General features: G+C 43.1%; 3 protein-coding genes and 1 pseudogene across 4 annotated transcripts; 1 reads left to right on the top strand and 3 right to left on the bottom strand.

Moving 5' to 3' along the window:
• Positions 1-21,766: 21,766 nt before the first annotated feature.
• On the top strand, positions 21,767-34,705 carry LOC311148454 (sentrin-specific protease 5-like). The gene is made up of 10 exons (XM_084185428.1): positions 21,767-21,882; positions 27,537-28,820; positions 28,922-29,027; positions 29,176-29,323; positions 29,492-29,539; positions 29,677-29,754; positions 31,811-31,948; positions 32,823-32,906; positions 32,998-33,048; positions 33,144-34,705. Exons 2-10 carry the CDS (start codon positions 27,860-27,862, stop codon positions 33,252-33,254), a joined length of 1,725 nt encoding a protein of 574 aa, XP_084041554.1. The 5' UTR covers positions 21,767-21,882; positions 27,537-27,859; the 3' UTR covers positions 33,255-34,705.
• A 7,970-nt stretch (positions 34,706-42,675) lies between these two features.
• Positions 42,676-52,978, bottom strand: LOC311148862 (nuclear cap-binding protein subunit 2-like). Its single transcript, XM_084185856.1, has 4 exons — positions 52,825-52,978; positions 43,923-44,104; positions 43,551-43,689; positions 42,676-43,151 (listed from the first exon to the last, which is right to left on the bottom strand). The coding sequence occupies exons 1-4, from the start codon at positions 52,897-52,899 to the stop codon at positions 43,080-43,082; spliced, it is 468 nt and encodes a 155-aa protein (XP_084041982.1). The 5' UTR covers positions 52,900-52,978; the 3' UTR covers positions 42,676-43,079.
• A 20,853-nt stretch (positions 52,979-73,831) lies between these two features.
• On the bottom strand, positions 73,832-90,785 carry LOC311148668 (melanotransferrin-like; annotated as a pseudogene). The gene is made up of 13 exons: positions 90,737-90,785; positions 86,324-86,508; positions 86,076-86,226; positions 85,559-85,890; positions 85,209-85,371; positions 84,876-85,025; positions 84,428-84,524; positions 83,159-83,353; positions 82,875-83,028; positions 82,534-82,601; positions 74,732-74,919; positions 74,328-74,520; positions 73,832-74,039 (listed from the first exon to the last, which is right to left on the bottom strand). The product of its transcript is annotated as a melanotransferrin-like (transcript).
• Positions 90,786-95,484: 4,699 nt separating this feature from the next.
• On the bottom strand, positions 95,485-133,890 carry LOC311149256 (disks large homolog 1-like; the record flags this gene model as incomplete). Its single annotated transcript, XM_084186361.1, has 10 exons — positions 95,485-95,591; positions 96,498-96,589; positions 96,868-96,977; positions 97,057-97,229; positions 98,917-99,018; positions 99,202-99,248; positions 101,877-101,980; positions 107,116-107,182; positions 108,824-109,000; positions 133,820-133,890. The coding sequence occupies 10 exons, from the start codon at positions 133,888-133,890 to the stop codon at positions 95,485-95,487; spliced, it is 1,050 nt and encodes a 349-aa protein (XP_084042487.1).
• Between the last annotated feature and the right edge of the window lie 10,289 nt (positions 133,891-144,179).

Raw genomic sequence — 144,179 nt, 5'->3', positions numbered from 1 at the left:
GTTGCCGTGATATAATTGATTAGAAAAAAAATCCCTTCCTTTTCCCGTTTGGCAGTGCGTCGCCCATATCGCCCTAATGAACACACCGCCCCTGGACACCAGTATAGCTATGGAATCATATTTCTATGGGACACATACAGGCCATAAATAAACTAACTACACCATCAAAGATCTAATTAAAATGCAAAATAGTTTATTCTGTTTATTATATGTTATGTAATATATGCAGAGTAATTGCTTATTTTAAGTTGGGTGAGGTATTCAACACAACCACTGAGGTATAATAAGAACAAACACAACACGGTCAGTTCTGGTACAAATGATACAATGGACTGTTCCGGTACTACAGAATCATGGGAGATTGAGTTTCACAGTCCGTCATCTTCTTCTTCTTCTTTGGTATAATGGTGTTCGCAACAATTTGATGTGCATTCCGCCACCTACTGTGCAGGTGAATAATAATATCATACAAACTATCAAAAGAGAAATTAACTAAACAAAATCAACCTGCTTTTCTGTAAAAAACAACAACATTCTAATCAGGTCCCTACACAGGCTCAAAAGACTCCTGTGAGTCTTTTCAAACCATGACGTTTTTTCTGCCAACTTTAGCATCCGGCAACTTTTTTTTATACTGTAGCAAGAAAGATGTGTTGGCATCGAGTAATTGTCTCTGGCCTCCTCCCAATTAGGCGGAGTGATGAGCTCTACAAAAGACTTGATCAACTCAATCGCTAGTTGAAAACTGTTTTCTGCCCCTCCCAAAAGATAACTGGCCCTCTTTCTGGGACTCACCCACAAACAGGACCAAGCCTGCTGAGGAGTGATGAACTCCATCCAAGTTGCTCTCAACTTATCTATCAACATAGACAGGGCTTTAACTCCTCTAGCTCCACAATTAGATAGGGCTCAGGCCAGGCAGCAGGCTGTTAGCCAGCTTGCCAGATTAGCGGAGTCTGCCCCTAGCACAGTAAATGTAGTCAACTCAGTTTCCCCATTGAGTGTCTGTGATTATATCTAGGTCTGGCAAAACTAAACATGGTGGTGTTTGCCTTAGGAATCTCACTAGAATAAAAAACTCCTCCATTATTGAAAGAGACTACTTAATGTTAGATTCCTTACTTCCAAGACATTCATAGTCAATGAACTAATCACTGATCATAAACTTGCTGTGATTGGCCTGACTGAAACATGGCTCAAGCCTGATGAATTGACTGAGTTAAATGAGGCATCTCATCCCGGTTACACTAGTGACCATATTCCCCGTGCATCCCGCAAAGGAGGAGGTGTTTCTAACATTTATGACAGCAAATTTCAATTTCCGAAAAAAAGGACTGCGTTTTCGTCTTTTGAGGTCCTAGTCATGAAATCTATGCAGCTTACTCAATCACTTTTTATAGCTACTGTTTACAGGCCTCTTGGGCCGTATACAGTGTTCCTCACTGAGTTCCCTGAATTACTAATCGGACCTCGTAGTCATGGCAGATTAAATTCAAATGTTTGGTGACTTCAATATTCACATAGGCCCACGCCAAAAGGCTTTCGGAGCCATCATCGACTCAGTGGGATTTGTCCAAAATGTCTCGTGACCTACGCATTGCCACAATCATACCCTGGATCTAGTTTGTCCCATGGAATAGATATTGTGGATCTAAATGTTTTTCCTCATAATCTTGGACTATCGGACCACCATTTTATTACGTTTGCAATTGCAACAAATAATTTGTTCAGACCCCAACCAAGGAATATCAAGAGCCACGCTATAAATTCTCGAACAACGCAAAGATTCCTAGATGCCCTTCCAGACTCCTTCCAGCTACCCAAGGATGTCGGTGTACAAAAATCTGTGAACCACCTAACCAAGGATCTAAACTTAAAGAAAATATGATGATCATTACAAAGCAAATTACAGACTCCTCGGTGAATATGCATATTTCTCCAAAACTCAGTTGTCCTGAGTCTGCACAGAACTGCCAGGACCTCGGATCAATGGAGACACTTACTTTTTTAAATCCTGTATCTCTCGACACATTCACAAAAATAGTAATGGCCTCTAAACCTTCCTGCTGCCTACTGGACCCTATTCCAACTACGCTACTGAAAGAGATACTTCCTGTGCTTGGCCCTCCTGTGACACTCTGGCTCCGGGACTTTGGTATTTGAGCCAGGGTGTATTTGTTTTGTTGGGTTTTGTTGTGGGGTTTGTTGTATAGGGTGTATTCGGTTGGTTGTGTTTTGGGTGAGTTAATTGTGGTGTCGTGTGACTCCCAATCGGAGGTAACGAGTGTCAGCTGTCGGCTCGTTATCTCTGATTGGGAGCCATATTTAAACTATTTGTGTTCTCATGAGGGGTGTGGGTTTTTGTTCCTTTTGGTCAGTGTACCGTGGACTTCATTGAGTCGTCTTTTGTTTGTAGTTCGATAACGTTTATTTAATAAAGTCATGTTTCTTGGACACGCTGCGCCTTGGTCATACTTGGACGACATAGACGACCGTGACAGAAAAACCCACCATAAAAGGACCAAGCAGCGTGTCAAGCGGCAACAGGATTTATGGACGCCTATCAAGGATTCATGGACATGGGAGGAGATACTGGATGGAAAGGGTCCTTGGGCACAACCGGGAGAATATCGCCGCCCTCGTGAAGAGCTGGAGGCAGCTAAAGCCGAGAGGAGGTGGTATGAGGAGGCAGCACGGAGTCGAGGCTGGAAGCCCGTGGGTACTACCCAAAAATTTCTTGGGGGGGGGCTAAAAGGGAGTGTGGCGAAGTCAGGTAGGAGACCTGCGCCTACTCCCTGGACTGACCGTGGAGAGCGAGAGTACGGGCAGACACCGTGTTACGCAGTAGAGCGCATGGTGTCTCCTGTACGCAGGCACAGCCCGGTTCGGTACATTTCAGCTCCACGTATCGGCCGGGTTAGAGTGAGCATTGAGCCAGAGGTCATGAAGCCGGCCCAACGCATCCGGCTACCAGTGCGTCTTCTCGGGCCGGCGTACATGGCACCAGCCTTACGCATGGTGTTCCCGGTTCGCCCACATAGGCCGGTGCGGGTTATTCCACCTCCCCGTACTGGTCGGGCGACGGGGAGCATCAACCCGGGTAAGGTTGGGCAGGCTCAGTGCTCAAGGGGGCCAGTAAGCCTGCACGGTCCGGTATTTCCGCCGCCACCTCCCCGCTCCAGCCCAGTACCACCAGTGCCTACACCACGCACTAGGCTTCCTGTAAGTCTGCAGAGCCCTGTGTCTCCTCCACGCACTAGCTGTATGGTGCGTGTCTCGAGCCTTTTCCCACCAGTGCCTACACCACGCACCAAGCCTCCTGTGTGTCCCCCGAGTCCTGTGCGTCCTGTTGCTGCTCTCCGCACTAGGCCTTATGTGCGTCCCCAGGGTCCAGCATGCCCTGTTCCTGCTCTCCGCACTAGGCCTTATGTGCGTCCCCAGGGTCCAGCATGCCCTGTTGCTTCTCCCCGCACTAGCCCTGAGATGCGTGTCCTCAGCCCGGTACCTCCAGTTCCGGCACCACGCACCAGGCCTACGGTGCGCCTCAGACGGCCAGAGTCTGCCGTCTGCCCAACGGGGTCTGAACTGCCCGTCTGCCCTAAGGCGCTTGAACTGGCCATCTGTACTGAGCCTGCTAAGCCGCCCGTCTGCCATGAGCCTTCAGAGCCGTCCGCCAGACCGGAGCCGCTAGAGCCTTCCGCCAGACAGGATCAGCCAGAGCCTTCCGCCAGACAGGATCAGCCAGAGCCTTCCGCCAGACAGGATCAGCCAGAGCCTTCCGCCAGCCATGAGCAGCCAGATCCGTCAGCCAGCCATGAGCAGCCAGATCCGTCAGCCAGCCATGAGCAGCCAGATCCGTCAGCCAGCCATGAGCAGCCAGATCCGTCAGCCAGCCATGAGCAGCCAGATCCGTCAGCCAGCCATGAGCAGCCAGATCCGTCAGCCAGCCATGAGCAGCCAGATCCGTCAGCCAGCCAGGATCCGCCAGAGCCGTCCAGCCAGGATCCGCCAGAGCCAGCCAGCCAGGATCCGCCATTGAGTCCGGGGCTGTCCCTTAGCCCGATGCTGTCCCTTAGCCCGGTGCTGCCCCTGATCCTGGTGCTGCCTCTTAGTCCGGTGCTGCCCCTTAGCCAGGTGCTGTCCCTTAGCCCGGTGCTGCCCCTAAATCCAGGTGGGGTAAGTTGGAGGGTGGTCATGTGGAGGAGGCTAGGGAAGCGGGTGGTGACTAAGGTGGGGTGGGGACCACGACCAGGGCCAGAACCGCCACCGTGGACAGACGCCCACCCAGACCCTCCCCTAGACTGTATGCTGGTGCGCCCGGAGTGCGCACCTTTAGGGGGGGGTACTGTGACACTCTGGCTCCGGGACTTTGGTATTTGAGCCAGGGTGTATTTGTTTTGTTGGGTTTTGTTGTGGGGTTTGTTGTATAGGGTGTATTCGGTTGGTTGTGTTTTGGGTGAGTTAATTGTGGTGTCGTGTGACTCCCAATCGGAGGTAACGAGTGTCAGCTGTCGGCTCGTTATCTCTGATTGGGAGCCATATTTAAACTATTTGTGTTCTCATGAGGGGTGTGGGTTTTTGTTCCTTTTGGTCAGTGTACCGTGGACTTCATTGAGTCGTCTTTTGTTTGTAGTTCGATAACGTTTATTTAATAAAGTCATGTTTCTTGGACACGCTGCGCCTTGGTCATACTTGGACGACATAGACGACCGTGACACCTCCTATGTTGAACATAATAAACGGCTCTCTATCCTCCGGATGTGTACCAAACCTACTAAAAGTGGCAGTAATAAAGCCTCTCGTGAAAAATCCAAACCTTGACCCGGAAAATTAAAAAAACGACTGGCCTATATCCAATCACCCATTCCTCTCAAAGTAAAAAAAAAAAGCTGTTGCTCGGCAACTCACTGCCTTCCTGAAGACAAGTAATGTATACAAAACGCTACAGTCTGGTTTTAGACCCCATAATAATACTGAGACTGCACTCGTTAAGGTGGTAAATTACCTTTTAATGGCGTCAGACCAAGGATCTGCGTCTGTCCTTGTGCTCCTAGACCATAGTGTCGCCTTTTGACACCATCAATCACCACATTATTTTGGAGAGATTGGAAACCCAAATTGGTCTATGTGGACAACTTCTTGCCTGGTTTAGATCTTATCTGTCAGAAAGATATCATTTTGTCTCTGTGGAAGGTTTGTACTCTGACAAATCAATGGTACGTTTTGATGTTCCTCAAGGTTCCGTTATAGGACTACTATTGTTTTCACTATATATGCCACCTCTTGGTGATGTCATTCGAAAACACAATGTCAACTTTCACTTCTATGCAGACAACACACAGCTGTACATTTCGATGAAACATGGTGAAGCCCAAAATTGCCTACCCTGGAAGCCTGTGTTTCAGGCACAAGGAAGTGGACGGCAGCAAATGTTTTACTTTTAAACTCGGACAAAACCGAGATGCTAGTTCTAGGTCCCAAGAAACAAAGAGATCTGCTGTTTGATCTGACAATTAATATCGATTGTTGTTCAGTCGTCTCAAATAAAACTGTGGACCTCGGCATTACTCTGGACCCTGATCTCTCTTTTGACAAACATATGTTGTGGAAATTCACCAACAGGGACTCAAAGTCAAACATAATGAATCATTATTTATTATCAGCAAGTTGGAGTCATATTAGAGTGCTATCTGAAAGTCATCTGAATATTATCATTCACTTTGTTACTTTCATTAGTCTACATATCTGTTTCCTTCAACTAGGACCCTTTCTTCCCAATAGGAATACCCTCTCAATCACTACTGCTAATACACATGGATCACTATCAAACAATGTTCTGCTTGTACCCCTATTGTAAGGTTTAAAACAAACAAAACAAACATGATAACTTTCTCCTTATTGAAAGGCATTGTTTTCATTTTAGTCTACCCTAACAATGTTACTCTATATATTTATTAGCAATTTCTGTTGGATCTTCACTTTCTGCTTCATACTTATTAAATGTCAATTATTTTGAGATGAATATGTAATGCGCCAAAATTATAAAATACATCGGCCAATTCAGAAGGGGAGAGATAAACTTCGGAGGGAGCTTCCTTTTTAAGGTAGCTCTCGATATTAGAGTCTCTTTCTGAGATCAACTTAACTGGGCTGGCACTGTCTATCAGTCCACTGTAGATGGAGTGCTCTGTCCATAATAAGTCTGGCACCTGAGACAGGTTAGACTGGGAAACAGAGCTAGTTTCCGACTCCGTCTCGGGGAGTGATTCAATATTGCCTACTCACAAATCGGTTTAGAACTTCACCATTTGGGATATCAACGAAAACTCCATCGGGAGTACAATAAATTGTAGCCTTAAGTTTAGTTTACAAGTCTCTACGTGTTCAACATTCATTGGTTCTATTTAACAGGGCATGGGTTTGTTATAAAAATGTATTACCGGGGTGGAGGAAATCTCATAAGCATTTATAGTTTTATTGGTTATGGGTAAGTCAAGTCCCGTACCTTTACCAAAAGTGGATACGTGCCAATCTTTGTCTGAGACCTCTGTTTCCCAGACCCTTTAGACAGTCATACTTTCTCAAATCTCTAGTAACCCATTATACCTCCTTTGGACTAGTGTTATATTCATACAGGGGTTTAAATCTTTACACTAGTGTTCTATTTAACAGCATATTTGGGAATAGTACTCTCTGCTTTCATATCTTCACATACAGAACCCCTATATAACATTATAAATCAACTTAGGTATTCTTCATCCACACCACCAGCAACGATCACAGCGCAGCCAGCCCGAAAGGTACACATATCATGTTCTCGAGGAAATCTCAGTGTCCGGGGGCATCAATGAACAGCCCTTACCCATCTCAGCTGTTACCCTCTAAAACTTTTCAATGTCTTCACCTGTCAGTGCTCTCCCTTCTTACTCCATGTGCATCTTCAATGATTCTCTTGTTGTTACATCCTATGCACCATATGTATCTTCAACGGTTCTCTACAGTCACAATAGACTCTACAGTATCTATAGTATTGCGTATCTATAGTCTCTCAGTGTCTATAGTCTCAGTAGTCTAAATAGTCATAAATGCTATAGTCTCTATAGACTCTATAGTCTTGCCGCTTCCTAAACATATAGAATAACACCTTGTGCTCAATAACACCTTGTGCTATTACTTAAGACTAGTGGTACCTTATTATGTTTAGTTTTATTGGTTTTATTATTTGTTTTTATTTTTATACAAATTAATTTAAATTGACTTACTGAAATTCAGTCGCTGTGTCCCTCAATTGATCGCGGATGATGTGTCTCCTCCTGGGCAGCTCACATTAAGGGTCTGGGCGGGTCCTCGTCGTCTTTTGGTCAGACGGGAATTTCCCTCAAGCTTCATAAAATGCGCCACAGGTTTTCCTCACTGGAAAGCTCCGCAGGCAGAATGAATAATATTTTTGTGATGCCAAATTGTTGTGTAAATTCACCACCAGGGACTCGAAGTCAAACTTAATGAATCATTCTTTATTATCAGCAAGCTGGAGAGATTCCACAAACTTAATTCACCATAGAACACATCGGTCTGGAGTTCTGCCGGGGCAGTCCCGTTAGTTCTCTTATATACGGCTAACACAGACAAGTTATATTTGAATTTTACATTATTCATTTTTCATCATTAATTAATCATTAACGTTTGGTTCCTGCATGTGACCGACCAATACCTCATGAGGCTTCTTCTCTCCAAGCTGAGACCTTGAAACTGAGATACGCCTTTCGGTTCTCAAGGCAATGTTCTGGGCATACTGCCAAATTGCTTATACTGATAGTGAGGATTCCTCCCAGGCACGATCAATCAGTCACTTGCATGAACCCAGTCGAATTGGTTATTAGAAAAGCACAAACATAACATTTTCCCTCACACATATAAAAAATATTTCAAGAGCAGCTTTTTTCCATCTTTGTAACATTGCAAAAAACAAACTTTTTGTCAAAAAATGATGAAAGGCTAATCCATGCTTTTGTCAACATTTGATCATATTACTTCAGTGCTAGCCTCTTCCTGTTAAGACTAGGGCTGATTTCAAGGTTTTACTGCAAACCTACAAAGACTTGCTCCTACCTATCTCTCCAATTTGGTCCTGACGTACATAGCTACACGTACGCTACAGTCACAAGATGCAGGCCTGCTTATTGTTCCTAGAATGTCTAAGCAAACAGCTGGAGGCAGGGCTTTATCCTATAGAGCTCCACTTTTATGGAATTGTCTGCCGATCCTTGTGAGAGACACAGATTCGGTCTCAACCTTTGTCTTTACTGAAGACTCATCTCTTCAGTAGGTCCTATGATTGAGTGTAGTCTGGCCCAGGTGTGCGAAGGTGAACGGCAAGGCACTGGAGTGACAAACCACCCTTGCTGTCTTTGCCTGGTCGGCTCCCCTCTCTCCACTGGGATTCTCTGCATCTGACCCTATTACGGGGGCTGAGTCACTGGCTTGCAAGTGCTCTCCCATGCCGTCCCTACGAGGGGTGCATCACATCTTGCCATGCTTTTTTCGATATACTCAACTTGAGTGGGTTGAGTTACTGATGTTATGTTTCTGTCCAGTCTTGCGCCCCCTTGGGCTTCTGTGTTGGGGGAGATCTTTGTGGGCTATACTCCGCCTTGTCTCAGTGTAGTAGTTGGTGGTCTGTTGATATCCCTCTGGTGGTGTGGGGGCTGTGCTTTGGCAAAGTCGGTGGGGTTATATACTGGCTGGTTGGTCCTGTACGGGGGCATCGTCGGACGGGGCCACAGTGTCCCCCGTCTCAGTCCCCAGTATCTATGCTGCAAAAGTCTACGTGCCGGGGGGCTAGGGTCAGTCTGTCCTATCTGGTGTATTTCTCCAGTCTTATCTGGTGTCTTGTGTGATCTTAAGTATGCTCCCTCTAATTCTCCCATCTCAATTCAATTCAATTTCAATTTAAGGGCTTTATTGGCATGGGAAACGTGTGTTAACATTGCCAAAGCAAGTGAAGTAGATAGTAAACAAAAGTGAAATAAACAATAAATATTAACAGTAAACATTACACTCAGAAGTTTCAAAAGAATAAAGACATTTCAAATGTCATATTATGTATATATACAGTGTTGTAACAATGTGCAAATAGTTAAAGTACAAATGGGAAAATAAATAAACATAAATATGGGTTGTATTTACAATGGTGTTTGTTCTTCACTGGTTGCCCTTTTCTTGTGGCAACAGGTCACAAATCTTGCAGCTGTGATGGCACACTGTGGTTTTTCACCCAGTAGATAAGGGAGTTTATCAAAATTGGGTTTGTTTTCGAATTCTTTGTGGATCGCTGTAATCTGAGGGAAATATGTGTCTCTAATATGGTCATACATTTGGCAGGAGGTTAGGAAGTGCAGCTCAGCTCTCTCTCTCTTTCTCTCTCACCCCTCCTGGAGGACCTGAGCCCTAGGACCATGCCTCAGAACTACCTGGCCTGGCGACTCCTGACTGTCCCCGTCCCCAGTCCACCTGGTCGTGCTGCTGATCCAGTTTCTGTTGTTCTGCCTTCAGCTATGGAACCCTGACCTGTTCCCCTGGACCTGCAACCTTATCACGGACCTGCTGTTTCGACCCTTTCTCTCTGTCTGTCTCTCTCTCTCTACCGCACCTGCTGTCACAACCTCAGAATGGTTGACTATGAAAAGCCAACTGACATTTACTCCTGAGGTGCTGACCTGTTGCACTCTCTATAACCACTGTGATTATTATTTGACCCTGCTGAGCATCTATGAACACTTGAACATCTTGAAGAAAGATCTAGCCATAATGGCCATGTACTCTTATAATCTCCACCGGCACAGCCAGAAGAGGACTGGCCACGCCTCAGAGCCTGGTTCCTCTCTAGGGAGTTTTTCCTAGCCACCGTACCTCTACATATGCATTGCTTGCTCTTTGGGGTTTTAGGCTGGGTTTCTGTATAATCACTTTGTGACATCTGTTGATGTAAAAAGGGCTTTATAAATACATTTGATTGATTAATTTGATTGATTGTACATTAATGAAATATGATTAGTGCTTTAAATCCATATGTACATGTACTAGCTAGCGCTGTAGTAGTACCTAAAATCTGATACTTTTATCAGGTGTTATAGATTAACTTCATGACGATGAGTTTCTACCAATGGCCACCACCACTCCTCCAGCCACATCTGGAACTCCAAGACAGACAGACAGGCAGGCAGGCAGGAAGGCAGACAGTCTGAGAGCTGGGCAAAATAGACAAATACAAAACAAATGTTGCTATAGGTTGGACCCCCGTCACAGGGGGTGGAGTTCGTTTTGCATGGCCCGGTGCCCCAGGTGGGTGGAGATTTCACTTAAGGACCAATGGAATGGTCTGAAATTACTAAACTCCGCCCACCCGGGGCACTGGGCCATGCAGGAGGTCCTCTGTAGCTCAGCTGGTAGAGCACGGCGCTTGTAACGCCAAGGTAGTGGGTTTGATCCCCGGGACCACCCATACACAAAAAGAAATGTATGCACGCATGACTGTAAGTCACTTTGGATAAAAGCGTCTGCTAAATGGCATATTATATTATTATATTATGCAAAACAAACTCCACCATTGTTATGCACGCTCTCAAGCTCCCCTCTGCCGGCGGCGCCATAGTGGTGCCCAAAAGTCGTGATAGATGGAGGCTAACAACTGTTTAGTCTAAATAACATCTCATTCCAAAATCATGGGCATTAACATGGAGTTGGTCCCCCCTTTGCTGCTATAACAGCCTCCACTCTTCCGGGAAGGCTTTGATGTTGGGCAATTAGGCCTGGCTCGCAGTCGGCGTTCCAATTCATCACAAAGGTGTTCGATGGGGTTGAAGTCAGGGCTCTGTGCAGGCCAGTCAAGTTCTACCTCACTGATCTCGACAAACCATTTCTGTGTGGACCTAGCTTTCATGCTGAAACAGGAAAGGGCCTTCCCCAAACTGTTGCCACAAAGTTGGGAGCAGAGAATCGTCTGGAATGTCATTGTATGCTGTAGCGTTAAGATTTCCCTTCACTGGAACTAAGGGGCCTAGCCCGAACCATGAAAAACCTGTAGCTCAGTTGGTAGAGCATGGTGCTTTCAATACCAGGGTTGTGGGTTCGATTCCCACAGGGGGCCAGTATGAAAAATGTATGCACTCACTAAAACTGTAAGTCGCTCTGGATAAGAGCGTCTGCTAAATGACTGAAATGTAAAATGTATTCCTCCTCCACCAAACTTTACAGTTGGCACTATGCACTGGGGATAGTAGCGTTCTCCTGGCATCCGCCAAACCCAGATTCGTCTGTCAGACTGCCAGATGGCGAAGCGTGATTCATCACTCCAGAGAACGCGTTTCCAGAGTCCAATGATGGAGAGCTTTACACCACTCCAGCTGAAGCTTGGCATTGCGCATGGTGATTTTAGGCTTTTGTGCGGCTGCTCTGCCATGGAAACCCATTTCATGAAGCTCCCAACGAACAGTTGTGCTGATGTTGCTTCCAGAGGCAGTTTGGAACTTGGCGGTCCCGTTCTGTGAGTTTGTGTGGCGTACCACTTCGCGGCGGCTGAGCCGTTGTTGCTCCTACACGTTTCCACTTCACAATAACAGCACTTACAGTTGACCAGGGCAGCTCTAGCAGGGCAGAATTTTGACAAACTGACTTGTTGGAAAGGTGGCATCCTATGATGGTGCCACGTTGAATGTCACTGAGCTCTTCAGAAAAGGCCATTCTACTGCCAATGTTTGTCTATGGAGATTGCATGGCTGTGTGTTCGATTGTATACCCCTGTCAGCAGCGGGTGCGGCTGAAATAGGCGAATCCGCTAATTTGAAAGGATGTCCACATAGTTTTGTATATATAGTGTATAATCATGCAAGCTAATTGTTTCAATGCACCTTCCAAATGTGAAATTACAAGACAAAAAGGACACTTACCTAAGATGTTCCTCTATGTCCTATTGGTTGTGAAGGTAAGGTAACTAGCTATCTCGTTCCCAGAGACTTCCGCCAAAATGCACAGTCCATGTGGGTCTAGAATATGAAGTAAACTCCTGACGGTTTTGGGTCAACACATACACTGATAGGCTGCATTTAAGATGCATTAGTTTGTATCCATGAAACTTCCCATATCAGCCCAGTTGATCAAGAAGGAATAACGCTATGTCAAGGAGGTCCGATTGTTTTTTCCGTCTGCTGTAGAGCCGTAGAGAACTCTGATTAATTAATTATATTGAACTGGAGTTCTCCCAAAAAATTCAGAGACTTGTCCCGAAGCCACTCCTGCATTGTCTTGGCTGTGTGCTTAGGGTAGTTGTCCTGTTGGAAGGGGAACCGTTGCCCAAGTCTGAGGTCCTGAGCACTCTGGAGCATGTTTTCATCAAGGATCTCTTTGTACTTTGCTCCGTTCATCTTTCCCTCGATCCTGACTAGTCTCCCAGTCCCTGCAGCTGAAAAACATCTCCACAGCATGATGCTGCCACCACCATACTTCACCGTAGGGATGGTGCCAGGTCCAGACGTGACGCTTGGTATTCAGGCCAAAGAGTTCAATCTTGGTTTCATCACACCAGAGAATCTTGTTTCTCATGGTCTGAGAGTCCTTTAGGTGCCTTTTGGCAAACTCCAAACGGGCTGTCATGTGCCTTTTACTGAGGAGTGGCTTCTGTCTGGCCACTCTACCATAAAGGCCTGATTGGTGGAGTGCTGCAGAGATGGTTGTCCTTCTGGAAGGTTCTCCCATCTCCACTGAGGATCTGTGCCTCAACACAATCCTGTCTCGGAGCTCTACGGGCAAGTCCTTTGACCTCATGGCTTGGTTTTTGCTCTGACATGCACTGTCAACTGTGGAACCTTTCCAAATCATGTCCAATCAATTGAATTGACCACAGGTGGACTCCAATCATTTCAAGGATGATAAATGGAAATAGGATGCACCTGAGCTCAATTTCGAGTCTCATTGCAAAGGGTCTGAATAGTTATGTAAATAAGGTATTTCTGTGTTTTTTATTTTATATACATTTGCAAAAATCTCAAAAAACCAGTTTTCGCTTCGTCATTATGGGGTATTGTGTGTAGATTGATGAGGAACATTTTAATTTAATCAATTTTAGAATAAGGCTGTAATGTAACAAAATGTGGAAAAAGTCAAGGGGTCTGAATACTTTCTGAATGCACTGTATATATTAAATCAATAAAAAAACATTTTTCCTATTTTGTTGCCTTACAACCTGGAATTAAAATGGATTTTTTTTGGAGGTTTGTATCATTTGATTTACACAACATGCCTACCACTTTGAAGATGCATTTTTTTTGTGTGTGAAACAAACAAGAAATAAGACAACAACAAAAAACAGAAAACTCGAGCGTGCATAACTATTCACCCCCCCCCCAAAGTCAATACTTTGTAGAGCCACATTTTGCAGCAATTACAGATGCAAGTCTCTTGGGGTATGTCTCTATAAGCTTGGCACATCTAGCCACTGGGATTTTTGCCCATTCTTCAAGGCAAAACTGCTCCAGATCCTTCAAGTTGGATGGGTTCCACTTGTGTACAGCAATCTTCAAGTCATACCACAGATTCTCAATTGGATTGAGGTCTGGGCTTTGACTAGGCCATTCCACTACATTTAAATGTTTCCCCTTAAACCACTCAATTGTTGCTATAGCAGTATGCTTAGGGTCATTGTCCTGCTGGAAGGTGAACTTTTGTCCCAGTCTCAAATCTTTGGAAGACTGAAACAGGTTTCCCTCAAGAATTTCCCTGTATTTAGCGCCATCCATCATTCCTTCAATTCTGACCAGTTTCCCAGTCGCTGCTGATGAAAAACATCCTCACAGCATGATGCTGCCATCACCATGCTTCACTGTGGGGATGGTGTTCTCGGGGTGATGAGAGGTGTTGGGTTTGCGCCAGAAATAGCGTTTTCCTTGATGGCCAAAAAGCTCAATTTTAGTCTCATCTGACCAAAGTACCTTCTTCCATATGTTTGGGGAGTCTCTCACATGCCTTTTGGCGAACACCAAACGTGTTTGCTTATTTTTTTCTTTAAGCAATGGCTTTTTTCTGGCCACTCTTCCGTAAAGCCCAGCTCTGTGGAGTGTACGGCTTAAAGTGGTCCTATGGACAGATACTCCAATCTCCGCTGTGGAGCTTTGCAGCTCCTTCAGGTTGATCTTTGGTCTCTTTGTTGCCTCTCTGATTAATGCCCTCCTTGCCTGGTCTGTGAGTTTTGGTGGGTGGCCCTCTCTTGGCAGGTTTGTTGTGGTGCCATATTATTTCCATTTTTTTATAATGGATTTAATGGTGCTCCGTGGGATGTTCAGTTTCTGATATTTTTTTATAACTCAACCCTGATCTGTACTTCTCCACAACTTTGTCCCTGACCTGTTTGGAGAACTCCTTGGTCTTCATGGTGCTGCTTGCTTGGTGGTGCCCCTTGCTTAGTGGTATTGCAGACTCTGGGGCCTTTCAAAACAGGTGTACAACTGTGGAAGAAATTAAGAGACCACTGCAAATGTTTCTTAAATCAGCATCTCTACATGTATGACAGCCATTCCATTCCAGTGTCTGTTGAATTCCAACACAGGCACACCTCATTCTACTGAATTAGGTACTGATTAGGTGATCACCTGAACCAGATCTTATTTAACGAGGAAAAGTATAAAAACCACTGCTGTGGTCATCACTATCCTCTTGCAATAGGACCAGCTGGATGGCAAAAACAGTGATAATAGTACCTCAAAAGTAATATAAAAAAAATTTTAAACTATTGACCATGCCAAAAGAGTTGAAAAGGAAAGTTTTGAGTGAGGAAAAGAAGGGTTCAATTCTGGCTTTACTGGCAGAGGTATACAGTGAGCGTCAGGTTGCTTCCATCCTTAAAATTTCAAAGATGGCGGTTCATAAGAACAGCAGACATTGGAGACAAAAAAAGCTGCAGAGGGCGAAAACGACTCTTTACTAACCGGGATGACCGCCAACTCATTCGAATGTCACTCAACAACCGTAGGATGACATCAAGTGACCTACAAAAAGAATGGCAAACGGCAGCTGGGGTGAAGTGCACGGCGAGGACGGTTCGAAACAGGCTCCTAGGGGCAGGGCTAAAGTCGTGCAAAGATAGAAAAAAGCCCTTCATCAATGAGAAGCAAAGAAGAGCCAGGCTGAGGTTTGCAAAAGACCATAAGGATTGGACCGTAGAGGACTGGAGTAAGGTCCTCTTCTCTGATGAGTCCAATTTTCAGCTTTGCCCAACACCTGGTCCTCTAATGGTTAGACGGAGACCTGGAGAGGCCTACAAGCCACAGTGTCTCGCACCCACTGTGAAATTTGGTGGAGGATCGGTGATGATCTGGGGGTGCTTCAGCAAGGCTGGAATCAGGCAGATTTGTCTTTGTGAAGGACGCATGAATCAAGCCACGTACAAGGTTGTCCTGGAAGAAAACTTGCATTGTTCTGCAACTCTGAGAATGAGTTTTTCCAGCAGGACAATGTGCCATGCCACACAGCCAGGTCAATCAAGGTGTGGATGGAGGACCACCAGATCAAGACCCTGTCATGGCCAGCCCAATCTCCAGACCTGAACCCCACTGAAAACTTCTGGAATGTGATCAAGAGGAAGATGGATGGTCACAAGCCATCAAACAAAGCCGAGCTGCTTGAATTTTTGCGCCAGTAGTGGCATAATGTCACCCAACATCAATGTGAAAGACTGGTGGAGAGCATGCCAAGACGCATGAAAGCTCTGATTGAAAATCAGGGTTATTCCACCAAATATTGATTTCTGAACTCTTCCTAAGTTAAAACATTACTATTGTGTTGTTTAAAAATGAACATGAACTTATTTTCTTTGCATTATTTGAGGTCTGACAACACTGCATCTTTTTTGTTATTTTGACCAGTTGTCATTTTCTGCAAATAAATGCTCTAAATGACAATATTTTGATTTGGAGTTTGGAAGAAATGTTGTCAGTAGTTTATAGAATAAAACAAAAAAAATATTTTTACCCAAACACATACCTATAAATAGTAAAACCAGAGAAACTGATCATTTTCTCTTATTTTTTCCGCAGCTGTATATATACTGAGATCATGTGCCAGATCATGTGACACTTAGATTGGACACAGGTAATCTTTATTTAACTAATTATGTGACTTCTGAAGGTAATTGGTTGCACCAGATCTTATTTAGGGAATTCATAGAAAAGGGGGTGAATACATATGCACGCACCACTTTTCCATTATTTTTTCATTTCACTTCACCAATTTGGACTGTTTATGTCCATTACATGAAATCCAAATAAAAATCAATTTAAATTACAGGTTGTAATGCAACAAAATAGGAAAAATACCAAGGGGGATGAATACTTTTGCAAGGCACTGTTTTTGTCAAAAGGTCCGCAGTGGGTCTGTGTAAGCTATGCAATTATATTGGAGACAGGTTTATAGCAGTGAATGTCATCTATTAATTTACTGATATAGTATTTCTAAGTAGAAGCCATATAACAACCAGGGAAACTAATTGTCATTTTATGATAGAACGTTCAGATTTTTCTGCCTGACTGTGAACTCTTTACCCGAATTGTTAAGATTTTCATGTGATCACAAAACTACTTATTTTACTCAACTAGAGATGGAAATAAATGGTGTCTTTGAAAAGATGGGCCTGGCTGACATGAAAAATACATTCAGGGGAAAGGATCCACAGACACAGAGGTTGATTATCTTTCTGCACATCTCTTTATTTACCATGCTGGCTGCCATGGTTAACACAAATGCAGAACATTGAATGCTACCTGAATTGACTTAGAAAAGTAACAGAAGTAGGCCTACAGTATCACAGGGAAGTCAAACAGGTGTGTGTGTGTTCGTCAGATTATCCAGTGTCCACAGCAACTCTATTGATTATTCTCTACCCCCATTGCATATGGTGTACTATGGTAGCCATGCTCTCACTAACCCTCATATTTTCTCTTTCTCTGTCTCCCCTTCATGAGGCTCTTGGACCATGACTGATGATACCCTGGCCTGACACCTGGACGTGCCTGGCCCAATCCCATCTGGCCCCCTTCTACCTGCCTGTTGCTGCTTCCACTGGTTCTTTCTCCCCCTCCAGTCACTGACTTTCCACACACCCAGAAACGTGGATTCCATTACGTCTTTATGAAAAGCCGTCTGACCATACGGTCCTTTCTCTCTAGTCATTATCGATATTGTCAGAGCCTGTCTATTAATACTGGTATTGCTCTTTCCTTATTGAAATGGTGAATAAAGGAAAACTATGCTTTTATTTTCAATGAAGACATTGTTAGATTGAGTGTATGCTTTTATATGGTCTGTATCTCTGAATTACAGCAAATCAAATAAAGATTTGTGCAAACTGGAAGTGTGACTTCTTCCCACAATGATTGACTAAGGTGGAGGTATTTTGTAAGTTATCAGTTATTCCATACCAAGGCTAGATGAGGCTGAATGGCAACTAATTAATCTCACTGGTACATGACTGTTCAGTCTGTTGAATACTCATTGGAAAGATGGATTTCTTGTCTGAATTAAGGTTTTATTAGACCTTCAAAAAGGGACACAGATACACAATAAAATGAAGTTTATCACAAAGTAATTGACAGGAAAAGCAATTTACTACATAAATTATAGGCAAAGCCTCTCCCCTTCATTTGATTAACTGGGGGAATGGGATGGAGAAATAGTTTACAATAGGTAGGGTGGGGCTCAACAGGCAGAATGAGTTCAAAAGGGCACCCTTTTCATAAAGACATCATGGTAAGTCATGGAATCCAAGTTTCTGGGTGTGTGGGGAGTCAGTGACTTGAGGGGGAGAAAAAGGCCAGGTGATATTGGGCCAGGCACCTCCATGAGTCAGGCCAGGGTGTCCTCAGTCGTGGTCAAAGAGCCTCTGGCCCCACGGAACGGGAGACAAGAGAAAAGATTAGGGTTAGAGAGAGCATAGTACACCACATGCACTCGGGGTAGAGAATAATCAATAGTGTTGCTGTGGACACTGGATAATCTGACTGTGACACACACGTTTGACCTCACTGTGATACTGTAGACCTACTTATGTTACTTTTCTGAGTCAATGTAGGTAGCATTCAATGTCCTGCATTTGTGTTAACCATGGGAGCCAGCATTGTAAATAAAGAGATGTGCAGAAAGGTAATCAGCCTCTGTGGATAATTTCCCCTTAATGTACTTTTCATGTCAGCCAGGCCAAACTTTTCAAAGAAACACAATTTATTTCAATCTCTAGTTGAGTAAAATAAGTAGTTTTGTTCTGGTCACAAGATAATCCCCCCCCCAAATTGCGGTAAACAGCGCCACACCGAGGCAGAAAACGTAATGTTCTATTCTCTGCCAGGTCCATCTTTTCAAATAAAACAATTTGTGCAAAATAAGTAGTTTTGTTGTGATCACAAGAAAATCCTCACAATTCAGGTAAAGCGTGCAACAGTCAGGCAGAAAAATCTGAATGTTCTATCGTAAAGTGATAACCAGACAATCCCAATAATTTAGGTAGCCTAGTAAAAGATGCTCCCCTCTGGGACTCGTTGTTGTTTCACTGTTTACTACTCAAAGATGTTTTAATTAAGTCAAAGACGAAATTAACTACAATACACTGGTCTCAAATATATTAGTATAACTATGCTACACAAAACCACGGCAAACCAATTGTAAAATTAGAGGCGTTTTACCATATTAAAACGTGTCCCAATGCAACATGCCTAGCTCTACGGATCGAGCTCTCACCACAAGGGCAATAATTCGAGTCAAACTAATTGTAGGCCGTCACTAGTTACCACAGCCACAAAGTAATACAGGCCGCCTATTTCTACAATTTTATCATCTTAAAATGTGATCTTAAACCTAACCTTAACTCTAGCCTTAACCATACTGCTAACCTTATGCCTAACCCTAAATTAAGACCCAACATTGTTTTTGGGGTTTTCATGAATGTTTACGATATAGCCATTTGTGGCTGTGGTATCTAACTGACACCTTAATTATATGGTTTACAGATGTAGTAGACTGACTGTAGCTCCAGATTGGATTAGATTCCGGCTGGTGACACCGTAACGGTTTGTTGCTCCTAGTTCATTCATTGTATTATTCAGACTCAGACATGAGTTAACTACCACCATTATTTAGTGTTGCCCTAGGCAGTACAGAATACACGTGTGTATGACCTACGAACTAATTTGCAAATCCGACTTGTAGGTTAACGTTAGGTAGCTGACGTTAGCGTTTCAATCGGTGACGTCACTCGCTCTGAGACCTTGAAGTAGTTGTTTCCCTTGGATTTTGTGAAGCGATGGGTAACGGTGCTTCGAGGGTGACTGTTGTCGATGTGGTTCAAGCCCAGGTAGGGGCGAGGAGAGGGACGGAAGCAAAACTGTTACATAGACAATACACAAACTTGTATGAGTAGCGACCTAACTAGCTAAATTGTAATGAGGTAGCTAGCCTGCCTCGCTATATAAAAATATAGCTACAAAACCAGTTAGCTAAATTATAGCTGAGGTCATTATATTCCAGTATCTCTGGTTATGTTCACCACCACTTGTTGGACAGCGGAGCGCCATTCAATGGGCGGATTCGATTATGCTGAGCCGCGGGGCACCTGTCAATGGACCGTGACGTTAACGGGGAAAAGCGGTGAGCCCGGGAGGACCACACTTCTCAAATCGATAAGTATGCCGCGTTCTGAACAATTGGGAACTCAGAAATCTCCTACTTTCGATTTCAGTGCGTTCACGACAACTGGGAACTTGAAGAAAAAAAACTGACTCCGACTGGGTAAAATAGTTTTGAACGGTCATCCAACTCGGAATTCCAAGTCGGGAACTCGGGCCTCTTTCTTGAGCTCCGACTTTCCGACCTGAAGATCACTAACGTCAAGATTTGACCTAGTTTTCTTCCGAGTTCCCAGTTGTCTTGAAAGCACCAGTAATCTGAGCCATTCAATCAAGAAGGCAGCACGGTGCATCGTTCAGAAACATACTCTTTTCCATAAAATATATGTTAGAATTTTCAGAAACATACTCTTTTCCATAAAATATATGTTAGAATTTTCAAACTAGTTTTCAGTGGGAAGGCAAATAAAGCGTTTTTATTCAAATAAATAACTTTTGCATGTGAAAACAAAGACTCCTACTCATTACTCCACGTGCTAATTATGTCACTTTTGTTTTGAGGCGATTTCGCCAATGGCTTTGAACAGGGCAATGAAAACACACCAACCCGGGCGCCCGGGTCAGATTAATCGAGTCCCCTCAATGAAGGGAAACGAAGTGGGAGGATGGGCGATTTGCACGTGGAGCTTGGCAAAAGGGGGCATGATTTGTTGACATAATTGTAATCCAAACCCAACCTTCATTTACTCGTTGTGACGCACTGAAGTTCCAAACTCTGTTTTAAACGAGACGGACAAAAATGATCCTATTTACACTATGTAGTTAATTTTGACACTAGAGTAAATGTTTCGGCCTCATATTGATGCCATACAGGCCGTTTTCAAAGGGATTAGTTGTTTTTAGCGGCAGTCGTTCTTTAAATTAAGGGTTAGGTAAGGATTTAAAGGTAGGGTAGTCCCAAGGATTCCAGATAGCAATGACTCTTTCGACACGCCCACTACTTTCCTTTTGACACGTGGGTCGCCAGAAAGGGCTGCAGCATAGAGATAGATAGAGGACTCATCTTTGTTTGCTTGACGACTCTAACTGAATTCTTCCGCTGCTCTATCGTTCACTACATACTGCAGTCTGAGACTGCCATCGTTGAAGTCGTTTGTGGTGATGTCAAAATGAGGGGTGTTGTACAAAACAAAGTCAGCGATTGGATCATCTCTAACCAATCAGAGTATCAAAGCCAATGACGAGTTTTCAAATGCCGTTTTACCCATGTATACATTTACATTTAAGTCATTTAGCAGACGCTCTTATCCAGAGCGACTTACAGTTAGTGAGTGCATACATTCTTTAAATTTTTTCATACTGGACCCCCGTGGGAATCGAACCCACAACCCTGGCGTTGCAAACGCCATGCTCTACCAACTGAGCTACATCCCTGCCGGCCATTCCCTCCCCTACCCTGGGGCAATTGTGCGCCGCCCCATGGGTCTCCCGGTCGCGGCCGGCTACGACAGAGCCTGGATTCGAACCGGGATCTCTAGCGGCACGCCTTAGACCACTGCGCCACTCGGGAACACACGTGTGTTCTGGCCCAACCCATCGGTTTCTGGGATCAGACGGTCTAGAATGGATTTTCATCTAGAAATTGTCGGGGAGGTACTCAGATCCTTTGGTTTCTGGGACCAATCAGACGGTCTAGAATGGATTTCCATTCTAGAAATTGTCGGGAGGTACTCAGATCCAGATTCATTGTGGAGTCTGTGGGCGTGGTGTAGCGTTTGGCCAGAGCAAGGAGTTTGGATAGCCAGGCAACATTTTTCTATCTGAGCCACTATAGCAACTGACAGCATAGGCAGCGCCGTGAGGCTATCTCCATTTTTAAGTAGTCCATTTTCTTCTTTATGATTGGTTGATCCCTGCTGATGACTTGGTTGGACATGACTCCAACCGGGTCACCAGGAGGGATCAGTCAATGAAGTTGGAAGTCCCACCCAGTTGACTACATTAGAATGGTGGACGCTCTCAATTGCGCTGCCCATGCTTATAAGACCTTTTGGCCACTAGAGGCCTCTATCATTCTCTATGGTGTAGTGTTTGCGCTGAAATGTGACGCAATCAGTAAGCGACGGCTAACTAATGAGACCGATTGTTTGACCACAAGTGAGAGTTGTTTGATATCGTTGTAGTATCGGTGAAACTTGTTTTGCTATTGCAGAAATGTGGTAACGTATGTGCTTTTTATTTGTCTTTCAATTAGCGAGTTATCGTTACTGGAAGAACGAGTTAAAGCAGTGTTTCTGTGCAGACCGATCGCATTTTCAGCCATGGAAATAACAGGAATAACCATTTGTGTTGGTAGCTAGTCAGCTTGCTATGCTAGCAAGCTTGTTCGCCACTCCTTCGTTGTCGTGGCTCTTCTGTGTTTTGATACAACATTCATACACATGACAACAAACAGTAGAGAAATAGCCTTGCCTTATCCAACCATCGATTGCAAAACGCAAAAGCAGGTCCAAGTTATATTGTAAACATGGCTGAGCATACTAGCTAGGTAACTGTGGCGGCAGGTAGCCTAGCGGTTAAGAGTGTTGGGCCAGTAACCGAAAAGTCTCTGGTTCGAATTCCCAAGCCAACTAGGTGAAAAATCTGTCGATGTCCTTAAGCAAGGCACTTAACCCAAATTGCCCCTGTTAGTCGCTCTGGAATAGACCGTTTGCTAAAATAAAATACTTATGTGAAACTAGCCACAATAGAGCTTGCCAGCTTGTAGTCCTAAAAACCGGAAATTAGTAACCTCTGGTTGTCGTTTCTATGGGGAAATAATAGGGTTTTTGGGATTAACGCCAAAAATAAGGTCTGAGGTTTACGTTAACACAGGCTTAGGATATCTTATACGTTAGGTTCTATTATATAATATCAGTCAGTTAACATGACCGTTATGAATTATGAAGCCATTTATGTGCTTTATGTACTTTTTTTTATTTATTACATAAATGCTTCAAAATTCACAAAAAGTGACGTTAGCTGATTGATGATCTCATAGAACAAAACGTATACGATCTCCTAAACCTGTGTTTACATCATACCTTATTTTCGGCGTTTATCCAAAAACCCTACAAAAACTATTTGCCCATAATAAGCTTTGCCCAACGAACCATGGCGGAGTTAGTGCCAACAAAAATACGCCATTAATATTGCTCTTAATATACCCCATATATTTACATTTTAGTAATTTAGCAGAAGCTCTTATCCAGAGCGACTTACAGTTAGTGAGTGCATACATTATTTTTATTTTTTTTCATACTGGCCCCCCGTGGGAATCGAACCCGCAACCCTGGCGTTGCAAACGCCATGCTTTACCAACTGAGCTACATCCCTGCCGGCCATTCCCTACCCTGGACGACGCTGGGCCAATTGTGCGCCGCCCCATGGGTCTCCCGGTCGCGGCCGGCTACGACAGAGCCTGGATTCGAACCAGGATCTCTAGTGGCACAGCTAGCACTGCGATGCAGTGCCTTAGACCACTGCGCCCCCAATGCAATTCTGAAGTGTAATACATCCACAGTGCGATTTCAACAGATTTATTTTAGTGTCAAATTAACAATTGTCTTTTATTGAATTTATATAACAACTCTCCAACCTTGTTTAGCATTATCTCGTCCAAATATGAAATGATTCCACTATTTGTAGCCGTTTGCATCACCTTTCAAATGGGTGACCTTTATTTTGAAGGCGAACAGCAAATTCCACTAGTGTGGCTAATCCTTATTGTGGCTAATCCTTATTGTGGCTAACTTCACAGGTGGTAACTAGCTTGCTAGCTAACGACCTCAAAGACAAGTTCAGTTGATGTTAGTGGCTCAGAATGGTTTATTTATTAGACACCATTATTAGCTGTAATACGTGTTACTTTAGGAAAGGATTAGCCCTATAAATAGTATGCCAATGATATTAATAATAAACATTTACATTTGGATATTGTATTTTTTATTTACGTAATGATAAAGACAGTAAATGTCAGAATCGTAAATATAAATGTCACATCAGTGTCCTAGTTGCAGTCGAAGCTAGAAAGTTATGACCTAATAGACCTAACATGACGACCAAACCGCCTCCGCGCGTGCGCGCCATCGTGCGCATGTTGAGTTTGTCTATCCCCACCAGACACGACCAGGACAAGCAGGTTGAAATATCAAAACGAACTCTAAACCAACTATATTCATTTGGGGACAGTTTGAAACATTCATGGACATTTAGATAGCCATCTTGCTGTTGCTAGCAATTTGTCCTGGGATATAAACATTGGGGTGTTCTTTTACTTGAAATGTACAATGTCCTTTTTTTTGTTGGATCTTTGTAGAATATCGACCAATTTTGAGTCACATAAAATCGTGTCTTCTGTACTCCGACAATTAATCCACAGATAAAAGGGGAAACCTAGTTAGCTTCTAGTAATCTCTACTAGTTCAGTTGTCTTCTTCTGTTGATTTTATATGGTGGTTGGCAGTGGAGGCTGGTGGAGGGAGCTATAGGAGGATGGGCTCATTGTAATGGCTGGAATGGAATAAATGGAACGGTATCAAACACATCACACATGGAAACCACGTTTGACTCTGTTCCATTCCAGCCATTACAATGACCACATCCTCCTATAGCTCCTCCCACCAGCCTTCTAGTGTTTGGCAACCAACTTTAAGGTGCATTACTGCAATGAACTGGACTGGAGTATGGACCTCTTTCATCTTTCAATCAATCACTCACAATCACATTTTATTTATAAAGCCCTATACAGAAACCCAGCCTAAAACCCCAAACAGCAAGCAATGCAGATGTAGAAGCATGGTGGCTAGGAAAAACTCCCTAGAAAGGCAGAAACCTAGAGAGGAACCAGGCTCTGAGGGGTGGTCCCCTTCTGGCTGTGCTGGGTAGAGATTACAACAGTACATGGCCATTAAGGCCAGATTTTTCTCCAAGATGTTCAAACGTTCATAGATGACCAGCAGGGTAAAATAATAATCAAATCAAATCACCGGTTAGTCGAGGTAATTGGGGTAATATATACATGTTGGTAGAGTTATTAAAGTGACTATGCATTGATAATAAACAGAGAGTAGCAGCAGTGTAAAAGAGGGGTGGGGGGGGGGGGGGGCAATGCAAATAGTCTGGGTAGTCATTTGATTAGATGTTCAGGAGTTTTATGGCTTGGGGGTAGAAGCTGTTTAGAAGCCTCTTGGACCTAGACTTGGCACTCCGGTACCACTTGCCGTGCAGTAGCAGAGAGAACAGTCTATGACTAGGGTGGCTGGAGTCTTTGACAATTTTTAGGGCCTTCCTCTGACACCGCCTGGTATAGAGGTCCTGGATGGCAGGAAGCTTGGCCCCAGTGATGTACTGGGCCGTAGGCACTACCCTCTGTAGTGCCTTGCGGTCGGAGCCCGAGCAGTTGCCATACCAGGCAGTGATGCAACCAGCCAGGATGCTCTCGTTGGTGCAGCTGTAGAACCTTTTTGAGGATCTGAGGACCCATGGCAAATCTTTTCAGTCTCCTTAGGGGGAATAGGTTTTGTTGTGCCCTCTTCACGACTGTCTTGTTGTGCTTGGACCATGTTAGTTTGTTGGTGATGTGGACACCAAGGAACTTGAAGCTCTAAACCTTTAAAATGGGGGCGTGCTCAGTCCTCTTCTTTCTCCTTTGTCTTGATCACGTTGAGGGAGAGGTTGTTGTCCTGGCACCACACGGCTAGGTGCCTGACCTCCCTATAGGCTGTCTCGTCGTTATCGGTGATCAGGCCTACCACTGTTGTGTCATCGGCAAACTTAATGATGGTGTTGGAGTCGTGCCTGGCCATGCAGTCATGAGTGAACAGGGAGTACAGGAGGGGACTGAGCACGCACCCCTGAGGGGCCCCCGTGTTGAGGATCAGCGTGGCAGATGTGTTGTTACCTACCCTTACCACCTGGGGGCGGCCCGTCAGGAAGTCCAGGATCCAGTTGCAGAGGGAGGTGTTAGTCCTAGCTTAGTGATGAGCTTTGAGGGCACTATGGTGTTGAACGCTGAGCTGTAGTCAATCAATAGCATTCTCACATAGGTGTTCCTTTTGTCCAGGTGTGAAAGGGCAGTGTAGAGCGCAATAGAGATTGCATCATCTGTGGATCTGTTGGGGCGACATGCAAATTGGAGTGGGTCTAGGGTTTCTGGGATAATGGTGTTCATGTGAGCCATGACCAGCCTAATCACAGTGGTTGTAGAGGTTGCGACAGGTCAGTACATTAGGAGTAAATGTCACTTGGCTTTTCATAGCCGGGCATTTAGAGATTGAAATAGCAGGTGTGGTAGAGAGAGTTGAAAACAGCAGGTCTGGGACAAGGTAGCATGTCCGGTGAACAGGTCAGGGTTCCATAGCCGCAGGCAGAAGAGTGGAAACTGGAGCAGCAGCACGACCAGGTGGACTGGGGACAGCAAGGAGTCATCAGGCCAGGTAGTCCTAAGGCATTGTCCTAGGGCTCAGGTCGTCCGGGATGGGAGGGAGAGAGCATCACCCACGTGGGTATATGCTCCTAAAAACCAATGAGGAGATGGGAGAGGCAGGACTTGCAGCGTGTCAAGTGTCTAAAATAGAACAAAATACAACCAAGTTATACTTTAGTGCCTGGCTATGCAGACGCTCGCTTGAAATGATTGAATAACTTGTACGTGTAAATTTATTTTGCAAACCTCGCGCGCACAATGCGTCCGGTGTGGTCAGCATGTAATTAGCACCTATTGATGAAGTATCTTCTTCCTGGGGGACTTTTGTTTAGAAGAGCCCTGATGCTCGGTCTGAACGTGAACACGCATCGCTTGCGGTACGGTTTTGGAAACCTAAGGAACGTATCTTTCGTATTAGCAATAAATAATTGTCAAAACATAAAAGGTTAAAGCTGCAATATGTGACTTTTTGGGCGACCCGACCAAATTCACATAAATGTTTGTTACAGATCTGTCATTCTCATTGAAAGCAAGTCTAAGAAGCAGTAGATCTGTTCTATGTGCGCTATTTCTATGCTTCCCGTTCTTTAGTTTATTTTTTTGCGTCTTACTTTAGGTTTTGAACACCAGCTTCAAACAGCTGAAAATACAATATATTTGGTTATGGAAAATATATTTCACATGGTACAATGATTCTCTACACTATACTTGCTTGTTTTGTCACAAGCTAAAATTATGCTAACGATGAGATTTTTTACAACCAAGAAACGGTGGAGCGATTTCTGCATAGTGCATCTTTAAATTACTACACACCTTTTATAGGGTTAGGGTTACTGTTCCCACACGGCCATATCTCCATGTTGCAGCGCGTGTGCTAATTAGCTATCTAGTATGCTCCAAACACCTTTGTGGAACGGAAGAAGGCCGCCAGAAACTTGTTGTAACTGAAAAGTACTGTTGGCGGCATCTGTGATAAAGCCGGTTTAAACAGTGTACAGAAAGTGTATATTTTGCATTTGTGAAATTATTTTGATGTGATATGAAAGTAAAGGGCTTTATTTTTCAAGAACCGTTTTGCAATTGAGAATCGATTCACGTTTAGATGGAGTATTTGGCTGTTTTGGCTACCAGAGGCAGTCTACCTCTGAAAAGAACATATAAGATCCTTGGACTTAAGGAGTAACTGTAGGCTCTCCTACACTCCTTAAGATAACATTTTTGAGCTAGGAAAGGATTAACAATGTGTGATAACGTGATATGACAACCCAGGTCACACCACTTTCTTCTAATAGGCCTAGCTATCTATCTACACAGTACTGTTGTTGTCATCAAATTGCACTCAGTTATTTTCACACATTAATTAATTATGTGTACACATTTATCCTAACACTGCTCTCTTTACTTGAATGCAGCTTCTTCCTTGGCTACTAAGAAGATTTGTCCGAGCAGGTCGTTAGAAGACCACCCACGGAACTGAATGCTTCTGGTACGGTGTATGTTCACAGTTTCACAAACGCGCCAATCCGGAGTACTGCTTAGGGAAACATAGGAGGAGCAGCAAGCCTAGTCCCTGAGAATCTACATCCTCCACCATCTGAGAGACTGGGGTGAAACTCTCATCTAGAGAGTCCATCCACTGGGAAGCTCCATGGTTCAGGGCCCCTAAAGGGCTGGGACCAGCACTGAGGGCCAGAGGCAGCCGTGGAGGAATGGGGTAGGGGCTGAGGACAGAGCCATGGTTCATAACGGCTCAGTCCCCCACACGCCACCACCCACGCCTCCGCCGCCGACACAGGTGGGCACCAATGGCCGCTCTTCTGAGAGGAAGAGGACACCCAAGGCATGTGACTGCTGTGGGCCCAACTCTAAGCTCCATGATGGGAAGGCCCCACATGGGAAGACTCCGGGTGGCAAGTCCCGACAACGCAGGGCCCAGCCAGGGAAGGGCAAGGGCCAGGCACTGGGGGAGACCCCTAAGAGAAAGGGTGGCCGCCCCTCTTATAAGAAGACCCTGATGACAGAGGAGCAGGTAACAGCCATCCGAGAGGAACTGGAGAAAGAAACTGCTGTGGAGCCGGTAACAAACTCTTTGTCTCCACCTGTAACCAACTCTGTTGGTCAACCTGTAACCAACTCTGTCGGTCAACCTCAAACTGTAACAAACTCTATGGGTCAGAAGTTAACGTACACTGTGGTTAAACTAGTGAATAAGTCTGTGGTTCAACCGGTAATGACATCAGTGGTTGAGCATTTTGCTGATTCAGAAATGGAGCAGGAGAAAGCCTGTGAAGGGGCTGTGTGTGAGGGGGAGCAGGGCCCTGGTTCAGTCAAACAGCCAGTTACAGATCCTAAAATGGAGGTCGTAAAGCAGCACCAGCCCCAGGCCGGTGACCCAGCTGTCTCCCTCTCCAACGGTACATCAGCTGTCCCCAAAGAGGAACCAACAGACTGTAGCGCCCCTATGGAGGTGGAACCATCAGCCATAGCCTGTGTTTCCCCAGGCATTATTATGTGCAGCACCCTCCACCCCTTTGCTCTGTGGGACCACCGAGATTACTGCAAGACAGGAGTGTGGGCTCCAAGCCCTGAGCCGGAGAAGGAAAGTGCCACAGACTCAGCACAGCAGACCCAGCCATCACCAAAACAACCCAAACCTGAAGAGGGCAACCATGAAGGAATCAGAGACCTCATCCATGGTATTAGACTTTTATTGCAACTATGATTTCAAATGTGATACATTTTTAATTTCACTGGTTATGACCTTTTTACTTATTTAAGGTGCCTGTCTCTCCCTCAGAGTTCCTTGAGCTCTTCTATGTGAAGTACGGGAGCTTCATCCCCCTCAGTGAGACTGATGTCTTGGAGCACCTGAAGAACAAGTGTAACACTGACTTCGATGACAAGTATGAATCATTTGCGATACACCCCACAAACCAGTTTTACTTTCAACACTGACTTCCATCGCTATGCTAATAGAATCTCTGTGCTTTTGTCTACTTGTTATTCCATTTGACCCTTGGTTTGACCTGTCTCATCCCTCCTCTGTACCAGGAAGCTAAACATCCACTCAGAAGTGGTGAAGTACAAAGCGGGTCTAGCCTCCACCCCGATGAACTGCTTTAAAGTGGACTACAACAAGCACACTCTGACCCTGGAGGATCTGTCCACGCTGGACGACCAAAACTGGGTCAACGACCAGGTAGCTATGGCCCATAGAAAACGGTGTGCTTGCTGCTTATCAACCTGATTCACTGTTGTTTTATCTAACCTGAAAATCTAAAAAACTTGAGTACAGGCCCTATGTTCCACCACGAATGACGAGGATTAAGTAAACATTTTCATGTTTCTATGTCTTGTGTGTGTCCAGGTGATAAACATGTATGGCGAATTGATCATGGAGGCTACAGAGCACAAGGTGAGAGTGCATTCATTTTGGATCCTTGATCAGAATGTTCAACAAAGGGTTATTGGTAAAAGGGAGTTGTTAGGATGGTGGTGGTCTTCTGTTGGGTTTCCAAGGTTACTGAATTGTCTTCTGTTTTTTTCCTGCAGGTTCATTTCTTCAACAGCTTCTTTCATAGGCAGCTGGTGGCCAAAGGCTATGAAGGGGTTAAGAGATGGACCAAAAAGGTAAGCTGATGGTAGGTCAGATCATTAGCTCTGTAGTGCTGAGCGATTAACTGAAATTGTGGTTATTTTTGTGGTTATTAAACAACTAATTGACCGACGTTGGTTCAATTACTTGAATTCCATTTAGTTTTTAGTTGTGAGCCCAACGCGTCATTTCTCTAGAGAGAAATTAAATCATTGACGAGATAAATCAAGTCAAGAACTACAGTGAGGGGAAAAAAGTATTTGATCCCCTGCTGATTTTGTATGTTTGCCCACTGACAAAGACATGATCAGTCTATAATTTTGATGGTAGGTTTATTTGAACAGTGAGAAACAGAATAACAACAACAAAATCCAGAAAAACGCATGTAAAAAATGTTATGAATTGATTTGCATCTTAATGAGGGAAATAAGTATTTGACCCCTCTGCAAAACATGACTCAGTACTTGGTGGTAAAACCCTTGTTGGCAATCACAGAGGTCAGATGTTTCTTGGGATTAAGGTTTGGAGACTGGCTAGGGCACTCCAGGACGTTAATGTGCTTCTTCTTGAGCCACTCCTTTGTTGCCTTGGCCGTGTGTTTTGTGTCATTGTCATGCTGGAATACCCATCCACGACCCATTTTCAATGCCCTGGCTGAGGAGGTTCTCACCCAAGATTTGATGGTACATGGCCCCGTCCATCGTCCCTTTGATGCGGTGAAGTTGTCCTGTCCCCTTAGCAGAAAAACACCCCCAAAGCATAATGTTTGACAGTGGGGATGGTGTTCTTGGGGTCATAGGCAGCATTCCTCCTCCTCCAAACACAGCGAGTTGAGTTGATGCCAAAGAGCTCCATTTTGGTCTCATCTGACCACAACACTTTCACCCAGTTCTCCTCTGAATCATTCAGATGTTCATTGGCAAACTTCAGACGGCCCTGTATATGTGCTTTCTTGAGCAGGGGGACCTTGCGGGCGCTGCAGGATTTCAGTCCTTCACGGCATAGTGTGTTACCAATTGTTTTCTTGGTGACTATGGTCCCAGCTGCCTTGAGATCATTGACAAGATCCTCCCGTGTAGTTCTGGGCTGATTCCTCACCGTTCTCATGATCATTGCAACTCCACGAGGTGAGATCTTGCATGGAGCCCCAGGCTGAGGGAGATTGACAGTGCTTTTGTGTTTCTTCCATTTGCGTATAATCACACCAACTGTTGTCACCTTCTCACCAAGCTGCTTGGCGATGGTCTTGTAGCCCATTCCAGCCTTGTGTAGGTCTACAATCTTGTCCCTGACATTCTTGGAGAGCTCTTTGGTCTTGGCCATGGTGGAGAGTTTGGAATCTGATTGATTGCTTCTGTGTACAGGTGTCTTTTATACAGGTAACAAACTGAGATTAGGAGCACTCCCTTTAAGAGTGTGCTCCTAATCTCAGCTCGTTACCTGTATAAAAGACACCTGGGAGCCAGAAATCTTTCTGATTGAGAGGGGGTCAAATACTTATTTCCCTCATTAAAATGCAAAATCAAATTATAACATTTTTGACATGCGTTTTTCCGGATGTTTTTGTTGTTATTCATTGTTCAAATAAACCTACCATTAAAATTATAGACTGATCATTTCTTTGTCAGTGGGCAAACGTACAAAATCAGCAGGGGATCAAATACTTTTTTCCCTCACTGTATGTGGGACGGTGGGCTGAAGGAAGTTGTAGTTTTATTAAGCAAATATTCAACCTAGTTCATCTCAGAAACGTGGTAATTAACAAAAATATAAACGCAACAATTTGAAAGATTTTACTGCGTTACAGAAAATCAGTAAATTGAAAAATGTGGCACTGACTTGCCCATGAATTGATGTTTCAGCATTGTCTCAATTAAGAGTTCAGCGTTCGACTAGCCACATGCGACATGCACGCGCAGTTACAAGCCTGCTAGAGTTAGCGGCAGGCGGACGAGCAATATCCACGGTCGTAGTATGGACGAAGCCTGAGCTAGAATGTGACGCTAACTGAAGCTGGCTAGCTTTTGAAAACCAGAGTAGATCTTACTTGCTTCATAGTATACCACTCGGGTCTCTCTCTCCGTTTGGCAGGTGGATCTGTTTTCCAAGAGTCTGCTGCTGATTCCTATCCACCTGGAGATCCACTGGTCCCTGATCACAGTAGACATGGCCAACCACCACATCCACTACTACGACTCACAGGGCATCGTCTTCAAATACACCATAGAGGTATGCTCACCCACACTTTACAGTTCTCTGCTGCTCAATGAAACTCTGTTGCTTCTCTGAATTTAGTCCTAGACTTGAACATTGATTTGATAAGCATGGAAAATATTAACATTGGTCTATGTCAAGCATGGGCAACTGGCGGCCCCCCTTTTGTAGGCCCGCTGACTTCTATTTTTATTAATTTTTAACTCAGTCGGGGTCTCAACTTACGGTTGAGTTATAATATAATTCACAGGGTGCAATTTAGAATTGTGGTTGTGCATCAGCAGTCAATCAATTAGCCCATGTCAGCAATTGTTTTTGGGATTGGTAAGTTAGTCTAGTGGCCAGCTATCTAAACTTGTAGTAAGCATGGTTGAATTACCAACCAGGGTGGGGCCCATTGATCATCAGTTATCATATCAAAAATGGCAAACATTTGCCTCCACCCCATGGCAAAATGTGTAGAATTGTAGGAAATTGGCTGTAAAACATTTTTCTCCCTGCCGCATGGCAAAATTTGTAGAATTGGCAAAATGTGTAAAATTGCAGCAAACATTTTCCATACGCCCCATGGCAAAATGTGCCATATTGCAGGAAATTAACTTTAAAACATATGTTTTATTTTTGCTGTCACGAGGGGGGCCGATTAAAATGTTTTGCTCACAAGGTTGTGGTGGTGGGGAGGGGGGGTTGTATGGATGTGGGTACGCAGACCCACGAGCCACTGCGGCCCCTCATGAGTTCCGTTTTCTTTTGTGGCCCCCACCCCTATCAAAGTTGCCCATCCCTGGTCTACCTAGTCCACATTTTGGGAACCCTGAAGGAGTCAATGTGTAACTTAACCTTTTTTGTTAACTAAACCCTTGTCTTCCTCTGGTTATTTGCCCCACAGAACATCATGAGATACATCCTGGCCGAGGCGAAGGAGAAGAATCAAGCTACCTATCAGAATGGCTGGAAGATGATTATAAACAAGGTATTGTTTCATATGACACCATGTGACCGTGTTCTCTCTCACGATTGGCTCTGTGTTTTGACCTCTAACTGTCTCTGGTTCTCACCCTCAGGGTATTCCTCAACAGAAGAATGACAGTGACTGTGGAGTCTTCGTATTGGAGGTGAGTGAGGAATTTCCCTCTCATACCACAAATTCCCCACACACTGCTGTGGTGAACCTTTTTATTTAATGTTTTTATCTCTGCTTCTCTCACAGTACTGCAAATGCCTGGCTTTAAAAGAACCTCTGCAGTTCACACAGCACGACATGCCCAAAGTCCGCAAGAGGATTTACAAAGAGCTCTGTGACTGTAAACTGAGTGACTGACTGAACAGCTGAGAAAGTACCCCTGCCTTTCCAGTGGACCATGGGTTAACAACTGTTTGACCGTTATTGTATAATATTGTATAAGGGCCATTAACACTTTTTAAAAAACGACAGGAGCCAAGGAGAAACAGAAGGAAATGCCCTGGAAACAGGACACGTAATTTGACTAACGACACATATGGTGACAGTCAGTCTTTTCTCGCCTTCAGAGGAGGGCCAGCGGTGCATATTCGGCCAGTGTTTTGTTTTTTAAAATCTTGATAACGGGAGGGAGGGATCTGAGACTTTCAATTCCTTTGGGAGTCGACGTCCACAAAGTTTCCACTGCTGACTGACTGTCCTGGGTCCGGAACTAACGCTGCTGCTATAAGGTTTCAGATGCCAGTAACGGACCTATATGTACTGATAACGTTTCCTCACTTCAGTTCTTGAAATGTAAGCAGCAGATTATATGGGACATTAGGTGAAACTTGAAGGTTCTTCTTTTATATCATGTAATCTCCACCTGACTGTAGTGTGAGGTACAGAACAAGAAGACTCATCAAAGGCTAGCTTCGAATTGAATGTACTGTTTTGTTGCTTCTTAATCTCAAACAGCTCTCTAGGGCTAGATTCAATCTGTATCGCGGAAGATCCGTATTAAAAGTTAAAGGTAATTTCCAATTGAGCTGACATATGCAGCGTTTGCGTGGATGCAGTCTCCGCGAACGCGGGAACATTGCCTTGAAATTTCAATAGAGCGATAATGCGGATCTTCCGCGATACGGATTGAATCCAGCCCTTAGTTCTTGTGAAACTCCACTTTTCACATCAAAAAGCAGTTGAGACAAGGGCCTAGATTCAATCCGGAATGCGGAAGATCCGAACTATAGGGAGATTGCCTTTTTTAAATTTAAATTTTTCCGCATTCGGTAAATATTGCATATGTCAGGTCAATCAAAAATTACATTTACATTTAAATTGCGCTATTACATGGATCTTCAGGGGGAAAGTAAGAGTTAAAGTGGAGGTATTTAGTTACAATTGGCCATCCTACTCCACTGATAATAGCTTCATGACAACACCGCTCTTTCTGATTCTGTTGAAAATACACTTTTTCTTATTGTTTCAATAGCGTATCTTGACATAGTGTACTGAGGAAGAAGTAATGCTACTGCAGTAGAACAGGTTTTTTTTTGGTGCCTTTTATTGTACGAGGGGCTGGCAAGCTATGGTTCTCATTGGAGGACCACCAAGCACTTGAACTGACTCCATTGGTGTCAGTTACCCATCTTAGGGAGCTGGTGCTGGTCCACAGACTGGATGGAGTTGGGAAACGCTGCTGTAGAACATGCTGAATCCCATCTATTCTGTCTGTCATCCATTTCATTGATGTACACTTGCTACCATTAGAGATCATGTTCACATCATTCTCTGTACTATGGTTAAATCTGTTTGATCTTCGTTGAAGGAAACGCTTTCTGGTTTTGATTTCATTTTGTTCAGTTCTTGATTTGTATTTAAGTTGCGATGGTGTAGCCTGAAATATTGTATTGCAATTTCTTGAAGTAATGCAGGGTTACACTTACAAATAGATACCCAGAGGGGTTAAATTGGGATTCTCTAGATTTGTAAACTGTCCTCAAAATTTGATGGTTATGGAAGTTCCCAATGTATGCGTCTCATCCTAAAATGGTGGAACAGTTTCCTTCCCAAGTTAACCCCTGAATACATTCATACACACACACATGATGTAGCTTGTATGACACAGGCATTCATTTTCTCCACTTTGGTTTTAAATCATGTTTTTTGGTTTTAAATCATGTTTGAGAGATTACTCCGGGTTGTTGCAACAGTGTTGACAGGATACCCAGCCACACAGAACAGAGGGGAATCCTACAACACAAGCTAGATTTACTCAGGGTTTCCTAAAGCTAACCAGCTTCTGTTAGCTTCACATTCCAGGTCTGGCTTCATCTGTACTAGGACGGTGGATATTGTTTGTCCGCCTGCCATTAACTCTAGCAGGCTTCTAACTGCGCGTGCATGTCACACATGGCTAGTCGAACGCCAAGCTCTTCATCGAGACAATGCTGAAACATCAATCCAGGGGAAAGTCCGTGTCACATTTTCATTTGTGCTGAAATCAAAATGAATACTTGCAAATTCAGCAAGCTATAGGCTCAATCCTAATGGTGTGAAATAGGCTTTTAGAAGTGCTGGCTTAATTGTATTATTTATCGTTAATGCCATCTTTGGTGTGCTTATCAATGCATAAGCACCTTTTCCCCCCCCCACTCCTATTGATAAAAATAATTGTATCAATTTTATTTGTCATACAAAAGTTTGTGTGTGAAGTTTCAAATGCATTTTGTCAATACTAAATAATGTGATAGGTATTTTAACATTTTACTATTTTTAACAAAAAAAACATTTGATTAATAAAATATTTAATCAGTCTTTTGCAAATGAAGGGGATGATGATGACGCAATCTTTGCGAGAGGGAGGGAATCTGATTTAAATCGTCCTCAACTCGCAGCTCAGACACTTCATTCAGGATAAATGGAGTTAGCCCTGAGTTAGCCTGCCCCGGAGCAGGTTAGTTCTGAAGGATTTGTTGCCATAGAAATGTACCTGACTAAAAGGTGAGCCACATTCTTATAACTAGTTATCACGAGTTGAAGTCCAAGTTGACAAGTTACCGCCCTAACTCTTCAAACCTGATTTGTAGGGTAGCCATCTGGAGCAATGATGGCCTTATGGTTTTGTATTTTTATTATGTAAAGAGAATACTACTACTGTGACCTTGGCAACAGAGCAGATATGTTTGTCAACTCAGCATGTTGGTGACTGGGTGGATCTGTCAATGTTAACTGCTTCAGCAAACAATGTCCCATGTGAGGATGTTTTTAATGATCAAATTATGGGCGGTGATGTGGTGTTTGTAAAGTTACTTGAAGTGTAACAAAACTGTTTCTCTGACAGAGAGGAGCCAATGTGTGGTGATTCCATGATACTCAGGCTGTTATTCAATCCGATCGCGGGTTAGGCATCACGTCTTTTAAAAAGCAATTACCCTAAAAAAAACAACTTATTTTTGGTCAGTCTTGTCCAAAATTGAGTTTTGTGAGACTTGTGATCTTGACTGCATCACAACCTAAATGAAGGCTGGGTTGGTTTCAATCCTGCCCGCTGCTGGCCACACACAAGTAATCATTAATTCTGAGTGCAGCTGCACGTGACCTGATCGTAATGCCTTTGGTAAATTTGGCTTCACTTTGGATATCCCTATGGAGCTATAGGGACCATTTGGTAAATTACTAAATGAAAATAGAACAACATATAAAAATCGCAATAGCTCTACATTTCTATTACTTAACCTCAAAACAACTATAAATTGTAGAAACTCTTATACAAATATAGCTGCAAGCAGCAATGCCGGGGTTCATCTATGGGTCCGACTGTGCCACCATCAGGAAAAAATGGACACATTGCCCTAGGATGAGTTACTTCTTTACTGTTTACCACGCTTGCCAAATATCAGAACTGAAATCAAACTGATCGTGCCATTTAATATGCTTTTGATGTATTTTGGATCAACTTCACTGATGTTGACTACTTTAAAACGTCTTCCCCAGAACCGCTGGACCGATCGGCACCAAATTTGTTATGTAGCATCTACGTATGCACATCTTCAAATGCAATATTTTCCAAGACTAGCTGAAACAATATGGCCGCTATGAGCTTGCATTGTCATGTCAGTGATTCTCTCGTTAACACAGGTGAGAGTGTTGATGAGGACAAGGCTGGAGATCACTGTCATGCTGATTGAGTTAGAATAACAGACTGGAAGCTTTAAAAGGAGGGTGGTCCTTGAAATCATTGTTATTTCTCTGTTAACCATGGTTACCTGCAAGGAAACGTGTGCCGTCATCATTGCTTTGCACAAAAAGGGCTTCACAGGCAAGGATATTGCTGCTAGTAAGATTGCACCTACAGTTGAAGTCGGAAGTTTACATACACTTGGCATACAGGTTGGAGTCATCAAAACTCGTTTTTCAACAACTCCACAAATGTCTTGTTAACAAACTATAGTTTTGTCAAGTCGGTTAGGACATCTACTTTGTGCATGACACAAGTAATTTTTCCAACAATTGTTTACAGACATTATTTCACTGGATCACAATTCCAGTGGGTCAGAAGTTTACATACACTAAGTTGACTGCCTTTAAACAGCTTGGAAAATTCCAGAAAATTATGTCATGGCTTTAGAAGCATCTGATAGGCTAATTGACATCATTTGAGTCAATTGGAGGTGTACCTGTGGATGTATTTCAAGGCCTACCTTCAAACTCAGTGCCTCTTTGCTTGACATCAAAATCAAAACAAATCAGCCAAGACCTCAGAAAAAGAATTGCAGACCTCAACAAGTCTGGTTCATCCTTGGGAGCAATTTCCAAACGCCTGAAGGTACCACGTTCATCTGTACAAACAATAGTATGCAAGTATAAACACCATGGGACCACGCAGCCGTCATACCGCTCAGGAAGGAGACGCGTTCTGTCTCCTAGAGATTAACGTACTTTGTGCGAAAAGTGCAAATCAATCCCAGAACAACAGCAAAGGACCTTGTGAAGATGCTGGAGGAAACAGGTACAAAAGTATCTATATCGACATAACCTGAAAGGCCGCTCAGCAAGGAAGAAGCCACTGCTCCAAAACAGCCATAAAAAAGCCAGACTATGGTTTGCAACTGCACATTGGGACAAAGATCGTACTTTCTGGAGAAATGTCCTCTGGTCTGATGAAACAAAAATAGAACTGTTTGGCCATAATGACCATCGTTATCTTTGGAGAAAAAAGTGATACGCTTGCAAGCCGAAGACACCATCCCAACCGTGAAGCACGGGGTGGCAGCATCATGCTGTGGGGGTGCTTTGCTGCAGGAGGGACTGGTGCACTTCACAAAACAGATGGCATCATGAGGAAGGAAAATTATGTGGATATATTGAAGCAAGACAGTCAGGAAGTTAAAGCTTGGTCGCAAATGGGTCTTCCAAATGGACAATGACCCCAAGCATACTTCCAAAGTTGTGGCAGGACAACACAGTCAAGGTATTGGAGTGGCCATCACAAAGCCCTGACCTCAATCCTATAGAAAATGTGTGGGAAGAACTGAAAAAACGTGTGCGAGCAAGGACCCCTACAAACCTGACTCAGTTATACCAGCTACCAGGAGGAATGGCCCAAAATTCACCCAACTTATTGTGTGAAGCTTGTGGAAGGCTACCTGAAACGTTTGACCCAAATTAAACAATTTAAAGGCAATGCTACCAAATACTAATTGAGTGTATGTAAACTTCTGACCCACTGGGAATATGATGAAGGAAATAAAAGCTGAAATAAATCATTCTCTCTACCATTATTCTGACATTTCACATTCTTAAAATACAGTGGTGATCCTAACTGACCTAAAACAGGGATTTTCTTACTAGGATTAAATGTCAGGAATTGTGAAAAACTGAGTTTAAATGTATTTGGCTAAGGTGTACGTAAACTTCCGACTTTAACTGTAAATCAACCATTTATTGGATCATCAAATGGTCCTCTGTAGCTCAATTGGTAGAGCATGGCGCTTGTAATGCCAGGGTAGTGGGTTCGATCCCCGGGACCACCCATACGTAAAAATGTATGCGCACATGACTGTTAGTCGCTTTGGATAAAAGTGTCTGCTAAATGGGATATTATTATTATTATCAAGAACTTCAAGGAGAGAGGTTCAATTATTGTGAAGAAGGTGTCAGGGCGCCCAAGAAAGTCCAGCAAGCGCCAGGACCGTCTCCTAAAGTTGATTCAGCTGCGGGATCGGGGCACCACCAGTGCAGAGCTTGCTCAGGAATGGCAGCAGGCAGGTGTGAGTGCATCTGCACGCACAGTGAGGCGAAGACTTTTGGAGGATGGCCTGGTGTCAAGAAGGGCAGCAAAGAAGCCACTTCTCTCCTGGAAAAACATCAGTGACAGACTGATATTCTGCAAAAGGTACATGGATTGGACTGCTGAGGACTGCGGTAAAGTCATTTTCTCTAATGAATCCCCTTTCCGATTGTTTGGGGCATCTGGAAAACACCTTGTCCGGAGAAGACAAAGTGAGCGCTACCATCAGTCCTGTGTCATGCCAACAGTAAAGCATCCTGAGACCATTCATGTGTGGGGTTGTGATAGATTAATTATTAATGACTAATTATTACACCCTGAAACTGTGTGGAATGTGTTAGAATGTGTGAGTGTAGGACCAGTAAAGACTATGACATTGAGCTACTATTCAGCAATGTGAGTAAGAGTTAGGCCAGACAAAGGACAAGGAGAACTGTCTACAGACAACTGAGAAACCAAGATAAAGAGGCCTTCCAATTTAGGGAGGAAAGAAACTGTTATGAAACATGGTGCAGAATATTGTGAGAACGGCGATAACTGAGGAATGCAGGGAGTAGGCTATGATAAGAAAGTGTGTATGTATGTGTGTGTGTATGCATGTGTGTGTGTATGTATGTGTGTATGCATGTGTGTATATGTGTGTGTGTGTGTGTGTGTGAACTGATGGTCAGGAGAGCAGTTTTAGAGTGGAAAACTACAGCCCGCCTACAGAGGGGAGGGATTTTTTGTATGACGTATGAGTATAAAAGATGGACTCTGAAATTGTGATGGCAGACTTCTCAATGAATAAAGATCTCTGACTATGCAGATCGGGACTCTGTCCGTTACTTAAATCCCAAAAGACTTACAACCTTTTGGGAGACGCACAGAGACACAGAATAGTTTGATAAATAATTCACGTAACAGGTTGCTTCTCAGCCAAGGGAGTGGGCTCACTCACAATTTTGCCTAAGAATAAATCCATGAATAAAGAATGGTACCAACTTCTCCCAACCATCCAAAAACAGTTTGGTGACAACCAATGCCTTTTCCAGCATGATGGAGCACCTTGCCATAAGGCAAAAGTGATACCTAAGTGGCTCGGGGAACAAAACATCGACATTTTGGGCCCATGGCCAGGAAACTCCCCAGACCTTAATCCCAGTGAGAACTTGTGGTCGATCCTCAAGAGGCGGGTGGACAAACAAAACCCCACAAATTCTAACAAACTCCAAGCATTGATTATGCAAGAATGGGCTGCCATCAGTCAGGATGTGGCCCAGAAGTTATTTGACAGCATGCCAGGGCGGATTGCAGAGGTCTTGAAAAAGAAGGGTCAACACTGCAAATATTGACTCTTTGCATAAACTTAATGTAATTGTCAATAAAAGCCTTTGACACTTATGGAATGCTTGTAATTATACTTCAGTATACCATAGTAACATCTGACAAAAGTATCTCATAACACTGAAGCAGTGAACTTTGTGAAGACCAATACTTGTGTCATTCTCAAAACATTTGACCACGACTGTTTACTACGCATGAACAAAAATATAAACGCAACATGCAACAATTTCAAAGATTTTACTGAGTTAGTTCATATAACGAAATCAGTCAATATAAATAAATTCATTAGGCCCTAATCTATGGATTTCACATGACGGGTACAGATACCTTTAAAAAAAGGTAGGGGCGTGGATCAGAAAACTATTACCAACTCTATTATTCAGTCATACCTGGTGATTGTAACACAACAAACTAAATGCCTTCTGAAATGATGATGGGAGTATGTGAATATTATTATTGTATATCTTTCCCCCGTTATGTTATTAAAATGTTGTATTTTGTCATAGCGTTCGCACAAGGACTACATGTGTTGACCACAACTGGACCACTATGGTTGGTAGCATTCTGTTCGACCGTGCAGCTACAAAGATTTTCACATTAACATTTTTAGTCATTTAGCAGACGCTCTTATCCAGAGCAACTTACAGTTAGTGAGTGCATACATTTTTCAAGATGACCCCCATTTGCCTTATGCAGCAACTCCTTCGCATAGAGTTGATCAGGCTGTTGATTGTGGGCTGTGGAATGTTGTCCCACTCCTCTTCAATGGCTGTGCGAAGTTGCTGGATATTGGCGGGAACTGGAACACGCTGTCGTACACGTCAATTCAGAGAATCCCAGACATGCACAATTGGTGACCTTTCTGGTGAGTATGCAGGCCATAGAAGAACTGGGACATTTTCAGCTTCCAGGAATTGTGTGCAGATCCTTGCAATATGGGGCGGTGCTGAAATATGCAGTGATGGCGGTGGATGAATTGCATGACGATGGGCCTCAGGATCTTGTCACAGAGCACAGCCATGGGTGGGCATAGGCCTACCCACTGGGGAGCCATGCCCAGCCAATCAGAATTGAGTTTTTCCCCACAAAAGGGCTTTATTAAAGACAGAAATACTCCCCCCCCCCCCCCAGACGATCCCACAGGTGAAGAAGCCTAATGTGAAGGTCCTGGGCTGGCGTGGTTACACGTGGTCTGCGGTTGTAAGGCCGGTTGGACGTACTGCAAAATTCTCTAAAACTACGTTGGAGGCAACTTATGGTAGAGCAATGAACATTCAATTCTCTGGCAACAGCTCTGATGAACATTCCTACAATCAGCATGCCAATTGCAAACTCCCTCAAAACTTGAGACATCTGTGGCACATTTTAGTGGCCTTTTATTGTCCCCACCACAAGGTGCACCTGTGTACTGATCACACTGTTTAATCAGCTTTTTGATATGCCACACCTGTTAGGTGGATGGATTATCTTGGCAACGGAGAAATGCTCACTAACAGGGATGTAAACAAATTTGTGCACAACATTTTAGAGAAATATGCTTTTTGTGCGTATTGAACATTTCTGGGATCTTTTATTTCAGCTCATGGAACCAACACTTTACATGTTGCGTTTCTATTTTTGTTCAGTATAGTGTGAGGAGTTAGCAAGGTAACTTTGGTCAACTTGGGATAACTGGTACCACGATAGTGGCTTACCTTTTAGCCAGGTACATTTCTATGGCAAAGAATGCTTCAGAACTAGCCTGCTCCGGGGCAGGCTAACTCCGGCATAACTACATTTATCCTGAATGAAGTGTCTGAGCTGCAACTTCAAATCAGATTGCCGCCTCCTCACAAAGATTGTGTCATCATCCACTTCATTTGAGGATGACAACTAATTACATCTTGTATTAATCAAATGTGTGTTAAATAATGTTAAAATATCACATTACATATTTAGTAAGAAATGCATTTGAAACTTAACGCACAGTAAAACTTTTGTATGACTTAATACAATTATTTTATCGATAGGAGTGGGAAGAAAAGGTGCTTGTGCATTGATAACCACACCTAAAAGTCTATTTCACACGATAGCCTGCTGAATTAGCAATAATAATAATAATACATGAGAAACTATTCTGAATCACACCAGAAAGGCTGTTCCACATTTCAGGGACAAAGCAGTGCTTAATAAGAACAATTTGTAAATCCATTTATGTTTATTAAAAAAAGTATACACAGTTTGGGAGACAATTACATTTGTAAACGTGTGGACTGCAACCTATCTGCGCAAGCTTATTCTTACACAGGTCAAAATGACTGATGAAACTTTGGCTAACTGAAAATGCTTAAACGGACTACTTTTTCCAACAAAAAAAAAAAAACTGTTTGGAACCCAAATCTAGCCCAGGTCAAATTCACCAAACGTAAAACTGTTCCGTCCCTCGGGAAGTCTCTGCAGCAGAGCTAATTTCCATTATCAACCGAGCAGGATCATAATCTTTTCTATATTAATCTCTGACCTGCAAAAAGGCACAGAAACAGCAGAGAACAGGTTGAGTCAGGCTTGTGACACCCCCCCCCAAAGCAACAGCATAGGACATGTTCTCATGGTCGTGATACAACTTTCCCATAGCCCCCCCTGGCTGGGTCATAATCTTGTCTGTATTCGTCTCTGACCTGAGGAGAAAAAGAGACCCACTTGTTTATTTTGCCACAGACAAGTGTTTTGGTCTACAAGGGGGTGGCATAGTTCACAGACTAAGCTCACATAATAGATCATATATACACGGTCACAGAACGGTGAGACAACATGGTCACAATTATATAACCAATTAACATTCCATTTGTCCAATTGATAATTCAGCATTGTTAGTGTTATGTAACTTTCAACGTTCTCATACACTTAACTTGTTGACCTAGTTGATCACTTTAAAATCAAACAATTTTGTGAAAACTATCAATTCAAAAATCAATATAAACCTAAAACACAGCTAATACACAAATCATTGATGTCATCTCTAAGGTAGTAAGCATGCATTTCCCTTGGGTTTGCCCATTCATCCCGTGTAAATTTACCTGACCACCCGACTTGCCACGGCCATACTGCCTGCCCTCTTTGAAACCAGCATCCCAGTCAGTTCTGATGATGCGGTCATCCAGACGTGTCCCGTTTACAAACCTCATAGCATTTTCTGCATCTGTACGCGTGTAGTACCTGGCACAGGGATTAAGGCGCTCTTGTGGCCAATGTGCCAGTTTCCAGAAACACAGATTAAGCCTACTATTGGACTAAGAAGGACTTTGAAGGACTTTGAATGGGCAATCTCCATTGAGCATGCGTTTAGTCCAGGACTAGGCTTAATCTGCTTCCGGAAACACAGCCTAAAGTGTATGGGTATATAATTACAAGTCTTGAACCAAAAAGCTCAAACAACTCAAAAAGGATACTCGACGAAGCAGAAGCCGCATGCAGTCTTCTTCACCTTATCCAGGCCAATGATGATTCTCTTCACATCCCCACTCTTGGAGAAGAGCTCGTACACTTGTTCTTCTGTGGTGTAAAAGGACAGGTTACCAACGTAGAGTGTGTTAGCCTGTCTCAGCACTTTCTCTTGCTCATATCGATTGCCCTGGAAGGAGGAGAGGAGAAAACATATTTAGAAGAGTCATGTAACTGCACAGCAGCCCGGAGGACATACAGTAACTAGCTAGCTAACATCAGTATCATTCAACACTAATTTCCACGGAAATGAGTATAGAGGTCAGGGGGTGGGTGGATTTGTTAAGAGCCGCGATGCTTGGTCTCAACATTAACACGCATCGCTTGCGGTACGTTTTTGGAAGCATAAGGACCTTATCAATCATATCGGCGAGAAATAATTACCAAAAAAACTAAAAAAGGTTAAATTATTACACACCTTTATAGCGTTAGGGTTAATGTTCCCACAAGGCCGTTTCGCCATGTTACAGCGTGTGTTTCCGGAAGACAGAGGGACCACCTGTGCTAATTAGCTATCTAGCATGCTCCGAACACTTGTGTGTAAAGGAAGAAGGCTGCCAGAAACGTGTTGTCACTGAAAAATACTGTGTACAGTAAATGTATATTTTGCATTTGGGAATTTTTTTGATGTGGCATGAATGTAAAAGGGCTTTATGTTTCTAGAACCATATCGCAATTGAAAATCAATTCACGTTTTGATGGAGTATTTGGCTGTTTTGGCTGCCAGAGTCATTCTACCTCTGAAAATAACAAGATCCTAGCCTCTACGAATATCGTCCAAGGACCTTACATGTTCTGTAAGGGCGAATTGACTCTGGAAGCCAAATATTCCATCTAAACATGAATCGACTCTCAATTGCGGTACGGTTCTAGAAACATAAATCCCTCTTACATATCACATCAAAATAAATTTCACAAATGCAAAATACACACTTACTATACACTGTTTTAACCGGTTTAACCGTTGCAGCAGACAGTATTTTTAAGTGACAAAACGTTTGTGGCGTCTGTCTTCCATTTACACACAGGTGTTCAGAGACGGAGAACAAAAATATAAAAACGCAACATGCAACAATTTCAGTCAATTGAAATACATTTATCAAATCAAATTGTATTGGTCACATACACATATTTAGCAGATGTTATTGCAGGTGTAGCTAAATGCTTGTGTTTCTAGCTCCAACAGTGAAGTAATATCTAACAATTCACAACAATATACACAAATCTAAAAGTAAAAGAATGGAATTAAGAAATATAAATTGTAGGATGAGCAGTGTCGGAGTGGCATAGACTAAAATACAGTAGAATAGAACACAGTATATACACATATGAGATGGGTAAAGCAAAAAATATGTTAACATTATAAAAAAGTGACTAGTGTTCCATTATTTAAAGTGGCCAGTGATTCCAAGTCTATGTATATAGGGCAGCAGCCTCTAAGGTGCAGGGTTACGTAACCGGGTGGAAGCCGCCCAGTGATGGCTATTTAACAGTCTGATGGCCTTGAGATTGAAAAACAGCTTCTGTCTCTCAGTCCCAGCTTTGATGCACCTGTACTGACCTCGCCTTCTGGATGATAGCGGGGTGAACAGGCAGTGGCTCGGGTGGTTGATGTCCTTGATTATCTTTTTGGCCTTCCTGTGACATCGGGTGCTGTAGGTGTCATGGAGGGCTGGTAGTTTGCCCCCGATGATGTGTTGGGCAGACTGCGCCACCCTCTGGAGAGCCCTGCGGTTGCGGGCGGTGCGGTTGCCGTACCAGGCGGTGATACAGCCCGACAGGATGCTCTCAATTGTGCACCTGTAAAAAAGTGTTAGGTTTTAGGTGCCAAGCCAAATGTATTCTGGCTCCTGAGGTTGGAGAGGTGCTGTTGCGCCTTCTTCACCACACGGTCTGTGTGGGTGGACCATTTCAGAGCATCAGCCGAGGAACTTGAAGCTTTCCACCTTCTCCACTGCGGTCCCGTCGATGTGAATAGGGATGTGCTCCCTCTACTGTTTCCTGAAGTCCACGATCAGCTCCTTTGTTTTGTTGATGTTGAGTGAGAGGTTATTTTCCTGGCACCACACTCCCAGGGCCCTCACCTCCTCCCTGTACGCTGTCTCGTCATTGTTGATAATCAGGCTTACTACTGTTGTGTCGTCTGCAAACTTGGATGATTGAGTTGGAGGCGTGCTTGGCCACGCAGTCATGGGTGAACAGGGAGTACAGGAGGGAGCTGAGCACGCACCCTTGTGGGGCCCCTGTGTTGAGGATCGACGAAGTGGAAGTGTTGTTTCCTACCTTCAACTCTTGGGGGCGGCCCGTCAGGAAGTCCTGGACCCAGTTGCACAGGGCGCGGTTTAGACCCAGGGCCCCGAGCTTAATGATGAGCTTTGGTCAATGAACAGCATTCTTACATAGGTATTCCTTTTGTCCAGATGGGATAGGGCAGTGTGCAGTGCAATGGCGATTGCATTGTCTGTGGATCTATTGGGGCGGTAAGCAAATTTAAATGGGTCTAGGGTGTCAGGTAAGGTAGAGTTGATATGATCCTTAACTAGCCTCTCAAAGCACTTCATGATGACAGAAGTGAATGCTACGGGGCGATCATCATTTACCTTTTCTTTCTTGGATACAGGAACAATGGTGGACATCTTGAAGCAAGTGGGGACAGCAGACGGGATAGGGAGAGATTGAATATGTCCATGAACACTCCAGCCAGCTGCTCTGCGCATGCTCTGAGGACACGGCTAGGAATTCCGTCTGGGCTGGCAGCCTTGCGAGGGTTAACACGCTTAAAATGTCTTACTCACGTCGGCCACAGAGAAGGAGAGCCCACAGTACTTGGTAACGTGCCACGTTAGTGGCACTGTTATCCTCAAAGCGGTGTTTAGCTTGTCCGGAAGCAAGACTGTGTCCGCGACGTGGCTGGTTTTCCCTTTGTAGTCCGTGATTGTCTGTAGACCCTGCCACATACGTCTTGTGTCTGAGCCGTTGAATTGCGACTCCACTTTGTCCCTGTACTGACGTTTTGCCTGTTTGATTGCCTTACGGAGGGAATAACAAACACTGTTTGTATTCGGACATATTCCCAGTCACCTTGCCATGGTTAAACGCGGTGGGTTCGCACTTTCAGTTTTGCGCGAATGCTGCCATCTATCCACGGTTTCTGGTTTGGGTAGGTTTTACCTCTCACTCAACGTCAACAAAACAAAGGAGATGATGGTGGACTTCAGGAAACAGCAGAGGGTGCACCCCCCTATCCACGTCGACGGGACCGCAGTGGAGACTAACTAAATCGCTCTGGATTAGAGCGTCTGCTAAATGACTAAAATGTAAATGAGAAGGTGGAAAGCTTCAAGTTCCTTGGTGTACACGTCACTTACAAACTGAAATGGTCCATCCACGCAGACAGTGTGGTGAAGAAGGCGCAACAGAGCCTCTTCAACCTCAGGAGGCTGAAAGAATTTAGCTAGGCACCTAAAACCCTCACAAACTTTTACAGGTGCACAATTGAGAGCATCCTGTCGGGCTGTATCGCCGGCTGGTTACGGCAACTGCACCGCCCACAACTGCAGGGCTCTCCAGAGGCTGGTGCGGTCTGCCGAACGCATTACCGGGGGCAAACCTCCCGCCCTCCAAGACACCTACAGCACCCGATGTCACAGGAAGGCCAAAAAGATCATCAAGGACATCAACCACCCAAGCCACTGCCTGTTCACCCCGCTATCATCCAGAAGGCGAGGTCAGTACAGGTGCATCAAACCTGGGACCGAGAGAATGAAAAACAGCTTCTATCTCAAGGCCATCAGACTGTTAAATAGCCATCACTAGCACATTAGAGGCTGCTGCTGCCTATTGAAATCACTGGCCACTTTAAGAAATGGAACACTAGTCACTTTAATAATGTTTACATATCTTGCAATACTCATCTCATATGTATATACTGTATTCTATAATATTCTACTGTATCTTAGTCCATGCCGCTCTGTCATTGCTTGTCCATATGTATATATTCTTAAATTCCATTCCTTACTAGATGTGTGTGTGTAAGGTATATGTTGTGAAATTGTTAGATATTACTTGTTAGATATTCCTGCACTGTTGGAGCTAGAAGCACAAGCATTTCGCTACACCCGCAATAACATCTGCTAAACACGTGTATGTGACAAAAACTTTGATTTAATAGTCTGATAGATTAATTATTAATGACTAATTATTACACCCTGAAACTGTGTATAATGTGTTAGAAATGTGTGAGTGTAGGACCAGTAAAGGCTATGGCATTGAGCCACTATTTAGCAATGTGAGTAAGAGTTAGGCCAGACAACAAAGACAACTGAGAAACTAAGATAAAGAGGCCTCCCAATTTAGGGAGGGGAGAAACTTATGAAAACATGGTGCAGAATATTGTGAGAACGGCAATAACTGAGTAATGCAGGGAGTAGGATATGTGTGTGTGTGTGTGTATGTATGTGTGTATGCATGTGTGTATATGTGTGTGTGTGAACTGAAGGTCAGTAGAGCAGTTTTAGAGTGGAAAACTACAGCCCGCCTACAGAGGGGAGGGATTTATTTTTGTATGACGTACGAGTATAAAAGATGGACTCTGAAATTGTGATGGCAGAATTCTCAATGAATAAATATCTCTGACTATGCAGACCGGGACTCTGGCCGTTACTTAAATCCCAAAGGACTTACAACCTTTTGGGAGACGCACAGAGACACTAAAATAGTTTGTTAAATAATTCACATAACATAGTCACAGTGGGTACCACATCTCCTATACACTTCCTGATGAACTCAGTCACCGTATCCGTGTAATCGTCGATGTTATTCTCAGAGGTTACCCGGAACATATCCCAGTCCGCGTGATCAAAACAATCTTGAAGCATGGATTCCGATTGGTCAGACCAGCATTGAATAGTCCATAGCACGGGTACTTCCAGTTTGAGTTTCTGCCTATAGGAAGGGAGGAGCAAAATGGAGTCGTGATCAGATTTGCCGAAGGGAGGGCGGGGGAGGGCCTTGTAAGCGTTTCGAAAAGTTGAGTTTAGACCCTAATCTATGGATTTCACGACTGGGAATACCGATATGTATCTGTTGGTCACAGATACACTACATGACCAAAAGTATGTGTACACCTGCTTGTCGGACATCTCATTCCAAAATCATGGGCATTAATATGGAGTTGGTCCCCCCTTTGCTGCTATAACAGCTTCCACTCTTCTGGGAAGGCTTTCCACTAGATGTTGAAACATTGCTGTAGGGACTTGCTTCCATTCAGCCACAAGAGAATTAGTGAGGTCGGGCACTGATGTTGGGCGATTAGGCCTGGCTCGCAGTCGGTGTTCCAAATTCATCCCTCAGGTGTTCGATGGGATTGAGGTCTTGTGCAGGCCAGTCAAATTCTTCCACACCGATCTCCACAAACCATTTCTGTATAGACCTCGCTTTGTGCACGGGGGCATTGTCATGCTGAAAACAGGAAAGGGCCTTCCCCAAACTGTTACTACAAAGTTGGAAGCACAGAATTGTCTAGAATATATCACTGTATGCTGTAGCGTTAAGATTTCCAGTCACTGGAACTAAGGGGCCTAGCCCGAACCATGAAAAACAGCCCCAGACCATTATTCCTCCTCCACCAATCTTTACAGTTGTCACTATGCATTGGGGCAGGTAGCATTCTCCTGGCATCTGCCAAACCCAGATTTGTCCGTCGGACTGCCAGATGGTGAAGACTCATTCATCACGCCAGAGAACACATTTCCACTGCTCCAGATTCCAATGGCGGCGAGCTTTACACCACTGCAGTCGACGTTTGGCATTGCGCATGGACATCTTAGGCTTGTGTGCGACTGCTTGACCATGGAAAACCATTTCATGAAGCTCCCGACAAACAGTTATTGTGCTGATGTTGCTTCCAGAGGCCGTTTGGAACTCGGTAGTGAGTGCTGCAACCAAGGACAGACAATTTTTACGCCCTACGTGCTTTAGCACTCGCCGGTACCATTGTGAGCTTGTGTGGCCTACCACTTTATGGCTGAGCCGTTTTTGCTCCTAGACGTTTCCACTTCACAATAACAGTACTAAAAGTTGACCAGGGCAGCTCTAGCAGGGCAGAAATTTGACGAACTGACTTGTTGGAAAGGTGGCATCCTATGACGGTACCACGTTGAAAGTAACTGATCTCTTCAATGAGGCCATTCTACTGCCAATCTATGGAGATTGCATTGCCGTGTGCTCGATTTCATACACCTGTCAACAACGGGTGTGGCTGAAATAGCCAAATCCACTAATTTGAAGGGGTGTCCACATACTTTTGTATATATAGTGTACCTTAAAAGAAAGTAGGGGCATGGATCAGAAAACCAGTCAGTCATTTGCCTCATGCAGCGTGACATCTACTTCACAGAGTTGATCAAGTTGTTGATTGTGGCCTGTGGAATGTTGCCCCACTCCTCTTCAATGGCTGTGCGAAGTTGCTTGATATTGGCGGGAACTGGAACACGCTGTCACACACATCGATGCAGAGCATCCCAAACATGCTCAATGGGTGACATGTCTTGTGAGTATGAAGGCCATGTGGGACATTCAACATCCAGGAATTGTGTACAGATCCTTGCTACATGGGGCCGTGCATGATCACGCTGAAACATGAGGTGATGACCGTGGATGAATGGCACGACAATGGGCCTCAGGATCTCGCTACGGTATCTCTGTGCATTCAAATTGCCATCAATAAAATGCAATTGTGTTCATGTCCGTAGCTTAGGCTTGCCCATATCATAACCCCACCATGGGGCAGTCCGTTCACAATGTTGACATTAGCAAACCGCTCGCCCACACGACACCATACACGCTGTCCGCCATCTGCCCGGTACAGTTGAAACCGGGATTCATCCGTGAAGAGCACACTTGTGTGCCAGTGACCATCGAAGGTGAGCATTTTCCCACTGAGGTCGGTTACAACACCGAACTGCAGTCAGGTCAAGACCCTGGTGAGGACGACGAGCACGCAGATGAGCTTCCCTGAGACTGTTTCTGACAGTTTGTGCAGAAATTCTTCAGTTTTGCAAACCAAGTTTCATCAGCTGTCCGGGTGGCTGGTCTCAGACGATCCCACAGGTGAAGAAGCAGGATGTGGAGGTCCTGGGCTGGCGTGGTTGTGAGGCCGGTTGGACGTACTGCCAAATTCTCTAAAACGACGTTGGAGGCGGCTTATGGTAGAGAAATTAACATAAAATTATCTGGCAACAACTCTGGTGGACATTCCTGCAGTCAGCATGCCAATTGCATCCTCCCTCAAAACTTGAGACAGCTGTGGCATTGTGTTGTGTGACAAAACAGCACATTTTAGAGTGGCCTTTTAAGCCCTGTTTCCATTGGCACTTTGAAGTCAACCTAGGTTGGGCTGGCCTTGGTGGGCTAGCTAAACAGTTAGCATAACAGGCTAGCTTGCTCACTTAATTCCTACCTTGCTTGCCATGTCATTGGCGATTAGCTTGCTAACCAAGCAAACCAGACGACAGGTTTGATATGATGTTACTAGCTAGCTTTCAATACAACCTGACCAGCTAAAATTCCTGCTAGCTAGCTAACTAGTTTCAACTCTGATTTGCTAGCTAATGTTAGTTAGCTAGCATTCGAGGGCTGACTGTTCTCATAAAAGTTTATTGTGTAGTGCAAAAATTAATGAAGGATCCAGCTATGGTGGTAATTCCTGTCATGTCTGACTACTTCAGTACTGCTTGTCCATATGCTAGCTAATAGCAACAAGCCCAGACGAGCTAGCTAAACGTTGTGTCAACATCCAGAAGTGATCAGCTTGGTGGTTGCATAGTAACGGTGTCACCAGCCCGAATTCTAATCGAGCTGGCACCAGTTGTGAAACTGGGCTGCGCTGTCCCGGGTTTCCCTTGACCCAGCTCAAATTTGAGAATTCCATTCGAGCCAACTTGAACTTTTGAAATTTTAAGTGCCAGTGGAAACAGGGCTTTACAAGGTGCACCTGTGAAATGATCATGCTGTTTAATCAGCTTCTTGATATGCCACACCTGTCAGGTGGATGGATTATCTTGGCAAAGGAGAAATGCTCACTAACAGGGATGTAAACAAATGTGAACAAAATTGGAGAAGTTTTTTGTGCGTATGGAACATTTCTGGGATATTTTATTTCAGTTCATGAAACCAACACTTGACATGTTGTTTATATTTTTGTTCAGTGTAATTAGCATAGGTAGTCCACTGTCTTCCGTAAACCAGCTATGTAACATGTAGGCTGTTCTCCCATAAAATGATTAATTAATTCAAGGTTTATACCAATAGAAAATAGTCAGAAAAACAGTAGTCCGAAGCACTTCTTCACCATATATGGTTGAAAAGTTAGACGATTTACTGAGAATTTTGCATGTTTAGAGTGAATGTAATGTCATCACAGGCATGATCAAAAAGTGGTGAACTGTGGCGCTGTTCTGCCGCAGAACTTCAGCTGACAAGCAAACCCCGTTTTTCTCTGCATTCTACAGCAATGAGTGAACGCCCTATAACATGGGAATATGGCTGCGTGAGGCCCTATTAAAAAGGTGTGTATCAACTTATTTTTTGTATTATTATTATTATTTTTCTGTTATGAAAGATAAGGTCCTTATACTTCCAAAATCGTACCGCCAGTGATACATAATCATGTTCAGACCAAGCGTCGGGAATCTTAACAAAACGCCCCCGTACAGCAGACGCCTTCGTCCAATGACTTGTGTGTGATGTAATAGAACTGAGAGTCTTGATCATGGGCTAACGTTAGCTAGCTAACAAACAATAGTTAGCTGGCAAAAATATTCAGTCGATTCTTGATTTCACCATTCTTACCTTAAAATGTTGGTCTCTATATTGACTTACATCAACGTAGGAGTCGCTGATTAGCGCATTTAATTTAATAGACATCGTGTTTCAAAGATTAAATGGAGTAAACTGTTCTCGCTAGCATGATGGCTCCTTCTTGTGCTTGTTCTTCTTCGTCGATGAGGTTTAACGGCTTTTGGCATCCAATATATGTTGCATTACCGCCACCTACTAGACTGGAGTATAACTCCCTTATACTTTGCTTAAAAAAAATAAAAAAATTCAACAAATACCCTATCATCTAACACTACACTCACAATAAATAAATAAATAATAATAATAACTACCATACTCCGCTATTTAAATCTATTTATTCCTACTTCAGGCCAACAGCCTGAATGGATGGGACACCACCACTTAACACACCCTGTAACTCTTCTGATGTCAAGTCTCACACACCCAAATACCTCTCTGCAGCTGCCACCACAACCTCTATTTTCTGTGACTTACATTCCATCCCTGCAGTACAGTTGACAACCATTGCTATAAATGCCAAAAATCCAATGTTACTGAAACACATATCACTTGTTGGTTTATCCCTCTGTACTGGTACAGATATACGACTCACACCATTCCTCTCAGGATCCCTCCCCCTTGACCCATCTTCCTCTACTTTCTTCACTGCCTCAGCATATGACAACTTCTTCACTACTCTAACCCTGGAAACCTCAACCTGCCTCTCTCGCACCGGACATTTCTTATCTACAGCCCCATGGGCACCCCTACAATTAACACATACCACTACTTTCCCCAATGCTACACATTCCTTTATCTCATGCCCTTCTGCACACTTCTCACACCTAGGAACCTCCCTCCTACACACTGCTGCCACATGCCCATAAGCTTGACACCTGTAACAACGTAACCTATTCGGCACAAAAGCTCGTACCGGATAACTTTTATATATCCTAACATCACTTTGTCGGGCAAAGACTCAACATCAAAACTCAAAAGAACAGACAATGACTCTTCTGTGTCACCACTCATGCCCCCCTGTCTGCGTCGCACCAAACAACAAGCATCACAAACACCGGGAATCTTCCCCTTCAGTTGGTCAGCTTTCACATTTACCGCTACCTCTGTAATCACACCTTTCAATGGCGCCCTTTTCTTGAGAGCAAAACAATTCACATCTCTTGCCCCCATTTGTTTAACATGGAGCGCCTACTCCTTCTAACCAGCAGAAACACAAACAATTATCACTAGACCACTTCTGGTTACCCTCACCGATTCCACAGCACCCAACTCTGTTTTCACCAACCCTGAAACCACAAATGGATTAGCCAAAAGGCAAGGGTCCACTTTTTCCAAAAACTTCACTCCTACTGTCACAGACTCATCTTTATCCTGACCATCGCTGCAAACCTCCGAGAACTTCACCACAGTTATCACCTCCGATACTTCGCTCTCATTCACTTCCATTTCTCCTCCTGTCTTCAACTCACTCTGCTTACACTTTCTACCATTCTTCGTTAACAAACCATCTCCTTTTTTTCCGCATTTTTAACTGACTCAAGCTCACCCTCTTCCTCCCTCTCTGTCTTAGACCTCCTCTGCCTCTTTTCCCCTCCATTCCTCCTCCGTATTCCATGTATAACTCTCCTTATGATAGTACTGCACTTCTCCTGACATACATTTAGTTCTTGCCTTGTCTAAGGATGCCATTTAAACGGCTGTCACAATCTCCGTACAAACAGCACGAACCCCTCGGGATGTAACGCTCAACAGTGCATCCTTCCGCCAGAAAGTCAGAAACCGCCCAATGATGGCTCCAATGATGCTAACAACATTAAAACCACAGAGAGAAGGGGTAACCCAGACACGTCACTGGGGCTATAAAGCTGAAGCATCCGTTTAGAATATTTTCTCACCACCAAATATGGTAGTGAGAGGAAGTCCAGTCACGGGTAGTGGGAGAGGATGGAACTTAGGTGAAATTGGGCAGACATTCTGCAAATTTTCTCATAGATTAAACATCTGATCGCAATACATTTTTCTGTTCCCAAAACTAAAATATTTTACGAACACAGTGCACTAAGTCCTATAGACTTGACGCTTTGCCAAAGTGTTTATTTTTTTTCATAGCGTTGTTTAGAAACGCAAGTTCGAATTGAGTTTGTGCACAAGCGCACTTCACAGTAGAGGCGTTCCCTAATGGAAACATGCGAGTAATGCTACAACGCTACAAATTGGATCTCGCTAGCTCGTGCTTGGCTTTGCCCACCTCTTTGCTTGTTCTGCCCACTATGCTTAATTTTCTCCCACTGTAAACGACACAGATTAACTATCTTGGGTTAGTTATAATATCTTTGGTAGAACCAAAGACAGTAGTGGAACACAAAATCAGATAGGAAACGGAAACATGCAACAAAAAAGGACGTGGTGTCTTCTTCTGTGGGGTTTTTTGCTCAGTTTAGTCCTGAACCCTCATGTGAAAAAGCAAGTCCCTGTGATAAACTCTGCAGATTCTATTGACAGAAATCTGATTTTGAGGTAAGAAAGTAATTATTTAGACCAAATTTGTTTTTGTGATGGCATCAACTGCTTTGTAGTTTCATTCACCAAACTTATATCAGGTTTATAACCAGTGTGAGTAGAGATATTTGATGGAAGTGTCAAAGTTGCGTCAATTCAAATCTGGCATTAGGAACAAAAGAGGTCAATACACGTCTTCTAAATAGACTAGTATTTTAATTAATGCAAAACCTTCAATGGTAAATATGATGTTCGTATATATACGGGCTCCTTGAAATACCTTGCAGGGCACTCAGAGAACTAATCCATTGTTTCAGATTGTTCTTCAAATACTCTTGACAGTTCTCAGTTCCCGCTCTCTGCTGGCCAATCAGAGTAGAGGCTGAGCGTGGTTTAGACTTACTCAGCCTATCCGTTGACGCACGGGCTAATCCCAGTCCCTTAGCGCATCCCGGTTGCCAGGCATAAGTTTATCATAACAACCTGTCATGGTGAGAAGAGCCAGCTCCCCTAGACACCATTCCTACGTCCAAGGATGGTTCACAGATCACAAAGAACCAGTATAGTCTAGTATTTGGAGACACAAATTATTATCTTATCTTACCCCCTAAAACAGCTCTTCACATCAATCACAGCTTGCTAGGTGACACAACCTACATCAGCCCAGTCTAGAATGCATTCTTTCTAAGTTAGTCATCCCATCAATTATGAGAATAATAAATCCCCCATACAAGTTAGCAATGCAAAAGTTTTAACATTTAGCTAAAATGGAAGCTAGCTAATGGCTGCAAGGGTAAGGGTTAGTTGTAACAACTTGTGAGAAGATGTTACAACTAACTCAGTAAAACGGAATGTTTTTGGTACATGTTATCTTTTACTTTCAGCATGCCTAGATCATGGAAAAGAAAGACAGACAGGGGAGTACCTTTCCACACTTTGAAAAGAGCGTCAAATGATGTAGCAGAGCATGGGAAGTCAATCAGATCAGTTGCAAAGTTGTATGGCATATGTCATGTGATGCTGTACAGATTCTGCAAAGAGAGAAAGAAGCTACTGGAGAAGGGGTTGAGAGCGCTTCCTCATGTAGGCTACCGTAGTGGAAACAGGGTCTTCATGGATGAACAGGAGCAGAAGTTGTCAGAGTATCTCTTGAGGGCAGCTGATTTATGCCCACTGTGCCCACTGCTATCCAGGCCACCTCTCCAGCTGCTTCCCAGCTCACCTCTCCAGCTGCCTCCCAGGCCACCTCCCCAGCTGCCTCCCAGGCCCCCTCTCCAGCTGCCTCCCAGGCCACCTCCCCAGCTGCCTTCCAATCCACCTCTCCAGCTGCCTTCCAGGCCAACTCTCCAGCCACTTCACAGGGCACCTCCCCACATATATCAGGCTGTGGCTGGGAAACACCTGATTACTCCTCTGATTTAAACCCAGTTGATGTACGCCCATTCCTAAAAGCAGGGCCCAGGAAAATTACAACAATGGTAGGAAGAGGAGAAAAACTGTGATTTTTGACGGATACACCCATCAAGCAGGCACTGGAAGAAGAGCATAAAAAGTCAAGCACTCAGAAGGCAAAAATAAAAATTGCTCTGCCTAAAAGAACAGCTGGAAAGAAGCAAGCCAAGACACTGAACAACAACAAAAACTGTCCTGCCTAAGAAAAAATACAAAACAAAGCACATTGAACCAGAATATTCAGATTCCTCCAATGAGGAAAACCTCTGCATTGTGTGCATGGAGCACTTGAACAATTCCAAGTCCAAGAAGGTCTGGGTGCAGTGCTAGGAATGCAAATTGAGGGCCCACCAAGCCTGTACCCCAGGACAGCCATACCAGTGTCACAACTGTGACTCTGATTAAGTGAACATGTCCCACATTCAGTTACACACACAGACACACACACACACCACAAACGTTCAGGTGTTTAGTTTAGCCTAGTTGTTGTTTGGTTGAGAAAGATCAGTTAGTGAAGGGTAAAATAATAAACATTTTATCATTTATATTTATTAATATTTCTATCAAACAAAATGCTAAACATGCCAATGTAGCTCTCATGGTCTCAATAAAGGCGTTCAATAACTAGTTGCATGTCATGATTTATGCACTTTTTCAATCTGTTACAATTCACCCCAAGCACTGTTACAACTAACCCAGACCATGGGGTAAATTGTAACACTTCACACCATGCATTTGCAGTTTGATTTACATATATAATAACCACACCAAGGACAGGTGTAGGTTGTTTGAATCAAGTTTAGAATCCACTACCATAAACGATCTCTGAGAAACTGAGGGAAAGGTCATATAGTAGAATTCAATAGGTTACCACTGTAAGTAGGCCTACGCTAGTAAAAAAACAAATAAAACCCAAGTAGACAATGTTTCAGAATTTGCGAGCGGTGCAGCATATTTAGGTTCGGGAGAAAGTAAATGCAAAACATTATTCAATTCAAACCATCTGTTAACAGGTCCACAACAATTTGCAATTGTTTTTGTGTTTCAGAAATGGTCAGATATAGCAAATGTCACTGCAAAAAAAGACATTCTGCCAACACCTCCAAAGTCATTTGATCAAGTTCGCCATTTATATTTCCTGTAGATATACTGTCTTGGCCTAATTCCAATATTTCGAAAGTATACAGCAAATAAGAGCATTATTGTCACCATAAAAGGGGAATGATGGGCGTTATTCAGGCTGAGTTTTAATGCTCGTTCACGCGTGAACAGATTTAGGACAGGTCTGACTTACATATGTATGGCATGTACCAAGTTTATGAATCTCAATATTTTTCTTTTCAGAAATAGTGCAGGCTGATATTTAGTATAAAATTTACGCAACGATTATAAATGAGGCCCCTGGTGCCTGATGAGCCCTTCCCCTGGTGCCTGATGAGCCCTTCCCCTGGTGCCTGATGAGCTCTTCCCTGGTGCCTGATGAGCCCTTCCCCTGGTGCCTGATGAGCCCTTCCCCTGGTGCCTGATGAGCCCTTCCCTGGTGCCTGATGAGCCCTTCCCCTGGTGCCTGATGAGCCCTTCCCCTGGTGCCTGATGAGCCCTTCCCTGGTGCCTGATGAGCCCTTCCCCTGGTGCCTGATGAGCCCTTCCCCTGGTGCCTGATGAGCCCTTCCCCTGGTGCCTGATGAGCCCTTCCCCTGGTGCCTGATGAGCCCTTCCTTCCCAGCAAGCTAGTTAATGCTGGCTAGCTGGCAACAACATCAGCATGGCGTTAGTTCACTTGTAAAAGAAAGTTATGTTTTTAATTTTTAATTAATTTATTTATTACTTCATTTATTTATCTTTATTTCTTTTTTTTCTTTTTCTATTTTTTTTTTTTGGGGGGGGGGGGGGGATGGATCAGCTTAATATTGCAGATAGATTGTATCTTCTATCAATGTAATTGTCTGCATCACTTCCAATCCCCCATGTTTTTTATATATATATATATACTCCCCTTTATTACTTTTCAACCCCGCCATCCTTTCCCTACTTGGAGTAAATTAGTGAACAACAATGCCCAGGCCTCTACTTCCGGTCTATACTTACTATCTACACCTTATGGACAGTTATTTTTACAATAATTATATTATATATATATATATATATATATATATATATTTACATTTTACATTTTAGTCATTTAGCAGACGCTCTTATCCAGAGCGACTTATATTTTGCTCCTGAACTTCTTCTACTATCAACCTCTCCGATCATTTTCATGACGTCCATCCGGTTTGCTTCTATATGCCATATCTTTCTAACTGTGCTCTTTCCCAAAAGCTCCCAACATACAACCTATATACTTATTATGGACACAGTATGCTTACATTATTAGCTATCTTTGTTATTATTTGTTGTTATTTGTTATTAGTCCCATCCTTCAACTCTATTCAATACCTCCCATCTATCTCTTAACACCATCCATACAGTGGGGGAAAAAGTATTTAGTCAGCCACTGTCACGCCCTGGCTCTGGGGACTCTTGTATGTTGAGCCAGGGTGTTAGTTTCTTTGTGTAGTGTCTATGTTTCGTTTCCTATGTTCTGTTGGCCGGGGTGGTTCTCAATCAGAGGCAACGTGAATCAGCTGTTGCTTGTTGTCTCTGATTGGGACCATACTTAGGCAGCCTTTTGTGCACTTGTGATTCGTGGGATCTTGTTCCGTGTAGGTTTGTGTATGACCGAGGACTTCACGTTTCGTTTTGTTGTTTTGTTATTTGTATCGTGTTGCTAAGTACACTATTAAAGAGATGTACGCATATCACGCTGCGCCTTGGTCCACTCATTATGACGTTCGTGACAGCCACCAATTGTGCAAGTTCTCCCACTTGAAAAGATGAGAGAGGCCTGTAATTTTCATCATAGGTACACGTCAACTATGACAACGATGAAAAAATCCAGAAAATCACATTGTAGGATTTTTAATGAATTTATTTGCAAATTATGGTGGAAAATAAGTATTTGGTCACCTACAAACAAGCAAGATTTCTGGCTCTCACAGACCTGTAACTTCTTCTTTAAGAGGCTCCTCTGTCCTCCACTCGTTACCTGTATTAATGGCACCTGTTTGAACTTGTTATCAGTATAAAAGAAACCTGTCCACAACCTCAAACAGTCACACTCCAAACTCCACTATGGCCAAGACCAAAGAGCTGTCAAAGGACACCAGAAACAAAATTGTAGACCTGCACCAGGCTGGGAAGACTGAATCTGCAATAGGTAAGCAGCTTGGTTTGAAGAAATCAACTGTGGGAGCAATTATTAGGAAATGGAAGACATACAAGACCACTGATAATCTCCCTCGATCTGGGGCAAGATCTCACCCCGTGGGGTCAAAATGATCACAAGAACGATGAGCAAAAATCCCAGAACCACACGGGGGGACCTAGTGAATGACCTGCAGAGAGCTGGGACCAAAGTAACAAAGCCTACCATCAGTAACACACTACGCCGCCAGGGACTCAAATCAGCCGTGGCACCCTGCTTAAGCCAGTACATGTCCAGGCCCGTCTGAAGATTGCTAGAGTGCATTTGGATGATCCAGAAGAGGATTGGGAGAACGTCATATGGTCAGATGAAACCAAAATATAACTTTTTGGTAAAAACTCAACTCGTCGTGTTTGGAGGACAAAGAATGCTGAGTTGCATCCAAAGAACACCATACCTACTATGAAGCATGGGGGTGGAAACATCATGCTTTGGGGCTGTTTTTCTGCAAAGGGACCAGGAAGACTGATCCGTGTAAAGGAAAGAATGAATGGGGCCATGTATCGTGAGTTTTTGAGTGAAAACCTCCTTCCATCAGCAAGGGCATTGAAGATGAAACGTGGCTGGGTCTTTCAGCATGACAATGATCCCAAACACACCGCCCGGGCAACGAAGGAGTGGCTTCGTAAGAAGCATTTCAAGGTCCTGGAGTGGCCTAGCCAGTCTCCAGATCTCAACCCCATAGAAAATCTTTGGAGGGAGTTGAAAGTCTGTGTTGCCCAGCGACAGCCCCAAAACATCACTGCTCTAGAGGAGATCTGCATGGAGGAATGGGCCAAAATACCAGCAACAGTGTGTGAAAACCTTGTGAAGACTTACAGAAAACGTTTGACCTGTGTCATTGCCAACAAAGGGTATATAACAAAGTATTGAGTAACTTTTGTTATTGACCAAATACTTATTTTCCACCATAATGTGCAAATAAATTCATTAAAAATCCTACAATGTGATTTTCTGGAAAATTTTTTCTCATTTTGTCTGTCATAGTTGACGTGTACCTATGATGAAAATTACAGGTCTCTCTCATCTTTTTAAGTGGGAGAACTTGCACAATTGGTGGCTGACTAAATACTTTTTTTCCCCACTGAATAGGATTTCTATTTGCCATATATATTTCAACCGTACTGTGATGTTTTACAAAAGTTCTGAACCTGTCTATTCTCATTGCTTCTACAGATTGTGAATTAAATATAAACATTTTTGCTAAAAGTATTATTATATTATTGATTGATTGACTATGACTTTTCAGATCACCCAGTAATGCTATCTGCAAGGTTAGCTCCAGGTAAATATTGCAATCCTTTAGCCATTCTTGGACCTGTGTCCAAAAACAAGCTACAAATGGACAGAACCAAAACAAATGATCTAATGATTCTGTCTCTTCACAGCAAAATCTGCAGAGCTGGGAAGATTGTATCCCCCATATAAATAACATTCTATTGGTAGCAAGAATTTTATATGATAATTTAAATTGAAAGATTCTAATTTTTGAATCCGGTGTCGTTTTGCGTGTCAGTTCATAAACACTATGCCATGGGATCGGTACGTCAAAGATCTCTTCCCAACTATTTTGCAATCTATATGGGACGGCTGTCAATCCTTTGGTCCTTAAGTGAAACTGCTATACTTTTTTATTTATCACAGTTTTCCTTAACCAATTATGTTCTTTAATGCAAGGCCGACAGACAAGTTCCTTACTTTCTCCCCCTTCCACTTTCCTCTTCCACTTTTGCGGTAAGGCTGCAATTATTTGGTTGTAATTTTGGGTAGAGCAGACATTTCCATGTGTTTTTGTTAGCTGCATGTGCGACATAACTCCACCAGTCCTACCGACGATATCATTTACGAAGATTTTACCTTTTTTAAACATTCTGTCAAAAAATAAAGGTTTTTTGTCAATTAGTATATTTGAATTTAACCACAATATTTGTTGCATTATTTGTTCCGTCGTTTCTGGAGGATTAAATTGAAATTGCAACCAACTTTCTATGGCTTGTTTTAGAAATAGTGATATTTGGGAGATGATTTCCTTTTCAAATAACTGCAAATGAGTTGTTGTAATCTGAATAAAGGGAAAAAGGCCTTTCTTGAACATTGGGTGAGACAATCTTACTAATTTGCTTGAGAACCAGTTCGGATTTAAGTATAACTTTTGTATGACTGAAGCTTTTAGTGATAGGTCTAATGCTTTAATATTTAATAATATCTGTCCTCCGAATTCATATTCATTATATAAATATGCCCTTTTAATTTTGTCTGGCTTGCCGTTCCAAATAAAATTGAATATTTTTTTCTCATATAATTTAAAAAACTGTTCGCTAGGCGTAGACAAGACCATAAGCAAATAGGTAAACTGGGATAATACTAAATAGTTAATCAGGGTGATTTTTCCACAAATTGACAGGTATTTTCCTTTCCATGGTAGTAAGATCTTATCTATTTTTGCTAACTTTCTATTAAAATTTATTGAAGTGAGATCATTTATTTCCTTTGGGATATGTATTCCGAGTATATCCACATCACCATCAGACCATTTTATTGGTAAACTACATGGTAATGTAAAAATTGTATTTTTTAGTGATCCAATACGTAATATAGTACATTTGTCCTAATTTGGTTGTAATCCAGAGGTAAGAAAATGTATCTAGATCCTCTATGAGGCTGTGGAGGGATTCTAGTTGTGGATTTAAAAGAAAACATGAATCTTCAGCGTACAATGACACCTTTGTTTTTAAGCCCTGTATTTCTAATCCTCTGATATTATTATTGGATCTGATTTTAATAGCTAACATCTCGATGGCCACAATAAATAGATATGCCGATAGTGGACAACCTTGTTTCACTCCTCTTGACAGTTTAAAACTTTCTGAGAAATAGCCATTATTTAATATTTTACACCTAGGGTTACTATACATGATTTTGACCCATTTTATAAGAGATTCTCCAAAATTGAAATGCTCCAGGCATTTATATATAAACCCCAGTCGAACTTTATCAAATGCCTTTTCGAAGTCTGCTATGAATAGCAGGCCTGGTTTCCCATATTTTCCATAGTGTTCTATTGTTTCCAATACTTGCCTTATATTATCTCCAATGTATCTTCCATGTAAAAAACCTGTCTGATTAGAATGAATAATATCCGACAATACATTTTTTATTCTATGCGTTATACATTTTGCTAGGATTTTTGCATCACAACACTGAAGTGTAAGGGGCCTCCAATTTTGTAAATGGACTGGATCTTTATATTTTCCACTTGTATCCTGTTTCAGTAATAATGAGATCTTCTTCTTGAGTGTCAGATAATCTACCATTTACATAGGAGTGGTTAAAACATGCTAATAACGGTCCTCTTAGTATATCAAAAAAGGTTTGGTATACCTCGACTGGTATGCCATCCAACCCTGGAGTTTTCCCAGACTTAAAGTCTTTAATTGCATCCAGAAGTTCCTCCTCTGTAATTTCACCTTCACATGAGTCTTTCTGTGTGGCTGTTAATTTGACATTATCAATAGAAAAAAAATCTCTACAATTAGCTTCAGTTAGAGGAGATGTAGGTGACTGAAAAGAAAACATATGCTTAAAGTACTTTGTTTCTTCCTGCAAAATATAATTTGGTGAATTATGGGTGACACCGTCAATTGTAACCAGTTTCATTAAGTTCTTTTTGGTAGCATTCCTATGTTGAAGATTAAAAAATAATTTTGTGCATTTTTCCCCATATTCCATCCAGTTTGCTTTATTTTTTATAATATACTACACTTGATCTTTCTTGAATAAGTTTCTCCATTTCTTTTTGTTTTTCCTCTAATTTATTCTGAGCCTCTATGTTACAGTTTTTATTGCCATCTATCTGTTCTGTTAGACTTTCTATTTCCTTTCTTAGTATAAACTCTTTTGACCTAAATTGCTTTTGTTTTCGAGATGAGTACTGAATTGCATGGCCTCTAAAGGCACATTTAAAGGTGTCCCATACAATAAGGGGATTCGTTGTACCTATGTTATGTTGGAAAAAGTCAGTTATAAATTCCTTTGTTCTAATTATAAATAAATTATCATCCAATAGGCTTTGATTACATTTCCAATATCCTCGCCCACGTGGAAATTCAGTAAGAGTAATGTATATGCCTATTATATGATGGTCTGACCGCATTCTGTCCCCTATCAACACTTTTTTGTACTTTTGGTGCCAACGAGAATGAGATAAGAAAGAAGTCAAGACGACTAGCTTGATTCAGTCTCCGCCATGTATATCTCACTAGATCAGTATATTTAAGCCTCCATATATCTACTAGTTCTAATGTATCCATGACATTCACAATTTCCTTAAGAGCATGTGGGTGATTGTTTGTGGTGTGATTTCTTTTACGGTCCATTGAGCTATTTAAAACAGTATTATAATCCCCCACCATAATAATATTGTCTTGAATTGCTTGCAGGCTTGATAATTTATTATATATATTGTCAAAGAATTGTGGATCATCATTATTTGGTCCGTAAAGGTTAATGAGCCATATCTGTTTATGGTCCAATAACATATTTAAAATAATCCATCTGCCTTGCGTATCTATTTGCACAATTTGCACATTTGGATCGAAATTACTATTAATTAATATCATCACCCCTTTTGAATTTCTTTGCCCATGGGAGAAGTATATCCCCCCCCCCCCCCATTCTTTTTTCCACGCTACTTAATCTCTAATTGTTAAATGAGTTTCCTGTATACAATAGATATTATATTCCTTCTCTTTGAGCCATGTAAATATTATTATTATTTTGTTATTATCAGCTAAGCCATTACAATTATAACTGGCTATACTTATTTCACCATACACCATAATGAAATACAAGTTTCAAGTCTATTTATCATCATATATGTTTGTAAATTTACCAATAAAAAATACCGTAATGATTGAGTGTCCATATAGCTGTACCGTGATATTTGCATTGCTACGGAGTAACCCTTCAATTGTTCTCCACAAATTCCCCCACTAAAGCCCCTCCCCATCCCAAGTTGAGCCGTCATCCCAGTGATCAGCATCCCACCCACGTCCCTCCGGATCCCTAAGGCCCCGAGAGGCCAGGACCCATCCATCGAAAACAGCACACAGTGCCACCCACAAAACAGAAGCAGATTAACCGCCAAAAGCATTTCCAATGCTATCACCTCTCTCTCTCTCTATATATATATATCTATATAACTATTTTTTTTAAATTATGCATATCCTATTTTCCATCATTATCAATTAATATGCGTAATAATGTCGGCAGTTCACACGTAGGATTCTAACATATAACCCGGATTGCCATTGTATTACATTTAATTCATTGACAAGCAATTATTATCCTAGCAAATAATTCCCGTGGTCCATCCCATACCCCCCCCCCCCCCTCCCCCCCAACATTCCCACCCCCCCACAACAGATGCCAGACAAGCACACACGCACATACTCACTGATGAGCCCCTCCTTCCCAGCAAGCTAGTTAATGCTGGCTAGCTGGCAACAACATCAGCATGGCGCTAGTTCACTTGTAAAAGAAAGTGATGTTTATTTTGATGGGCGAAGGATAAATAACTTGTATTATTAGTCACCATCTAGATGTCACCCTGTCATGGCAATTAGCTAGCATAATGACAAGCCGGTGCGAATGACCAGCGCAACGATGTTGTTTGAGTTAGTCTTCCCACCTGGGTTGCCACTTTAGCTACTGCCTGTGACATGTGATACAGCTTCCCACTGGGCAGCAGTTGCTTCACACCGGGAAGCTGTATCACATGTCGCAGGCAGCAACCTTCACGAGAAATAACTTGTCAAATTGGTATTTGGTACTTGTAACCATCTGGATGTCACCGTGATACAGTCTACCGCTCAATGGGGAGAGTTTCCGCTGCAAGCCGGTAACACAACAACATGGGGCACAGTGACCCATCACACCTTTTGTTTGTCAGGAAGTAGCATTAGCCACCATAGCATGGTGGTGGAAAATGGTGTTTCATAAACTTAAGCATATTTTCCCCTTTTTTTCAGCCTTCTTGCCATTAAATCGAGTTAAGGAGGAAATCGACGCCTTTGCAGCCTGAATGGAGAATGTTTTATGTATGAATCGGTCCCACGGGGGATTCGAGTGTGTAGCCGGCTGCATACATTCCCTTTGGACAGTAAGATGAAACGACTCAATATTGCCATCTGCCGGTCTTTGGGCTGACACTGGGCAGTGAAATAACATCAGCTGTCTGTCTGTCATTTGTTTTACAGGTGATAACCACTGATATACTGTACGAGATGGCTATCAGTCGTATGTTGTTCTCTTTGCTGAACAATCCACGGGTCATTGAGACACTAGCGGAGTCTCATCCCATCCGACGTCCGGCACAGATCGCAGCTTTTGCAATCATCAAAGCACAAATCACATGGAGGGGTGCAACAGCCAAGGTTCTGAAGTCAGACACAATACGCCAGGTTCGGCAAGAGGTCAAAGGCCGGATTCCCAGAGACGTCTGTGACATCTGGACACGGTTAAGGAGAGTGAGGGAGACGTTTGTCAAGGAGGCGAAAGATGGCTTCAGAGACAGTCAGGGACAAATAAAGAAATAAAGAAGAAATTATAGTGTGAAATAGAATTGCTGTGATCTGAATCAACTCCCACAGTAAGACAGACCGCACTGTATTTCACCTTTATTTAACCAGGTAAGCCAGTTGAGAACAGGTTCTCATTTACAACTGCGACCTGGCCAAGATAAAGCAAAGTAGTGCAATAAAAACAACACAGAGTTACATATGGGGTAAAAAAAACATAAAGTCAGAAATACAACAGAAAATATATATACAGTGTGTGCAAATGTAGCAAGTTATGGAGGTAAGGCAATAAATAGGCTATAGTGCAGAATAATTACAATAGTATTAACACTGGAATGCTAGATGTGCAAGAGATTATGTGCAAATAGAGATACTGGGGTGCAAAAGAGCAAAATAAATAACAATATAGGGATGAGGTAGTTGGGTGGGCTAATTTCAGATGGGCTGTGTACAGGTGCAGTGATCGGTAAGGTGCTCTGACAACTGAAGCTTAAAGTTATTGAGGGAGATAAGAGTCTCCAGCTTCAGAGACATAACCCAGCCGTCCCACAACAACATTTCAATGAACCGTCTAGGCCGACTACTGTTGTTACATCATTGAGCCAAACTTTGATTAAATTGAAGAGAAGACCATCTTGACAATGACATGTAAGGAATGTTGGGGTTTGTGGTGGATTAGCCTACTGTAGCATGCTGGAGACAGAGCATCATTGCTATCTACACAGTAGTCTTTATTCAGGAAATGGTGTTTGTAGATATGGAATTGTCTACCTCACTTGACATACAGATTACCATATGTGTTTGCTGTGATGCAGCTCCTCCCCTTGACAGGTCTCATTACATTTTATGAATTGACGCGTCTAAAGATTAGGATTGTCGTCATCTATTGGCCATATCTTAGTGTTTTTAAATTATATTTGAAATTATATTTAATGTATCTTACCGATAAAGGATATTCAGATGAAAAATTACTTGACCCCACATAAGGTTTAATCTCTAACATCTGAAGGTCTTTTAAACCTTTTAAGCCTGAGCAAAATAACAGAAGTTAGGTAGCAGTCTATTCCCTATCTCATGAAAGAAGATTTTTAACACTGATACACTGATATTGTGGGCAGCAGTTAGGGCTAGGCTATGCCATGATATGGTAGCTTCTAGCTAGTAGCCTACAAAAGTAGGACAAAATAATTAGCTGAGTCTGCTATGGCAGAGAGTAGCACTGGTTTCATTACTGTGTACTGTAAACACAGTTTACACACCTTGCCTGGTTAAAGTGAACCTCCTTTGTCATAGCAGGTTGGCCCATAACAATAGGCTATAATTACTGTCCTAGTTCTGAGTGATCAGAGTCATAAGACCTTAAACTTGATAAACTCCACTAAGAAATGCCATTCATAATCTTGATGTGATTGGCCTGACTGAAACATGGCTTAAGCCTGATGAATTTGCTGTGTTAAATGAGGCCTCACCTCCTGGTTACACTAGTGACCATATTCCCCGTGCATCCCGCAAAGGCGGAGGTGTTGCTAACATTTACGATAGCAAATTTCAATTTACAAAAAAAAAAATGGCGTTTTCATCTTTTGAGCTTCTAGTCATGAAATCTATGCAGCCTACTCAATCACTTTTTATAGCTACTGTTTACAGGCCTCCTGGGCCATATACAGCGTTCCTCTCTGAGTTTCCTGAATTCCTATCAGACCTTGTAGTCATAGCAGATCATATTCTAATTTTTGGTGATTTTAATATTCACATGGAGAAGTCCACAGACCCACTCCAAAAGTCTTTCGGAGCCATTATCGACTCAGTGGGTTTTGTCCAACATGTCTCTGGACCTACTCACTGCCACAGTCATACTCTGGACCTAGTTTTGTCCCATGGAATAAATGTTGTAGATCTTAATGTTTTTCCACAAAATCCTGGACTATCGGACCACCATTTTATTACGTTTGCAATCGCAACAAATAATCTGCTCAGACCCCAACCAAGGAGCATCAAAAGTCGTGCTATAAATTCTCAGACAACACAAAAATTCATTGATGCCCTTCCAGACTCCTTCTGCCTACCCAAGGACGTCAGAGGACAAAAATCAGTTAACCACTTAACTGAGGAACTCAATTTAACCTTGCGCAATACCCTAGATGCAGTTGCACCCCTAAAAACGAAAAACATTTGTCATAAGAAACTAGCTCCCTGGTATACAGAAAATACCCGAGCTTTGAAGCAAGCTTCCAGGAAATTGGAACGGAAATGGCGCCACACCAAACTGGAAGTCTTCCGACTAGCTTGGAAAGACAGTACCGTGCAGTACCGAAGAGCCCTCACTGCTGCTCGATCATCCTACTTTTCCAACTTAATCGAGGAAAATAAGAACAATCCAAAATTTCTTTTTGATACTGTTGCAAAGCTAACTAAAAAGCAGCATTCCCCAAGAGAGGATGGCTTTCACTTCAGCAGTGATAAATTCATGAACTTCTTTGAGGAAAAGATCATGACCATTAGAAAGCAAATTACGGACTCCTCTTTGAATCTGCGTATTCCTCCAGGGCTTAGCTGTCCTGGATCTGCACAGCTCTGCGAGGGCCTGGGATCGGGAGAGACACTTAAGTGTTTTAGTACTATATCTCTTGACACAATGATGAAAATAATCATGGCCTCTAAACCTTCAAGCTGCATACTGGATCCTATTCCTACTAAACTGCTGAAGGAGCTGCTTCCTGTGCTTGGCCCTCCTATGTTGAACATAATAAACAGCTCTCTATCCATCGGATGTGTACCAAACTCACTAAAAGTGGCAGTGATAAAGCCTCTCTTGAAAAAGCCAAACCTTGACCCGGAAAATATAAAAAACTATCGGCCTATATCGAATCTTCCATTCCTCTCAAAAATTTTAGAAAAAGCTGTTGCGCAGCAACTCACTGCCTTTCTGAAGACAAACAATGTATACGAAATGCTTCAGTCTGGTTTTAGACCCCATCATAGCACTGAGACTGCACTTGTGAAGGTGGTAAATGACCTTTTAATGGCGTCAGACCGAGGCTCTGCATCTGTCCTCGTGCTACTAGACCTTAGTGCTGCCTTTGACACCATCGATCACCACATTCTTTTGGAGAGACTGGAAACCCAAATTGGTCTACACGGACAAGTTCTGGCCTGGTTTAGATCCTACCTGTCGGAAAGATATCAGTTTGTCTCTGTGAATGGTCTGTCCTCCGACAAATCAACTGTACATTTCGGTGTTCCTCAAGGTTCCGTTTTAGGACCACTATTGTTTTCACTATATATTTTACCTCTTGGGGATGTTATTCGAAAACATAATGTTAACTATGCGGATGACACACAGCTGTACATTTCAATGAAGCATGGTGAAGCCCCAAAATTGCCCTCGCTAGAAGCCTGTGTTTCAGACATAAGGAAGTGGATGGCTGAAAACTTTTTACTTTTAAACTCGGACAAAACAGAGATGCTTGTTCTAGGTCCCAAGAAACAAAGAGATCTTCTGTTAAATCTGACAATTCATCTTGATGGTTGTAAAGTCGTCTCAAATAAAACTGTGAAGGACCTAGGCGTTACTCTTGACCCTGATCTCTCTTTTGACGAACATATCAAGACTGTTTCAAGGACAGCTTTTTTCCATCTACGTAACATTGCAAAAATCAGAAATTTTCTGTCCAAAAATGATGCAGAAAAATTAATCCATGCATTTGTTACTTCTAGGTTAGACTACTGCAATGCTCTATTTTCCGGCTACCCGGATAAAGCACTAAATAAACTTCAGTTAGTGCTAAATACGGCTGCTAGAATCCTGACTAGAACCAAGAAATTTGATCATATTACTCCAGTGCTAGCTTCCCTACACTGGCTTCCTGTTAAGGCAAGGGCTGATTTCAAGGTTTTACTGTTAACCTATAAAGCGTTACATGGGCTTGCTCCTACCTATCTTTCCGAGTTGGTCCTGCCGTACATACCAATACGTACGCTACGGTCACAAGACGCAGGCCTCCTAATTGTCCCTAGAATTTCTAAGCAAACAGCGGGAGGCAGGGCTTTCTCCTATAGATCTCCATTTTTATGGAACAGTCTGCCTACCCATGTGAGAGACGCAGACTCGGTCTCAACCTTTAAGTCTTTACTGAAGACTTGTCTCTTCAGTAGGTCATATGATTGAGTGTAGTCTGGCCCAGGAGTGTGAAGGTGAACGGAAAGGCTGGAGCAACGAACAGCCCTTGCTGTCTCTGCCAGGCCGGTTCCCCTCTCCACTGGGGTTCTCTGCCTCTAACCCTGTTGCAGGGGCTGAGTCACTGGCTTGCTGGTGCTCTTTCATGCCGTCCCTGGGAGGGGTGCGTCACTTGAGTGGGTTGAGTTACTGACGTGATCTTCCTGTCTGGGTTGGCGCCCCCCCCTTGGTTTGTGCTGTGGTGGAGACCTCTGTGGGCTATACTCGGCCTTGTCTCAGGATTGTAAGTTGGTGGTTGGGGATATCCCTCTAGTGGTGCGGGGGCTGTGCTTTGGCGGAGTGGGTGGGGTTATATCCTTCCTGTTTGGCCCTGTCCGGGGGTTTCTTCGGATGGGGCCACAGTGTCTCCGGACCGCTCCTGTCTCAGCCTCCAGTATTTATGCTGCAGTAGTTTATGTGTCGGGGGGCTGGGGTTAGTTGGTTATACCTGGAGTACTTCTCCTGTCTTATCCAGTGTCCTGTGTGAATTTAAGTATGCTCTCTCTAATTCTCTCGTTCTCTCTTTCTCTCTGAGAACCTGAGCCCTAGGACCATACGTCAGGACTACCGGGCATGATGACACCTTGCTGTCCCCAGTCCGCCTGGCCTTGCTGCTATTCCAGTTTCAACTGTTCTGCCTGCGGCTACGAAACCCCTACCTGTCCCAGACCTGCTGTTTTCAACTCTTAATGATCGGCTATGAAAAGCCAACTGAGAGACCTGAGCCCTAGGACCATACGTCGGGACTACCGGCCGTGGTGACTCCTTGCTGTCCCCAGTCCGCCTGGCCTTGCTGCTATTCCAGTTTAAACTGTTCTGCCTGCGGTTATGGAACCCCTACCTGTCCCAGACCTGCTGTTTTCAAACTCTTAATGATCGGCTATGAAAAGCCAACTGAGATTTATTCCTGATTATTATTTGACCATGCTTGTCACTTATGAACATTTTTGAACATCTTGGCATGGTTCTGTTATAATCTCCACCCGGCACAGCCAGAAGAGGACTGGCCACCCCTCATAGCCTGGTTCCTCTCTAGGTTTCTTCCTAGGTTTTCGCCTTTCTAGGGAGTTTTTCCTAGCCACCGTGCTTCTACACCTGCATTACTAGCTGTTTGGGGTTTTAGGCTGGGTTTCTGTACAGCACTTCGAGATATTAGCTGATGTAAGAAGGGCTATATAAAATAAAATTGATTGAAATTGATTCAAACTGCAGTTACAGCAAAGAACGGGAGGACTAGTCTATCCAGGATTGTGTCAGTGAGAGTACATTTCATAAACTTTCCGACTTTCACAATCAACGTGCAGAACGTCACGTCCACTAAGAATGTGTTGCACAGCCCTTGACACTCACCTCTGTAGATACTCTGACTGACACAATGTACAGGATACAGGTTATGTCATTCAGAACCTACTACTACAGTTAAATGTTTCACATTGGGACACCAGTTTTCATATGCAGATTTTTTATAAGAACAGCAGAGAATGCTTCAAGAAGCAGTATGTAGCTATACTTCTGCAGACACACTGGCGTGGCAACTATTATCTGTGTATATCAATGATGTCGCTCTTGCTGCTGGTGACTCTCAGATCCACCTCTACACAGACGACACCATTTTGTATACATCTGGCCCTTCATTGGACACTGTGTTAACAAACCTCCAAATGAGCTTCAGTGCCATACAACACTCCTTCCGTAGCCTCCAACTGCTCTTAAACGCTAGAAAAACTAAATGCATGCTCTTCAATCGAACGCTACTTTCACCCGCCTGCCCGACTAGAATCACTACTCTCGGCGTATTGTTTATAATTTCAATTGCTATGACTTTGAAGGCAAGCATGAGTCAGTACATATACACTGATATGGTACCCGAGCGTCATGTAAAAATACAACTAGAGCAATCAGGACATGCACAGGGACATAGTAAGCATTAAATAAAGGATATTTACAAAAGTATTGAGTGGTAGTGCATGCTTGAAGTTGTAACTTCCTACTCATTGGAAAAAAGTTGATTACGGGGCGCAGTTTGACACACATTTGATCAAAAACCATGGATTTCAGCACCCAAAGAAAAGCCCACAGTTACACAGGACAAACATAGGTACAAGGAAAGCATTAAATAATGGATAAGTATCAACTTATAGTGACTCGATGTAGTAGTGGTACAATATTCTGGGCGCATCGCGCTAGAACCCTATATTTAAGATATCCATATTATATGGATCTAAACTATAGCTAATAGCAATATTAGTATTTTCAGTATTTGGGAGGAACATATGAAGAAAACACCCCTTCGACTCTTTTCAATACATTTCACAACATCCTGTTGTTCAAGCAGTGCATATTCACTGATATGGCATTAGCTTATACAGTAGAGGCAGAATGTGCAAAACACGGCATATTTGCAGATATAGCTCGTGCCCATAAGTAGTCCTCACAATAGTTAGTGTAGGCAACATAAATCCTTGGGAAAGACAAACACTGCATAGTAAAGTATGTAACAGTTAAAAGCATATGCACTGATATGGCAGTTACCGTCGGTAAGCATAATAGCAATGACGTCCTTCCTCATCTCTGGTTGGGAATGAGTTAATCTCCTATGGCTCAACCAAATAAAGCTGTATTCTCTTTTCCCCATTGAGAGACAGGCTCAATAAGTGACTCACTGACTCAACAACAATGACCAAATCCTAACATCAACATATACAGTAGTAAGCAAATCTGTAGTACAATAATAAGCCATGAATTACATACAGATGAAGGGACGGAGGCAGCATCTCCTAAAGACAGGAAAAGCTGTTGCGGTTCATTGGGTGGTAATGTTCAGTGTTATTGCTGGTGCTTTGGCAGGAGAGGAGAGATTCCCTACAGCGGTAGTAGGCTACTGGGGTTGGGGTTGGGGTTGGGGTTAGGACTGGGAATGGAATATTTGGGTTGGGACAAGAACATAGGTTTAGGTTGTTACTGGGACTGTGGCTAGGGTTGAAATGTTCAAGGTGGGACTGGGGCTGACGTTGGAGCTGGGACAGGGGTTAGAGTTGGGGCTGGAACATGGATGGGGTTTGGGGGTTGGGTTTGGGGAAGGACAAGTCTTCTTACGCCCAGATGAAGATGGAGCTCATCAGTGCCACCAGGAGCAGGGAGACAGAGGACAGTACTGCAGGAAAAACACACAAACATACTTCAGTACCAGTGGAGGCTGCTGATGGGAGAATGGCTCATAATAATGTCTGGAACGGAGCTAATGGAATGGCATCAAACCTGGAAACCATGTTTTTTATGTATTTGATACCGCTCCAGGGATTACCATGAGCCCTTTCTCCCCAATTAAGGTGCAACCAACCTCCTGTATTCAGTACACCAACACATATGAAAGCTACTATTTTCAAAGCATTACTGTCAGTAAAATGAGTGAGATCAAAGTGTGTGTGTGTGTACACTGTACCTTTAGCAGAGGAGTTGCACTCCATGTTGGTGAATGAGTCCATGTAGCCCTGTCCCAGCCACTGGTCATAGGTTTTCCTCTCAGCCACTCTGATCATACTGACAGTGGAGTCTTTGAAGATGAGGTCAGAGCCCTGGTACTCAGACGAGTCAAACATCTTGAACTCTGAATGCATGTGACTACTATAGTAGTCATGGAGAGAGATAAGGAGGAGGAAAGTATATCAACTACCACTTAGTTTTATCAGCATGTCGTTAATAATAAACATGTACCGGTAGTTAATTGTTTAATGTTCACTTTTTAAGGTGTGAATAGAAGGGGTAATTTCTTTCTTTCTATGATGTTATGCTACATGTGTACTATCAATCAATCAATCAACCAACCACTGGCCCAGTCAGTCTTACCTGTGCTTTGTCCAGCAGGCCGTAGAGGGCGTAGATGTTGGTGTCGGGCCGTACCATGACGGCGTGGGAGGGGACCCGGGCCAGGTTACAGTGGCCATACTGGGTCACCTCCACCCTGGAGCCCTGGGGGCACAGGAGCTGGAAATCCTTAGACTGCAGGTCAATGGCCCACGACTCACCTGAGTTACCTAGAGAACAGATATACAGTACCAGTCAAAAGTTTGGACACACAAACTCATTCAAGGGTTTTTCTTTATTTTTACTATTTTCTGCATTGTAGAATAATAGTGAAGACATCAACACTATGAAAAAACACATGGAATCATGTAGTAACCAAAAAAGTGTTAAACAAATCAAAATATATTTTCTATTTGAGATTCTTCAAAAAGCCACCCTTGGTTGGTCACAGATACATTAAAGAAAGGTAGGGGCGTGGATCAGAAAACCAGTCAGTATCTGGTGTGACCACCATTTGCCTCATGTAGCACGACACATCTCTTTCGCATAGAGTTGTATCAGGCTGTTGATTGTGGCCTGTGGAATGTGGTCTCACTCCTTTTCAATGGCTGTGCGAAGTTGCTGGATATTGGCAGGAACAGGAACACGTTGTCGTACACGTCGATCAGGAGCATCCCAAACATGCCCAATGGGTGACATGTCTGGTGAGTATTTAGGCCATGGAAGAACTGGGACCTTTTCAGCTTCCACGAATGTTGAACAGATCCTTGTGATATATGGAGCCGTGCATGATCATGCAATATGAGGTGATGGTGGTGGATGAATTGCACGACAATGGGCCTCAGGATCTCTTCACAGTATCTCTGTGCGTTGAAATTGTCATCATAAAAATGAAATTGTGTTTGTTGTCCATAGATTGTCCATAGTTGCCCATACCATAACCACACCGCCACTATGGGACACTCTGTTCACAATGTTGACATCAGCAAACCGCTCTCCCACACGATGCCATACACGTGGCCTGCGGATGTGAGGCCGGTTGGACGTACTGCCAAATTCTCTAAAACGACGTTGGAGGCTGCTTATGGTCGAGAAATGAACATTCAATTCTCTTGCAATAGCTCTGGTGGACATTCCTGCAGTCAGCATGCCAATTGCATGCTTCCTCAAAACATGAGACATCTGTGGCATTGTGTTGTGTGACAAAACTGCACATTTTATTAGAGTGGCTTTTATTTTCCCCAGCACAAGGTGCACCTGTGTAATGATCATGCTGTTTAATCAGCTTCTTGATATGCCACACCTGTCAGGTGGATGGATTATCTTGGCAAAGGAGAAATGCTCACTAACAGGGATGTAAACACATTTGTGCACAACATTTGAGAGAAATAAGCTTTTTGTGCATATGAACAATATCTGGGATCTTTTATTTCAGCCCATGAAACATGAGACCAACACTTTACATGTTGCGCTTATATTTTTGTTCAGTATACAGTTGAAGTCGCAGGTTTACATACACTTAGATTGGAGTCATTAAAACTCGTTTTTCAACCACTCCACAAATGTCTTGTTAACAAACTATAGTTTTGGCAAGTCGGTTAGGACATCTACTTTGTGCATGACATAAGTCATTTTTCCAACAATTGTTTACAGACAGATTATTTCACTGTATCACAATTCCAGTGGGTCAGAAGTTTACATACACTAAGTGTGGGGCGGCAGGTAGCTTAGCGGTTAAGAGCATTGTGCCAGTAACCGAAAGGTCACTGGTTCTAATCCCCGAGCCGACTAGGTGAAAAATCTGTTGATGTGCCCTTGAGCAAGGCACTTAACCCTAATTGCTCCTGTAAGTCGCTCTGGATAAGAGCGTCTGCTAAATGACAAAAAAATAAACAAGTTGACTGTGCCTTTAAACAGCTTGGAAAATTCCAGAAAATGATGTCATGGCTTTATAAGCTTCTGATAGGCTAATTGACGTCAATTGGAGGTGTACCTGTGGATGTATTTCAAGACCTACCTTCAAACTCAGTGCCTCTTTGCTTGACATCATGGGAAAATCAAAAGAAATCAGCCAAGACCTCATAAAAAAAATTTAGACCTCCACAAGTCTGGTTCATCCTTGGGAGCAATTACCAAACAATAGTACACAAGTATAAACACCATGAAGCCACTGCTCCAATACCGCCATAAAAAAGCCAGACTACGGTTTGCAACTGCACATGGGGACAAAGATCGTACTTTTTGGAGAAATGTCCTCTGGTCTGATTAAACAAAAATAGAACTGTTTGGCCATAATGACAATCGTTATGTTTGGAGGAAAAAGGGGGTGCTTGCAAGCCGAAGAACACCATCCCAACCGTGAACCACGGGTGTGGCAGCATCCTGCTGTGGGGGTGCTTTGCTGCAGGAGGGACTGGTGCACTTCACAAAATAGATGGCATCATGACGAAGGAAAATTATGTGGATATATTGAAGCAACATCAAGACATAATTCAGGAAGCTAAAGCTTGGTCGCAAATGGGTCTTCCAAATGGACAATGACCCCAAGCATGCTTCCAAAGTTGTGGCTAAATGGCTTAAGGACAATAAATTCAAGGTATTGGAGTGGCCATCAGAAAGCCCTGACCTCAATCCTATAGAACATTTGTGGGCAGAACTGAAAAAGCGTGTGCGAGCAAGGAGGCCTACAAACCTGACTCAGTTACACCAGCTGTCAGGAGGAATGGGCCAAAACTCACCCAACTTATTGTGGGAAACTTGTGGAAGGCTACCCAAAACGTTTGGCCCAAGTTAAACAATTTAAAGGCAATACTACAAAATACTAATTGAGTGTATGTAAACTTCTGATCCACTGGGAATGTGATGAAAGAAATAAAAGCTGAAATAAATAATTCTCTGTTACGTTCTCCCCTAGGGTGTAGATCGTCTGAGGAGGAGACGTAAATGCCCGTGCCTGCGCACACAATGTAAACTAGATGGATGAGGAAGAAATGTGGGGTGTAATGAACTAAAATAACCAGACACAACAACCTGAACTCAATGTTAGCCCTCAGGGACATTTAGTAAAGTAATTAAACAGAATTATACAACACCCATAAAGAAACAGTAAATAAAACAAAAACCAATCAAACAAACCAGGGAAGGTAAGAGAAGGGAATGTTTGGGATCGGGGTCCAAGTAATGAAAATAAACAAAAGATCCCTTCTCTTCTACACACCTAATCCTTCCTATCACACTCTAACCCTTAACCAGCTTTCCTACCTGTTACCACAAATACAGGGGTGACACCCGCACGGCTAACCTAGAGTGTAAAACAGTGGGTTATCTCTGTGTGAATGTACACCCATGGGCAGAACTACCTTTCCCTTCTCCAGGACCCAGGTAGGGTGGAATACAACAGGATGACAGGCTGGAACACAAACAAAGATAAATTAAAACAACCAATAACCAAATCCTCAGCCAAACAAAAAGTACCCCCTCTTCCTCTCGAGCTCACACGGCAAACAGTTTATACTCTAGTCAATCAGCCACAGCTGCCAGGACTCCGGACCCAAGCCACGCCCACCATCGTCAGCCGCAACTCAGCACACCTGTAATGACCAGAACCCACAAACAGAACAACCACTCTGATCCACACACACCACAAAGGAAGATTGGGAGAAAGAAAAACATTTCACACGTAACACTACTATTATTCAGACATTTCACATTCTTAAAATAAAGTGGTGATCCTAACTGACCTAAGACAGGGAATTTTTATTAAAATTAAATGTCAGGAATTGTGAAAAACTGAGTTTAAATGTATTTGGCTAAGGTGCATGTAAACTTCCAACTTCAACTGTATATATTTTTTCTATTAGTTTTAAGATTTTCATTAGAAATGCAGTTCATTTTCAGTTAGTTTTCAGATCCAGTTTACTAGTTTTTATTATGTTTAAGTTTGATAAAAACATGTTATTTTGTTTGACGTTTTTATATTATTTCGTTTCAGTTCTAGTTTTAGTGTTAGGGCCTCAAAGAAGCCTATATGTGGAAGGTTAGCCATTTATGTGTTTAGTTTTTGTGTTTTTTGGGATGTCAATTTACAGATTCTGCGATAGAAATTTAAAAGTAATTTCTGATTTTGCTGACATAAGCAGTGTTTACCGTAAATGCAGTCTCCGGTAAAGCGGGAACATTTCTGTAAAATTTCAATTACACCGTAAAGCTGAATTTCCGCGATGTGGATCATATGGAGCCCCTACTCAGGGTTTTCTAAAGCTAGCCAGCTTCAGTTAGCTTCACATTCCAGCTCAGGCTTCATTCGTATTACGACGGTGGATATTGCTTGTCCGCCTGCCGCTAAATCTAGCAGGCTTGTAACTGCGTGTGCATGTCACACGTGGCTAGTGGAATGCTGAACTCTTCACTGAGACAATGCTGCAACATCAATCCATGGGAGAGTCAGTGCCACCTTTTCATTTGTGCGAAAATCAAAACGAAAGAAAAGTTATCGTTCAATTTCAGCTGGCTATGATGTGAAATAGGCTTTTAGAAGTGCAGTCTTTATATTATTACGTATCGTTAATAAAAAATAATAAAAATATATGTTTTCTATTGTCACATACACCGGATAGGTGCAGTGAAATGTGTTGTTTTACAGAGTCAGCCACAGTAAAACAAAGTAGAAATGTGTTGTTTTACAGGGCCAGCCTTAGTAGTACGGCACCCCTAGAGCAAATTAGTGTTAAGTGCCTTGCTCAAGGACACAATAGCAGATTTTTCACCTTGTTAGCGCTGGTATTCAAACCAGCAACCTTTCGGTTACTGCTAGGCACCTTTTCCCCCACTCATTTCGAGAAGTCATACAAAAGTTTTATTGTGTGTGAAGTTTCCAATGCATTCTGTCATTACTAAATGTGATAGGTATTTTAACATGACAATTTTTTTACACACAAAACAAATTATTCATAAAATATTTTATCGTCTTTCTCAAAAGAAGGGGATGATGCGAGAAGGAGGAATCTGCTTTCATTGGGCCTCAACTCGTGGCTCAGACACTTCATTTAGTATAAATGGAGTTAGCCATGAGTTAGCCTGTCCCGGAGCAGGTTTGTTCTGTATAAATGTGTTGGTACCTGCCTTAAAGGTGAACCACTTTAGTGGTACCAGTAATCCCTAGTTGAACTCAGAGTTGACCAAAGTTACCTCGCTAACTCCTCAAACCAGGTATGTAGTATAGGGCTCAGGAGCGTAGAAGTGTGAGGCTAAACTTCTCTACTGTTTTGGTCCCGTAGCTACCACGTTGTAGCAGCATGAAGTAGAGGTCTCCACGGGTCCAACAGACCCGAAATTCCGAGATCCGACCGGTGACTTTTGTCTCGGATCTGGGTCCGGTCTGATATTATTGCCACGGGTCTCGGGTATGTGCAATTAACATAGATTTACCAACTGGACCCGATTGGACCTGTCTTCTGTTAACCTCTACGGGATCGGTGTCCCAGACGGTTGAGCTAATGTGCGCCAATGTGATTTGCATGACTGTTGTAATTAAGAGCAAACTTTCCAGGACATAGACATGTCTTATATGGGCAGAAAGCTTAAATTCTTGTTCATATAACTGCACTGTACAATTTACAGAAGCTATTACAATGAAAAAATACCATGCAATTGTTTGAGGAGAGTGCACAACAACAAAAAACTTATCACGGCACCTGAATTGATACATTTACCTCTGAAGGTAAATAATATACTTACATTCAGTAATCTTGCTCTGATTTGTCATCCTGAGAGTTCCAGAGATAAAATGTAGCATAGTTTTGTTTGATAAAATCCATTTTTATATTCAAATGTAGGAATTGGGTTCTACAGTTTGAACCCCTGCTGTCTCTGGCTCCACACCCACCCCGCCCGGCCATCTAGATGTGTGAAAGTTAGTGTATAAGCTAATGATCCATCATGTATGACATTCCTGGGAGTGTGTAAACTTACATTTTGTGTTACCATATCATTTTTGTATGTTCTCTATAGTTATGTACTTGAAAATGTGTCAATTGACCAATTCGGCACATTTGGGCAGACCTGATACAAGATAGTCCAGTATTGCAATGCTTCACTGGATCAATCTGAAACTTTGCACACACACTTCTGCTTTCTAGTGGCCAAAATCTAAATTGCGCCTAAACTGCAATAGTATATTGTGGCCTTTCTCTTGCATTTCAAAGATAATGGAACAAAAAAATAAATAGAAATCACATGTTTTTTTGTTTGTATTTTGTTATCTTATCTAACCCTAACCCTAACCCTTAACCAACAGTGCATTTATTTTTTTATAAAAAAGTAAAATAGAACAACAACAAAAAAGTGTTGAGAAAAAAAGAGCAGAAGTAAAATAAAATAACAGTAGGGAGGCTATATATACAGGGGGGTACCGGTGCAGAGTCAATGTGCGGGGGCACCGGCTAGTTGAGGTAGTTGAAGTAATATGTACATGTGGGTAGAGTTAAAGTGACTATGCATAAATAATGAACAGAGTAGCAGCAGCGTAAAAAGATGGGGTGGGGGGGGGGCTGTGCAAATAGTCTGGGTAGCCATGATTAGCTGTTCAGGAGTCTTATGGCTTGGGGGTAGAAGCTGTTGAGAAGTCTTTTGGACCTAGACTTGGCACTCCGGTACCGCTTGCCGTGCGGTAGCAGAGAGAACTGTAATTGCTGCAAAAGGTGGCTCTACAAAGTATTGACTTTGGGGGGGGGAATAATTATGCATGCTCAAGTTTTCAGTTTTTTTGTCTTATTTCTTGTTTGTTTCACAAGAAAAAATATTTTGCATCTTCAAAGTGGTAGACATGCTGTGTAAATCAAATGATACAAACCCCCCAAAAATCCATTTGAATTCCAGGTTGTAAGGCAACAAAATAGGAAAAATGCCAAGGGGGGTGAATACTTTCGCAAGCCACTGTACATGCCGACATTAACTTTGCACAAATTATGTGATCAAAGGCCATGAAGTTTTAACTGCAGTCGACTGCAAGTTTCTGTAGTTGCTCCTCACCGACTTCATCCTGCAGCCATCGCCTGCATTATTAGGGTGTTTTTGTTTGACGGAAACGTGACCAAAGACATGATTGAAACAGAAACCAATTTACTGTGATTTATGTGTACAGTGGATGTATGCAAATAAATGTGATATTTTAGTCTCTCTCACACTGATTGATTGTACAATGTGTACACACATAATATTATATTATGATTTCAGTTTGTGAGTATGTGATATGGGGGTTAGATACATGTTTATTTCAACATTATAAAGAAAACCTTTTATAAACAATGGGAACACTGTCATATTGATCTGAGCCTTGCTTTTTGAAAACAACAATAGTGTCTGACTTTTGGCTGTCGCAGATGCAACCCAGCCTGACTTTACTCCTTGACTTTCGTCTACAGTCGGTTGCTTTAGCTTTACCACTCAAACGCACCCAATATCTGCGGTGCTGCTCGTGGCAACAACATTTCACTGAGTCTACCTTTAAATTATAAATTAAATCTCAATGTGACCCGCCAAATTCAGAAGCTTGAAAACCCCATTAGAAAAAAAGCTTGAAAACCCCCATCAGACATTATTCATGATGGTTTTCATTTTAGTGTAGTTAGTTTTGGAGTCAAAGATAATAGTTTCAGTATAGTTTTAGTTTTTCAAACGGATTTGTTAATGATTTATTTCAGTTTACTAAATCGTTTTTTTCATGATTAGTTTTCGTTTTAGTTTCAGTTTTAGTTTATTATAATAACTCTGACACACACACACACACACACACACACACACACACACACACACACACACACACACACACACACACACACACTTACCATCAGTGTTCTGGAAGACAGTGGTGTGTTTGATGAAGGCTACCTCTCCATCTCCCTTGGCCAAACACCTGATTCAAATGAACAAACATTGTATGAAAGTCAATGACGCTATCTATCCCTAGTATGTTCCCTATCCAACATTGCACCAAACCAGAGCCAATAAACATGTACATAGTTTGGCATACACTCATTGAATATAACACTGTAATTGGTGTTATAACTGCAATGGAATTGTCTTGGCACATTTTGGTGCCTGTTATACAACTCTAAATCTCTATGTCTAAATCTATGTCTGAGCCAAACTCTTTAAGTGTACCATTAAGTTGTGAGATGTACTGTACCTGAAAGCTCCATCATATCCGTCAAACAGGTCCTTGCCTTTCTCACACTTGTTCTGCCCGCTGCTGTCCCCAACACATAGGCCACACAGGTTGTCAGGGAAACCAGGCAGATTGGCACCAGGGACACAGCTGTTCTTAAAGAAAACTCCAGCGGCTGAGGTGGACAGAAGGAGACAGAGAGGGTCAGACAGACAGTAGGAAAGTAAGATGAACACACATGCTTCCATGCACACACACATGCACACACACACACACAGACACACACACCCTGGTTTATGACCTACCCTGTGGTATCTGGCACTGTGCGGGTCTGAAGAGGCCTTTCTCTATGAGCAGGCCTATGGGGATGTTCCAGCCGGCGGTACGGCCATAGCCAGTGTGACAGGAGCTCAGCCCCCTCAGGTCCTCCAGCTTGGTGATATCGCGGTTGGACTTCTTCACTACCGCCACGGCATAGTAAATACTGCCATCACTGTCCCCTATGAGAGAGAGGAGGAGCAGGAGAAGAAGGAAGAGGTAGGAGGAGGAGGGGAAAGAGGAAAAGAGGAAGAGGGTTTATTGTGTGTTTAGTTATTGTCCCAAAAGGCAATTTGATTTGCAGCAAATCATCACATGATCAAACCCCATGTGTGGAAGGAACTTAAAGGCCCAGTTCCTGCGTTGGTGTGTTTTTTCCAGCGGTGAGCAGCAGAAGTGTGTTTTATATCATATTGTACAACAGTTGATGAAACTAATAGTGTAAAAGTGTGAAAAATGTTGATCAGTATTATTTCCTAATAATTGCTGGTTGAAAATACAGTCTACACAGGACCTTCTAATCAGCAGGTTTGCAAGGGGCGGGAGTTTCGACTTTCCATAGTGACATCACCTTGCGGTAAATTGGTTAATAGACCAATAACAAAGACAGTTCCAAACCTCTCTGCCAATAACAGCTAGTTTTCAGTTTTCCCCTCCCCACTCAGACCACTCCCAGACAGTCCTAGCAAAATTCTTGCTTGAGAAAGTTTTTTTGCTAAAAAGCTGTTTTTGCACATTTTAATGGAAAACTATTACAGTGAGGTACTTAAATGTTACCCAGAAATAATTTGATATTGATATAAAAAATGCTGCATTGAGCCTTTAAAGGGGCAATCAGCCGTTGCTACATCCATTTTTGGACCTATAACTGAATGATATATACCCATTGATTCTTGAAGAATATAACTTATAAATGCCTTAGTTCAACTGTCGTACCCCATCAGAACCCAAAATATAAGCTTGTTTTACTCCAATGTTTGTAAACAAAGAAAATACAAACAAACACTATACAGCCTCAAAACATGGTTAAACTATCATGTTGATATCATGGATGGTCAGTCCTTGCATCCATAGCTCTGTCTATGAATTTGAGAGTGATAACATTTCTCCAGCCCCACCCCTCAGCTTTTTACCGAACCAGGGGTGGGGAGGCTGCTTTGTTATTGTTTCTACTGCTGACTGCTGTTTTAAGCAAAACGTAGTATTGAGGACATGTCCGTTTCTGCTTGGTTGAATTGGTGGTAGAGGGGTCCTACCTGTGTAGCTCTCCCCAGCAACAGGCACCAGCCCATAGGTCTTCCCTGCTGTGTAGATGTAACCTCCATCCAGGGTAATGGCATCTCCTTCTTTATTCTACAAACACACACAAGGGAAGGATATCAGAGATATAAGTTTCCTACACCCTAGTCTCTTTCAACAGCCCATGTAGAAAGAGCCCTGTGAGTCTACCAAACTTGGGTTCACATAGTATTTGTTTTCTTTCTAATACTTTGAGAGTCTGAAGTGACAGATGGGTTGGGTTTGTACTTTTGGAACTATTCCACATACATAAGAGTTCAATTCATTAGTTATCTCATCAGATAAAAAAACACTGTTTTCACATGAAGAGGCTGGTATGGTGTTGGAGATAATGAATATGTGGTTAAAAAGTGTTGAAGTGTCCCTTTAAATAAAAGTAAAACGTAAATGTAGTGTCTGTTTTACCTGGAATTTCTTCATGCAGTTTTCCACTGACGATCCCATCACACACTGGATACTGGGAAGCAGAGACTTGGCACTGAAGGCCTCGGACATGTCTGCACACTTCTGCTGCTCACCGCTGGACAACACACACCAACGCAGGAACTGGGGCATCTTTGCACACACACACACAGAAAGGACCATAGTCCGTTTAATACAAACAAACATGCACAGTGAGAAAGAAAGAGAGTGAGAGAGAGAGAGAGAGAGAGAGAGAGAGAGAGAGAGATGGAGGCAGAGAGGGTGGCAGAGAGAGAGAGATAAAGAGAGAGAGAGGGAGGTCAGAGGTCGTCTCACCCTTTGGGATGCAGTCCATGATTTTGAGAGTGCTGTGGTAGATGGGGCCCAACCACACCTTAGGATCATCAGATTCCACCGCCAGGAACTTTGTGGACGAATCACTGAACAGCAAATTATCGCCGAATTCGCCCGGCTGAAAGATGGGGAAACCTGACTTCTTCTGATAAAAAAAACACAACCAGTATTAAACCAGGGTTATCTAGACAACAAGACCAGGGTACCTCTGACTACGTCTCAAGAGTGTCTTTGCCATAGCGAGAAACAGCCAGACCATACTATATATAACACACAACACAGAACAAAAAATAAATCTGACAAAAAATAGAAATGTAATGAAGAATACCCACCAGTCCCTTGGTCAGCATGTCGTAGACCGCTGTGCCACTGATGTCAGATTTGACCACGATGCCCCTGGCTGGCACCCTGACCAGGTGGCACCGGTGGTGTTCTCTCACTGGGGCCCTGGTCCCGTCTCTACACAGCAGCTCGTAGTCCGAACACAGCAGGAAAAAACAGACACAGGGTTATACAGTTATACACCAACAGGGGGCAAAGGAGGTGGAGGGCAGAGGGAAGGAGGGTTTGGGAGGATAGAGAAGAGCTCAGCCTACCGTCTGTGTTCTCCGCCACTGTGGTGTGCTTCACGAAGGCCACATCCCCTGCATCTTCAGCCAAGCATCTGTCTCAGAGAGAGAGAGAGAGACACAGAGAGAGAAAGAGACAAAGGGAGAAAGAAAGACAGAGAGAGATAGACAGAGAGAGCACAGTATAGTGGTTAACACATAGAAATCATATTCTGTGGGTTAACCGCTGAGAGTATAGTCGTAAAGGCTGCACAGTATCAGCATGAGAGGGTTACTTTACCTGAAGGCACCGTTGTAAGCGTAGTATCTCTCATTTTCAGTCTTGTCACATATGAACTGTCCAGCTCCGTTGCCTTTACACAGCTGGCAAAGGGAGAGCGGGTCCCCCTGTGACCCAGGGATACAGCTGGCATTGAAGAAATCTGCCACCCCTTGGAGGAAACACACCACACACAGTTTAGTGTTTTGGTTTCCAGAACACCTACAGTGTAGAGTGTGAGTGTGTGTGTGTGTTTTTGTGCGTTCTACCCTGTGGGATGTCACAGCCCTTGGAGACATCTTGCCCTGGTCAATGGGGTATCCCAGAGGCATGTTCCAGCCGGCGGTACGGCCCTTCCCTGTGTGACACGTCTTCCTGCCTTTCAGCATATTGATGTTAATGCTCGGGTTTGTCTTCTTCACCACGGCAACCGCATAGTAGGTGGTGCCCTCTCCTGTTGAGGTCAGGGGTCAGTGTTAGGGTGATTGTGATTTGCTAGTGTCACGCCCTGGCTCTGGGGACTCTTCAATGTTGAGCCAGGGTGTGGATTTTCATTGTTTAGTTTTCTATGTTTTGGTTCTAGATCGTGTTGATCTATGTTGGCCAGGGTGGTTCCCAATCAGAGACAGCTGTAGCTCGTTGTCTCTGATTGGGGACCATACTTAGGCAGCCTGTTGGCACCAGTTAGGTTGTGGGATCTTGATCCGTATAGGTTTGTGTTGTGTTAACCTCAGGACTTCACGTATCGTTCGTTTTGTTGTTTTGTTCGTGTGTTGTGTACTTAATAAAAATGTACGCTTATCACGCTGCGCCTTGGTCCGTCTCCTCCATTAACGATCGTGACAGAAGATCCCACCCCCAGAGGACCAAGCAGCGTGCCCAGGAGGAGAAGTTGGCGATGTCCCAGGTGGGCGAATGGTGGTCATGGGAGGACATATTCGCGGGCAGAGGGCCATGGGCAAAAGTAAATGCCCAAGTAGGAGAGGAGAAACGGCGCCAACCGTGCCGACGACGGACACGCGAGAGGCAACCCCAATAAAAAATGTTGGGGGGGGGCACACGCCGTGGACGACGGGGCTGCTGGAGGCAGCTACAGGGCGAATCTGCAGACTAGGAAAGGAGGCCACCAGGTTACGGGGGCCATTGGTCATGAGGGAGAAGGAGAGTGTAGAGGCACGACGAGAGGTACTGGTTAGGCAGCAGAGGGAGCGGAGGTTTATAAGGAAACCCAGTCCCGCTCCTCGCACCAAGCAAGTGGTGTGTGTCACCAGTCCGGTCCGGCCCGTTCCTGATCCCCGCACAAGGCCAGTGGTGTGTGTTCCCAGTACGGTCCGGCCTGTTCCTGCTCCCCGCACCAAGCCTGTGGTGCGCGTCGCTAGCCCGGTCCGGCCTGTTCCTGCTCCCCGCACCAAGCCAGTGGTGCGCGTCGCCGGCCCGGTCTGGCTTGTTCCTGCTCCCCGCACCAAGCCTGTGGTGCGCGTCGCCGGCCCGGTCCGGCCTGTTCCTGCTCCCCGCACCAAGCCAGTGGTGCGCGTCGTCAGCCCGGTCCGGCCCGTTCCTGCTCCCCGCACCAAGCCAGTGGTGCGCGTCGCCAGCCCGGTCCGGCCCGTTCCTGCTCCCCGCACCAAGCCAGTGGTGCGCGTCGCCAGCCCAGTCCGGCCTGTTCCTGCTCCCCGCACCAAGCCAGTGGTGCGCGTCGCCAGCCCGGTCCGGCCTGTTCCTGCTCCCCGCACCAAGCCAGTGGTGCGCGTCGTCAGCCCGGTCCGGCCCGTTCCTGCTCCCCGCACCAAGCCAGTGGTGCGCGTCGTCTGTCCGGCACGGCCCTTGCCTGTTCCACCGGTGTTCAGTCCAGCTCCGGCCAGCGGGGCCAGACCAGACCAGGGGCGCAACGGGGGGGTAGAGAGAGAGTGGTGGTCACACCCGGAGCCGGATCCGCCGCCGAGGCGGAATGCCCATCCGGCCCCTACCCTGTTGTGTTGGTGTGGCGCGGTCGCAGTCCGCGCCTTTGGGGGGGGGGGGGGTACTGTCACGCCCTGGCTCTGGGGACTCTTAAATGTTGAGCCAGGGTGTGGATTTTCATTGTTTAGTTTTCTATGTTTTGGTTCTAGATCGTGTTGATTTATGTTGGCCAGGGTGGTTCCCAATCAGAGACAGCTGTAGCTCGTTGTCTCTGATTGGGGACCATACTTAGGCAGCCTGTTGGCACCAGTTAGGTTGTGGGATCTTGATCCGTATAGGTTTGTGTTGTGTTAACCTCAGGACTTCACGTATCGTTCGTTTTGTTGTTTTGTTCGTGTGTTGTGTACTTAATAAAAATGTACGCTTATCACGCTGCGCCTTGGTCCGTCTCCTCCATTAACGATCGTGACAGCTAGGGAATAAGTTGACGTTGTCAGGGATATGACCTTGTCCCCTTTAATAGGATTTGACTCATCATTTCAAATAATTATCAACCAATTTAGTCTTATGCATGCCAGCTTACAGGATGAGGGGTGAAGTACTCTGAGTTAAATGGGTCTCTCGCTCCACAATCTATGTTATTGTAAGTGCATTTCAGGTGCATTAAATAAGTTACTTGAATCTCTAGTAAATCATCAACTTACATACAGTTGAAGTCGGAAGTTTACATACACATAGGTTGGAGTCATTAAAACTCGTTTTTCAACCACTCCACAAATGTCTTGTTAACAAACTATAGTTTTGGCAAGTCGGTTAGGACATCTAATTTGTGCATGACACAAGTAATTTTTCCAACAATTGTTTACAGACAGATTATTTCACTTATAATTCACTGTTTCACAATTCCAGTGGGTCAGAAGTTTACATACAGTAAGTTGACTGTGCCTTTAAACAGCTTGGAAAATTCCAGAAAATGATGTTATGGCTTTATAGGCTTCTGATAGGCTAATTGACATAATTTGAGTCAATTAGATGTGTACCTGTGGATGTATTTCAAGGCCTACCTTCAAACTCAGTGCCTCTTTGCTTGACATCATGGGAAAATCAAAAGAAATCAGCCAAGACCTCAGAAAAAAAAGGTAGACCTCCACAAGTCTGGTTCATCCTTGGGAGCAATTTCCAAACCACGAACGTACCACGTTCATCTGTACAAACAATAGTACGCAAGTATAAACACCATGGGACCACGCAGCCGCCATACCGCTCAGGAAGGAGACTCGTTCTGTATCCTAGAGATGAACGTACTTTGGTGCGAAAAGTGCAAATCAATCCCAGAACAACAGCAAAGGACCTTGTGAAGATGCTGGAGGAAACCGGTACAAAAGTATCTATATCCACAGTAAAACGAGTCCTATATCGACATAACCTGAAAGGCCGCTCAGCAAGGAAGAAGCCACTGCTCCAAAACCGCCAAAAAAAAGCCAGACTACGGTTTGCAACTGCACATGGGGACAAAGATTGTACTTTATGGAGAAATGTCCTCTGCTCTAATGAAACAAAAATAGAACTGTTTGGCCAAAATGACCATCGTTATGTTTGGAGGAAAAAGGGGGTTCTTTGCAAGCCGAAGAACACAATCCCAACCATGAAGCACGGGGGTGGCAGCATCATTCTGTGGGGGTGCTTTGCTGCAGGAGGGAATGGTGCACTTCACAAAATAGATGGTATCATGAGGAAGGAAAATTAGGTGGATATATTGAAGCAACATCTCAAGACATCAGTCAGGAAGTTAAAGCTTGGTCGTAAATGGGTCTTCCAAATGGACAAAGACCCCAAGCATACTTCCAAAGTTGTGGCAAAATGGCTCAAGGACAATAAAGTCAAGGTATTGGAGTGGCCATCAGAAAGCCCTGACCTCAATCCTATAGAAAAGTTGTGGGCAGAACTGAACAAGTGTGTGCGAGCAAGGAAGCCTAAAAACCTGACTCAGTTACACCAGCTCTGTCAGGAGGAATGGGTCACAATTCACCCAAATTATTGTGGGAAGCTTGTGGAAGTCTACCTGAAACGTTTGACCCAAATTAAACAATTCAAAGGAAATGCTATCAAATGCTAATTGAGTGTATGTAAACTTCTGACTCACTGCAAACGTGATGAAAGAAATAAAAGCTGAAATAAATAATTTTCTCTACTATTATTCTGACATTTCACATTCTTAAAATAAAGTGGTGATCCTATCTGACCTAAGACAGGGAATTTTTACTAGGATTAAATGTCAGGAATTGTGAAAAACTGAGTTTAAATGTATTTGGCTAAAGTGTATGTAAACTTCCGACTTCATCTGTATGAACCAGTGAACAGATTTACTTGATATGCCTTCCTCTTTCTGTGTGAAGTTGATGGGTGGCTATTTGAAGAATCTCAAATCTCAAATATATTTTGATTTGTTTAACACTTTTTTGGTTACTACATGATTCCATATGTGTTATTTCACAGTTTTGATGTCTTCACTATTATTCTACAATGTGAAAAAATAGTAACAATAAATAAAAACACTTGAATGCGTAGGTGTGTCTAAACTTTTGACTGGTAGTGTATATGTTAAAAATCTTTTGAAAATAATGTAAACCAAACCTTTATTCAAATGTATCCTGGTCAGCTATTAGGCCTACTGTTTTATAATACAAAAGGAATGAATATGAAAGAACATGGGCTGATTAAGATATTTCATTTATTATAAAGGGCCTACATTGGTCCTATACTAATATATTGAGGAAACTCACCAGTTTGAAGGCCTAATATTAGAGAGGCGACAAGTATCCACATTGCCATGGTGTCAGCCAGGTGTGAGAATGCCAGGTCCTGTAGTATTATTTCTAACTGCCTAACCTCTGATAGCAGCTCCAAAGTTCAAGTTCTATGTCGAGCTTTCCGCATAATGCCTATGAGTATTTTACAACAGAATTGTATGAGAATCACAAGACATTCTATCGAGGTTTTTCACGGAGACTCCTCAGGAAGTTTCTCATACCTGGGATGACATGTTCCTACAGCTGGTGTCTGGCAAGGCCGAGCACAAAGAGGCCATTGACGAGGAAGACCCCACCTCTGCTGGCCCTGCTCTGTGTTTTTCCATCGTCCACACTTCAAGGACGTGGGGGTTGGACATAGTAACTGTAGTAACTTCTTCTGCCTGACGCAGTCAATGACAAATAAAATTTCTGGAATCTTGTTGCACTTTTTCAAATGTAGAAATATTGTGAAAACTACTAATAAAAGTGCATCGTCCTAAATAACTAATTTCCAATGCTACTGTCTTTCTTATTTCTTCTCTTGTTTATTTAATTACCAGTGTTTCAGTACAACCAAATAAAAATTTTCACAAAAGTAATTCCTGACTAGGATAAAAGGAGATAAATTAAATGTGAAGCTCAAGCTCATATTCCATTAACTGATGTGGACATCTTCATATTTAGTTTTGTGCGTGCCCTGCATCAGTAAAACCTTATCAGCAATCTAAACAGATTTGCCTGGTTGCATTTCCGTTCTCTCTCCTAAACTCAATCAGGATCAGAGTGAATTCAAGCAGGGTCTCTGGCTTTACAGCATTTCAGCCACAGCAATTTGGCCAGGTGTTCACATCACAATATGATGTAATAGTTTTGTAATAGCTTTCTTCCCCCATTACAACATGTATAAATATATGAAGCATTATGATGTAAGAGTTGTTAATCTCTCTAAAATCTAAAACACAGGTTTTCTAGAATAAAACTAAACCATTGTAACCTCAGAATTTAGTGGCAACTTTTGTTTTGCCACTTGTATCCATAAGACAAGCCTAAATTAGTTCAGGAGTAAAATTTGGCTTAACAATTCACATAAAAAGTTACATGGACTCACTTTTTGTGAAATAATAGTGGTTAACATGATTTTTAAATGACTAACCCAACATCTGTAAGGTCCCTCAGTCAAGTATTTCATTTCAAGCACAGATTAAACTACAAAGACCTGGGAGCTTTTCATAAAGAAGGGCAGTGATTGGTAGATAGGTAACAATAACAAATCAGACATTGAACATCTCTTTAAGCATGGTGTAGTTATGTATTAAACCACCCAGTCGTCCTTCTGAACTGAGCTGCAGGACAGGAATGAAACTGTTGGGGGATGTTACCATGAGGCCATTGCTGATTTTAAACAGCTACAGAGTGAAATGGCTGTGATGGGAGAGAACAGAGGATGGATCAACAATATTATAGTGACTCCACAATAATGACCTAAATGACAGAGTGAAAAGAAAACACAAATATACAAAATAACATGGCAAAGGAATACACTTTTTGGCCTAAATGCAAAGCCCCATGTTGGGGGAAATCCAACACAACACACACTGAGTAACTGCTTCCTTATTTTTTAGCATGGTGGTGGCTGCATCATGGTATGGGTATGCTTGGCATCGGCAAATACTGGGGAGTTTTTTAGGATAAAAACAAATGGGATAGAGCTAAGCACAGGCAAATCCTAGAGCAAAACCTGCTTCAGTCTGCTTTGCACTGGACACTGGGAGAGGAATTCAGCTTTCAGCAGGACAATAACCTACAACACAAGACCAATTCTACACTGGAGTTGCTTACCAAGAAGACAGTGAATGTTCCTAATTGGCCAAGTTACAGCTTTGAAATACTATGGCAAGACTTGAAAATAGCGATCTAGCCATGATCCCCAACATCTTGACAGAGCTTGAAGAATTTTGAAAAGAATAATAGGAAAATATTGCACAATCCTTAGAGACTTACCCAAGAAGACTCACAGCTGTAATTACTGCCAAAGGTGTTTCTAACATATATGGACTCAGGGAGCTGAATACTTATGCAATGACTATATATATATATTTTTTAAATCTTCAACTTTGACATTACAGAGTATTATATGTAAATTGTTGACAAAAACTGACAATTAAATCAATTTTAATCCCACCTTGTAACAGAATAAAATGTGAAGAAATCCGAGGGGTCTGAAAACTTTTGCAAGGCACTGTATTTTGGGGACCATAGAGATCAGTACAGAGCTGGCGTTCCTAAAGTGGGATCATGAAATAATCAGATGCCTCCTGTCCGGTGGAACTACATATCAACTACCTGACTAAAGATAAGTAAGTAGCCTTGCACAAGCCACTTACAGATACCTGGCCACTTACAGATACCTGTACTTTATTGCCCCATCAAACTTGACAGTTGTTCATAACAGGAAATAAATGTTGCTTACCCTACAGTTAGGACATGAACCCATGAACATCCTGAGAGAGTCTGTGTGCCAAGTTCTTATTGATAAAATTATATTTTGTAGCCAATCACAGTAGCAGACTGATCCATTTCTTAAAACAACTGAGAGACACATCAGACATGTCCATGTCACATACTCACAACACGAAAATAGATTTAACGTTATACATTTTCCCTAGGAGAAGACTAAAAAGCAGTGGATAAAATGCCTGCGATGAATGAATTCCAATAATATAGTAAGCACATACTATAGTAAGTATTTGTATCTGCACAAAGCCCCCAAAGTAGACATGGATTTTTTGTTGTTGTTCTTTTTCATTTTTACGTGCACATGTAACTTTTGGTTTATGCTAATGCTTTTGGGGATCCTGGAACTCTCTGCATTACTCTGACAAGAGTGTTTCTATCTGAGTGGACTTAAATCAATTACAAAACAGGACACCATTAGCCTAAGAGTTTCAGTAGAGGCAGAGAGAGACACATCCAGAAGGAATAGTCACACAGCACTGGGATGTATGAGAAAGGATTTATTGGCAGTTCTCCTCTTTATGACAAATGGAATGAATCAGGAAGGGGATGATTTACAGACTCAAATCCAAAAGTGAGATAGATAGAAAGCTGTGCTGAACTGATGAAGAAGAAGAAGTCGTATAGAAAACAATCATCTGTGTGGAAGCAGGAGCGAGAGGGAGGATTCCAGCACGGCGCCCTCCGGAGGACATGTAAAGGCGTTGCGCTTCGGAGCGTGTTGTCAGCTCTTTTCCCTTCAGATACGAACACACTCTTGAGGACTGTCTACTGCTGTGTGTACACACTCCTGCTGTGTGTCTGTCTGGAGGATCCCCTCGCGGAGCTTGAAGATATGACCTTGTCACAATCCTTGGTGAACAGGATCCTTTTTTTGTCTTTCGTTTCCTTGTTTTTTATTTAATAAAGACTATTGCTTTTAAAAACCATGCACATCACATGAAAAAATACAACTCACAGGGAAGTGGAATGGACAGGGGGAGAGGAGAACCAGCTGCCAACACATAGGTTAGTTTACATTTCCACTGCTTCACCAACACACACAGTTTACACCCCAGCCAGTCACTGGAGTTCAGAGTCGGGGTTTACATGTGTCCGGTCGCCAACCCTAACCTTAACCCCCAACCCTATCCTCTGGTTCGACAATGCAAAGAAAATTAGTAAAGCTCAACATAGACATTTTATTATAACAAAATAGGCAGTAGACTGAGGGTTAAATATATGTTAAAATCTCAGAGTACAATTCATTATTTTGCTTTTTTGCATTGGTGTTTCGCTTCCTTCCTACTAATATTAATACATGGACTCCTGGAGTCAGTTTAAAAACAGCCATTCATTCATTCACTCTATTTCTGGTCGGGAAGTAAACCCCCCAAAAGCTTATTGACATGAATAGATGAAAACCATAATGGATTGGAGTGAATGAAGGCGGCTAATGATAGAAACAACCTTTTTGTGCCAGAGTGAAATCCACTAACCACTCACCTAGTTACCTCTGTGCAGTTCGAATAGACTAAAACAGGTATGTATGGCTACTTCAGGTGAGCAGAGACACAGTTGGTGTGCGCGGATATACAACATGTGAAAAGAATGGCTGAGTAAAGCAGTTCAGATACAAGTCTAAAGGAGAAATGAAGAACAACAAAAACAAATGTCAAAATTGTCCGAAACATGCTCTTTAAAGCTATAGCATGCTACGTTTTGCCTCATGTCATTTCCTTTGACAAACCTATACATAAAATATATATATATATATATAATTAATATTGCATCTAAATCATGTTCCTTAAATATTAAGGAATAGTACCAGAAAAATCTCCTCATATGATGCTGGTCAGGCAGAGCCTTTCCCCCTTAGCAGGAAAAACATCCAGAGACAAGGTCCAGACACCAGTCTGTGTGAGAGACAGCCCAAGAAAACCACATAGAGTGTGTGTGTGTGTGTGTGTGTGTGTGTGTGTGTGTGTGTGTGTGTGTGTGTGTGTGTGTGTGTGTGAGAGAGAAAGAGAGACAGACAGCGTTAAATAATTGTGTGTGTATGTGAGAGAGTGAGTGAAAGATGGAGAGGTGTGTGTGTAGGAGAGGGGTCCTAAGGTCTGGGCAAGAGGGCCAGCGATCACAGCAGGCCAGGTTGGTAAACATTAAACAAATAAGAAGACATGTAAAACCAGAGACGATATGAAGACCACTTAAAGAAAATAAGGGTAATCTCTTCTGTCCTCCTTTCACAACTTCTCCTTGGCAGGAACCCAGATGAAGGGTCCTGACTGCTCCTCGATGATGATTTTCACTGTGTTGTAGATCTCCTCCAGAGAGTCCCCCTGGACTATAGCTGCAGCAACACACAGAGGGGACATACATTAGACACATCACTACATCTCAGTGATAGACTAGTGTCCTGTATCGGGAGTGTACTTGTAGATTAAGCTGCCTCACGCTGCAGAAACAGGATATAGGCTCCTTATCCTATGAGCCGTTCCGGCTCGCACAAGCCAAGGCTCGAGCAAGGCTACTTACTACATCTCAAAGATACTAAATGCATACACAGAGTACACAAAACATTAGGCACAACTTCCTAATATTCAGTTGCACCACCCCATTTTGCCCTAAGACCAACCTCAATTCATCGGGGCATTGACTCTACAAGGTGTTGAAAGCGTTCCACAGGGATTCTGGCCGATGTTGACTCCAATGCTTCCCACAGTTGTGTCAAGTTGGCTGGATGTCCTTTTGGGTGGTGGACCATTCTTGATACACACGGGAAACTCTTGAGCGTAAAAAACCCAGCAGCGTTACAGTTATTGACACAAACCGGTGCGCCTGGCACCTACTACCATATCCCATTCAAAGGCACTTAAATCTTTTGTCGTGTCCATTCACCCTCTGAATGGCACACATACACAATCTATGTCTCAATCGTCTCAAGGCTTAAAAATCCTTCTTTAACCGGTCTGCTCCTCTTCATCTACACTGATTGAAGTGGATTTAACAAGTGACATCAATAAGGGATCATAACTTTCATCTGGATTCAACTGGTCAGTCTATATCATGGAAAGAGGCGTTCTTAATGTTTTGTATACTCAGTGTATATTATAGCTAGGACAGGTTTTCCTGTATTTTGCCCATTATTTAATTCAGGGATCTGCTACATCAGACACTTGTCATCATGCTGAGTGCAGAAATAGATGTAGTGTATGAAGCAGGTTGAGAGTGGACTGGTGTGGGGGGCTGGACTCACCAGTGAAGTGCTCAGTGAACTCCTGCTTCAGTTTCATGGCTCTGTCAAACATCTTCCTCCCCTGGTCCTCTGTTAGCCTCTTATTAATCTCTCTATAGGGGAGAGAGGGGTGGGGGAGAGAGAGAGAGAGAGAGAGAGAGAGAGAGAGAGAGAGAGAGAGAGAGAGAGAGAGAGAGAGAGAGAGAGAGAGAGAGAGAGAGAGAGAGAGAGAGAGAGAGAGAGAGAGAGAATGACTAAGACATTGCCCTATATACAGCAAATAGGTGACTGTGAATAAAAACACACAGAGTCTGAACTCTTAATTCCCATTGCCCCTTAATTCCCATTGCTTTGGCCTCTTAAAATGAAATGTTGAATGAAATTAACTTACAGGATATTCTCCACAGACTTGGGCTTGACAAAAATAGCGATGGGGTAGAGCATGGTCGACTGTAGTCGTTTGATGGCGTTGCCTGAAACATCCAGGATGCAATGCTTCCCCTGGACATAAAGAGAGATAGATAAGACAACTCATCACATCAAAACATAGCCGTATGCTGACACTTCCCCCTCCCCTCACCTTCTCAGCGACCTCCCGTACAGACTGGACGCTGGTTCCATAGAGGTGGTTGTTGTACTGGCCTGCCTCGATGAACTTGTGGTCCTGGATGTCTTTCTCCATCTGCTCCCTGGACATCACAAAATGGTAGTCTCTGGCATCCACCTCGTCATCCCTCTTTAGTCTGGTCGTGTCTGGAAAACCAAACAAATGTAGTTAAATTTGTTTGATACATTTAATTATCGACAACCCTTGCAAACTCGTTATCACACCGTTAGGTACAGTTGAAGTCGGAAGTTTAAATACATTTAGGGTGGAGTCATTAAAACTAGTTTTGGCAAGTCGGTTAGAACATCTACTTTGTGCATGACACAAGTAATTTTTCAAACTATTGTTTACAGACATATTATTTCACTTATAAATCACTGTTTCACAATTCTAGTGGGTCAGAAGTTTACATACACTGGTTCATCCTTGGGAGCAATTTCCAAATGCCTGAAGGTACCACGTTCATCTGTATAAACAATAGTACGCAAGTATAAACACCATGGGACCATGCAGCCGTCATACCGCTCAGGAAGGAGACGCGTTCTGTCTCCTAGAGATTAACGTACTTTGTGCGAAAAGTCCAAATCAATCCCAGAACAACAGCAAAGGACCTTGTGAAGATGCTGGAGGAAACAGGTACAAAAGTATCTATATCCACAGTAAAACGAGCCCTATATCGACATAAACTGAAAGGCCACTCAGCAAGGAAGAAGCCACTGCTCCAAAACCGCCATAAAAAAGCCAGACTACGGTTTGCAACTGCACATGGGGACAAAGATCGTACTTTTTGGAGAAATGTCCTCTGGTCTGATGAAACAAAAATAGAACTGTTTGGCCATAATGACCATCGTTATGTTTGGAGGAAAAAGGGGAAGGCTTGCAAGCCGAAGAACACCATCCCAACCGTGAAGCACGGGGGTGGCAGCATCATGCTGTGGGGGTGCTTTGCTGCAGGAGGGACTGGTGCACTTCACAAAATAGATGGCATCATGATTAAGGAAAATTATGTGGATATATTGAAGCATCATCTCAAGACATCAGTCAGGAAGTTAAAGCTTGGTCGCAAATGGGTCTTCCAAATGGACAATGACCCCAAGCATACTTCCAAAGTTGTGGCAAAAAAGTTAAGGTATTGGAGTGGCCATCACAAAGCCCTGACCTCAATCCTATAGTAAATATGTGGGCAGAACTGAAAAAGCGTGGCGAGCAAGGAGGCCAACAAACCTGACTCAGTTACCCCAGCTCTGTCAGGAGGAATGGGCCAAAATTCACCCAATTTATTGTGGGAAGCTTGTGGAAGGCTACCCGAAACGTTTGACCCAAGTTAAACAATTTAAAGGCAATGCTATCAAATTCTAATTGAGTGTATGTAAACTTCTGACCCACTGGGAATGTGATGAAAGAAATAAAAGCTGAAAGAAATAATTATCTCTACTATTATTCTGACATTTCACATTTTTAAAATAAAGTGGTGATTCTAACTGACCTAAGACAGGGACGTTTTACTAGGATTAAATGTCAGGAATTGTGAATAACTGAGTTGAAATGTATTTGGCTAAGGTGTATGTAAACTTCCGACTTCAACTGTAGAAGACAAGGGTCAACATAGGGCGGCAGGTAGCCTAGTGGTTAAGAGCATTGGGCCAGTAATCAAAAGGTTGCTGGTTCGTAACTCTGAGCCGACTAGGTGAAAAATCTGTCGATATGCCCTTGAGCAAGGTACTTAACCCTAATTGCTCCTGTAAGTTGCTCTGGATAAGAGCGTCTGCTAAATGACTAAAATGTAAATAAAAACATCAAATTGTTTTATGTAACAAAAATGTTGGTACTCACGTGGGACACAGGACCTAAATTTGTCGGGGAACTCTGAGATGAGATCATCGTTGATGCGGTCTTTCATTGGCCCCAGGATGATGACGGGCCGTGTGTAGTTCACTGGACAGACAAGAAGGATCTATTGTATCAATACTGCCCTTGTATAAGCATATAACTAACTAAGATAACAAACCAACTAAGATACTGTAACCAAGTCAGATAACTAACTCTAATGGGGCAGTGAGAGCTGAGCTATCCCGTGATTCTGCTGCTGTATGTCAGATGATAATGTAAGTGTCTTACCTTCCTGCTGTGTGACTGGCTCGTAGGACAGGACGTACTCCTCCTGGCTACCTGATAGGACAGACAGAACAGGCAGTCATGTTTAGACAGACAGTGGCGGTGCAGTAGATACTGTGATAATGGTTAGGAGTCAGACCAGCTGTTGGCATGCTGTTTGTGAGTGTGTGTATCAGTCAGTATTCTCCTAGTCCCCGTTGTAAGTGTGTGTATCAAAATGGAATTCACTTAATGACCCCCTTTGCTCCATCTGTACAGAACAACATTAAACGAGTAGCTAATGTGCATGCATGTCACAAAGCTTGTGAATATGTATGAGCAGATTTGCTTTTCTTCAAAAGTATTTAATTGCAGTAGAGAAAGCAGAACACCTGCTGTATAGTCACAACTCTCTATGTTCCTCTCACACACAAACACACTGCTAAAGCTCTACATTGTGTTCATGTCAATCCAGTAGCTGTCCTAATACAGTGGTTCTCAACCTTTTTTGGTTACTGTACCACCGAATACATTTAGCTCTGTCCGGAGTACCGCTGAAGAACCCCGCATGTGCATTTTACCAGTAAGCCTATGGTCTCATGAGTCTTCTCAAGTACTCTCTGTACTCTCTGTACCTCGGGTTGAGAACCACTGTTCTAATAAGACTTCTATTTCAACATGCATCCCTGAAGTAGCTTGGGAACCCTAACGTGTGTGATCCTCTGAGTATGCTGCTCAGACCAAACACAGAATAGATCATACAACAGAAGATGATGATGGAGACATGTAAAACAACAAATTAAAGAATACAGGCAGCCTGTCGACGGAGGGAGGGATGGAAGGAGAGGGGACACCAGGACTTACGGTAACTACTTTCACTATCGCTGGCATTAGAGGTTACATGCTCTGAAAGTATAACGAAGAGAATGTCAGCATCACAGAAACACCCCTCCCACTGATGACGTCTATTGAGTTAACGTAATACAAGGTCACAACGTGAAGGCACAGAGATACACGGGTTCACCAGGAGAGTGCAGTGCTAGGAACCTTTAGGAGATGGAGGTGTGAATATTGTACGTATTGTGCTTTCTAAAAACTATACCCTCTCAAGTTAGGTTTTGTGAAGGGCAGCATTACGGTATATCTGTGAGACCTTCCTCCTCTATCCTAAAATTAGATCACAGCAGGTCCTCCTATCAAATCACATCAAGGTGCATGCATGGCCATGTCAAGGTCATAGAGCTTTATACACCATGTTAATGTGTGTTTTCATGTTTTTCTTTACAACACTGTGGCCCTGCGGCCATTTTGGACTAAGAGATTATACCTGAAGAAATAAAGGTGAACTAAAAATACATGTTTTAAGTTATGGTTGAAACCATACTAGCACAACATTCAGGACTCCTGAAGGGTCTTAACACAGCCAAGGGTGTGGAATAGGGATTTGTTCAACAGAAAAGGTCCCCAACAAAAAGGTGATTCTGACAGTAATATGACACCTCTGTAACACACATGCGCACACGCACACGCACACACACACACACACACACACACGTTATTATAGTTTTGTGATTTTATATTCGTTGTTCTTTCTATTAGTTTTAAGAATTTAAAACTTTGGATCATCAGAGTTAAGTCTCCTGGACTACACAGGAGTCAAGACAGTCTATTATGTCCCTTACAGTATATTATTCTACAGACTGTTTTTCTCTACTGTATGTGTCTCTAAACTGGCCTATCTATGCTGGGGAAACACATACCAATGGTACTCTCTGAGGAGCCTGCTGTAACAATGCAAAAGCAGCCTACATGATCCAACCGACGAATCACCATTGATTTGGTGACATCATCACACTATATGACTCAGTTTGCTGGTGATAATGTAATGCTGACTACAGTGTAAATGCTGATCACAGTGTACAGAGGCTGATGTCAAGACAATCTGTTAGAAATATGAGTGTTGGGTAGTGTTACATGGATGCAATGTGTGTTTAGAGAGTACTGTTTGTGCTTTGAACGGAATAGATAATAAGCACAGTGTTGTATATATTTTTATGTAGTCAAACTAGGCCGACTATCAAAACGTTAGAGGCTGGATGACTATGAGAGAGGTTTTGATGACAATGCATTGGATGTCATAGTCAAGGCTTAAATTACAATATTATATGACTGTGGGAGCCATGGATGAGCTTCAGATGGTTGTGTGACAGTGAAATCCTTGTGTGACTTACTTAGTCCTTTGTCGTCAGGGACCTGTGAAGCAGTCGTCAGAGAGCAAACCAACAGGAGACACAACCACAAGAGAGATATTCATTACTGGAACACAACACGCTGTTCAACCGTCATGCACGACCGCAGCGCTGCACTGAACTCAAATGGTCAAGCTGACCAACTGATAAACCAATGAGCAATGCTCAAAGCTACTGGAAATGCAGGCCAGATCCATAGAGGACTCCTTATATAAAAGTATTGTTTAGATTGAGCTAATATTAGTTAGAACTATGGGTCCAGATCCCTTCTTGGTGGTTAGGAAAAACTTCTGGCCCTAGTTATTAAAGCCCAATGCTTTACCTTGATACTAGGGTTATCCGCTGCAGCGCTAGTGGTTGTGTCTGGCGGTACCTGTACGGTCCTGTGCATGAGGCTGCCCTGACCTACTGTTCTAGCGACCGCCCGTGAACGGCTCTTTAACGGTGTACTTACGGTCGACATCACTTGTTTCCTGCTCGCTGTGCTCCTTGCTCTTGTTGTAGAAAGGGAACTTTCGGGAAAATAGGTTCTTTTTACGCTTGTCATTGAATGACTGTCGGGGAAGAGAGGGAGGGATGGAGGTAGGGGGTAAAACAAAAAAGGGAGGGATGGAGGTGTCTAATATTGGTGTGAACAAAACAAACCCAGGACAGTTACCCACAACCCCCCGAGCTGGACTCGGCAGCCATCTTGATTTAAGCACACACAATGAACTACAACAGATTAAAAGTGTTTTACACCAAGATGGCTACCGAGTCAGCTCAGTAAATGAAATGGAATTATCAGACATCTGACCAAATAAATTACACATTTATGAAAAGACATCCCAAAGCCAAGCTGAATTAAAGCAGAGCAGCAAGAAGGATTTAAATGAGAACGGTTCAAAGCCCAATGCTTTAAACACTAGCATGCAAAGGAGTACAGAAGGAAAGGAAGTATCATGCTCCTTGTATAATGCTACTTTTTGCGTAATACACTTTTTTAGACACTGATTTATGAAAACAAGACCCCTTACTCCATCACCATAACGGATCAATTACTTCAGCGCCATGATTCTGATAGATTTAAGCTACTGATCAAAGCACAAAAAAGCAAGGATAACAAATATTTGTGGAAGGTGAGGTTGTATTTGTATTCATGGAAAGTAGAGATAGGTGGTTGGTGAGGGTAGGTAGTGGAAGCATCAATGGCAAACGTATATCAGTCCTTTGGTTTGTTCACTCACTGCCGTGTACAGGTCATGCATTGGTCTGGCTGCCATGTAAGAACAGGAAAATTGTAGGGGTGGGAGGGCCAAGAGACCAGAGGTGACAGAATGGAGTGCTCGGGTTGGGATGTAGGGGTTGAGCATAGCCTGAAGGTAAGAAGGTGTAGTTCCCCTTGCTGCTCCGTAGGCAAGCACCAGGGTCTTGAAGATGATGCGAGCTTCGACTAGAAGCCAGTGGAGCGTGTGGAGGGGTGACATGGGAGACATGACACCCCAAAATATTATTATAAATAAAGTAGTCAAAAGTGTATTATTTGGTCCATATTTATAGCACGCATTGACTACATCAAGCTTGTGACTCTACAAACTTGTTGGATGCATTTGCAGTTCATTTTGGTTGTGTTTCAGATTTTTTGTGCCCAATGGCAAATCAAATCAAATCTTATTTGTCACATGCACCAAATACAACAAGTGTAGACCTTACTGTGAAATGCTTACTTACAAGCCCTTAACCAACAATGTATGTCATTTTGGAGTCACTTTTATTGTAAATAAGAATAGAATATGTTTCTAAACACGCCTACATCAACGTGGATGTTCCCATAATTACGGATAATCCTGAATGAATTGTGAGAAAGTTACAAAGGGTCAAAGATCATACCCCCAAGACATGCTAACCTCTCACAATTACCGATAACAGGGGAGGTTAGCATGTCTTGGGGGTATGATCTTTGACCTCAGTAACTTTCATTAATCATTCTGGATGATCCATAATCATGGTAGCATCCACATGGTAGCATCCACATTCATGTAGATCATGTATAGGGGTATCAATAATTTTGACCCCGAACCTTTGAGAAAAAATATATATTACTTGTTAAACAAAATCTCTTTTAGTATAAAATGATATAATTTCCCCATTTTTTTTGCATACAATATAGCTCAGTATTTGAATTGTTTATTTAGGGTATTTTCGTTCACACAATCATTATTGCTAATCTTTATAAAGGGTGTCAATACATTTGCTGTATATACAGTGGGGAGAACAAGTAATTGATACACTGCCGATTTTGCAGGTTTTCCTACTTACAAAGCATGTAGAGGTCTGTAATTTTGATCATAGGTACACTTCAACTGTGGGAGACGGAATCTAAAACAAAAATCCAGAAAATCACATTGTATGATTTTTAAGTAATTCATTTGCATTTTATTGCATGACATAAGTATCACCTACCAACCAGTAAGAATTCCGTCTCTCACAGACCTGTTAGTTTTTCTTTAAGAAGCCCTCCTGTTCTCCACTCATTACCTGTATTAACTGCACCTGTTTGAACTCGTTACCTGTATAAAAGACACCTGTCCACACACTCAATCAAACAGACTCCAACCTCTCCACAATGGCCAAGACCAGAGAGCTGTGTAAGGATATCAGGGATAAAAAAAAGGCTGGGATGGGCTACAGGACAATAGGCAAGCAGCTTGGTGAGAAGGCAACAACTGTTGGCGCAATTATTAGAAAATGGAAGAAGTTCAAGATGATGGTCAATCACCCTCGGTCTGGGGCTCCATGCAAGATCTCACCTCGTGGGGCATCAATGATAATGAGGAAGGTGAGGGATCAGCCCAGAACTACACGGCAGGACCTGGTCAATGACCTGAAGAGAGCTAGGACCACAGTCTCAAAGAAAACCATTAGTAACACACTACGCCGTCATGGATTCAAATCCTGCAGCGCACGCAAGGTCCCCCTGCTCAAGCCAGCGCATGTCCAGGCCCATCTGAAGTTTGCCAATGACCATCTGGATGATCCAGAGGAGGAATGGGAGAAGGTCATGTGGTCTGATGAGACAAAAATAGAGCTTTTTGTCTAAACTCCACTCGCCGTGTTTGGAGGAAGAAGAAGGATGAGTACAACCCCAAGAACACCATCCCAACCGTGAAGCATGGAGATGGAGGTGGAAACATCATTCTTTGGGGATGCTTTTCTGCAAAGGGGACAGGATGACTGCACCGTATTGAGGGGAGGATGGATGGGGCCATGTATCGCGAGATCTTGGCCAACAACCTCCTTCTCTCAGTAAGAGCATTGAAGATGGGTCGTGGCTGGGTCTTCCAGCATGACAACGACCCGAAACACACAGCCAGGGCAACTAAGGAGTGGCTCCATCTCAAGGTCCTGGAGTGGCCTAGCCAGTCTCCAGACCTGAACCCAATAGAAAATCTTTGGAGGGAGCTGAAAGTCCGTATTGCCCAGCGACAGCCCCGAAACTTGAAGAATCTGGAGAAGGTCTGTATGGAGGAGTGGGCCAAAATCCCTGCTGCGATGTGTGCAAACCTGGTCAAGACCTACAGGAAACGTATGATCTCTGTAATTGCAAACAAAGGTTTCTGTACCAAATATTAACTTCTGCTTTTCTGATGTATCAAATACTTATGTCATGCAATAAAATGCATATTAATTACTTAAAAATCATACAATGTGATTTTCTGGATTTTTGTTTTAGATCACGTCTCTCACAGTTGAAGTGTACCTATGATAAAAATTACAGACCTCTACATGCTTTGTAAGTAGGAAAACCAGCAAAATCTGCAGTGTATCAAATACTTGTTCTCCCCACTGCAGCTGTAGCCTACCATTGCCATTGATATGACCATTAGTGACTTTGCCACCTGAAAGGTAAACCAACATCAGGCAAATATAGCGGATTCAGCACCAATGTTCCCTTCAATTTTTTTCACCCCTGACCAAATTTCAGGTCTGCTGAGCGCAAACTTGAACATTGTGAAAATTCTGTTCAACTTCCAGCGTGCATTCACAGTGAAATTTGCGCACGTTTTCAAGGACACACCTAAAATATTTCCACCCCTCCCACCTCAGCGCAAGCGAGCTAATATTAGACAGGCAAATTGCCGAACCTGGCGTAACGGCTGGAAAATGCCAGTGCACAGGTTTGTACATGGCGAAAGTGCAAACTAACCTGGGTTTGACACTTGCGCCTCCTTAGCGCCAGCTGAATATAGAGCTATCAGAGTAGGAGTGTTGATCTAGGATCAGTTGAGCTTTTTAGATCACAATGAATAGGAGGAGAAATCTGATCCTTGACAAGCAGTTCTACTCTGAGACACTTTGTGAATTTGGGCACTGATCAGATCTGGATAGAATCTGTGCATGTGGCTGTAACCCACCACTGTGTCAACGCAGCACAGTTCTCCTCTGGGAGATTCACTGAGTTAGGTGGGAAATGTTTTGATGAGTAACAAAAGTGTTGTGGCTAGGAGAACTAGACAGTGGTCACAGTAGACAGTAGCCTCAGACTCTTACACACAGACAGTCAGATATTAGTATAGTAAACAGTACATTCATTTTGGTCATGTGGATAGAAAATAATAAATAACAGCTTCACAATATAATTATGGGTAGAACGCTGACTTGAAATCTGTGTGTATCTCAAGTGTAGTATTCTGCTCTAAAATATTAAAAACATTTTTTTTTTTTTTGCATCCATATAAAATAAAGCCATATTTCACTGTATTGTTTTGAGAGGTCAGTGTTCTTTCTGATGATAGTGAGTGTGCACTTAACTGTGACTCGACTGGTTTCTGAGCAGGTAACACATGAATTAGCTCTCTATCAGGAAGGAATGGAGCTATCATTATGCTTCTCTGAACAAGTCATACTAATGACATGATGTGAAGACCTGGGATAATATTAGATGATGGGATGAAGTTTGTAATGATGTGAGATTTAGTTTTAGGGCCATATTTACTGAGGTGTTTATGGATTTTAACAAACCTTAAACTAATTTTAAAATGTTTCGAAACCTAACTATCCTGAAGAGTATGTTATTGTTGTGATGGAGTGAGAGGGTGGGTGTGTGATGGCCGGTACATTCCTGCTCGTTGGCTACATCTGCTGGCCGGGATAGAGGGTGGCCCGGAGGGGTAAGAGCCTAATTACACACACCTGAATATAATTAGTTTGGAGGTTGGGTGGTGGCTGTTTTAACCTGGCTCTGGCCAGATCTGTTTTTGTCTCTGGAGCAGCAAGAGCTGACATGCTGAGCCCACCAACGCTGAAAGGGATATCGAACCCAACGGGACAAGAACCTACTGGACGTTCCTTGGCCGTAGACCTGACCCCAGTAAGGACAAGCCTGTTGGATTTCTGTTTTCTTTTGTTTGATACGCCGGTAAACAGCTTAGCTGTCCGGTAGCAGAGGGGGACCAGAAGAACTGTGTAGAAAGGCTCAAAGAGGAGCTAGGTTTTTGGTTGGGTTTTATTGTTACCCAGCACTGTGGCGCATTCTGTTTCTTTTCCTGAATAAAAGTCCTGGGTCATTTCCCTGGAGAAAATTTCATCTTGGTCTAACCTTGTGTTACTTCACACTCGTCACTTGTGGGCCAGCCCGGCCCCCCCTGACCGCTATATTGTAAGCAATATTTCCATAACAGCACTGATACTGTAACAGAGATCCACTCACCCCTTTGTCTTGAGACCGGGCATTGAATTTGACAGTCTTTAACCGCTCTCTCTCTTTTTTCTCTACCCTGCAGGAGAAAAGAGAGAAGAGAGAGAAAGAGAGGGGGTGAAAATAGGAGCGAGGGCAGAACCCATGGGTCACTGATGAAACATTTAGCATAATCGTGCCTTGAAACAAGCCGGCTATTTTTTTGCTGGGAAATTGCGTGTGTGTGTGAAGACTCAGTTCCATCTCTATAGTAACTACCACAGTACTCTGCTGAGATTGACGAGTAGAGAGGAAAGTGGTGATTCAGTCATCAGAAGGATGAAAACAGTTGCCTTGAGGGAAAACTTTTTAATTTCCCTCTAATAAAGTGAGCCTTGGAAGCAACATTACAACACAGAGCCTGAAGATACGTTTTATCTACCAGTAATTAAGTCCCTGCTACATTTTAATTTAAATGAGACCCCGAAGGAAATATTTTCAGACTCCAAATCGCACTTAAGAATTATTAGAAAACAATGCTTTTTTTTTTTGCACTGCCTTTTCTTTGTATTAAATCCTACAAAGCAATTCTACAGAGCTCTATCAAGCTTTAGTTTAGAATGTAAATAATTTCTCTCCTATTTTTCTTCCTTTCCTTTATAATGAGGACATCACAGGAGAATATAGCAATGGCTTGGAGAGCAGGAAGAGTAAAAGAACTCCGAGCTCCAGATAAGAGAAGCTAACAGTCTTCTGCTCTGCATCAACAGCTAGGGCAGTACAGCTTTCCTTTTAAGCCTTCAGTTGGGTGAACAGTTGCCACAAGCTACTCTTCAAAGCATGGCTGTTCAATGGCTGCCATGCTTTGAAAATATTTATTTACAGGCTATATTCATCTTCATTTAAGTGTCAGAAACAGTTAGACATTGCCATGCTCAAGATAAATAGGTTCACACTGCAACCATATCGTGTAATTCTACAATCCTGGTGGCCGATCCGCACAATGACTCATGCTTTGACATGATAGACTCCTACTCTCATGTCATACAACTTTCTACAAAACACCCTGCTACTGCTGCCATCATCATATCCAGCTTCCAAGGTGACAGACGAAACAGAGTCAGGTGAGAAGTCAATTATCATCTGTCCATCACCCCTCTGCTGGGTGAGAGAGCGACGGAGGGAGGAAATAGAGGTGAAGCTCGACTCTGTGAGACTGAAGTATAAAATGAAACCGCTGATTTAACACAGGAAGTGTAAGGCTAATGGGTGTGTTTGTTTCAACTGCAACCTTTATTTCACTGAAAGACTGTCATACCACACCTCAGTACAATCCTTGGCTAAACAAAAAGATTGTGGTTGTATGTTGTAGGCATACTCTCTGCCCCCACGGTGCCCTTATGGTGCATTGCCAGTCGCATTGGCATCAGCAGTGGTACCACGCTGTGTCCAGGGATAAGACCAGCACTGGGCTGTGCCGACGCGCATACACTGAGCATGCAATGGTGTTTTAAAACTGAATTCCCCAAACTGCTGAGTCTAGTGAGTAAGAGGGCTTATTTAATGTCATGCCATGCTACCTGACAAGATGCCTACTAATTCAAACTTTTTTTGGCCAATCTCCTAAAATAAGATTTAAGTTTGAGACTGAAGTCTAGTGTTGATCAGGGACGGGCATGTCGCCCATCCCTGAATCTGTGCCTGTAGGCAGCTTCTAACCTGAGCCACCTTGACCCCTCACCTCCTCCTGCTGGGGATGACTCCGACCTCATCTCCCTCTCCTTCGTGGGTCACCTGCCTCGCCTGCCACCACTCGTCATCGGAGGCGTTCATCACGTGAAGGATGTCTCCGAAGTGAAAGTTAAGCCCCTGGCTGGGCATCCCAGAGTCCTTTGTCCTGTTATAGTCAAACAGAGCCCTGGAGGAGGAGAATCAACATTACATCATCAAACAGCGCCCTGCAGATAAACAACAACTACAACAATAGATGAGGGTGGAACTGAGTCGTTTGTCTTGGCATAGTCAAATCGACCCTGCGGAGAGAGAAACAACATGACACATTCAATGATACTATATATCCTTCAGTAAAAATACATTTTTAGAGAGCTGTTAGTCAAGGAGGAGCCTTGTGTGAAAGACAAGGATTGCATGAAGCCTTATAAGAAACTGTGTCTGCATCATGTGAGTGGAGGTATTCTTTATATAAAATACACAACACAACACATAGGGAAGGGAAGGCAAAGACCATGATTTTACACCCTAGATTGAGTGATGATTTTCATTCGGGTCCCCATTAGAAGTAGCAGCTATTCTTCCTGGGATCCAAACAAAACATAGAACATGACAAAATACAGAACACTAATGGACAGGAAACAGCAACACAAATTTAAACTAAGAGCACTAATACTAAAGAACAATACGACTATTTAAAATAAAGAAAAATAACATGAAAATACTAAGAATAATACGTAGAGTGTGTGTTTGTATGTGTTCACAGTCCATGCTGTTCTTTGTGGTGTTGTTTGATCTTTTTTTTAAACAGATTTTATTGCTTGCCTGAATTACCTGAGGTGGAAGAGAATTCCATGTAGTCATTGCTCTATACAGTACTGTGGGTCTCCCAGCCTCTGTTCTGGACTTGGGGACTGTGAAAAGACCCCTGATTGTGTGTCTTGTGGGGTATGTATGGGCTTTTCAGCTGTGTGGTAGCCCTTTCCTGCAGTCAAATGACCAAATCGCCTTCTAGTGGCCTCATGGGTGGAATGTTATGTTTTTCATAATTAATAAACATTACAAAAAACCTGCTGAAAATCCGGTGTTTCTATGTCAAACGGTTTTGTTGATTTCAGTCTTCTGTGATGTATCTGAAGTGTAATATTGGAATGCAATCTCCAAATTGAATACATTTCAAGTCTATATCTGACATGGTACAGGTGTCTTCTTTTTTTAAAGCCCATAACTGTGAGTGAGGTGTACACTTTTGTTTCAAAGTAGATTTGTTTAAGACTACCAAGAAACACACACTGTGTGTCCCTGATTTAGCTGACTGCAGTAAAAGGTTAACTGGTTGAACAGACAATTCGGTACTTTCAGCACATCAATACTTCTTACAAAGACCAGCAATGATGCAGTCAATCTCTCCTCCATTCTGAACCAGGAGAGACTGACATGCATGTTATTGTTCTGGGCGAGCTGCATCCTTTCTATATCCTTTTTTGCCACACCTGACCATACAACCGGGCAATATTCAAGATGTGACAAAAACAGAGCTTGCAGGACTTGTTTGGTTACATGTGATGTTAAAAAAGCAGAGCATCTCTTTATCACAGAAAAACCTCTCCCCATCTTTACAACAATAGAATTAATATTCTTTGACCATGAAAGTTTACAATCTAATATAACACCAAGAACTTTAGTCTCTTCTACTTGCCACATTATTCATTACCAGATTCCAGTGGCAAACTGTGACTATTGGACCTAGGCATTCAGTTGGGGAAAACATTTCCAATACGTCATATCAAATTCAAAAATCAAGAAAATAGAAACAGAGCATCACTTAATACGCCCTATATTATATGGCGTAGTCGGACCATTCTAGTGCAGGAGAAGCAATGCTTTTTGATGACAAAAACCAAACAGGCCTGAGCTGTGCTTCAGAGACATCACACGGAAAGTCAGAGTTGACACATCAACAGTAGCGGTGCGTTTAAATCACAGGGGAACAAGCCAGGACAAAAAGCCATATTACAACTTATGTTGTGATAATTGCGTTGGTTAGGCTATTCTATAACCCGTTAGAAATGCATTCATACGCCACCATGATATATAGGCTAAGGTCGAAAAGCCATACATCGATTCACAGAAACGGTTCCAAAAGACATCAGTCACACTCACACAGTGACGGAATAAATTCAACCACACATAGGCCTAACTATTGATTCAGGACCATGGACAGTTACTGCGAGTCAGAGCAAAGAAAACAGGTGCGCTGCCTCCACTATTTCAGCATCATGCTGAAAGAGAGTGCCGATAGAAACAGCAGTAACACACAGCATCAAATAATGTTCAAGAATAAGCAGTCCATTCACTAGAAAATAATAAGCCAGTAGTCCCCAATACAAAAACACAACCATTTAGAAATTCCAACAAAAAATGAACAAGCCAGCTATTGCTTCCCATTTCAAACATATTTTATCACGTTCAGCATACAAAATAACCGGTGGTCTAAAGTTCAAATGCAACAATGTTTCACTCGCATTATATCAAAGAGATGAATAGCAACAGCAAGCAAACCACAATTTTAAAAAACAGTGCCACTCACCAGATGATGGTAATTTGAAAACCAAGTCCCTCCTCCAGTCCTTCTTTATGAAATGGGCAATGACAGGGTCATGAAGTTTGTCCTTTGATTTTATATTAGAGAGAAGTACTTTCTCAATTGAGATTAAAGCCAAGGCTGACAGTCGGGTCTGTCCGGTGGTTTTCCTGGAGTAAGTCTTGATCTGTTTCAGGGCGGAGAATGTCCTTTCAATTGAGGCAGTGGACAGGGGGATGGTCAAGACCAGACAGGTAAGCAGATACAGTTGGTACACACTCTCATTAAGCCTCTTCTGCCGGTGAAAGTGGAGGTCCTACCCTCGAAGTCAGACATGGAGTACATCACTGTGAGTTCCGTTTTGAGCCGCGCCAGATCAAAGTTGGGCCCATAGCTTTCCTCGAGACTTGAGAACGCAGTATTTTATCGTTGTGAGAAAGAGTCTCTGTGTGCTTCTGCTCGTTAAGCTGAAGGTCTACTCTTGTGTCCCCAAATGTTTTTGAACTCACCGTAGCTCGCAGGTGTGAAGTTAAGTCTTGGTGGCGCAGAGCTGACTTCGTAAAACTGTCTAGGTCTCTTTGAAACTAGTACTGGCCCAGGTTGATGTCTTATCGGTGCTGAAGAGTAGCCAATCCCAGTAGTAGGTCTACAGCTGTGGTCACCAACCTTTTCTGAGTCAAGATCACTTTGAGTCAAAATGGAAACCGAGATCTACCGCTCAGATTTTTAAACATGACTTAAACACAAGCCTATGCAACATTAAACAATTAAAAACAGTTCTGTAGAAATAAGGTTTGTGCAGTAGGCTATAGGCCCAATGCATTATCACTGCATATTGGCTATGCTCGAATTGCCCTGCCAATGTTGTTCTTCTCAGACCATTTAGAAATTATATTTAAAACATGTAGGTATATGATAACACTGCTAATAGAAGATTTGTTGTATTACTCGTGAGGCACAGCTGAGTGAGCATAATAATTAGTTTTTAATCTTATTAATCTTATGGTCAGTCTGAGGGGAGGGAGGGAGCAGCAGTGAGGCTGCCTCTCACCCGACTCACCGTCCCTCCACTCTCCTTCCCACCTCTGAGAAAAGGGGACACAGTCTTCCAGCTGATGGCGAAACTCAAGTCGTACTGCATTATTTCTGCCTCATACACCAATTCATGTTGTTACTCCTATGACCAGCCAGAGAAAGTTAAATATACCACAATATTAAAAAAAGACACAAGCCGCTGTTGTTTATCGGAACACTTTGCTATACTAATTCATTGCAGCTGCAGTGCTGGTTGTAGCGTGAGTGGAAGTAGGGAAAACGCCAACTTTATGGCTTATAAAAGTGTTGACAGTGCTAAATAACAGCTTAAACATGAACTTGCTAAAAAAATGAACAGCTCTTTGCTGTATTCGTTGAGTCTTTAGTCATGGTTTTAAACGTTTTGAAAAATCTCACAGTATCAACAATGCTGTGTGTTCGTGGCTTCTTTTAACAGTCTATGGCTCGAGGGCACTGTGCTAACACAATTATCTGAGCAATCTGATTGGCTAGCGGTAGGCCTATAGGTGCACTTGAAATGCTCTCTGGGCCTGCCGTGTAGGCGGAGTTCTAACTTCAGGCACATGAAATTGGTAAAAAACAGTTTGCCTTCCCGACAAAAGGCTGCTGAATAAAGTGCACCTACCGCCAACAGCACGAAACAAAAATGGGGATGGTGTTCTTGGGGTCATAGGCAGCATTCCTCCTCCTCTAAACACGGCGAGTTGAGTTAATGCAAAGAGCTCCATTTTGGTCTCATCTGACCACAACACTTTCACCCAGTTCTCCTCTGAATCATTAAAATGTTCATTGGAAAACTTCAGACGGGCATGTATATGTGCTTTCTTGAGCAGGGGGACCTTGTGGGCGCTGCAGGATTTCAGTCCTTCACGGTGTAGTGTGTTACCAATTGTTTTCTTGGTGACTATGGTCCCAGCTGCCTTGAGATCATTGACAAGATCCTCCCGTGTAGTTCTGGGCTGATTCCTCACTGTTCTCATGATCATTGCAACTCCACAAGGTGAGATCTTGCATGGAGCCCCAGGCCGAGGGAGATTGACAGTTATTTTGTGTTTCTTCCATTTGCGAATAATCACATCAACTGTTGTCACCTTCTCACCAAGCTGCTTGGCGATGGACTTGTAGCCCATTCCAGCCTTGTGTAGGTCTACAATCTTGTCCCTGACATCCTTGGAGAGCTCTTTGGTCTTGGCCATGGTGGAGAGTTTGGAATCTGATTGATTGATTGCTTCTGTGGACAGGTGTCTTTTATACAGGTAACAAGCTGAGATTAGGAGCTCTCCCTTTCAGAGTGTGCTCCTAATCTCAACTCATTACCTGTATAAAAGACACCTGGGAGCCAGAAATCTTTCTGATTGAGAGGGGGTCAAATACTTATTTTCCTCATTAAAATGCAAATCAATTTATAACATTTTTGACATGCATTTTTCTGGATTTTTGTTGTTGTTATTCTGTCTCTCACTGTTCAAATAAACCTACCATTAAAATTATAGACTGATCATTTCTTTGTCAGTGGGCAAAAGTACAAAATCAGCAGGGGATCAAATACTTTTTTCCCTCATTGTATCTAGGCCTTCCAGAAGAACAGTGCCACCCACTGAGCTATGGTTCCACTAATTCTGAGTACCACTCTCTTTATCTAACATTCCACTCCTTGCCACTCCTTGTCATTGCCAAAGAGACTGGCCTTTCGGCAATCTCAACGTTCAATATGTGGAGCCTCGAAAATTGAATTACAATTTATAACAAAGTCAAAAACAAACATTAAGCTGTTAGCTAGGCAAGTTGATGTATTTTGAGGCTAAGATGTTTTGAGGATAAGACGTTTTATGGTTGGAATTGCTGTATGTATTTAGTTTGAGAATTTAGATGTGAGCCAGAAACTTTTGAAAGACTGGTTTCATCTGGACAACATTTGCATAATCGTTGTGATTGGAGGATAGCTGTGTGTGTGATCGAATCAGGATAACATCCTCTGTTCTCCTCGAACTCATTAATTATATAAAGTTCATATTTGAAGATGTCAGAAAGGTCAGTCTCTATGGCATATGACATGGAGTACAGGGGGTGGATTAGCTAAAGTGACTGGTACCCAGGCTAGTTCCCACCCATTGCAAGTCAAACTGTGATTGGTTCATTCCACTGTCACTCCAGAATTCTGCTCTAATACAGTTGAATGGCAGAGGCCTTCTGTCCAGCTACTAAAGGCCTAGCCAATGGCTGGCTGAGCTAGCTAGATTTCTCGACCCAGAGGCCACCAAAGAAAAATCATGATTGGATATTTTTTTCTATTCAGTATACACACTGAAGAGATAAAAACAGAAGATCATTCAAATTATTGAAAATATTAAATAGAAATTCAAATGACATTTTATAAAAAAAAACAAAAAACATTTTATATACAGTGGGGAGAACAAGTATTTGATACACTGCCGATTTTGCAGGTTTTCCTACTTACAAAGCATGTAGAGGTCTGTAATTTTTATCATAGGTACACTTCGACTGTGAGAGACGGAATCTAAAACAAAAAAACTAAAAATCACATTGTATGATTTTTAAGTAATTAATTTGCATTTTATTGCATGACATAAGTATTTGATACATCAGAAAAGCAGAACTTAATATTTGGTACAGAAACCTTTGTTTGCAATTACAGAGATCATACGTTTCCTGTAGGTCTTGACCAGGTTTGCACACACTGCAGCAGGGATTTTGGCCCACTCCTCCATACAGACCTTCTCCAGATCCTTCAGGTTTCGGGGCTGTCGCTGGGCAATACGGACTTTCAGCTCCCTCCAAAGATTTTCTATTGGGTTCAGGTTTGGAGACTGGCTAGGCCACTCCAGGACCTTGAGATGCTTCTTACGGAGCCACTCCTTAGTTGCCCTGGCTGTGTGTTTCAGGTCGTTGTCATGCTGGAAGACCCAGCCACGACCCATCTTCAATGCTCTTACTGAGGGAAGGAGGTTGTTGGCCAATATCTCGCGATACATGGCCCCATCCATCCTCCCCTCAATACGGTGCAGTCATCCTGTCCCCTTTGCAGAAAAGCATCCCCAAAGAATGATGTTTCCACCTCCATGCTTCACGGTTGGGATGGTGTTCTTGGGGTTGTACTCATCCTTCTTCTTCCTCCAAACACGGCGAGTGGAGTTTAGACAAAAAAGCTATATTTTTGTCTCATCAGACCACATGACCTTCTCCCATTCCTCCTCTGGATCATCCAGATGGTCATTGGTAAACTTCAGACAGGCCTGGACATGCGCTGGCTTGAGCAGGGGGACCTTGCGTGCGCTGCAGGATTTTAATCCATGACGGCGTAGTGTGTTACTAATGGTTTTCTTTGAGACTGTGGTCCCAGTTCTCTTCAGGTCATTGACCAGGTCCTGCGTGTAGTTATGGGCTGATCCCTTACCTTCCTCATGATCATTGATGCCCCACGAGGTGAGATCTTGCATGGAGCCCCAGACCGAGGGTGATTGACCGTCATCTTGAACTTCTTCCATTTTCTAATAATTGCGCCAACAGTTGTTGCCTTCTCACCAAGCTGCTTGCCTATTGTCCTGTAGCCCATCCCAGCCTTGTGCAGGTCTACAATTGTATCCCTGATGTCCTTACACAGCTCTCTGGTCTTGGCCATTGTGGAGAGGTTGGAGTCTGTTTGATTTAGTGTGTGGACAGGTGTCTTTTATACAGGTAACGAGTTCAAACAGGTGCAGTTAATACAGGTAATGAGTGGAGAATAGGAGGGCTTCTTAAAGAAAAACTAACAGGTCTGTGAGGGACGGAATTCTTACTGGTTGGTAGGTGATCAAATACTTATGTCATGCAATAAAATGCAAATTAATTACTTAAAAATCATACAATGTGATTTTCTGGATTTTTGTTTTAGATTCCGTCTCTCATAGTTGAAGTGTACCTATGATAAAAATTACAGACCTCTACATGCTTTGTAAGTCGGAAAACCTGCAAAATCGGCAGTGTATCAAATACTTGTTCTCCCCACTGTATATACAGCTGAAGTCGGAAGTTTACATACACCTTAGCCAAATACATTTAAACTCAGTTTTACACAATACCTGACATTTAATCCTAGTAAAAATTCCCTGTCTTAGGTCAGTTAGGATCACCACTTTATTTTAAGAATGTGAAATGTCAGAATAATAGTAGAGAGAATGATTTATTTCAGCTTTTATGTCTTTCATCACATTCCCAGTGGGTCAGAAGATTACATACACTCAATTAGTATTTGGTAGCATTGCCTTTAAATTGTTTAACTTGGGTCAAACGTTTCGGGTAGCCTTCCACAAGCTTCCCACAATAAATTGGGTGAATTTTGGCCCATTCCTCCTGACAGAGCTGGGGTAACTGAGTCAGGTTTGTAGGCCTCCTTGCTCGCACACGTTTTTTCAGTTCTGACCACAAATGTTCTATAGGATTGAGGTCAGGGCTTTGTGATGGCCACTCCAATACCTTGACTTTGTTGTCCTTAAGCCATTTTGCCACAACTTTGGAAGTATGCTTGGGGTCATTGTCCATTTGGAAGACCCATTTGTGACCAAGCTTTAACTTCCTGACTGATGTCTTGAGATGTTGCTTCAATATATCCACATCATTTTCCTTCCTCATGATGCCATCTATTTTGTGAAGTGCACCAGTCCCTCCTGCAGAAAAGCACCCCCACAGCATGATGCTGCCACCCCCATGCTTCACAGTTGGGATTGTGTTCTTCGGCTTGCAATCACCCCCTTTTTCCTCCAAACATAACAATGGTCTTTATGGCCAAACAGTTCTATTTTTGTTTCATCAGACCAGAGGACATTTCTCCAAAAAGTACGATCTTTGTCCCCATGTGCAGTTGCAAACCGTAGTCTGGCTTTTTTATGGTGGTTTGGGAGCAGTGGCTTCTTCCTTGCTGAGCGGCCTTACAGGTTATGTCGATATAGGAATCATTTTACTGTGGATATAGATACTTTTATACCTGTTTCCTCCAGCATCTTCACAAGGTCCTTTGCTGTTGTTCTGGGATTGATTTGCACTTTTCACACCAAATTACATTTATCTCTAGGAGACAGAACACGTCTCCTTCCTGAGCGGTATGACGGCTGCGTGGTCCCATGGTGTTTATACTTGCGTTCTACTGTTTGTACAGATGAACATCGTACCTTCAGGCGTTTGGAAATTGCTCCCAAGAATGAACCAGACTTGTGGAGGTCTACAATTTTTTTTCTGAGGTCTTGGCTGATTTCTTTTGATTTTCCCATGATGTTAAGCAAAGAGGCACTGAGTTTGAAGGTAGGCCTTGAAATACATCCACAGGTACACCTCCAATTGACTCAAATGATGTCAAATAGCCTATCAGAAGCTTCTAAAGCCATGACATCATTTTCTGGAATTTTCCAAGCTGTTTAAAGGCACAGTCAACTTAGTGTATGTAAACTTCTGACCCACTGGAATTGTGATACAGTGAATTATAAGTGAAATAATCTGTCTGTAAGCAATTGTTGGAAAAATTACTTGTGTCATACACAAAGTAGATGTCCTAACCGACTTGCCAAAACAATAGTTTTTTAACATGAAATGTGTGGAGTGGTTGAAAAACGAGTTTTAATGACTCCAACCTAAGTGTATGTAACCTTCCGACTTCAACTGTATACAGAAGATAGCCCTATTTGGTAAAAGACCAAGTCCATATTATGGCAAGAACAGCTCAAAAAAGCAAAGAGAAACAACAGTCCATCATCACTTTAAGACATGAAGGTCAGTCAATACGGAACATTTCAAAAACGCTATGATGAAACTGGCTCTCATGAGGACCGCCACAGGAATGGAAGACCCAGAGTTACCTCTGCTGCAGATAATTCACAGAGTTCAAGTCACAGACACTTCTCAACATCAACTGTTCAGAGGGGACTGTATGATTCAGGCCTTCATGGTCGAATTGCTGCAAAGAAACCACTACTAAAGGACACCAATAAGAAGAAGAGACCTGCTTGGGCCAAGAAACACAAGCAATTTACATTAGACCGGTGGAAATTTGTCCTTTGGTCTGGAGTCCAAATTTGAGATTTTTTGTTCCAACCGCCGTGTCTTTGCGAGACGCAGTGTGGGTGAACGGATGATCTCTGCATGTGTAGTTCCCACTGTAAAGCATGGAGGAGGAGGTGTTGTGGCGTAGGGGTGTTTTGCTGGTGACACTGTCTATGATTTATTTAGAATTCAAGGCACACTTAACCAGTATGGCTACCACAGCATTCTGCAGTGATACGCCATCCCGTCTGCTTTGGGCTTAGTGGGACTATCATTTGTTTTTCACAGGACAATGACCCAACACACCTCCAGCCTGTGTAAGGGCTATTTTACCAAGAAGGAGAGTGATGGAGTGCTGTATCAGATGACCTGGCCTCCACAATCCCCCGACCTCAACCCAATTGAGATGGTTTGGGATGAGGCGGACGGCAGAGTGAAGGAAAAGCATCCAACAAGTGCTAAGCATATGTGGGAACTCCTTCAAGACTGTTGGAAATGCATTCCAGGTGAAGCTGGTTGAGAGAATGGCAAGTGTGTGCAAAGCTGTCATCAAGGCAAAGGGTGGCTATTTGAAGAATCTCCAATATGAAATATATTTTGATTTGTTTAACACTTTTTGGGTTACTACATGATTCCATATGAGTTATTTCATAATTTTGATGTCTTCACTATTATTCTACAATGTAGAAAATAGTAATAATAAAGAAAAACCCTTGAATGAGTAGGTGTGTCCAACTTTTGACTGGTACTGTATATATATAAAACCTTAGGCCTTCTCTGAACACACCCTGGCGCCGATGAAGATGGCGGCCTCGCGACTAGCTTTTAGGAAACGTTGCAGTATTTTGTTTCTTTTGTGTATTATTTTTTACATTATTAGCTCAGAATGTATTACGACCAGGAATACGACTTTCCCGAAGCAGATCCTTTGTTTTCTCTCCCCAGGGCAACTTAACTGATTCCAGCGGCCGACCCAAAACATCGCCGGTGGAGGAGAGGCACACGGAGCGGCCTGCTGGTTCGACTTAGGAGGCACGCACACCACCAACCGCTTCCAAGTATTCTACTCGCTAATGTTCAGTCTTTGGCTAACAACATTGACAAACTACGGGCAAGGATTTCTTTCCAGAGAGACATCAAGGCCTGTAACATACTCTGTTTCAAGGAAACATGGCTCTCTTGGGATATTCTGTCAGAATCGGTCCAGCCAGATGGGTTCTCAGTTCATCGTGCAGACAGGAATAAATATCTCTCCAGGAAGCAGAAGGGTGGAGGTGTGTGTTTCATGATTAACAACTTATTCACATTTACATTTTAGTCATTTAGCAGACGCTCTTATCCAGAGCGACTTACATGAGCAATTAGGGTTAAGTGCCTTGCTCAAGGGCACATCGACAGATTTTTCACCTAGTTGGCTTGGGTATTAGAACCAGCGACCTTTCGGTTACTGGCACAACGCTCTTAACCACTAAGCTACCTGCCGCCCCATGGTAGCCGTGTCCTCAGAGCATGCGCAAACCAGCTGGCTGGTGTGTTTATGGACATATTCAATCTCTCCCTTTACTCATGTTGTTATTGTAGTAACATACAGGAACTCGAGTCCTTCTGTTCCCCCGACTTAGAATATCTCACAATCAAATGACGACCATATTATCTCCCAAGAGAATTTTCTTCGGTTATAGTCACGGCTGTGTATATCCCCCCTCAAGCCGATACCACGACGGCCCTCAAAGAACTTCACTGGACCTTGTGCAAACTGGAAACCACATATCCTGAGGCTGCATTTATTGTAGCCAGGGATTTTAACAAAGCACATTTGAGGACTAGGCTGCCGAAGTTCTACCAACATATCGACTGTTGTACTCGCGCTGCTAAAATCCTCAACCATTGCTATTCGAACTTCCGGGATGGTTATAAGGCCCTCCCCCGCCCTCCTTTTGGCAAATCTGACCACAACTCCATTTTGCTTCTCCCATTCTATAGGCAGAAACTCAAACAGGATGTACCTGTGCTAAGGACTATTCAACGCTGGTCTGACCAATCGGAATCCACGCTTCAAGATTGTTTTGATCACGCGGACTGGGATATGTTCCGGGCAGCTTCCGAAAATAATTTAGACGTATACACTGAAACGGTGACTGAGTTTATCAGGAAGTGTATAGGTGATGTTGTGCCCACTGTGACTATTAAAACCTACCCTAACCAGAAACCGTGGATAGATGGCAGCATTCGCGCAAGTCTGAAAGTGCGAACCACCGCATTAAACCATGGCAAGGTGACTGGGAATATGGCAGAATACAAACAGTGTAGCTACTCACTCCGCAAGGCAATTAAACTGGCAAAACATCAGTATAGAGACAAAGTGGAGTTGCAATTCAACGGCTCAGAGACGAGACGTATGTGGCAGGGTCTACAAACAATCATGGACTACAAAAGTAAAACTAGCCACGTCGCCGACACGACGTCTCGCTTCCAGACAAGCTAAACACCTTCTTCGCCCGCTTTGAGGATAACACAGTGCCACTGATGAGGCCCACTACCAGGGACTGTGGCCTCTCCTTCTCCATGGCCGATGTGATTAAGACCTTTAAGCATGTTAACCCCCGCAAGGATGCCGGCCCAGACGGCATCCCTAGCCGCGTCCTCAGAGCATGCGCAAACCAGCTGGCTGGTGTGTTTATGGACATATTCAATCTCTCCCTTTCCCACTCTGCTGTTCCCACATGCTTCAAGATGGCCACCATTGTTCCTGTACCCAAGAAAGCAAAGGTAACTGAATTAAATGACTATCGCCCTGTAGCACTCACCTCTGTCATCATGAAGTGCTTTCAGAGACTAGTCAAGGATCATATCACCTCTACCTTACCTGTCACCCTAGACCCACTTCAATTTGCTTACCGCCCCAATAGATCCACAGACGATGCAATCACCATCACACTGCACACTGCCCTATCCCATCTGGACAAGAGGAATACCTATGTAAGAATGCTGTTCATTGACTATAGCTCAGAATTCAACACCATAGTACCCTCCAAGCTTATCATTAAGCTTGAGGCCCTGGGTGGGAACCCCGCCCTGTGCAACTGGGTCCTGGACTTCCTGACGGGCCGCCCCCAGGTGGTGAAGGTAGGAAACAACATCTCGACTTCGCTGATCCTCAATACTGGGGCCCCACAAAGGTGCGTGCTCAGCCCGCTCCTGTACTCCCTGTTCACCCATGACTGCGTGGCCAAGCACGCCTCCAACTCAATCATCAAATAAGCAGATGACACAACAGTAGTAGGCTTGATTACCAACAAGGACGAGACCGCCTACAGGGAGGAGGTGAGGGCTCTGGGAGTGTGGTGCCAGGAAAATAACCTCTCACTCAACATCAACAAAACAAAGGAGATGATCGTGGACTTCAGGAAACAGCAGAGGGTGCACCCCCCTATCCACATCGACGGGACCGCAGTAGAGAAGGTGGAAAGCTTCAAGTTTCTTGGCGTACACATCACCGACAAACTGAAATGGTCCACACATGCAGACAGTGTGGTAAAGAAGGCGCAACAGAGCCTCTTCAACCTCAGGAGGCTGAAGAAATTCGGCTTAGCACCTACAACCCTCACAAACTTTTACAGATGCACAATTGAGAGCATCCTGTCGGGCTGTATCACCGCCTGGTATGGCAACTGCACCGCCCACAACTGCAGGGCTCTCCAGAGGGTGGTGCGGTCTGCCGAACGCATTACCGGGGGCAAACTACCCGCCCTCCAAGACACATACAGCACCCAATGTCACAGGAAGGCCAAAAAGATCATCAAAGACATCAACCATCCGAGCCACTGCCTGTTCACCCCGCTATCATCCAGAAGGCGAGGTCAGTACAGGTGCATCAAAGCTGGGACCAAGAGAATGAAAAACAGCTTATATCTCAAGGCCATCAGACTGTTAAATAGCCATCACTAGCACATTAGAGGCTGCCACTGCCTATTGAAATCACTGGCCACTTTAAGAAATGGAACACTAGTCACTTTAATAATGTTTACATATCTTGCAATACTCATCTCATATGTATATACTGCATTCTATTCTATAATATTATACCGTATCTTAGTCCATGCCGCTCTGTCATTGCTTGTCCATATATGTATATATTCTTAAATCCCATTCCTTACTAGTTTTGTGTGTATTGGGTATATGTTGTGAAATTGTTAGATATTACTTGTTCGATATTACTGCACTGTCGGAGCTAGAAGCACAAGCATTTCACTACACCCGCTATAACATCTGCTAAACACATGTATGTGACAAATGAAATTTGCTGAATCACACTGCCAGATTCAGCTGAGGTCCAGTACCTAGTGAGTGATTTGTACAAATACAATGCTTTTGGTTTTAGAATTGTTCTAGAGACTTCGTCTCAGGCCTAACAACACCTGTGCCAAACACCGGCTTCTCGGGCGTTATCACTTAAATAGAGAATAGTAAAGGGCCAAGACTGCTCCCTTGTGGAATACCACACTTGTTGTACCTTGGAGAAACTTCCATTAAAGAAAACCCTCTGTGTTCTATTAGATAGATAGATCTCTATCCATGATATGACAGGTGATGTAAAGCCATAACACATTTTTTTCAATAACAAATATGGTCAATAATATCAAAGGCTGCACTGAAATCTAACAATACAGCTCCCACAATCTTCTTATCGATTTCTTTCAGCCAATCATGTAATTTGTGTCAGTGCAGTACATATTGAGTGTCCTTCCCTATAAGCATGCTGAAAGTCAGTCGTTAAATTGTTCACAGAGAAATAGCATTGTATCTGGTCACAATTTCCATTAGTTTCCTGAGAACTGGCAGCAAGCTAATTGGTTGGCTGTTAAAGTTAGCAAAGATGAGATTGTTTGACAGGTCCAAAAAGCCCCTGTCAGAGAGTCTGTAGCTACTCTTTCTGTCTAGGATAGACTGAAGAAGCATGATAAATATGTATGGACTGAGTTCAGATACAGATCACAATGACTGAGCACTGAGCAGGCGCATGGAATATATGATCCATATCTGAATAGATGCAATAATGAACATATGTCGCACACAAAAGACAGCTCAGGAGAGATTTTCCAACCGCATAAACTTTACATTGTGTGTGTGTTCTGACTAAGCGAGCGTGGCTTTCCTGAGACAAATCAGCCCACAGAGATCCAGGATGTTAAGTAGGGCACGAACATGTGTGTGTGTGTTCGTGTGTGTGTCTGCCTGCTTAGAAACTGGAGCTGAAGTAACAGCCATCCCCTAGCGTCCAGGCTGTATCATCCCCATGCCTTTCCTTCATCAATAAAACAGGGCTGTACTCCAGCACTGGGACTGATATACAGTAGCTGAGAAATAGGAATACTAGGATACTAAAAGAGGAAAAACACTAGACGGTGTCTAGGTCAGAAAAATGTTAAATCCGCATACTCTAGGTACTGTAGGAAAAACAGAAGCCAACACACTTACTGTACTGTACAGTGCCTTTCTAGTGTAATAATCCTATAGTGACAGCCACAATTCAATTATGGTATAATATTTGTATTTATTAAAGATGTGCATGACAGGTCAAAACAAATTGAATGATCGAGCACTGAGAACAATGAGCAGCAATAACATTAACCGTAATGTTCCTGCCATTGTTACATCATTTTAATGTAGTCTGATAATAAGAATTTCTGAAGTGTGTCACACCTTTTACTATTTTTGAGCGGTGGCCCCTCTTCAATTTTTGTACTGAGCACAAACACTTGCACTCTGTGTGAAATAAACGTCTTGAGACAGGTACATACAGCAACACACACAGCTCCAGCTGCCAGATCAAAAATAGCCATAGGATTCTACAGGCCTTTCTCAGATTGTGTTATTATGATCAATAGAATAGTGTCAATCATTTTTCGCCCATCTGCTATGAGGTCATCCACCTTGACCACCCACCTAGGCAGGCTTCCTGTGAGTTTTTCCAGCTACAGCTCTTAAAGACTAAATCGTACTGTAGTGCAGCAGCCAGCCGGGCAGTGCCAGGGGCAAAACATCCTGGTTAAAAGCAGCTAATTCAAATGTGGGGTTCTCTGTTTTCTAGCCACTTCTCCTCTGCTGTAATGAGATGGAAGGCAGCACAAAGTAGAGGGGATACTAAACGCTACAATACACCAGATCCACAGGGCTGCCTGACGGCAAACTGACCAAAATTATCCTGCTGTCATTTTTGGCTAATCCTGGCCTCTGTAGAGCCCAGTGGGACCCACAGCCCCTTGAGTATAACTGAGGGCTGCCCCCTAGGGGATACTATAGTTTACCACAGCCCCTGAGCTATAGTTCTAGCTAAACGGATCACTGATTGAACTATTCTAATGTGGAGCGGGAGGTGTTGTTAAGTAAGTTAGAATGTTTGAGCAGTGGAATACTAGCCGTTCATTGCATTTAATCTGTTGTCCGTCTGTGCTATAACTTTCCTACATGATACGGAATGCTATTTTTATGCATGCAGTTCTAGACGTCTGTAAAGGAAATAATTCCGCAAAGCTTGGATTTCCATAATGCAGTATATTTTCTGTTGCTGGAAGTATGTGTAAGAAGGATGGTTTTAGGGACTGGTTCCAGTTTCAATCACCTAAAGATCCACCAGCAGAGAGACTAATCATGTTAGGGAGACTGGGACTCAAACCACTGGGACTAAATCCTTCTCCACATATCCCTCTATATATAAAGCCATGTCACAATAGTATTTGTAAGCAGACCTTCAAATCAAGTGCTACCAGCTCTGAACGCAAAGGGCAGCTCAACACTCACACACACTGGACACTCAACACTGCTTTTCCAACGCCCTGCTCCAGCAAGCATAACACCTCTCCTCTTTGTAAAGGTTATAGTGGCCTAACACAGACCTGATGTCACGGCCAGTCTCTTCATCTGTCCTCTCCACAGTTCTCCTCAGCCTGGGGCCTGACTAAGCCCCAATATGTCAAGCCCAGTCTGCTGCTCTCCTGTCTGGTACCACTGCTCTGTTTTCTAACAAACCTCGGCCAAACCAAGATTCTCGACAATACACTGTCAACATTCTGATTCATAGATGTGCATTCTCTTTGGCAAATAGGAATAATGATTACTGTATCTGGTGAATTCAACTAAATATAATCAAATCAAATACATTTCCAGAGTGTATGTTTGTACTGCAGGTATAACGACTGCTGTCAGATCAGAGTTTCTCTAGTCTGGAGCCAGTTCGTTCTAACCAGTATATACTGTAGTCCCAGGATGCTTCATTGTCCCTGACCTCTAACCCCTAAACTCTCCTCCAGTAGAGCAGGTCATGTGAGTCTGATTGACAGGAGCTCCTTAGGTTGGGAGAAAACTGTGAAGTCTTCACTACAGTAGTCTGGGTCAATGAGTCAACCTCCAGCGCTCTCAGGGCCAATAATAAGACTGCACATGTGCTCCAGAGAGGTCAAGAGTGCAAGAGGAGTGCATCAGTGTGCACTGGCTAGCACCCAGGGGAGGATGAAACTGTTCAAGTGAGCACTGTTGAACACACAAGAGATAACTTGAGACTGCATCAGAGCCCACTGCCAAAGACAGGGCAGGGTCCAACATTTGCTGTGTACATATTCTTGAAGAAATTCAGTGTGGCTTCTTGTTGTAAACTATTTTGTTCGTTATGTACTGTATAACACCGAAAATACACAATGTTACAACAGGTTGGATCTGCTTACTCCACAATGATATTTTAACCACTTGTCAAAAATTACTACTCATATAAAATCAGTGTTTGGAGACACATGACTTTGCCTGAGTCTGTGTGATAAAGGTCTTATGTCAGCTGGTTTAATGTATTATTGTGACATGAGGTTAAAGATCTGGGTGTCATTCTCTATCTCTAACCGTTATTCACCACTGTTCTCCCTGTACACCAGGGTTGGGCATGTAACAGTGACGTTCCCCCCTCCCCTGGGCCTGCTGTGTACAGGAGGCAGGCTGGGCAGACGCAGATAAGACCTGAATGGCCCAGTCAAACAAGCCCTGATACAGCTATTCTCTATTATCATGCTGTCTACATAATAATGGAGGAAGGCCAGCCATATCAGGGCTCCAGTCAACATAAAGGACAATGGGTTCTCTGCAATTAATCAACAGCGCAGCAGATCCAATCACTTCAGATGGTGCTGAAAAGGCCTGAGTGTGTGTGTGTGTGTGTATTGTTGTCTATGTGCCTGTGTCAACACAGACAGAGATACAGAGAAGACTCGATCAATCTCAGGGTCAGTGCTCCTGTGCTCCATCCATATGGGTTGAATATTGACAATGTAATTTTGTGGACAATAAATGTTTCCTTTTTCTATTCTCCTCAGACTGAAAGCCACAGTGGTGGTAAAGTGAATTGATAGCGTCATGCAGGTAAAGGAGGTGGTCAAAGTACCCAGAAAGTACAGACAACAGCCTCCAGACAATTTGATACCCAGTACCATTCCAAAGTTTGGACACACCTACTCATTCAAGGGTTTTTCTTTATTTTTACTATTTTCTGCATTGTAGAATAATAGCGAAGACATCAAAACTATGAAATAACACATATGGAATTATGTAGTAACCGAAAAAAGGTTAAACAAATCAAAATATTTGTTATATTTGAGATAGCCACCCTTTGCCTTGATGACAGCTTTGCACACTCTTGGCATTCTCTCAACCAGCTTAATGAGGAATGCTTTTCCAACAGTCTTGAAGGAGTTCCCACATATGCTGAGCACTTGTTGGCTGCTTTTCCTTCACTCTGCGGTCCAACTCATCCCAAACCATCTCAATTGGGTTGAGGTTGGGTGATTGTGGAGGCCAGGTCATCTGATGCAGCACTCCATCACTCTCCTTCTTGGTCAAACAGCCCTCACACAGCCTGGAGGTGTGTTTTGGGTCATTGTCCTGTTGAAAAACAAATGATAGTCCCACTAAACACAAACCAGATGGGATTGCGTATCGCTGAGGAATTCTGTGGTAGCCATGCTGGTTAAGTGTGCCTTGAATTCTAAATAAATCACAGACAGTGTCACCAGCAAAGCACCCCCACACCCTCACACCACCTCCTCCATAATTCACGGTGGGATCCATACATGCGGAGATATGGCGGTTGGAACCAAAAATCTCACATTTGGACTCATCAGACCAAAGGACAGATTTCCACCGGTCTAATGTCCATTGCTCGTGTTCCTTGGCCCAAGCAAGTCTCTTCTTCTTATTGGTGTCCTTTAGTAGTGGTTTCTTTGCAGCAATTCGACCATGAAGGCCTGATTCACGCAGTCTCCTCTAAACAGTTGACGTTGAGATGTGTCTGTTACTTGAACTCTGTGAAGCATTTATTTGGGCTGCAATCTGAGGTGCAGTTAACTCTACTGAACTTATCCTCTGCAGCAGAGGTAACTCTGGGTCTTCCTTTCCTGTGGTGGTCCTCATGAGAGCCAGTTTCATCATAGCGCTTGATGGTTTTTGCGACTGCACTTGAAGAAACTTTCAAATGTCTTGATATTTTCCGAATTGACTGACCTTCATGTCTTAAAGTAATGATGGACTGTTGTTTCTCTTTGCTTATTTGAGCTGTTCTTGCCATAATATGGACTTGGTCTTTTACAAATTAGGGCTATCTTCTGTATACCACCCCTACCTTGTCACAACACAACTGATCGGCTCAAACGCATTCAAAAGGAAAGATATTCCACAAATTAACATTTAACAAGGCACAACTGTTAATTGAAATCCATTCCAGGTGACTACCTCATGAAGCTGGTTGAGAAAATGCCAAGAGTGTGCAAAGCTGTCATCAAGGCAAAGGATGGCTACTTTGAAGAATCTCAAATATAAAATATATTTTGATTTGTTTAACACTTTTTTGGTTACTACATGATTCCATATGTGTTATTTCATAGTTTTGATGTCTTCACTATTATTCTACAATGTAGAAAATAGTAAAAATAAAGAAAAACCCTGGAATGAGTAGGTGTGTACAAACCTTTGACTGGTTCTGTATATAGCATATATAATCCAAAGTGGCTCATCTCTGTAACTTCATCTTCACTGATCTGACGAGACAGGTGGAAGCAATATGGTGCACGCCTATCAGGAGTCTGCTTTTTCACCTGTCGAGTTCCTTCATATCAAATCAAATCAAATGTTATTTGTCACATGCTTCGTAAACAATAGGTGTAGACTAACAGTGAAATGCTTACTTTATGAGCCCTTCCCAACAAAGCAGAGAGAAAAACAGAAGAATTATAGAAACAATTATAACAAGAGAAATTAATACACAATGAGTAATGATAACTTGGCTTTATACATAGTGCTGTCGGAGCGGCGCTTCCTCACTTTTTTCAATTTGAGAATACACTGAGATAAATTCTAAAAATATATATTTAATGACCACAAAAATGCCATGAAAACCGATAGAATGACAAACCAAATAAATATGTATAGCAGACTAGAGGTAGGTAAATGGTGGTTTCTTCCCTGTATTCTCTCTTGCGGTGGCGAGAATGATGAATACGGCGTGTAAGCTACACAATACAATGAAATGCCTACTCGCAATAACGCTCTCCTTGCAAACATTGCAACGATATTAAGCAATATGTATTTGTATTGACATTAGGCTATAACCTACAAATAGCAATACCACCTAGTCGGATGCCTATTAGGCTATACTGCACATTATTGTTGTTTGTTCCTGAACTGGCCGAACGGCAGAGCTATCCTTCAGCACGACAAGTTGGTTCAACTTCTTTAACAATATTCAGCACCACGAAGGGTGCTCCAATCGCTTAAAAGGACATCTCATCAAGATCTGTTGCCTACGCCTAATAGTCATACTCATCACTTATTATTACTTTTATTACAAATAGAAGATTATCACTTCTCACAATGGTGCTTGTTTAGTAACGTTAGATCAAAGCTGAATCAATGTCTCGCAAGATCATATAATGATTAATTTGCATTTAACATAACAGAACAGAACAGAATATAATACCATACCATAGTAGGCCTATAACATTACTGTTACACCAAAAACACCTCATTTCTAATGAGATTTTAGGATGGTTTGCTGAAGCTGAATAGTCACTTTCTTTTCTCATGCGCCACAACTCAACAGAGCGCACCACTAGGCAGGATGTATGCTTTGATTAAAACAAAATACAAGAAAGGCTAGCATTTTGTTAACACCATCTGCTCGAATTCGCTCACGAAACAGTAATTCAATAATATATAAATGCATATCCCCATGAAATTCATTGAGATCAATGAAATGATTGGCATGGAGATGCAGTTTTGACGTTTCACCGGTAAAACACGATGAATTATCATTCACGATTGACAGTGATGATGGCATATTTTGAAATAAGGTAGCCTATGCCTAACTTAAAAATATAAAATGTTCTTTAGACAATATGTGTAGGCATAGACAGACGTTGCAAATGGAGGATGACTTTTATGCAGATTCTATAATGATAGGCTATTCAATCTGTCTTTACAAACTTTGATTGAGAAAACGATGACGTCATAAATAAATAAAAAACACTCCCTCCCCTAAAGAAATTGCACTAACCATGGACACGAGGTACCAGTCCCAAGTCGATGTGCAGGGGTACGAGGTAATTGAGGTAGATACAGTATGTACATATAGGTAGGGGTAAAGTGACTAGGCAACAGGATAGATAACAAACAGTAGCAGCAGCGTACGTGATGAGTCAAAAGAGTGCAAAAAGGGTCAATGCAGATAGTCTGGCAGCTATTTAGTTAACTATTTAGCAGTCTTATGGCTTGGGGGTAGAAGCTGTTCAGGGTCCTGTTGGTTCCAGACTTGGTGCATCGGTATCGCTTGCCGTGCGGTAGCAGAGAGAACCGTTCATGACTTGGGTGGCCGGAGTCTTTGAGAATCCTTAGGGCCTTCCTCTGACACCGCTTGGTATAGAGGTCCTGGATGGCAGGGAGCTAGGCCCCAGTGATGTAATGGGCCATTCACACTACACTCTGTAGCGCATTGCAGTCGGATGCCAAGCAGTTGGCATACCAAGAGGTGATGCAGCCAGTCAAGATGCTCTCAATGGTGCAGCTGTATAACTTTTTGAGGATCTGAGGGCCCATGCCAATCTTTTCAGCCTCCTGAGGGGGAAGAGGTGTTGTCATGCTTTCTTCACAACTGTGTGTGTGTGGACGATGTTAATTACTTAGTGATGCGGCCAACGAGGAACTTGAAGCTCTCGACCCGCTCCACTACTGCCCCGTCAATGTGGATGGAAGCGTGCTCGACCCTCCGTTTCCTGTAGTCCATGATCAGGTCCTTTGTCTTGCTGACGTTGAGGGAGAGGTTGTTGTCCTGGCACCACACTGCCACGTTACTGACCTCCTCCCTATAGGCTGTCTCATCAACGTTGGTGATCAGGCCTACCACCGTCGTGTCGTCAACAAACTTAATGATGGTGTTCGAGTTGTGCGTGGCAACGTAGTCATGGGTGAACAGGGAGTACAGCAGGGGACTAAGCACGCACCCCTGAGGGGCCTCCGTGTTAAGGGTCAGCATTGGGATGTGTTGTTGCCTACCCTCACCACCTGGGGGTGGCCCGTCAGGAAGTTGCAGAGGGAGGTGTTCAGTCCCAGGGTCCTGCTTAGTGATGAGCATGGAGGGCACTATGTCATTGGTATGCAAATTGGTGTGGGTCCAGTGTGTCTGGGATGATGGTGTTGAGCCATGACCAGCCTTTGAAAGCATTTCATGACTACAGATGTGAGTGCTAGTCATTTAGACAGGTTACCTTGGCGATCTTTTGCCACAGGGACTATGGTGGTCTGCTTGAAACATGTAGGTATTACAGACTGGGTCAAGGAGAGGTTAAAAATGTCAGTGAAGACACTTGCCAGCTGGTCAGCGCATGCTCTGAGTACACGTCTGGTAATTCCTCTGGCCCCGCGGCCTTGTGAATGTTAACCTGTTTTAAGGTCTTACTCACATCGGCTACGGAGAATGAGATAACACAGTCATCCGGAACAGCTGGTGCTCTCATGCATGGTTCAGTGTTGCTTGCCTTGAAGCAAGCATAGAAGTAATTTAGCTAGTCTGGTAGGCTCGCTTCACTGGGCAGTTTGCGGGTGGGTTTCCCTTTGTAATCCGTGATAGTTTGCAAGCCTTGCCACATCCGATGAGTGTCAGAGCCGGCGTAGTAGGATTCGATCTTTGTCCTGTATTGACTCTTTGTTTGATGGCTGGCGGAGGTCGTAGAGGGATTTCTTATAGGTGTCCAGAATAGTGTCCCGCTCCTTGAAAGCGGCAGCTCTAGCCTTTAGCTCAGCGCGGATGTTGCGTGTAATTAGGCTTGGGCAGTATCATACCATCCTTCTCTCATCCCGGGATTTACGGTATTACCGGCATAGCACACAAGGGGCAGTAAAAATGCAAGAAATCCCCCTTAGACCTCTATTACCAGAATGCTAACCAAATTAACCTAGTAGCGAAATCACATAGAGGCTGTTAGCTAAATGCTAATGAGTGAAAACAAACAAACTAATTGCAAATACAGGCAAATACAGCTCATAAAGTTATACAAGCATAGCTAGTAGCTACCGAATGCCATTTTCAGTGAGTGTGGACATTTACAAGCGAAAGTGAACAAGAGAAATTGTGCAAATGAACAAAGTTGTGATGGAGGCTTTTCTGAAGGAAGAGCAACATGTGTACAGAGCAGAGGGGCGAAGAACGGAGGAGAAAAAAAACGCTAGTAGGAAGCACAGGGACAAAATGGAAACTGTACAAACTCATCCAGATGTCTTTGACTTCTGGCTGTCACGGAGACCGCCGAGGCTGCTCCTCCTCCTTGCTCGGGCAGGCTTCGGCGTTCGTCGTCCCCGGAGTACTAGCTACTACCGCTTGATGTTTTCGATGTTTGTTTGGTTATGTCTAGTTGGTGCACCTGTCTCGTATTCTGTCTTGATTATGTCTCCTATAAGTTCCCCTTTGTTAGGTTTGCATTTTGTGTGTTATTGTCCGCCTGTCTCGCATGTTTAGGTTCTGTGTCCTTGGCCTTAGTGGGTATTTACGCACTCGCGTATTTGTTACACCTCTTGTGTTTTTGGGAGGCTGTTTATTTTGTGTGTACCTTACTAAGTATTGTAGTAAAAGTCGTCTTGACTATTCTTCTGTGTCCTGCGCTTGACTCCACCACCGCATCCACATCAGTATCGTGACACTGGCAGAAAGCCATTATAAGATATCTGAAGGCAAAAGTATTGAATTGCATACAAGTGTAACTTCATCACCTCATGTACGCCGCACAACAAAGATTCACCGATAGATATAGAATGCTATGGACTCACCAGCTCCCACTTTCTCCTGTTGTGCTATTTATAAACAAACACGTGACTGGCTCAACTGTTCTGGGGAACTACGGTAAGCTTCATAATGTAAAATAATGTGACAGGTGAAATGAAAAACGCAATCTGCTTTATCTCTTAATGTATTGCACAAATTAACTGCAGGTATTAACTTAAAAAGTAGCTACAAATATTCAAATTTATTGAAAAACTTAAAATAAATAGTTTTGACGGTTATGACGGTATTGAAAAACCATCCAGTAACTATTTCCAAATACCCCGGTATTCTGTATATACGGTATACCGCCCAAACCTACCTGTAATCCATGGCTTTGTTTGGGATATGTACATACGGCCACTGTGGGGAGGACGGCATCGATACACTTATTAATGAAGATGGTGACTGATGTGGTGAACTCTTCAGTGTTATCGGATGAATCCCAAAACATATTCCAGTCTGTGCTAGCGAATATTACAGTTCTATGGTCCCGTTGACAGGATAGTGTTGAACGGAGCTCATCCAGTTTGTTCACCAACAGAATGGAGGGTAGAGGCGGTTTATTTGCTCGCCAACGTAATCTCGTCAGGATGCCGGCCCTTTTGCGCCATTGCTTCTTCTTTCGAGTCCTGGGGATTAGGGCTTGGTCTGGAGTATGCAGAACTTCCAGAGCTACTGACTAGTTGAAGTAGGACTTTTCATCCAAATCGAGGTTTGTGATCAAGGCTGTTCTGATTTCCAGAAGCTGTTTTCGGTCATAGGAAATGATGGCAGAGATATTATGTACAAAAAAAGTTAAGATCATCATAAAAAACACACAAAATAGAAGAATTGGTGAGGAGCCCATCAACCCACTGCTCTCCACTTGTCGGATCAGTGCAGAGGTAGAGAAGGACATTAACAGATGAAGTCATAGACGTGATCAAAAGGGTTTATCAAGTAGTTGTACCTGACATAAAGAAATTATAAAGGGGTTATAGAGTAGTAATTACCTGACGTAGAGTGTTCTCTTTTGGCTGGTCCGTAGAGAGCCAGAGCCCGAGCTGATATTACTGTTCATCATCTGCTCCCGAAGATCATGGATTTTGGCTTCAAACTGAGTGTACTCTGGAAAACAGAGGAAAATAGGAAATTAACAACATGAACATTTGAAAACTGGCAGTAGTCTGGAAAATAAGAGACAGAGATAAATCCTCTGAAGGAAAAGGAGAAAATATGTTGTATGGAAAGAAGACTCTGTTCTGCAGAGGAACATCTCATTCCAAAATCATGGGCATTAATATGGAGTTGGTCCCCCCTTTGCTGCTCTAACAGCCTTCACTCCTCTTGGAAGGTTTTCCACTAGTTGGAACATTGCTGCGGGGACTTGCTTCCATTCAGCTACAAGATCATTAGTGAAGTCGGGCACTGATTTTGGGTGATTAGGCCTGGCTCGCAGTCGGCGTTCCAATTTATCCCAAAGGTGTTCGATGGGGTTGAGGTCAGGGCTCTGTGCAGGCCAGTCAAGTTCTTCCACACAGATCTCGAACAAACCATTTATCTATGGCCCTTGCTTTGTGCACATTAAGCATCTCCAATCAAGAGATCTAGAATCGTCTTCCTATATCGCAACAAAGCCTCCTTCACTCATGCTGCCAAACATGCCCTCGTAAAACGGACTATCCTACCGATCCTTGACTTCGGCGATGTCATTTACAAATTAGCCTCCAACACTCTACTCAGCAAATTGGATGTAGTCTATTACAGTGCCATCCGTTTTGTCACCAAAGCCCCATATACTACCCACCATTGTGACCTGTACGCTCTTGTTGGCTGGCCCTCACTACATATTCGTCGCAAAACCCACTGGCTCCAGGTCATCTATAAATCACTGCTAGGCAAATCCCCGTCTTATCTTAGCTCACTGGTCACCATAGCAACACCCACCCGTAGTCTGCGCTCCAGCAGGTATATCTCACTGGTCATCCCCAAAGCCAACACCTCCTTTGGCCGCCATTCCTTCCAGTTCTCTGCTGCCAATGACTGGAACGAACTGCAAAACTCTCTGAAGCTGGAGACTCTTATCTCCCTCACTAACTTTAAGCAACAGTTGTCAGAGCACCTTACCGATCACTGCACCTGTACACAGCCCATCTGAAATTAGCCCACTCAACTACCTCATCCCCTTATTGTTATTTATTTTGCTAATTTGCACCCCAGTATCTCTATTTGAACGTCATCTTTTGCACATCTATCATTCCAGTGTTAATACGAAATTGTAACTATTTTGCACTATGGCCTATTTATTGCCTTACCTCCATAACTTGCTACATTCACACACACTGTATATATATGTTCTGTTTGTATTTTTGACTTTATGTTTTGTTTACCCCATATGTAACTCTGTGTTGTTGTTTTTTTTATCGCACTGCTTTGCTTTATCTTGGTTGTAAATGAGAACTTGTTCTCAACTGGCTTACCTGGTTAAATAAAGGTGAAATAAAAAATTAAATAAAAAAATTGCCATGCTGAAACAGGAAAGTGCCTTCCCCAAACTGTTGCCACAAAGTTGGTAGCACAGAATCGTCTGGAATGTCATTGTATGCTGTAGTGTTGAGAGAGAGAGAGAGACAGAGAGAGAGAGAGAGAGAGAGATAGAGAGACAGAGAGAGAGAGAGAGACAGAGAGAGAGAGAGAGAGAGAGAGAGAGAGAGAGAGAGAGAGAGAGAGAGAGAGAGAGAGAGAGAGAGAGAGAGAGAGAGAGAGAGAGACAGAGAGAGAGAGAGAGAGAGAACCGGTTTATGTCTCTCTGGCTGCAATGTCTGACCAAATCTCTCTCATCTCTTCTGAAAAGATGAGAGGAATTCTGAGAATAGGAGAGGACTACCAGTAGCTTTTACTCTGGTTAAGACTGAAATCAGTTATCCCATGCAGACATGTGTAGGTGAGAGAGTTATAAACTGATTTAGGGCTTGGTAGAAGTACTGTAATGCTCTGAGCCAAATCAAAACACATCTGTAATAGCTCATTAAGAGCATCATCAATTAAGAGCCTCCAGTTAGTTTAGACTTTTTGGAAGCCTTGGTTAAACCCTGACTCCAGTCAGAAGAGACAGTAATGGAGAAAATGCTCTTGTTGAATAATTATGATGTTTTTTGCCTACTTTGTAGTAATGCTCTTCTCACTTCTCCAACCCACTGGCTTTAGCAGGGATGAGCAGAGGGGAGAGATGTAGGCTGAATGAGGTGACCTTCAATTAGACTGGCTGAGTCCTTTGTAGCTCAGTTAGTAGAGCATGGTGCTTGCAACGCCAGGATAGTGGGTTCGATCCCCAGGACCACCTGTATGAAACTATCAGACCAGTGGTTCCATTTCTTTTACACCTGCTGTGTTAGCAGCATCGCATTAGTGGAAACCAAGACAGTTCTCAGGGCAGACCTGGTTGTAGCTAGATATATTCGAATCGCGTCGGGGACAATTTTAGCATTTTAGTTAACCCTATCCCTTTTCCTAACCTTAACCTAATTCTCCTAACCTGCCACATGAATTATCCTAACCTACTGCATACGTTCTCCTAACTTGCTACGAATAGTCACTTCTGCTAATCAAAACCGGCAGACCCGCCCTGAGAACAGTCTTGGTTTCCACTAATGTGAAACAGCACTGCTTTAGGTTAGGGGTGAAAAAACAGACCGCTGCAACCTGATTGTCAGAATGCGATACACAACATCCAGGATTAGCATTTAGCCACTGGCGTTTCATAAGGAAAGTAAACATTTTCCCCTGTTTTTTTTTCTGCCTTCTCACTATTAAATAAAGGTAATGACGAAATCGAAGTCTATGCAGCCTGAATGGAGAATGTTTTAGGTATGAACCGGTCCACGAGGGATATGAATGTATTGCAGGCTGCATACAATATACAATGCGTTTGGATGGTAAGATGACATCACTCAATATCACCATCTGCCGGCCTTTGGGCTAGACACATACTGTCAATCAATTTCGCCTATGCCATGTCTGTCACTGCTAGACTATTCACTGCTAGACTTTCAGCAGAGTAAACATCTTTGATTAACGTTAGCTAACATAAGCTAGCTAATGTTAGCAAATAAGAGTAGCTCAATCTGGTAGCCATCGATTCCACGCTTGTCTGGAAAACACTCCGTACTAGAAATAGAATTGTCGACATAACTCACTCTCTGTTTGTGTGTTGGTAGCAATGATGAATGTTTATAAATCATCTATGGTTGGTTAGCTAGTTGGTTCTCAGCTGGCTAGCAATCTTGCTGCCAATTTAGTGATGCTAGCTAGCTAGCTAGCTAACAGCAAGCTGACAATATTGAAATGTCCATGTTAGGTGTATTAAGCTAGCCAGTCTAATAGAGATCAATACAATTAGTGGGGTGGTTAAATTGTGTATTGTTGTGTATTTTGTTGTAGATGGTACAGAATCTGATTTCACCAGCATGTGCTTCCAACCCCTAGCTCTGCACAAGGTGAAGGTAAGTTTACAAAAATATTTACAAGCTGACGGCTCAATTTACAGTAAGCATGGCACAAAGATGAATTGGGTAGTGTTTGTATGGGTTTGTGTTTGTGTTATGGGGTTAAGGGTGGTTAGAGGTAGCCTGAGGACCACAGAGTACTGGACCTTACAGACACTGTAATCAGTTTAGTCTACCAATTTTCTCTGTTAACCTTTTCTCTTTGTAAAACTCAGGTTATCTGGAGTCCTTCCACAGTGCCCTGCTGAAATATACCCCAAAGCTGTATTTTGGGTACACGAGCGCAACAAGATTGTGGGACAGAAACCAGCAAGGGAAAAATCAAGACAACAGTAATGACACAACCACCACATTCTTCTCTCTGCAGATTCTCTAAACACAATATAAATACATTACTAAAAAAATCCCACTGCCAAGGGCTACTTTTGACAAAAATGATCTGTCAAAGTCAATGGGCTGGGGGAGGTTTACAGACAGGACTTTAAGATGAGGACGGTTTTGGGGGATTGTGCAGGGTTGTGCTTAGAGACAGTAAATGTATTGTTGTGTATGAGAGTGATTGAGAGGTGCCATTTCTCCTCAATCTCCCATACACAACAATACATACTGTGTTAGAACTGCCATCATAAGACTTTTCATTCCTTCTGGCTCCCAGCCCATTCATTTTTTGACTGCTCTTCCTTCTCAAAAGCAGCTCCCAATGTCCCCCATTGTTCCTAAACAATATACCTCTCTAAACACTTAGATCCTATTCGCTTGACACCTTTACCAACAAAGGCATGTTGCCCTATGTCCCTTCCCCAACTAAGTTTAAAATGATAACACCACAACCATGTCTTTCCAGGAGACGTGCAGTACCAGCAGTGGGTGGTTGAGAAGGTCTACGAGCCCTGCACTCACCACTTCCGGCAGAGTCTGATCCAGCTGGCCGTACACCGCAGACAGGACAAGACCATTTGCCACAAGCACAAAGAGTCTCAGCTTCCCCAGCCCAACATGCCAAACACCATTGCCAGAGTACCTAAGTCGGATAAAGGACAGTGTGGCTCAACATAAGGACATGTAGAACCACCATAAAATAAATGTGGTTCTTTTCTATCAATCCTTAAAATGTGTCTGCCTTTATGGATTCACAGAATATATTGATATAAGCTGTACAGGGCTCTGTAGCATCAAACATATGTTAGACAGTCATATATATGTTTATTTGTCAAATTCTCAAATACAGGGGAGTGTACACTATTTAATGCTAACTCAAAAAGAGAACTGGGTGATCAGCAGATGATGGGAGAGGTGGTCATGATGAAATTACCATTCACAAAGAAACATACAGCAAGACAATACAGTATGATAAGTGTAGTAAAGTTCAGCAAATACATGTGTAAAGTGCAGACATCTGTTGATCAGCAAATTATGGGAGGGGTGTTGTCATGATCAGACTGCCATTCAGCTCCTCTTGAGTCATCTACTGCTTGAAATCAAGCATAATGTCCAGTGGGAGAGGGATACAGTTCACGGGATACAGTTCTGCTCCAATGAAACACACAGGCAAAGGAATCGCTTCTTTCCATCTAGAATCCACTCCAGGAAGAAGCCCTGGCACCACATGGTATTGTCTGTAAGACAGAAAATATATGAAATTATACTAATTGTACAGTTTGAACTACAGTTGAACTGTGCCAGCCTAACATCAACATTAGAATAGGCTAATTGAACATGCATACATGTGCACAGGCACAGAGATTACATTTAGGACAACATATAGACTAATAGAAAGAAATATGGCATAACCATAACCGTTGCATAGTGACCAGACCATACAAATATACCTAGGTAGGCAGACAGTACCTAGCTGCAGCCAGACATTTTTCTATTAAAACCAGCCTATCAGTTTTAGAAATGTAAAAACTGTAAATTGTTGTATTATTGTTTCTCCTCACTGTTAGTAAACTTAGCTAGCTATTTAGCTGAATAGCCAATAATTGATATTCACATCTGTTTGGAATCCTATCTTGTATCATGCCTATAATTTTAGCTAGCTACCTAAGTTAGCAAACCCAGAAATTATTAGATTTCCCCCACTGTAAAACAGTAGAATGTTACCCAGCATTACACAATATGGGTTTCAGTAGATAAACTAAAGTTAGCTAGCTAGGTGGCTTGCATGAAAAATAACTCACCTAGCTACCGTATTTGTCATCTGCATCTTCATGCTGGAATCGGCTGTAGCTGAGCTTCTAGCTAAATCCAACTCTTTGTTTCGAATCCTCTTCGCTATACAGTGCCTTGGAAAGTATTCAGACCCCTTGACTTTTCCACATTTTGTTACGTTAAAGCCTTATTCTAAAATTGACGAATTATAACATTCTCCTCAACAATCTACACACAATACCCCATAATGACAAGGCAAAAACTGTTTTTTAGCAAATTCAATTGATTAGACATGATTTGGAAAGGCACACACATGTCTATATAAGGTCCCACAGTTGACAGTGCATGTCAGAGCAAAAACCAAGCCATGAGGTTGAGGAATTGTCCGTAGAGCTCCGAGACAGGATTGTGTCGAGGCACATATCTGGGGAAGGGTACCAAAACATTTCCTGCATCATTGAAGGTCCCCAAGAACACAATGGCCTCCATCATTCTTAAATGGAAGAAGTTTGGAAACACCCAGGCTCTTGCTAGAGCTGGCCGCCCGGCCAAACTGAGCAATCGGGGGAGAAGGGCCTTGGTCAGGGAGGTGACCAAGAACCTGATGGTCACTCTGACAGAGTTCTAGAGTTCCTCTGTGGAGATGGGAGAAACTTCCAGAAGGACAACCATCTCTGCAGCACTCCACCAATCAGGCTTTTATGGTAGAGTGGCCAGACGGAAACCATTCCTCAGTAAAAGGCACATGACAGCCCGCTTGGAGTTTGCCAAAAGGCACCTAAAGATGATCAGACCATGAGAAACAAGATTCTCTGGTCTGATGAAACCAAGATTGAACTCTTTGGCCTGAATGCCAAGCGTCACGTCTGGAGGAAACCTGGCCCCATCCCTACAGTGAAGCATGGTGGTGGCAGCATCATGCTGTGGGGATGTTTTTCAATGGCAGGGACTGGGAGACTAGTCAGAATCGAGACAAAGATGAACAGAGCAAAGTACGGAGAGATCCTTGATGAAAACCTGCTCCAGAGCGCTCAGGACCTCAGACTGGGGCGAATGTTCACCTTCCAACAGAACAAGGACCCTAAGCACACATCCAAGACAACGCAGGAGTGGCTTTGGGACAAGTCTCTGAATGTCCTTGAGTGGCGAGAGACCTGAAAATAGCTGTGCAGCAACGCTCCCCATCCAACCTGACAGAGCTTGAGAGGATTTGCAGATAAGAATGGGAGGAACTCCCCAAATACAGGTGTGCTAAGCTTGTAGCATCATACCCAACAAGACTCAATGCTGTAATCGCTGCCAAAGGTGCTTCAACAAAGTACTGAGTAAAGGGTCTGAATACTTATGTAAATAAGGTATTTCGGTTTTAAAATTGTAATATATTTGCTAAAATTAAAAAAAAAACAGTTTTTGCCTTGTCATTATGGGGTATGGTGTGTAGATTGATGTAATGTAACAAGATTTGGAAAAAGTCAAGGGGTCTGAATAATTTCTGAAGGCACTGTATACCAGTTGAAACATGTATTGTTGACTGTCACCATGTAGCTAATTGAACATAAAAAAAATTATCCATCGTCGAACTTGTGTTGATGAGAGGAATCACTTGAAGCCATTGTGGTGGTCTGGTCAGTTCTTTCAGTTTTGACCAGAGGATTTTGTGTTGTGTCTGCATCCCTTTCAAAAAAGCCCATCTTCAGGGGAGAGACAGGGCCAGATCAGGAAGCACCGCCCCACAGGAGTTGTAGTCTTTCAGAGAGTGGAGAAAATGTGTCACCTTGTCTATTTAGCAATGAATCCGCTGATAGGAACATCGCTGAAAGACGTCCAATGGCTCTATAAAACAAGGACATCTACACACAAAAAAACATATATAGTGCGATCGGTATAACATAGAGGCTTCGGGAAATGCCACAAAGCAGGAATACATTTATTTTCAGATCTCCCCAGTGTGCGAGATCTCAGATCTCGCACTCTGGAAGTTGTCATAGGGTGTATCGCTCAGTCCAGCCCTCTTTGTGAAACACATCTCACTGACCTAGAATTCCCTCTGACATAATCTCCAGTGCTACAAATCTATCACTCTGTCTTGTTTCCTAGCCGTCTTCAGTGCAGTAATATTTTAAACAACTGTCAAGAGACCCATGGGGCGGCGCACAATTGGCCCAGCGTCGTCCAGGGTAGGGGAGGGAATGGCCGGCAGGGATGTAGCTCAGTTGGTAGAGCATGGCGTTTGCAACGCCAGGGTTGTGGGTTCGATTCCCACGGGAATGAAAAAATAAAATAAATAAAATAATGTATGCACTCACTAACTGTAAGTCACTCTGCTAAATAACTAAAATGTAAATGTAAGAGAAACACCCTGGATTACTACAGCTACAGCAACAGACATCAAAACATAGGAGGCAGAAAAACACTCACTCCAAAATACCTCCTAGATTATATAAAAGGTCCATACACACACACACACCAACACACACACAACAGGGAGCCAGGCAGTTGTATTAAAAGGTGAAACTAAGGTGAACACAATCCCCCCTAAAACCCTGTGGCGCAAAATCCAGTTCATGAAACAACAGACACATGCAGACACCAGAAGAGAGAACATTCAGCTGAATTCCTGACAAGTCTTAAATAAGCCTTTTTCTAAATAGAAAACTGCTGTGTTGCGTGCTGAAGCATGTATGTCTCCTCTCTCATCTCAGATAGACATAGCAGCAGGCATCATAAAGGAGCTGAGCAGAGCACTTTGCTGTCTGTACCTAGCCACGTACCGTATCCTACTGCCCATCCCATTACTGTACACAGAATCTAATTAAGGCTGAGTATCCAATCGTACTAGAGCTCCACACACACACACACACACACACACACACACACACACACACACACACACACACACACACACACACACACACAGGGAAGGAATAAATCTGCCCATTGTGCTCTGTCTATTGTTTTATCCCTGAAAGACAAGGCTGTAACGGCGTCCTGTACTTACATGCTGCTCTGCTCTGCTGAGGAATAGCTTCTCACCGGTGAGAGAGAAAGGGTGAAAATGCTGGTTTTTCTCTTTGGGTTAGCGCCTGGTCGCTACTCTCTGAGTGTGTGTGTGCCTGTGCCGGCGTGTGTGAGTGTGTGTGTGGTAGTGAAGACGAGGTCTCTCTAACGTCTGCTCCACGTTGGCTCCTGTGCGTGTGTGTGTGTGAATGTAGAGACACTACGTTCTGTCTGTCCTCCAGCTTTTGTCAGCCAGAACTAAAAACCAACAGATGATAATGCACTCCCCCAGCTCCTCTTTTTCTCCCACTGCACTCCTCCCTCTCTCGATCCTCCTCTATCGCTCCTGCGCTCACCCCTCCCCCTTGTTCAAGGCAACTTGCTTCAGGGCTGACATAGTCAGAGCAGCCCTCTGCCCTGTGCAACATGCATATACAGTGCATTCTGAAAGTATTCAGACCCCTTCCTTTTCCCACATTTTGTTATGTTACAGCCTTATTCTAAAATTGATTAAATTGTTTATTTTCCTCATCAATCTACACACAATACCCCATAATAACAAAGCGAAACCAGGTTTTTAGAAATGTTAGCAAATGTATTAAAAACAAAAAACTGAAATTCCTTATTTACATCAGTATTCAGACCCTTTGCTATGAGACTCGAAATTGAGCTCAGGTGCATCCTGTTTCCATTGAACATCCTTGAGATGTTTCTACAACTTGATTGGAGTCCACCTGTGGTAAATCCAATTGATTGGACATGATTTGGAAAGGCACACACCTGTCTATATAAGGTCCCACAGTTGACAGTGTATGTCAGAGCAAAAACCAAGCCATGAGGTCGAAGGAATTGTCTGTTGAGCTCCGAGACAGGATTGTGTTGAGGCACAGATCTGGGGAAGGGTACCAAAGCATTTTTGCAGCTTTGAAGGTCCCCAAGAACACAATTAAATAGAAGAAGTTTGGAACCACCATGGCTCTTCCTAGAGCTGGCCGCCCGGCCAAACTGAGCAATCGGGGTAGAAGGGCCTTGTTCAGGGAGGTGACGAAGAACCCGATGGTCACTCTGTCAGAGCTCCAGAGTTCCTTTGTGGAGATGGGAGAAACTTCCAGAAGGACAACCATCTCTGCAGCACTCCACCAATCAGGCCTTTATGGAAGAGTGGCCAGACACAAGCCACACCTCAGTAAAAGGCACATGACAGCCCGCTTGGAGTTTGCCAAAAGGCACCTAAAAGACTCTCAGACTATGAGAAACAAGATTCTCTGGTCTGATGAAACCAAGATTGAACTCTTTGGCCTGAATGCCAAGCGTCACGTCTGGAGGAAAACCTGGCACCATCCCTAGTGGCATAGTGGTGGCAGCATCATACTGTGTGGATGTTTTTCAGCGGAACGGACTGGGAGACTAGTCAGGATCGAGACAAAGATGAACGGAGCAAAGTACATAGAAATTCTTGATGAAAACCTGCTCCAAAGGTTTACCTTCCAACAGGACAACGACCCTAAGCACACAGCCAACACAACGCAGGAGTGGCTTCGGGACAAGTCTCTGAATGTCCTTGGGTGGCCTAGCCAGAGCCCGGACTTGAACCCAATTGAAAATCTCTGGAGAGACCTGAAAATAGCTGTGCAGCAACGCTCCCCATCCAACCTGACAGAGCTTGAGAGGATCTGCAGAGAAGAATGGGAGAAACTCCCCAAATACAGGTGTGCCAAGC

The sequence above is a fragment of the Coregonus lavaretus genome (genome assembly GCF_964263955.1).
Source record: "Coregonus lavaretus genome assembly, chromosome: 21".
In the NCBI taxonomy this organism is placed as follows: domain Eukaryota; kingdom Metazoa; phylum Chordata; class Actinopteri; order Salmoniformes; family Salmonidae; genus Coregonus; species Coregonus lavaretus.
Note: the sequence above shows the minus strand (reverse complement) of the source record. Positions and strands in the feature narration are given on the sequence as shown.

Excerpts from the sequence above, each read along its gene's own strand:
- LOC311148454 (XM_084185428.1), top strand. The coding sequence starts at position 27,860 with ATGGTTCATAACGGCTCAGTCCCCCACACGCCACCACCCACGCCTCCG. Across the intron at positions 29,028-29,175 it reads AACACTGACTTCGATGACAA|GAAGCTAAACATCCACTCAG; the intron begins GTATGAATCATT and ends CCTCTGTACCAG. Across the intron at positions 29,540-29,676 it reads TGGAGGCTACAGAGCACAAG|GTTCATTTCTTCAACAGCTT; the intron begins GTGAGAGTGCAT and ends TTTTTCCTGCAG.
- LOC311148862 (XM_084185856.1), bottom strand. The coding sequence starts at position 52,899 with ATGTCTATTAAATTAAATGCGCTAATCAGCGACTCCTACGTTGATGTA. Across the intron at positions 44,105-52,824 it reads ATAGAGACCAACATTTTAAG|GGCAATCGATATGAGCAAGA; the intron begins GTAAGAATGGTG and ends TCCTCCTTCCAG. Across the intron at positions 43,690-43,922 it reads TGCGGCTTCTGCTTCGTCGA|GTACTACACGCGTACAGATG; the intron begins GTATCCTTTTTG and ends TCCCTGTGCCAG.